The sequence below is a fragment of the Pieris rapae genome, chromosome 16 (assembly GCF_905147795.1).
Source record: "Pieris rapae chromosome 16, ilPieRapa1.1, whole genome shotgun sequence".
NCBI lineage: Eukaryota > Metazoa > Arthropoda > Insecta > Lepidoptera > Pieridae > Pieris > Pieris rapae.
In genome coordinates, this window is record NC_059524.1 from 7,190,053 (window position 1) to 7,311,302 (window position 121,250).

A 121,250-nucleotide genomic window follows, 5' to 3' on the forward strand; every position below is an offset into this window, starting at 1 on the left:
TGGACCAATATCAGATGGCTAGACGGCTAGACCTAGGCGACCTAGGTATAGCAGGATGGACAGGACCTGCTGGAGCTGAAAGCTAGTATTTGCGGGAGAAGGCACAATACAGGAAGCGCTGAAAGTTATTCGATTATTATAGATCCATAAACCAGTACACCAACAATTATTTTGCTAACACAATACTACCGGAAAATACTCGCCACTCACACGTGGGCTTAAAGGTTTTGTATGACAGTCATCCCAGTGCAATCTGTTTGAGCTCCACTATTGTATCCTCGGGCGTCAAACTCAATACAAAATCGATAAAAAACCAATTCGCTCGAAATATATAGGGTTGTACCGCAAAATGAATTAAGTCCTTCACTAACTAATTATTTAATCAATATTCAGATAATCATTCAAACATTAATAGAACAACAATTCTTACGCTACAGAAGTTATATTATATTTAGGTACTCTTTTACGTATAACTAAATAATTTATATGTACATCTCTCGATATGGTTTAGTTCTAATGTCGCGGAATTCAATGACTAGTAAGCGATACCAATAATAATAACCCTTCAAAATACATTGTAATATTTAATTATAAGTTAACGAGTTCCGCGACTATATAATCTATTCAACACATAGTACTACAATCACAACATTAACGTTCATTTTGTAAGCTCATGAGATCACAAGTTATTCAGTCATAGCACACCACTCAGTCATACAAGTCCTTTCGTGATATAGTGGATATGGTGTAGAGTCCGCTGCTGTCGGTCACCTCGTCGGTGCTCTCCGTTAATCAGGAAACTTCCGTGTGCCTATAGAAAAACCTCTGCCTGTACAACCCTCATGACTCCCCATTCGGGGCCATCGTCACCGTGCTGCAGTTGGCCCGTGTGGATCGAGTCGAACTCCTCCGTAAACCCGTTCCTCCAACTCTATTCAATAAAATCACGTTCTCACTTTTCTTCTTACTGTGAAAGTTACAGAATAGCAGCTCCCTCATGCCTTTACGAAAGTTCTTGGATAGGAACGCGTAAAGTAAAGGGTTTATTCCAGAGTTGAAGTAGGTAATGAGAAATGTGAGGGGTGTAAGGAGGGCGCTGAAGTCGCTTGTACCTTGGTATCCGGTTGACCAATATTGCCACATTTTACGAGCGTGGAAGGGCAAGTTACAGATAGCAAATGTCAGGACAACTACTATAAGCATACGCACGACACCGCGCCGCGCGCGCAGAACATTTCTTGACAGATGACTAAGGTGATGACAGCTTCGACTCTCCTGCCGGGAGCGCTTCTTCGTTTTAACTGGTCCAACTGGAGTACCCTACAGAAAAAAAATATTTAGAATAAATTCATAAATTAAAATAAATCAGTGGCGCTACAACCTCTTTAGATCTTGACCTCAGATTTTTGAACCCGTTTCATGATCATTTTTAAATCTAATAAGCAAGTAAGTGATCAGCATCCAGTACCTGACGCACGTCGTCGACTTTTTGGGTCTAAGACATGTCGGTTTCCCCACGATGTTTTCCTTCACCGTTCGAGCAAATGTTAGATGCGCACACAGAAAGAAAGTCAATTGGGTAACACCGGGGATCGAACCTACAATCTCAGGTATGAGAGTCGCACGCTGAAGCCACTAGACCAACACTGCTCTACTGAATAAATTCTTAATAATACATATTAGAAAACCGCTATGATTTGTATTAATGATTCATAGCAGTCTTGTTTAAGAGCGCGACAAATGGGTATAAAAGAAGTTTTTTAATTTAGAGTTTATGTTGGTTAGCGTTAGGCTATCTAATATCTGTATGGGTAGACTATTTATTAGCCGCGGCAGGCGGCAGCGAATACCTCAACGTTATTTTGCGATATAATTTGTTTGATCTGGATGTCGAAGACGAAAAAAGCTCGTTTGTATGTCATCTCGAAATATATATATATATATATATATCTCTCTATATTTAATAATGTTCCTACAAAGCCTCAAATGATACTCTTCTTATTGTTTTATTATTGTTAAAATATTGAAAGAACCTTAATAATATAAATTGCTCGTGTTACTAACGCTGAATTTATTATATTAAATTCAAGAATACAATATTTGATTATGTTTTGTATAATAGAAGAGGTGTAAATAAATGTAATTAGACTGAATCTGAGTTTCAAAGACCGTGTCTTATAACTGAACAAAAGCCTTAATAATATAATATCATACAAGACTAAACATTATTCTCGACCTTCATCAGCTTCATTCAAGTAATAAATTGAATTGGTAATACTTTGTGAAACTTTTACTACGGTATATTAATTTTTTTATTTTTCTGGGTTGTGCCTCGAGGATTATAAGATAAATATTATTTACTTCAAATATTTCACTTAATATTGATTACCTAAATTCTCAGCTAAGAAAGACGAAGGTCCCAGTACCCAGGTACCCATTTCAATTCTTTTTTTAAATATAAAAAAATTTCCTATTGCTAGAATTATATTAATCATTTCCATTACTAAATTTTAAAACTAAACAATAATTAAAATTAACAATATCAAAAAAGGATAATTAAATGAATAATATTGAGGCGTCAATGTTACTGTTGTTAAAAATAATGATTATGTCTTGAGCCCAGCCACCACTGAATTGTTGTTCTTAAAATTATTGTTCTTTTGCGAATAAAATTTCGATGATTTGCACGAGATCATTAGAGAGTTTTACGCTATACATAAACAAGGGAAAATCGTATTTCTATCCGTACATTTCATTTAACAAGTAGATTGATAGTTCAGTTAATATAATTATAGTGTAAAACGCAACTGGTCGGCTTTTGCATATACAATTGCAGACACAAATGGAATAACAATTTCTAAAACAATTCGCGAAATTTGAAAAGGTTTTTAAAAATTCATAACTATGAAATGCGATGTAACTGTTCAGAATGTTTCAGACAGGTTTCCGTATTATTTGAGATATGCGGTGTGTATTTACATTTTATAATTGTTACTATTCGTACGTAGATTATAGTCATATTCATTAAACATGTAATTTATTCTATAACCTGAGGTCTGCTTTTAGATAGTCATTAATTAATTCTTTCAGTTGTATTTCTGGCTTAGGCAGCAAAAGGTTGAAGATGCAGGTAAGTAAGTAGGGACCAAGGAAGACAATGGAGTATGAGGTGATGATAATTCTTTTTTGGGTTTTTTTCACCGTGAATTAGGTAAATAATGTACACATTTGTTAGATGAGAGTGACTAAAACAATTGCAATTAATTGTAGCACGAAACGTTTATATGTATAAAAACATATATACCGTTTATATATATCGTTCTTAAAACTCCGAATAAACAATAGAAAACTACTGGAAATTAAAATAAAACGATGAAAATTCACCAGAATACTGAATAAAATTATTTTCAAATTAAACGCGATTTATAAACTTTGTGTCTAAGTTCATTATGGGTAATTCATAATTACGCATATTTTACCGAAATACTTGGTACCAAGAAATCGTTCTTATGAAAATTTCTTCATTAGCGTAGACAATGAAAGACAGATAAATGAACTGTGATTCACTATATAAGCGGTAGTTTGTATCAAGGGCCTAACGATATTTAAAACTTCAAGTCACGGAGTCACGCAAAAGTAATATATTCTAAATTAATAAAACCTAGATGAGGTTCATCTCAGAGCATTGCGCTCTAAATATCTGAGACAACTTGGCTTAAAAGCGTCGCATGAACAAAGATATTTTGTATGCTGCCTGATGGAAATCAGGCAAACTTGGGTAAGTACTTACCAGGTTGTACGTACAAGTGTGGACAATCTAAACCTAGGTAAGGTTTAGACCCAACCAAACCATTTTAGAAACCAAAACCTTTTTGGCTTCTAAAGTGGTTTGATTTTATAAAAAGTGATTAATTTTATATTTAATCATCAATAATTTAGGTTTAGGTTGTCCACGCTAACCACTTAATTTTTGCCGCAGTGGCGATAATACGTCAGTACCGAACTTTGCAGTCGGTACTTACGTAGTAAAAAAATTAAACAGTTGTTTGTCTGGTTGTATAACAGTAAAATTGTAATAGTACCTTGGCTTCAGAAGTTCCGATGAACGTCCGCTGTGGTTCATAACTTTCGGATGGAGGCTTCTCAGGGCGTGGACACTGCGATGCACAACACTGCGCCTGTCCCATGTGCCGTAGCCCATTCGAACTCTGCCAGAGACCCACGGCAATCCGGGTGTATAGAACCTTAAACCAATGTATTTTACAGTAGAGTAACATTCAGTTATAATCATTTTGTCGAAATCATTCCATCTAAGATATACTTTATTACAATATCAAAATTTTAAAATTTACATAACGTTCATTGTAAACGTTAATTAAGATCGATGTCACAACTGCGTTTGTTAATGTGTATATTATTTTTATTGAAACTATATATTTTTTTTTATTCATGGACCGCACGGTTCGTCAATTGTGGCCAGGGTCAAAACAGGGAAACGGGTAAAATAATAATATTATCGTAAGGAACGAAATAAAGAAATGGAAAAAATAATCTATAAATTAAGAGATCAAAAAATCAATAAATCAATTCTTATAGAGATACAAAAAAGATATTTACATATATAGATTTTACACATTCATATGATCTAAATTTTTATCTCACTACTTAAGATAAAAGCTGTTAAAAGTTTATATACGTGTGGATCCATTATTGCGAGTTAATAGAATATGGATGAAGGCAAAGGAATTTGAAGAGAAATGAGACCTTCGAGAAGATTCGACCTGTCGCGCCGAGAACAAACAAACATGATGTGGTTCAAACCAGCCTCTGCATATCCACAAACTATATATTTAGATGGTGATATAGTTTCAATTAAAATACTATTTTGGTATCAGCTGTCATAGTCATTATCATAAATTAATAACAAGTAAAGTCAAGTCTAGTATATAAAAAAACTCAAGTCTTATTTCGATTATTTCATAGGCTACATTGTTATGTAATAATGAAAAAATCATAGGTCAAGTTAGTTCACAGCCGGTAATGCTAATTGTTTTGCCAATGACAAACGATTATTTAAAGGTCGATAATAATGGAGATTCAGTTATTATTATTAAAACTTAAAAAAAATATCAGTTTAATTTTTAAAATTTAATCATTTGAAACTTGAAAGACAATCAATAGTAAAGTTTTGATTTGACACTCGTTCCTTGTCTGAAGCCCGAAAGCAACTGCGATATTTAAAGAAAACACTTTTTTACCGGATTGAAGCTATGTATTGTTATTGTAAACTTATAATCATTTTACATATTTTTTTTTAACCGACTTCGCGTGCTTTATACCGTGCGTGGTCACGGTGACTGAAGACAGAAGATGTTGAATGTTAAAAAAGTGCTGTAAAGTAGGCGAAACGTCGGATAAATTTAAAATTATGTAAAATAATGATAAGTTTACAATAAAAATACATAGCTTCAATCGGTATAAAAGTGTTTTCTTTAAATGTGTAAAAGCTATGTTAATAAAAGACAATACTAACAGCGATATTTTTTCTTACCCAAAACAAGCTATACAAAACTAATACTTATATTAATTTAATCCTGAACTATAAATATTTAAAACTTATAAATTCACGAAATTAAAGATTCCTTGCACTAATTGGTACTGGATACAGATCGTCTACACCAGTGTTTCCCAAGGTGGGTCCTTACAGAGGGCGATTTGATTGTTATTGAGGGCTATTCGAAAATTTAGTAAAATTATTTGAAATTAGATTTGCAATTTTTCATTTTTTTTTAAATTTACAATGTTTCGTTTACAATTTCCTAAAACATTCTTCAAAACCTATCTTTTAAGGTTCTTAAACGAACAATTTTTTTTTATATTACAAATAATGTTAGATTTCGGGGGGCATAAGAATGTAAGATAGACGTATAGGGCAACAATAGGTTGGGAAACACTGGGTTAGACCCTACATATGTACCTTTATCGATATCACTAAATCGTACCGTTTCAGCTACATCACTCCGCCGAAAATATTTATTATCATTGAGTTTTCCAGTTTGCTGAGTTTCTATTTACTTTTGGTTCAAGGATACTTTATTACTCAAAGAATTACATTCACTTAGAAATATTAGAGTAGGTTAGTAATGAACATCGTGATAACCTAATTAAAAAATTAAGGTACTGATGTACATTTTTTTATAATTTTTTACTTTTTGTTTTTCACGTATCCAGTATCAGTTTAGTTTATTTTTTTTATTCCGATTTAGTTTATTCTTAATTTAAATAATCTTAAAACCAAAAGCTTCATCTGCCCAAGAGGAAAGTAAGGGCCAGCAGGAAAACCAGTGGAAAAGAAACATAAAATATTTACAAGCCACATTTATGATATATTGAGCAAAAAATATATATTTGGTGTTAATTACTTTAAAAAAAATCACGAGAATTCAAAATCTTTCCTTTGGTCGACTTATTTTATCCTCTAGCATGACCGGACAACCCCTAGGCATCTATTTGAAAACAAAATAATAATAAGGTAAAAAGGAAAAGTTGCTTGTTTATGGTTTCAAATTCATTGATGTATAATGTAGTATTTTATCTGTATACTCTACAGACCCAGTATAGAGGCTTGTTTTATGTTCAAAACTAATTACGAAGTTATAACAACATCTCTCTCAAGATCGTCTTCAAGTAATTGAATAACGTTTGCATTTCTTTTTTATTATTAACAAGAGTAAATGGATATCCGAAGCAGTAGAGTTAAATGGTATATAAAACTGTTAGGAAGTAAAACTAATAAGAATAATAGTAATTATCTTTTTATTTTGAAAATATCTTCCTTTGTCATCTTATTGGTAACAGTAACAGAAATATGGAGTCAGTTAAAAAATGTGCTAAATAGTTGAATACGAAAAATCTGGCTTTTCAAAATAAACTATTCATATACGTTTATAATAAATATTACTATCCACTTTACGATCAGCCAATACTTAATTTATACTATTAAAAAAATACATTTATATATAGAACTTATATAACATATAGAACATAAGATAGACAGGTATCACTTATTCCACGTCATTAAATTTGAACATGTAGGCATCCCTACTCATCGGCAAAGAAGACAGAGGGTGAAGGCCGATAGAAAAAGCCGGCGTACAAATCTCTCGTTACACTTTTTTAAAAAGCAAATCATCAAACGACACTTATTTTAAAACAAATATAGGCAAATAAATAGTATTATTTATTAAATAGTATTATTAAAATAGACTAGATAATCGTTAACTTTATAGTAAGCCATTTAACAGAGCTTATCTTTAAGACATTTCCAAAATTTAATAAAAGGCAGAGATAAAAGAATATTGAACAACAAAACGATAAAAATACGGCCTTTAATGTGAACTAAGCTGTGAATATTTTTGAGGCTATTTATGTAAAATTTCCTTAATGAAATACTGCCTGTGTATAAAAGATAAGGAAAATTGATCTGGCAGAATTCAGCTAGAAACAGTAAGGTTGAGAATGGGGTTGATGTGTATCGAGCCTCCAGGGATTGTATAAATGCCTTGTACTATGTATATATGAAAACGTACAGTGGCTTGCAGTACAGCAAATAGCTATCAAATGGCGACGTTTACGGAATTACTTATATACTATATCAATGTTATACTGTTGATAGCACGAATTTATGTGCCATATTGACAACAATGGATATTCTGCAGACTAAGGACTAATATGTTATAAACCCAACTATTATTGTTATGGGCTCGTATCTATGTATATGTTACCGGAAATGTATGTAATCCGTCAAAATATGCATTTCCTCGGAATTGAAAATGTATAAAATAAATTATATTAGACACATTTCCTAGGAAATCTATACATTGTCTAAATAGCTATCGAAAATGTTAATATTTGAGATATCAAAGGGTATGCGATAGCGGAGCGAGGAAAAGAAAAGAGCTGCAGAGCTGCGAAGGATCACCAACTGGGAAGACGCTAGAAGAATGACTAGAGCCAAAAGGCTTAAATAGAGATGGACATGACACCTGCTCAGAGGCCAAAGAGCAAAATGGTCGAAAAACGTCACTCAATGGACACCTCGCTACAACACCAAGCGAAGGAGAGGAAGACCATTGACGCGGTGGGCTAATGCCTTAAAAAAAAGCTAGAGCTGGAAACAGCTGGAGGAGGCCTTTGTGCCACAAAGGCAAGCTGTACAAGAAGACAGCTGTGTAGAAAAACTTTCTTAAATAACTGTTTTATATACATATATATTTTTGTAAACTTTCTCTTTTTGTTGAAATAAGGCTTTGAAATTTGAAATTAGAACAACGGTAAAGACGCCTTCTGGGATTGGTACTAAGAGTCCTACTCCTTAATTATTACTTACCGACGACGGCTAGGAAATAAGTGGTAAGCAAGGAAATATGTGAGCAACATGTATCTACATAATAATTTAGATTTCTGCTGCATCGTGTATTATAACAGCGTGCGCCTATCTTTTTTTAGTATAGTAGATTTTTTTATTCTAATTACATGTAATTATCAAAACATTGTAGGGGGGCAAACGGGCTGGAGCCTCACCTGATGTTGAGTGATACCGCCGCCCATGGACACTCTCGATGCCAGAGGGCTCTCGCGTGAATTGCCGGCCTTTTAAGATTTTTTACGCTCTTTTCTTGAAGGACCCTAAGTCAAATTGGTTCGGAAATCCTTCAGTGGGCAGCTGGTTCCACAAAGTGGTGGTGCGCGGCAAAAACTGCCTTTTAAACGCTATACAATGCGCTATACGCGAAACATTGCAAAAACTATTTTAAACGGGTAACTATGGAGTTTCTTACTCAATCTCCTGTATAAAATACTACCTATTGGAAAGGGCAAATAGAGTAATTTTTTAAAATATTTTAAATTGTAATTGCGATATTCAAAAGTGCCTTTATTAGGTCTTATTGATATAAATGATTTGACTTGACTTGACTTGCAATCAAAGTTTATAAATTGTTAAGTTAAGGTTATAAAGTAATTAAAGAGCTTAATAACATTCTGTGAGAAATGTCATTAGCGGAATTAGCCAACTGATAAATTGAGCCTCTCAATTAGCTTGGCATTTGTGCACTAATGGCGACTTGTATGATATTCTATTGAACACAGCCGTATAAATTTAGAAAATATTTTGTTTTTTATTTTTTTATTTTCTCTAGATTAAGGTTCTATAGATTAATATAAATATATTTTGTTTTTTATATAACTTCTGGTTATGCACTTCTTGCACTCATCATTTTTATTTTATTTATTGTTTTCTTTTCTTACTAGGGTTGCCTGGAAGAGATCGCTTGTTAGCGATAAGGCCGCCCGTTGCATCCCTTGTAATTTATATATATTGTGTTATTTGTGTTTCTTTCTAGCAACGAAGTGTGTATAAAATAAATTAAAAAAAAATAAAAAATACATGAAACGCTATTATAATACACTTTACCTTGAAACAACTTATGTGTGTTTACTTTTATACAAAAAATACCGAATAACGATGCGGCGGCGGTGAAAATTTCACGATCTATTGTTGCCTTGTTCTCGTTAAGAAGTTTAGTCTATTTGATGAATATAGCTTTGATCTACCAATTATTTTCAAAAGAATGTTAAGATTAAACGAATGAGTCTCGTATATATGTATTTATTGGACCGTTATCAAAGACCGTCAGATATTTGAGATATTTTATAATTTTCTTTATTTTTGCATAGAGGGGGCAAACGGGCAGGAGGCTCATCTGATGTTAAGTGATACCGCCGCCCATGGACGAGTGTCCATGGGCACATTCGCGAGCCCTCTGGCAAATGCGCTCTCAGTCTTTTAACAATTGGTATGTTGTTTTCTTGAATTACCCTAAGTCAAATTGGTTCAGAAATATTCAGTGGACAGCTGGTACTAGGTAGTACCAGGCAGTTGTGACGGTGATACGGGTGGAATCATCTGATGATGCAACTCAGCTGCAGGCATCATCAAACTCCTCTGAACTCTCCGTGGTAAACACGGTGGAAGATGCAGCTAGACCCACACTCTAATTCCACATGTTTCTTATATGAATGGTACTTACTCTTTTATGCTGATAGTTTACTACAATTATTTTAATACATCAATATAATAGGAACGGAATATACATTATTTATTTATTTAACTTACTCCATTACTACTACTACATTATACAAACACATACATTTATTCAAATGGAGAGCCATATTCGGTGTTTCAATCGATAAATAATTATAAGAGATACGTATTTATAACGGTTTATTCCTAAACAAATATTAACTTTTCTCTAACATATAAACAGAAATTAAATACGTTGTGTATTTATTTCAGTTAGGCCCTTATATTTATTCCTACAATATATGTATATTCCAACGACCACATTGTATAAAGTTCAGGTTATATATCGTCCTGTAACGTAAGTATAAAGCAGATTTCACGTGTGGATACTCGTCTTCGCGTTGTCGCGTTGCCTTGCTGAAGTGTATACACACATATTATTATGGTAATACAATTTTGATTTACATTTTATACTTACGTTAATCATTTTAAGTACGGCGTCTTTTTTAATAAAACTATTTCAGCGGTTCCGATTCATACATTTTGTATGCACTTTTGATGTAGTTATCTCAATATCCTTAGCTCTGTTATGGCAACCTCGGGATCGAGCCGAACATAAGCTCACACATTCACAAACATGTTACACATACGTACACAATACACATCACACTCACTCATTCGATCAGAGGCACGCCTCCGATATGTCCCTATGACCTGTCGCGTTATGCTTGCTGTCGATAAGAGGTTGTTGTAAACAGTTTATGTATTAAATTTGCTATGGAAGAACCGGGAACTTTGACACAGATATTTTTATCATACACAATACTATCTAAATATATAAAACAAACTCGTCTTAGTTAAACCACTTATAACTCAAAATCGGCTGGACCGTTATGTTATCTCTTTTGTCGTTGATTCTACTCCGCGAATAGCAGTATATCAGATAAGTTATCGAATAACAATAAATGGGTAAATTATATATATATTTATATTCAATTGTATTGTTCCAAGGTTGCTAATTTCAAGTTTACCTTTGTAGGCAAAATATGTTCTACGAATCGAGTTGGCTGGGGTAGATAGTTTCACATGGGGGGAAATAGCGGGGCATGTGAGGCGTCATGCCAGAGACATTCTTTTTAAAAGGTGGTCTGACGATCTTGCTACGCCCCGCGCTGGTGCATTGACGGTAGGGGCAATCCGCCCAGTCCTAAAAGACTGGGTGAATAGACATTGGGGTGCTGTGACGTTTCGGCTATCGCAGATATTGTCTGGGCATGGATGCTTTGGTCGGTATCTATATAAGGTGCCTAGAAGGGAGATGCATCCGTTGTGCCACCACTGCGGCGCTCCAAATGACACGGCGGAGCATACTGTGGCTGAGTGTGTCACCTGGACAAGGGAGCGTCATGACCTGGTATCGGTTATAGGGGCGGACCTCACTTTACCGGGAATTATAATAGCCATGCTAGGGAGCGAGGAGGCCTGGAGTGCAATGGTCTCCTTCTGTGAGCATGTAATGCTGCAGAAGGAGGCAGCTGAGCGACTGAGGGAGAGGTCTGGGGATGATTGTAGAAGGACCGGTAGTTCAAGGTTGGGGGCTCGACCTCGAGTAGCCCGGAACCGCAGGTCATGATTAGCTCTCTATGTCGGATATAAGCCCGGGTCCCTTGGGTAGAATGCCTAGCGAACCCCGAGGGCCCATCTTAAGGGCGTGTGATGGGCTGAGGTGGTTTTAGTGGGTAGGGTCTCGCTACCCCTCTGAATAGCAGAGGGTTTTGAGTGTAGATCCAGCCCCACAGTCCCCGCGTTAAGTTCGATTCTTGATGCGGGCCTGCAGAAGTGCATTTCCAACTCATTAAAAAAAAAAAAAAAAAAAAAGGGGTAGATAGTTTGATATAATTCACGAATGACATTTATATGTTCGTATTTTCCTACGGAGCGCTTAGCACGTTATCCATACAAACATTTATTATTACTACGTTTGTGTGTTTTGCATTTGGATTGGAATCTGTATCGTAAGATGAGCGGTCAAGATCCTTTTTTGGGTATGTACACAATGAATATGTTATCCCTTATTGGCTCTTTCGGATGTTTGTGGGTTGCAAATTGCTAACGCAGAATTACTATTTAGTTCACGTGTTTCCTATTTCCTTTAGCTTTGTAATGGTCTTTGAGGTTACGGTCCAAAGCATCGCATCACTTTATATTCTAAATACTGTGTAAATTCTTCAGTTGTTCACAGCCACCCATATTCGGAGGGTTCGGTTCGTTAAGTTATTCTGATCATAACAGTAATTATAATTAAATAATACTGAGTAATTACAATATTCTTAACCTACAAAGCAATAATTAAAATTATTAATATATATAAATAATAGATAAATAAAATATTTAAATTTAAAAGTTCATTTGATTTTAATGTTAAAAATTCTTGCTAAAATACCTTTTGTATAAAAAAATAATAATAACTAAGTAAATGAGTTTGTGTTTCGAAAGGGCCTCTTATTTCTGTAAGAGCCTTACATTTATTATAAACTGTAAAAGGACACTGTTATAAATTTAAAAAGTTTGGTCCCCGGGTAGAGATTAGAGGCAGTATTTTATATAGACATAATGCCAGTGCCGGCTTTTAATAATTTGGTTCGATCTTATACACTTTTCGAGTAAAACACATAATTATGTCTCATTAGAACAATGATGGAAAGGGGCAAAACTCAGGAATTTTTACAAACATTAGTTATCGACGAATTATGCAAATGAAGATTTTTGTATTAATCTTCCCTAAGCGGCGTATGTAAGGATAGACTCTTGGTTCAGCTAGTTTATTAAACGAAGCTCGAATTTTGAGTCGGAATCCTCAGAAAGAAAAAAGTTAATATGGAACGGACGAATTAAGGCTCCTATCACCGCTAAATGATATATCAATTAAATATTGTCTTAAGGAAATCTCTAATCATCAGCTATGGGATCTATGCAATTAGGCTCTATAAAAGGCCGAAAGTGTAAATGGCGGGCCATATGCTCTGGAAGAATCCAATTCATTCAAGCAGGCCAAGCAAGCCCTCGACTGGAATCTTAAAGACAAAAGGAACGTTGCCGCCCAAAACAGACTTAGCAACGAAGCATCATTGCAGAGGCTAAGGTAGCTGGAATGACGTGGTGTGAAATTAAGAGAGCTAACCAGGACCAATTAGGCTTGTTTTCTATGATGGATGTCCTCTGACCCACTTGACATAGGACTTTTAGTCAAAGGCACTTTCTCTATAATTTCTTATACTGGCGAATTATTACTTTAATATTGACATATATGTAATGATTTTATACCTTATTTAAGCAAGAAAAGTATTGTGAATTCAAAATACATTAATTCATTTCCGATCCTTTACAAAATTCAAGTACAAATTGTCCGCGTGTTTGATCCATTTCCAGGATGATTTATCTCATAATGCCAAACTTCTTGAGGCGGAATTGTGCAGACAATGCAGGGGAATTGGCAGATATCCGGTGCAATTCAAAACTTAATCCAAGATTTCTTTTCAATTTAACAATTTCACGAATATTCTTAGATATTGCTATCCTCATGTTGTTAAGATGTTTGTAACAATTCAAACGATTGATAATCTAAAGTTTGAAAATATTAACTTTTGTATTTCGTTAATATTTAAGTCAGTTGGGACCTGATTTAAAGTTACTTAAATTTATGTTCATAATTAAAATACAATTATGGACAGAGTCCTAAACCTTGTCCTAAACCTTTTTCGGGGTCCGCCTCGCTTGAAACGAGCTTAGTATATTTTGAAATATTTCCGGCGAACGTAAATAGGAGAAACGTTAGACACATTTATTTCTGTATTCTTACCGAACGATGAAGTATTTTCCTTTGTAACACACTTCAAAAAGATAAAAATAATGTGCACATAGACAGGACGTCCATTGGTGCGCAGCCGGGGATGGAACCCACGACCTCGATGAGTGTCGCACGCTCACGCCACTAGACATTGGTCACATCAAATACTATTATGTTGGTTGGAAAATTGTTTCTCTAATTTCTAGTATTTAAAGTTGACAGGGAAGAAAAGAGTAAGGTATTCTATGTATCATAAATTGTTTATAAAATGTTAATTAAGTCTTTGTATAGACTACACGAAGGTAGAGTTTTGTAAAATTATAACAATGAATAAAATAGATTCTGATATGTTTTTGTTAATTTGTGAGTTGAACTAAAAGTTTGTTCAAAACCAAGAGAAAGCACGAAAATACACTTGAAAGCCTGTAAATAAACTTCATTTGAATTCAGTTATTACAATAAAATGCGTACTTGAACATCACTGTGTATATAAATAACTAGCAAAAGATTACATTCCCCAGTAGGTAAAATTAACATTGAAAACTCGTAAAACGACACCTTTTGAGTAGCTCTCGCCGCGGTAAACAACCGAGTTAATGACTAGGAGTGGTAAAACGAATCATTGTTGATTTTATATTTGTATATTCGACAAAATTAGTCTCAATTTGCAAAGTAATTATTATTTTTTTATTTAATGCTCTTCAGGTGAAGTTTAAAAAATCTAGTCTCAAATACTACAAAAGTTTACGTAACATATCGATAGATAAGTTAGTCTTAGTATTATTATTACTTTTTTGGTCAAAAGAAATTAATAAAAAAGTATTTATTTTCACATTTACGTTTATTATTTTTCATGTAGGATTTTTACACCAGTAGGGCGGTTCTGTAAATATACTGGAACGGATTTCGGTTCGATTCCAGCTCTTCCATTAGGAGATACGCAAATATATTAATCGCGGAACTGGATTGAAATGTTATATTTACATAATACGGGTCTAAGCGGACTCTTAGCAGAGTAGGATATTCTTTACATCCGAAACAGTCAGAGAGGAAAAACTTTTTACGCGGGCGTCCACAAATATTTTTGTTGCAATGTCACGTTGACACGTTTTTCCATACAATTTCGTCAACTGCTGTCATTGAAATTAAAGCTCCGGGTTATATTTACGTTAAATTATTGCGTGTTTTTGTAAAGTTTATGAGTTTCTTTTTTGTTCTTCGGGTTCTGATTTTTCTGAACTATTTGCTAACGAGCAAACCACTGAAACGTTTACAAAATAATTTAGAATAACTTAAAATACTTAAGCCGTGCACTAGCACTTGAGAGAGCAGTGTTGGCCTAGTGGCTTCGTGCGATTCTGATACCTGAGGTCGTAGGTTCGATCCCCGGCGGTGCACCAATGGAGTTCTTTCTATGTGCGAATTTAACTTTTGCTCGAACGGTGAAGGAAAACATCGTGAGGAAACCGACATGTCTTTGACCCAAAAAGTCGAGGACTGTGTCAGGCACTTGCAGATCACCTACTTGCCTAATAGATTTAAAAAAATGATCATAAAACAGATTCAGATATCTGAGGCCAAGACCCAAAAAGGTTGTAGCGCCACTGATTTATTTTTATTTAAAACACTTGAATGGTGTAACAGTTGATGTATAATAATAATATTGTGTCACGATGGCACTTATTTATTAGGTCCTTGTGTTTAGTACCTACAAATAAAAAGATGATTAGCTTTCTTTGTCCATTTCTTGGCGCACAGCACTGCAAAAGGTAAACGCTGTTTTTCAGAAAATTATGAAAAATGATTCATAGAAAAAATATCTATCTTAAGAAACATTTTCTTTTAGGCAGAACTCTATGGTCAATGTGATATTAATGGTTAGTACACAAGGCTTAAGCGGTTAATTGCTGCAAAATAAATACCTTAATTATACAAATATATGTAAAGAGAATCAGTACTGGGCTATTAATTCTGTAATTGTTAAATAAGGGAATGTTTTATTGGATTGTAGACAATAGCAGGGTCCCATAATAATTTTTGCTTATGACAACCCGCTTTATTACGCAATAAACAAGAATTATATTTATGTAACTTAAATTTACAACTTGACAGGAGTTCGATATAACTGAACAATATGTATATTGAGAGAGAAGGTGTCATGTGTATGCACAGGCTACTCGTAATGGCCTGCGAGTTGGCAGAATATTAAAGACCGGCGATGTACCCGCGAATGTACGTTTAAGATACGTGTAGCTCTGAACTTAACGCTTTTTTCCGCTGGAATTATAAATACAGTTATTGAAAATATTTTAGGTACACTCATAAGAGTGAAAATGATGTTTTATATAATTTATTAACTAAACACGAAACCTACAAAAAATGACAATTAAAATTTTTTCTTCAGTCCGGTTAAATTCAATGTTTCTTTTAACTACTAAACATGAAATATAAGGCAATTAAACTAAACTTAATTGTTGATGAGGGTCGTTGTTCTTTCATAAAACCGTTATATGTTGAGTTCACAGAACTGTTATAGAACCAACAAGAAGCCTGAGGCTATTATGATATAATTAGAATTTGAAAGCTAAACTTACAATTTCTAAGGATTAATATGGCGTTTAATATTTTAGATTTATCGAATGCTTTGAACATTATCTCATTTAGAACTAGATGAAGCCAGTGAATTATTAAATAGATTATGATATCAGTTACAGAATGGTTCGGTATATACGGTAGCCAAAGATTCCCAAAAACTAAAGATAATTGAGGCTTTGCGACACCTGAAGATACGATGAAAGCGTACGAAAACGCCATAGAATTTCATTCACGCCCATTCTTCCTGAGGGAGATCTCCTCAGGAAGAATGGGCCCACTGCTTTTATCAGTGGTTCCATCGAATGCGACGATGTGTATGTGTAAAGGAATGAAGATTACTTCGAAAAACAATAAAAGTATTGGCAACTTTTCGTTTTTCATTTTCTTAAAACTTTTGTGTTACTTAAATGTAAAACAAAAATGTAGTATTACCATTAGACTAAAGTAACTACAATATACACGCTTCAATACTAATATTTATCAAAACTTGTGTATTTAGGATAATTCATTTCAATTGGTGAACCCGTAGCCATATTTAAAAGGTAAACTTTAACTAATAAGTTTTTTATGTTACAAGAAGCAGACGAGCAGAAGGCTCACCTGATTTTAAGTAATACCGCCGCCCTAGACACTCGCAATACTACAAGGCTCGCAAGCGCGCTGCCGGCCTTTTAAGAATCGGTGCGCTCTTAGTCAAAATAAATTGCAGCATTCGATAATAATTGTGTCATACAGAATTATTACTGTTTGAGCAAAACTTTCAGAAAGCTCTTGCTATTGATACAAACTTGTAACTTATGCTTTTACTTAGCTTTTCGTATTTCAACGTATAACTTAAAATTACTTTAGTTATTGTGACAAGATAACATATTTTTTAACTTGGCCATTATTTAAAATGGAGCACAATCTTGGCATATAATGTTATTCATAAAATAGTAATATTGCAATGCTTTCATCAAATTTCAATCAAAGAAGATAGACTTTTAAACATCGCTGTAATATTAAACGGAGCGGCGCATTAATTTTTTTTTTATAGAACAGGGGGCAAACGGGCAGTAGGCTCACCTGATATTATGTGATACCGCCGTGGAAACTCTCAATGCCAGAGGGCTCGCGAGTGCGTTGCCGGCCTTTTAAGAATTGGTACGCTCTTTTCTTGAAGAACCCTAAGTCGAAATGGTATTTCCGAACCAATTCGACTTAGTCTTCAGTGTTCGTAAATACTTATTTTTTTAATATAACAAAAACTAAAGAAAAAATATTTGTACTTGAGCAACGTAATCGGTAAAAGTTAAATCAAATTAAATCAAATCAAATCAAAATATCTTTATTCATATAGGTAAACAACTTATGAACGTCAAAAAAACTAATTGTAAATTTACATTTACCACTAGTTCGCAAGTCAAGGGCGTAGAGCGGGCAAGCAAGGAGATTTAAACGATGTTAAAACAAATGGTGACTTTCACCAGTCTCGAAACAGAACTAATTAGGTTACTAAGCGTACGAACGATCAGATTCCAGAAGATAAACCACTTCTTATATGGAAATTGTATAAATTGTTACAAAAAACTTCCTAACGAAATTAGACAATTATAACTAAATAAATCCAAAACTCTCGTTAAAAATAATTGATTATTTAATTGGTCCTAATTCTTAGTATTGATTTGCTCTAATTCAAACAATTTGTATGACTCAAAACTTTCCGATTAAAAGGAGTAGCGCAGAATTTGCTGGGTAGCCTTTGACTTGCGAACTGGTCGTAAATGTAAATCAAGAATCAATTGTACATCTTTTCTATAGACCTTTAAAAGTATACCTATAATAAACTAGCTTTTAGTTTGAGTTAAAATCGTTTGATATTTCCAACTAGAACTACGCCAAACTACTGTATTGTGCTGTGAATTATCTGAATAAATAAATAAAAAAAAGTAATTGTTTTATTTTATCAACGCGATGGAGACTCACTGTGGACGCCCTCTGCCCCACCTAGGGGTTATAGGACATTAACTAACTATGCTAAAATGCCATTAGATTTTTTCAGTAAGCTGCATCGTAAGCTTTTTATATCTATTTAAGTACTTTAACTACTTTGAAGAAATTTTTCATGTCGTAAACAAGGCGTCTATTATTGGCTTCGTTGCGACATTACAATTTTACAGAGTACTGGAGCAGTTTAATAAAGTTTACCGACTTCGATGTCACGCTTTAGCACGTTTTAGTTACTTAGCATAAAAATCGATAATTGCGGTGCATTCGAGCTAAGTTTAATTTCCATAGAAGAGTTTAACCGTTAATATTTATAATACATATTATATAGAAATATGTAGTACGATTCTCGTACTATAAGTATAGTAGTAAATCTTATTTAAATTTATAATCTGTTGACGATAAGTGCAATTGTTTACCTATATGAATGAAGTTATTTTGAGTGTATCATAGTATATATACATCTGGTATAATGATGTGTTGCGTTCGAACCCATGCGGTAGCCATATCCTCCAAAAGGTGATACCCGAAGGCGATTGCTAATATCATTAAAATAGTTCTAAATTAAAATATTATGTAACATTTAATCAGCGCCAATGATTTTGTTAGTTTCCTGAGTAGGAATTTCATATTACTGTCGACGACTGTAAGCCAATTTTCACATCTTATTTCAAATGTGACTTGGAGAAACTGATCGTGGTTGGTAACACAGAAGGCAAAAGATCACGTGGCCGTTCACCAACGAAAGGCTCATCGTCTTCAAAACTATACAGTGTCATAAGAGAAGCGCTGGACAGAATCCGGCAGAAGCAGATAGTCCGCTCTAGATGCTTCGTTGCTGACCACGACACTCAGACATGAGCTGTCGACTAAAGACAGAGAGAGATTTCAAAATGTCGACGATTTGTATGGTCGATAGGCGTTTTTGGGCGTACTTCACATCAGGTTACATAATTTTATACAAGCGAGTATTTAAATGACTTACCGTCATAACGCAGAGTGGAGTGACGTAGAGTAGACCAAAGTTGACCATGTCGAATATCTCTGAGTTGTACTTCATTCTGTGCTGGATACAAATGGTCTCTAAGTGACCGTCACCCAGGTCATTCGTTATCGTCTCTACCCATATAAACTTTGGTGCGCTGTACGCGGCACTCGTAATCCACACTCCGAGAATCACTAACTGAAAATAAATGTTTGGTCAAAGAAGTTTATAGTAAATTAGTTTTATATAATTTTTTTACTACACGTTCGCGGCAAAACGTAAGCATAGAAATAAGGAAATATTGTTTATTAGTCTTATCCATCTTTAAGCGTAACTCTACACATATATATTATTTAAGTTAAAAATTGTCGTAAGAAACAAATTGGGCTCCTTACCGGTACTTCGATATTTTTCATAAATTATAAAAAATAAAAAATATGGTAATAATAATTTAAAACAGTAGAAATTCGTTTTGTTGTATATAGTATTTTATATGCCGTGAAATAAAACCAGCAACTTTTTTTTATAGAACAGGGGGCAAACGTGCAGGAGGCTCACCTGATGTTAAGTGATACCGCTGCCCATGGATACTCTCAATGCCAGAGAGCTCGCGAGTGCATTGCCGGCCTTTTAAGAATTGGTTCGGAAATACTTCAGTGGGCAGCTGGTTCCACAAAGTGGTTGGTGCGCGGAAAAAACTGCCTTGAAAAACGCGCAGATGTGGAACGGTGGACGTCGAGGTGATACGGGTGAACTTATAAAAATGCCAAGGAGATGGAGCAAACCTACGTATTAATATGTTAAAAAGCCGTCTCATTATTATTAATTTCACGTAACTATTCAATAAAGAGGGTGAGCACTGCGCCATTAAAAAGAAATTCCTTTATAAAATCCATTTGTGGCGCTTGATAGACACTAAAACGCATACAAATTAATAATTCTTCTCAGCATCAGGTTTAGAGCCTATTTATTAACATAGCGTTAAATTATTAAGCTTAAGAATTTAGATGTAATTTAATAAGGTACTAAATAAATTTTTGAGGCACATGTATTTTAGGATGTTCGGTGTGTACATATGTATATGTACATGATACTCATGTATCCAACACTATGTTTTCTTGGTTCTGTAGGCTACAACGAGCTAAGAGTACGCCGAGAACTCGCCATGTACTTAATAAAGTTGTTACATAGCAAGGACAGTAATTCGGCAGTACTCAGTACCTTAGCTTCAATGTGCCTGATGGGTACGTCAGAAAGCGATATCTTCCGCCGTTATATCATGTGCCCACAGCTAGGACTAACCTTCTGCAAAGGGCACATGTTATTCGGTGTGTTGATTTACTTAACAAAATACATAAGTTAGCGAACCTTTTTCATTGTCCGTTGAGTGAGCTGGCATAAGTAATATAATTTAAATCCTACAGTTAGTAAATTTCTTGTATTTTTTTATTTTGTAATTTCATATGCATGTTTTTTTGTCTTTCTCTATAAATTGCATTATTATTGTTCACTCGTGTCAATTAAGGGTCACCTGTTAAGAAAGGAGTGTTTTTATAAATAATTTTATTACCTACTAGCTGAACGGGCAAACGTCGTTTTGCCATGTATATCATTTATGGTTATTGTGCCTCACTCGACTTAGATAGGTATAGTGTGTAGCGGACTTTTTTCTAGATATTTATAAGATCTACAATTACTTAGAACATTTCTATCTTTAATAGTTTGGGGCACGGTACGCAAAATAACGGTAACTTTTTTGGTTGATTTTTTACACCTTGTGTCCGAAAAACCCTACTATCTTACGGAACCCTATTTTTATTCAAAATTAAATATAGCCTATATTACTCGTGGATAATGTAGCTTTCGAATGGTGAAAGAATTTTTAAAATCGGTCCAGTAATTTATGAGCCTATTCATTACAATCAAAAAAACAAACAAAGTTTTCCTCTTTATAATATTAGTGTAGATAACACCTAAGTAAACTTGAATATAGGCGAGAGATCGCAAACGCCGATAACAATCAATATTGTATATAATAATGAATTGCTGTGTTCTCTAAAGCTTTATAGCGGCTGCACTGATATTGCTAATTTTGAATTTTATTTTTTCTTTGCTTCAGGAATGGTAGGAAGCATAAATAGAAGCAATAGGAAATAATACAGAAAAATACTGAAACCGATAATTGAATTTACCAATAAAGCTACCAGCTGGGAAATATTTGACATCCGTTTCATTTTAGAAATAAAGAATTGTCTTTTGGTTGTCTTATTGCCTTCAGAAATTTGTGTTTTTAGCTGTGGTCCGATCCTTTAGGACTGTTTTACAAATTTTATATTAAATTTTTATACAAATATATGTAGGTGATACGAAGTTTACTAGTTAAACAATATAATTTGATAATAAGCATTAAACACGTGATATTGTTTAAATCCACCGTTTATATAAACGGGTGACAGGTCGCAATTAATAATAATATAGCCTTTTATTCAGATCAACTTTTTAAGTACACATATAAACATAAACATTACATTAAACTAAGTATTAGAAGGTTAAAAAAACTATGCTAATATTTGTTTGTAGATCGCAATTAATGTTCTCTTAATCCAGCTTAATTCCCGGAAAATTTTACCAGTAGTTACACCTTGAATCCACCTCCTGAGTTGATCGATAACTTTTACTTTGATTTACCAACAAAGTAATCGTTTTAACACAGCACCAAAGATTTATTTAATATAAATTTTTAGATTGGAAGTTATTAATCAAAATTTTCTTTCAGGTTGATTCAACGTAATATTCCATTTTGTTGAACTTTGAAGATAATCAAATATATTGCTTGAAGTCAATCACATAAATCTACGTGTTAAAAGCGGATAAACTGACCTCTACATCAAAGTTAATCAGAATGCAACTTACAAATGAAAGCGCTCTGCCGGCTTTTTAAGAATTGGTACGCTCTTTTTTTGACCCTTAGTCGGATTATTACTGATACAATAAATCGAACTTACTCGTAGCCTCCGTGACGTTAATATTTGTTTGCAAGTAATGGGGTGAATTATTGCAAAATATCTTTCTGTACAAATCACAACTAAGATAAAAATAGAAGCCGTGTAGCTCAAGGAATGTACAAACTGGTACATCTTGCATAAGAAGTCTCCAAACACCCAACTGAAATAAAAATAAATATTATTTCAAATATGCAATACAGTCTTAATTAAGTTTTGTTCCTAATTCACGACGAAAAGAATTGTATTCAACGCGTTACCCAGGGCTCGATTTTACCAGATTGTGACAAATTTGGTTCTAAACAAACCTCGCACATCATTGTTAACATGGTTTTACACGACATTACGATCGTTTAATAATAAAGAAAAATTAAACCTTTACACATATATATCATCTACATATATATTATATAATCTACATAGATTAAAGTTTCAAATTATCAACCCAAGGCTGAAGCTTACATCATCTAACGAGTCTGCACGACAAAACCACGATCCTAAAATAATAACAATACGTCTACACGTGCGTGAGTAAAACAAAACAGTCACATACTAAACAATTCAAATGCGATTGCGTTTTGTATAATTGTTAAAAAAAATTAAAGGCGTGGTCGTGACATCAACAATTTACAGTAAGATGAAGTCATGAAGGAAGCTAAAGAAGTGTTTTGGGACACTGAGTATTTTTAACATCTCGATATCCACCTGGGGCCGTAGATACGGTCAATGGTGTGACTTGGCAATTTTTCACTAAGGCATGAAACACTTTGTATGCCATATTATTCACTTTGTCCACAGCGTTATATTCGTATTTCTTTCTTCCCTTTGAATGATTTACTCATTATTACTTTTGTATTATTTCCTTGAAGGTCATGCTTAAATGGAATCTATTAAGGCAGCCTACTTCAGATTTGGAGAGCCTTTTATTAATGAAAGGTTCGGGAAAAGGGTAAATGTTTGGTAATGTCACATCTTATGTCCCATTTATTGGATAAATATAATATTCTTATATACTATAATAATTACTAAACGTGTAATTTACTAGCTAGTGCTGAATACATACATCAAATGTATTGAATATTTAGTACATTTTTAAATTTATGAAAATAGTTTTTCTATAGAACTATATTTCTGGGACTGGGCAATGAAATAATCTATAAATTGAATATTTTTGACGATAGCTCGTGGTTTTGATTTTGACAATTAGTTAGGCTTAGAAGTTTGTTAACAACGTCAACAAGGGAAAATTCTACTTGGTATATTACATCTTTTTTTTAACATAAAACTATATTTAATAAAATCTTAAAAATCTTGAAATTCAACACACAAATATACAGTATTTACAATTTTAACCTACAGTGTGAAAATTATGAATAGAAATACAATAAAATTTAAAAGCTTTGGTCATAGCGGCATTGTACCAAATAACGAGATAATTATTTATTAAATAATAATAAATTAGATACGCTCATTTGTAAAGTTTATAGACAAAATTTGTTTATCTGGATACTAAATTCATAAAAGGGATAAACTTTGGGAATTAGCAGGTGCGAAATTCAATTCGTTTTATAACCGAAGTTGTGGAAGTTATATTTTAGTTATATATAAAACATTAGTTATCCAATGCCTAGTGGTTGAACCTTGAGGTCATGTATTCAAAGCCCGACTGTGCAATAATGGATATATATTTTTATATGATAAACCTAGGCACTACAGTCTCTAACCCTTCACCAAATTAGAAATGACAGCAGCTGTGTTGCTATCTCCCATTATGGAGTCGGAAGCATCACAACGCTTACCAGCGAGCAGAGTGGGAGAGGCGGTTCTCAATAAATCATTTAGACTAAAGTATTCTTCTTTATTTCGGGTGGAAGCAACTACGTCAGAACATAGTTCAAGAAACCATATACAAATCATCAATCCTTATTCTATGATGTGTAGAGGACAAAGACTCCCACTAATTATATCCATGGCCACTTGAGTTATAGAATCGGGAAATTGGTTTGTACCGTGACTATAAATCTTGCTCCAGGTGGCTTGTTCCACCGGTCGATGGCCATTTTATGTCAGGGATAAATAACACCGCGTGCGTATGTTTACGAAAATACTGTTTCTGAGATCTGCATAATGCGAAAAAAATGTGCCTGTTTTTGAAGGAAGTTATTTGATAAGGTAAATGAAACAGTTGAATAATAACAATTATAAAAACAAACGTGGTACTTATGTACACGCGTTAGAGGTTCGTCTTTGGAATAATAAGATTAAAATATTTTCAAAAAGTTTTATTTTTTCGCATCTACGTTTGTAGAAAAAACGACACTAACAATAGAACAAATTTCCTCTCATCATTGGAAAAATGATGCGAGGCAAAGAAGTATAACTTCAAAAGACAAAAATGTCAGTTTTTTGTGACGGTGTGCGCGTGCATGCTAAAAATTTGCTCATCGTCATTTTTTCCCAACGCGCTAAAATAGTATAACTTCAAAAATATGACAAAACGGTTGTGACAAAATCATCATAAATATTTATAATAGTAACAAATCAGTAAGAAAGTCACGTTAATTTACATTAAGTCATGTAATAAGATCATATAATAAGATAATCATCAACACAATGTCATAATAATAAGTTAAACGCTTTATAATTAATTGTTATCAAACTTATGGTACAAATATCGTTAGTCCTCACACGAGGGAGTCCCTGTATTGTGGGTAAGTAGAAAACAATTATTCAGTAGTAGATTTTTACAACAGTTTTTCTTTAAAGTAAATTTCAGTGTTACAACTATTTGGACATTGAGTATGAGTGAATGTGTGAGTGTGTGAATAATATTACAATACAATTGTTTTCTCACACCACATTTGGAAGTGACTTTGGTAAACTAATTAGAACAAAAACTTTGTTGAAGCGTAACGCCCATCTATATTTGGGCGTGGGTATCATATTATGTTCAACTTCAATAAAATCAGTTAAGTTTCGAGTTATGACTACAAAGTTTGAACCGACCACGAAAGCTGTTTGAATAAAACGGAAGGATTGTATCTCAAAAACATAGTTGATTGTATTTCTAAATCTAAGGCCACAATGAAAATTTTCTTTAAATTAAAAAACACGCTTTCAAATAACTTCTGCATTGCTTGACACACAAACAAAACCAGACGGCCATTGTTGGACGCGGTCAGCTGCAAGTCTTTAATAAAACCAAGCAAATACAAATAAAAACTGAAAAGAAGAATACTGAATGTAAAGCGATTTATAAAGCTATTTATTTGTAACTGCTTTATTACATCTGTTTTCTTTAATCAAATCTATAAACTGTTATACACAATTACCAAGACTCGGTCAGAAAAATGAGAAATATTTTCAACCTAATATAAGTGCCCTTATTTAGTATAGAAACTGGGGCAATACCAATCCAAGTAAATAATATAATACAAAAGTAAAAAATTAGGGGCATTCACTGAATTACCTGCTTATTTCTATAGATTCATCTGTTTGATTTAACAATTTTAATTGTATATATTTCGAAGCGTACGTCGCTGGGTAACACTGAAAATGTTCAGAACTGGCCAGTTAGAAACATTGCTAATGAAAACTTTTTTGAATTTCAATTTAGGGACTCTTTGGTAACCAAATGTAGTATATTGCATCCATTAGTCATTTGCTTTAATGAATTGGCGGCAAATCTAAAACTGTTGTAACACGTGAAAATGAATCTAACGCGAGAAAATTTTCGGTCAATGATTTATTGACTTTCATTGTGGGCTTACGTTAAGCCGTTTTTCATTTTCTAAACATTTTCAGTGTTACTTAGGTAATAATTTTGTTCCATGCATATTTGGTAGTAATCTTAAGCAAAAAACAGCACTCGATATTTTTTAAATCAAAGTTAAATGCAACGATTAATACTGTCCATAATATCATACCGTGGTACTCAAAATCATGCGTTTAATTATGAACTGTTACTTATGTAATTTCTTGAAGTTTTAGATAAAATAAATAAGTTCAGTTTAGTTTACTTTTTGATATACTGTATATCATTTAAAATCAATAAAGCTTGAGCAATAAGAAGTATTGACCTATCGACAACCCATCGTAGGTTCGATCCCCGGCTGTGCACAAACGGAATTTTTGTCTATGCGCGCATTTAACATTCGGTCGGCGGTGAAGGAAATCATCAAAAGTCGACGGCCGGCGTGTGTATCACACACTGATCACCTACTTGCCTATTAGATTGACAAATGACCATGCAATAGATATAGAAATCTGAGAGACCCAAAAGGCTTGCGCCACTGATTTAATATAAAACCAATAAAGTTTATCTATCAATCTATTTCAATAACTTTATTTAATTTAGTTATATAAGGCTAAAGAAATATGTGAAGATAATAAAGTTTGGTCTTTATTATCTTCATATATTTCTTAATGCCGAATCCTAAACTGATTTTCGTTTTCGAACGAGAGATTACATCTTGTTTCGTAATCGTTAATCTACCCTTAAAAAGTTAATAAATCTGAATACGGCTTTTCGGCTTAAATAACGTCGCGATCACGAGATTGAATAAACGAATTTGACACGTTTTAGTGTCTCAAAAGACTTTTGTTTACAGGAGCAATTAATTAAGTTTTTATAAATATGAACGTAAAGTTTTATGTTGTTTAGCGCACGTCCAGAGTTTAAAAGCGGTCACCATTTTTTTATAGAACAGGGGGCAAACGGGCAGGAGGCTCACGTGATGTTAAGTGATACCCGCCGCCCATGGACACTCTCAATGCCAGAGGGCTCGCGAGTGCGTTGCCGGCCTTTTAAGAATTGGTACGCTCTTTTCTTGAAGGACCCTAAGTTAGATATAATATAAAACAGTATATATTTTTTTTAAGAAAGCCTTAGTTCTGTATGTTTGCATAAACTCAAAAACGGCTGGACTGTTTTTAAAATGGAACATAACGGAAATAAAATTTAAAAATATTTTATACGATGCATTTATAGCCGGGACAGGATGCTAATATTAAAAATAATATACACCTCATAAATATTTCAATCTAGTATAAACCTATAAAAATAGACAATTTAAAACTTTAGTTTTCCGTCCAGTCACGCGGAAACTAAGCAAGAGGCTGATATTAAGAATGGATAACATTTTCATCACATCTACATATTTCTGACATTATTCTTTTTAAGTCTGTCCTTAGCAGAACACTGTCTTCGCCTACGAGCTCGTTCATTGATATACATCGACTCTCATGCCTATGGTATGGGTATTGGACCCAGCAATGCACCAACGGATGTTCTGTTTATATGCGCATTTAACAGTTCAAGGAAATATAATTAATGAGATGCTGCTTACTTTACTGCCATAAACTCAGTAGTGCGTGACACACAGAGGACTGAACACCTACTTTTAGAGAGAATCATGAGGCCCAGACCAAAGTATGTAGCGCCGATCTATTTTCATATCATTGTTTTGTATCTTTTCAACCCATGTTACATTTAACCTACAAATCTTACAATAACTGGTATAAATATAACCAAAGCATACAACGATCTGTGAACGGAAAAAATCCAGTAAAATAAACAAACTCAACCAAAATAACATTATTGAAAGAATAAAAAATATAAGAACAAGCACATGTCTTGTTTATGAGCCACGGTATTTGTCTGAAGCCGCGAGCTTTAAAACAGTAATTTAATTGTACCTCCGAATTTTCCTGTCTGTTGTATGTAACATAAATGAAATGCATTGCAACATTTTATAAAGTTACTAGCTGACCCGGCAAACGTTGTTTTGCCATGTTTTTGTGGCAAAAAATTAAAGTTTATAATTAACAAAAAAAACATAAGGGATGATTGTAGAGGAGTGAAAATTTAGGGTTGCATGTATTTTTGTATGGTGTATCGTAAAAAAAACACGATTATGATTAAAACGAAAAATTTTGTCTAAAAAATAAATAAAAATATTTAGGGGGATGAGAAATAGATATTGTTCGATTCTCAGACCTACCCAATACGCACACAAAATTTCATGAGAATCGGGCGAGCCGTTTCGGAGGAGTTCGGTTACTAACACCGTGACACAAGAATTTTATATATAAGATTGTGTTCGTCTTAGATTTCTGTTCTGTTTCTTTGATATTTATTCTTAAAAGATGTGAGTAGATCAGACTGAGATACTCCAACGATTTCTTGACGATTCTGGATGATTTTCTCTATCTTTATCCAGACTGAATCTTGGGGCTTACGCCTACTAAGACATTAGAAATTTTTACATATTTTTTTTATTTTGCTTAGTTATCCATGAGTCTAGTGTCATAACAATCATGATTTTGCGGATTTATTTCAAGATTGTTGTATGTTCTTAGTACATGTATTTCTTTATACTAATATCTTATATATATTATATAAAGAAATACATGTACTAAGAACATATATTATATATATTTAATGATTACAGCGACGGCGAGCAGAGCAATGAGTTTTTTTTTCCTAAAATAATGCGGTCAGTATTTGGTTTGAGAATGCTATTCGTTCGTAGGCCTAGGCATTATAATAATACTGTATTTCTTTAGGTAACGTGGCCTTGTTAACGCAGTTAATGAGGTAATTCAGAGTTTCTTAAACGTTTCCACAAATCTCTCGGCGTGCATAAAATAAGATTAACAAAAAATGTTCACTTACCTAGGTATTAAGTATATCGTCAAATTTTGGAAGACACAAAAAACCCCTACACACAGATCTGCTACCGCTAAATTTGCCAAAAAGAAGTTAGTGATGGACCTTAGTCTTCTAGATAGCGTCACGACGAGTATAACAAGAAGGTTACCTGAAACAAAAAATATGTATAAATGTGTTTGAGACATGCCGGTTTCCTTGTGCAAGTTGCTCTGAAAATACTGCGAGTTTAAGGGCACCAGAAGCAAGTGCTAACTGGTACACATAAAAAGAAAATTGCATTGGTGCACAACCGTGATTTGGAGAGGAGAAGGGGTCTATCATGTAGGTTTACTTTGAAACATCACAGCCTATATTTTTTACCACTAGATGGCGTCCGTCTTTATTATTAAATTTTAAATTAATACGAATGCTATAAAAATTACTTTACGACTGCCTTGCTCGGATAGAACCGCGCAACCTATAAATAATTTAAGCTGTTATTGGAATAGATAGTTTATATTAACATTCACATAAAAAACTAACTATTCATTATTTATTTTACGATACGCCATAGGACCAACATTATGATGTTAACATTTCGGCAAATTATTATTGATCATCCATATGATTACCTTAGTCCTCTAAGTCTTCCAACTCAATACAGTAGGACACTTTTAGACTAGTGCCTAGTGGGGCTCTTAACCCTGAAGACTTGGATTTCTCTTTCTATAATAGTCCGGCCAATTTAGACATAAAAATAGTGTTGAGCAAATAGTGATGCTTATAGTCCGGTCAAAATAGATATTTGAAATAACAAAAATTCCCGGAAAGCCAAAAATGTATGTAGAGCTGGGATTCACCGTTATTAAAAAATACATTTTTAATCATTTAAAACAAGTCAGTACTTGTAATGGTAAACCACAGCTCTCCACCAAAATTCAGCCTTCCGGGAATTTTTGTTTTTTTTTTCAAATATCTATTTTGATATAGTCCGGTCAAAAAAATCATCACTATTTGCTCATAATATATAGGTTCCTTAAAAGATTTTAGTACCTACTGCAAAATTATTATTATTACCTCTGAACACAGCAATTTGGAAATGCTGGGAGTATTACAAACTAAGCCATCGGATCGGCTAACTAAGGATCGGCCTTTAAGGTTGGGATTTATCCCAATTTAATTAATTGAAAGAAACGCTAGGTTTTAACAATGAAAGAAAATAAATATTTAATCACTTAAAAGATTCACAACAAACAAATATTTGTCGGGATTATATCGAGCGCGGGATACGGGACCAAAATACAGAAAACATATCTGACGAAAGGGATAAATGAATTGAAATTATTCCCGAGTCAGTAAAAACAACCGTGGCTTTGAAACATGTATTAGTTCCAAGCTGGAGACGCAATTTGAGAGATTAACAGTTTTTTTTTTCGTATTCGTGAACATCCTTTTCCATAAGATTTATTTATTTTATGCAAATGCTAGTTATCAACTTTTTAATGCCAATTTTTTTGATTAACCTCCTTATATCTATGTGCGTGCGTACTAATTACACATGTCTGAAATGAAACTTCTTTGTAAATTAATTATTACTAAGGTTAAAGCTCCAATAGATGATCATGTACCAGTATATGATCACTTCATGTATTTGTATACCTATATTCACACTGCTTGCAAACAGTCTACGTGCTTATGATAATATGAATAAATAAAAAAATCGGCGCTCCGTAGCTATTTTCTTCAGGCTAGTTCGCTTTATCTCACTCTAAATCGCTTTCTCTCTTTTCTTCAACAAAAACGCTGCACGTCTTCGTGACGCTTATATTATTTCGTTTCATCCGTAAAATAGTTACCCTCATGCACGAAAATGAAACTTTCATTAGAAAACTAAAACAAATTTAAAAGTTTTGGTGTCTGTGGCACTGTACTTTATCTTGTATTGCGAAACTTATTCGTTGAGTGAAGATAGCACCAGTTCTGTGGTCACCTGTATCTACCAAGCGCCTGTATACTTGAATACCACGGCACAAGAGTCTACTCCACAGGGAAGAAAATCAAAGTTGGAGGAAAAACTCTCATATTAAGCTTAACAACACACCTTACGAAAATTGGGACAACTAAATCGATAGTCTCTTTACATACATTTTCTGTACATATTTGAAGTCTTGAAACTGAATGTATGAATACCTATAAGAGACATGGTATACAAATTTGTGCACGCTTCAGTGGTCTCTTTATAGTCAAGTAGTTGATCAGATGTGCCTTCCAACCCAATTTAATTCCACTCAAATCAGTCATTCGAGCTTAAGCCTTTAAATAATGAAATACACGAACACGTACCTACTAAACTATTATTATTGTATGTAACCTAACAATAGTTACATTTACATATTTTAGTACATATGTTTTTATAGAAAAGGGGGCAAAAGGGCAGGAGGCTCACCTGATGTTAAGTGATACCGCCGCCCATGGACACTCTCGATGCTAGAGGCCTCGCGTTGCGGGCCTTTTAAGAATTTGTACGCCTTTAAGTAGAAGGTATAAATGAATAATCATCGCACACTTGAAGCCAAAATGAGCCCTTTAATTTTTCCACACTCATAAATTGTAGTTTACATTCTTGTTTTCGATAATGTCCAATAATAAGTGTCATTAAGATTTACGAATTCTTCAGTAAGTTAGTTTTTTTGTTAACATATATTTTGACTGCTTTTACAATGGATACAAATTACAAAGTGATAGCCGGAAACCCAAACGTTTTATGGACTATGGTAAATATGAAGTAAATATGAATGTTTGAAAATATGTATGCATCTATATTATTATTTATCTTAAAAAATCATTTTCGAACCCGAGACCTAGGGATGGCAATGGTTTAAAAAAAATAACGGGAAGCTCGCACGGATCCGAGTGGGCGGTACTATGGCCTAGTTCCACTCGGATCCAAGAAAAGAGCAGTTAACTAAACCCAAAGTCGAAACCACACTATCACTAAAGTTATAAGGTCATATTTTAACAATTAAAATTATTATTTAACTCGTTACTACTTCATTACTCGTTTGTCAACGTAATCACATCAGTGGGCAACTTGAAGTGGATTGTATAATGTCTACGAATAAGGTAATATTTAGAAACAAAAAGTAAGCGCGTACTTGTAAGAGTCTATCGTTAGCGTATAGACATATATTTTCTAGAAAAAACTTTCTAGCCACAATATTTAAGTCATTTTGGCGCCAACAGGCATTGCAAGAGAAAATGGCAAGCGGCCGGGATATCGTTCCTTTTCTTTGGACGATGGGACGGGTTTTGGTATGAAAAGCTACTTCTGTTGACACCTTTGCCCCTTCTCACCTCCGTCGGATAATCAAAATATGCTACGACGGCCGCAGAGCAGAAAATAATAAAAGTCCCAAATATAAGTCTTTCCTCCGACTTCGATTTTCTTGCCTTTGGAGTAGAGAATCTTTGGCCGTGGAATCCAAGTGCACAGGCGCTAATTAACTATTTAAGTTGGCGCCTGGTAGCTAGTACCGTTGATCCCAGATCTGCTGTTTTCCTCACTCGAATATAAGTATCGCAATATAGCGAGGTAATGCTGCAAGGGTTGTCACCTCGACCAAACTTTTAAAATTTGTTTTAATTATCTTTTTATTAATTTTATTATTACTAAGTAGGTTAAGAAACTTGTACATACATTGTAATATACAGTATGTACAAGTATAATGTAAACTAAGTAATCTTGCAGAAGGTGTATATTATGGAAGAAAAAAAACAAAAACATATATGTACAATTCACACGTGGTAGAAGTGAAACCTTCAAAAGCAAAGTTTTTATAATTAATCATGTTTAAATTAAACATTTTTCACTATCTAAAAAAAACAGTATATTTTAATGACAAATTTTAATTTATAGTATTAATATAAATCTTTAATTTGACAGAAACTAAAACAACGAAAGTTTGAAATTCGATTAAATGAAAAAGTGGCAGTAAAAAGAGGCTGTATAATGCCTCCTATCACATTTTCTCCCACGTTAAATGTTATGAATTTATGTTTCTGTCTCTTTTTACTGTCGCTTTTTCCATTGCTTCCGGTTTGAAATTACGATTCTTAAGAAGTTTCTCTATCTATCTCATTTTCTCCCACGTCAAATCTTATGAATATATGTTTCTGTCTCTTTTTGCTGTCGCTTTTTCCTTCAAAAAATTATATCACACCGTAAAAGTAGGCCCATCGTTTAATAGGCGCTGTAGCTACAAAATACATGATTACAAAATGATTGATTACAAACAAAAAAAATTAAGATTCCAAATTTACAAGCAGTTCTTTAAAGTAGTTTTCTTTATTACAATATCAGGAGAGAAATGGCTTAGTTTTCTTTAATCGCCAATTTGTTTAATAAGTTTTAAGCATTTCACTATTTCCGATGACCTTGACACAAAATCACCTTATGATAACAACGTTCATTCGTAATTATGTGAAAGTAACAACCTTACAAACCATATAAATTGATGTACGTTCTAAATAACACCTCAATGTAATGCGAAGAAAATGATTAATCTAACATAAAACTCGGGTATTCGTACAAAGCAATATTGTTATTGCTTTTGTGCGTACGGTAAAGTTTTAACGCTGTAAGTAACAAACGTATTTTCAGAGCCAATTATTTTAATATTAAATATTAATACATACTTTTGTAATACAAAGGTAAAGTTTGTTGTTTTAATATATTCATCCTAATTTTTTTTCCTCGATTATTTCGTTGGGTTATATGAGTATGTAATCGCCATTCTGTCTGTCTGTATGTACATTATCATGAATTTGATTGCAATTTGGGGTCAATATAATCATGTAAAAATTATATTAAATTTGTGTCTTCACGCCTTTGCACTGGCCGACATTTATTTTAATGTTTCAGCAATAAAGTCTATGTTACTCAAAGAAGATATAGCATTCTCATAAATTGTAAATGAATAAAGTTATTATTATTGTATATTTACTCTTAATAGTATACAAACATTGAATAACGGTACATAGCCGAATTTAGGTCTATGTAAATTAATTTCAGCCTTATCAGCGTACTAACATGCGAAATTTAATTAAATCTGAAATCTATATATGTTCCGCATTCTTGGTTCTAGGTATCTAACAAACTCGGGTCATATACATTGTGGGCTAATAATAAGCATCTGTCAGTTATGGTATATATATGTTACAGTCACAGTGATTAAATAAATATTATAAATAATGACTGGTCATTATATATAAAAACAAAATTGACTAGACAATATGATAATTAATCACTTCATCCGGATATTATTCATAATAGCGGGACAAAGTTAGCCAAAGTAATAAATACGGTCTAACTGACTTGTTACCCCTCCCGCTCTTCATCCCGCTGCCGCGTTCACATCATTTTAAATATTTTATTATTATAGTCTTTAAAGAGAGATACTAAATAGGTACTTTTATTGATCTCTGTGTTCTTTTTTAATTTTTTTTTTAATGACTAGTGAGCTTTTCTAATTTGTAAAGTTAAATAACTTTAAAACAATTTTATTTAATGTAGAATTATTATCTATGGCAATGTTATTTTAATTTTTAATATTAAAAGTCAAACCTCTTGTGTAACTCAAACTGTCACTTGAGCCTTACTTGTAACAATAAATAACACTTATGACTCAGTTAATGAATGTCAGTTCATTTTAAATATTTTATTATTGTAGTCTTCAACGATAGATACCAAATACTTGTATTAATCTGTTCTTTTTTGTTGTTTTTAACGGCTAGTAAGCTTTAAGTTTACTTTATAAAGTTTAATTACATTATAACAATGTTCATTAATGTAGAATTATTATCTATGGCAATGTCATTTTAATTCTTAATATATAAACCTTAACAGTACCTACTTGTTTTATTACATTATCCAAGTATTTGAAGATATTATATAAAATTGCTAGTTAATGTGATTAATTCCGTGTCAATTATCACTTTATCTAAATTGAGTAGACATCATAAATAATGGCTAGATAATATACATAATATCCAGATTAATTACTTTGGCTGTAACATATATATATTTAATTCTCTTGTAAGGGAGAAATGATATGCAATATTCTGTCAATAACATTTATTGATTGCTTGATTCGTTTAGGTAGAATCAACATGGATTTGGAGTTCTACAGGTGTTAATTGTGCCATAGCCAAAACGACGCATTATTAAATCACTACGAAAATTAATTGTTCATTTAGTAAGGTTTAATTAGTGGACAGGCGAAAAGAAGGTGCGCGGTGATTTGATAGAAATAGCAGGAAAAAAATGGCAAACTATTGGCGATAGATAGAGGAAAGGGTTGAAAGAGGCTTTCACCCAAAAAAAAATCATGGACCCACCATGATAGATTTACATATTACTCGTACTACTAACATTTAGATATAACTAAATACTAATAATATTAGAAATGAAACTTTAGGATATTAAAATAAAATGGCTTTATTCTTTGATTCAAAACGAGACATAGGTTTAATTTAGGTCAAATAATAGGTATTCAATGAAAAAAACACTAATTTAAAGTTATTTATTTAGAAAAAGTTAGTTAGCTCAAAGTTACGAATTACAATATATAGGTATCCAAAATGTCATATTTATCATAAAAACAAATTTGTTTTAATTTTGTGACGATTTCAAATAAGAATGAAACTCTGGGCACGTTCATATCTATTATATAAGTACTATCTCATATAATACTATATTATATAATACTATATTATATAAGTAGGTATCATATCATTTATATAAGTACTACTGCTCAAATTTTCGCGCGGTTTCTGAAAATCGGACAATTTTGCGTCCCACAGTTCATCGGGGACACTGGGACTCGTTATTGGAATAAGCAACTGTCCCGTTCAAAACGGTGCGTATGGTCATGTTAGATCAATTGCCCCAGTCGTTTGAAATTCGAAATAGTTCTTTTAAATGCATGGGTAGTGCGCCTGATAAACACAGAAGCACGGAAGTGTCCACGCCCGAAAAAAAAAAGTGTCTACGCCGGATATCTATGGTTAAGAATCTTAAAATGTACCTTTACGTCATAGGACAATGCTATTTTAAATGCTAATGGTATCATAAAACAAGAAGTTTGAGCATAAGCAAACCGAAAGACGCTGAATGATGGAATATGAAGCATTTAATTAATCTCGCCTAGTTTTGAAGCGTAACCTTTGTCTTTGCATATGGAAATTTTAATTTTATTTGTTCCACGTTTTACTGTAATGTATGTAATTAACGGAACTGCTAATATTGAGTTTTTGGCGAGAAGCCATATTGTGATAATGCCTAATATAATCTTCATCAGTATTATTTATAAACCTTCTAAAGCATGTTTTGTTCTCCCCATCTTTGAGCAGTTTAATACATACCTTAAACTTATGTATTTTAAATCATAATTTATTTCCAACACAAAAATAAACAGTACTTTCAATTTTCTTAACGACATATTTATTTTTTATTTTTACGTTTAGGTACAGAAACAGAAAACAGATTATTATTATTATTATTTATAATAATACAAATTAAGAAATAGAAAATTAAAACAAATTTCATAATAAGTCTGGTCCCTGTGGCACCTTGTGGTCCTTAAATGCTGGCTTTCATCTTAGATAAATCTTTAAAGTAAATGTAATTTACATAATTTTATGTTGCAAGCTATTATATTAGCAATGTTGGCCTAAAGGCTATGGCGTGCGACTCTCATCCCCGATGGTGTAGGTTAGATCCCCCATTGTGCACTAATGAACTTTCTTTCTATTTTGCGGATTTAACATTCGCTCGAACGGTAAAGGAAAATATGCTGAGAGAGCCTTAGACACAGAAAGTTGACGGCGTGTGTCAAGCATAGGAGGCGGATCACCCAATTGCCATATTTAATTTAATTATATTTACAAATGATCATGAAACAAAACAAAAATTTGAGGCGTAGACCTAAAAAGGTTGTAGCGCCACTTATTTATTTGTTACAACCTTTTAGTGTTTGTTACGTAAATTTCTCGTTAATGACTTACCAAAGAAACAGCAACAAAAAACGAGCGTATACAATGTGATAAATATAGCTCTAACATCTGTTCTGTCAAATATAAATTCTTCATTCTGTAGATTAAATTCGCTTTCGTTGGCTGTTGAATTTTTAAGTGCTCCAAAATCGTTCCCATTCTTTGTATGATTGGCGTTCTCTGGGCCGTTTAAATTCAGATCAATATTCAAATTCATATTAATATTTATTTATTCAATTCGGTCGCTCCTCTGGACAAATTAGCGTCTTCATCTGAAAAGAAACACATTTTTTAAACATTGTACTTTTCAATTATTTGTAGATGGTTTTAATACCTATTTGTCACAAAATGCACCGTTAGGAGGTTGCAGTCGCAGCAGTGCAATTTTCTTTTTATGTTAACAACACTGTTATGTCATTATGTTTAAGCATTATTTATATTCCGAGATATGTTAAAAATTCAAGTACAAGATCATTTTATTTATTAATAAAAAATATTAATAATTTAAATGATCTCGTTAATAATTAACAATTAAAAAAAGTTCGCATAATCACTATGCCAGTTCTTTTTTGCACATAGTACTTATATGCATTGTCATGAAATACAATATAATACTATTTATTTCACATAATCTGTGAGCATGATGTGATGTGATGAAGTGTTGCTTATAGGAATATTTGATTTAAAGCGTGTGATGCTTATTTAATGTGTATATCGCAGCTCTATTGTAATTAATTTAACATTCCGATGAGATTATTTAAAAGTATTTTCTATGTAGGTAATCTCTATTAAATGGTTTCATAAGTAATTTACATTTATACCGACATTTGAATCTGCAAGTCAATAAGACGAAAACATAAAGATATGCCAATACCCGGTTTGTTTCAAACTTTCTGAAGACAAAAAATACACAGAACGTATGTAACCGATACCTATGTTATTGTATTTGTAGAATGTCTATACCGAAGGAAACGGAGAAAGATAATCGAACTCGTAAATAATGTTAGCGTTAAGAAAAGAACGTGAAACAAAAGTTAAATACGTAGTTTAACGGAAATGGAGGTTAGTTGAATTTTGTAATTAAAACTAAAGGATTATATGTAAAATGCGGTATATTGGGTTCACATCACCATAATATCCGCATAACTAAAAAAGCAAATTTTACAATAAAAACACTTAAACGTTACTTTCTTTACTTGATTAATAGGCGAAGAATGGCTCAATTCTTTTTTAATCCTCGCTACTTGGAAAATAGTATGTGTCTTCGTGTGGTTAGCGTCAACTTTGAGAAAATGCCAACTACCCGTAGTAACAAATATTGCGTGGGCTTGTTAAAAGTCGAAAGCCCTGAGCAACAATAATTTATTGGCTCACGTTACGTTGTTAGACCGGATGGAGAGAAAGACCGATCATCAGTGAGTGGTTTTGAGCCACTAAGCCTAGTGACCGCAATATCTAAATAGATAGATATCTGTATATCTAAATCTTAATCCCGTGTGTAATATAATTTATTTTAATAATCTTTTCCTCGATTCTCTGCTATTGCGTCCGTCTGTTTTCTATCTGTCATATTTTGACCAAGGTACACACATTAAAATCATACTCATTCGTGTTACACATCTTACCAGATACGCCCCAGCTTCATCGGTACTATTATTATTAACAATAGTCGTGGGCACGCCGAAACGCAAGTGTATTAGTTCCGCAGATTTCCTTTTGTTTTAATGCATTATAGTTTACATTATTTTTAGTAATGTATCTATATTTGAATGTACACACCATAGGTCCTTATTGTGTTGAGTTTAAATAAATAGACTTTAAATACGTAGTATTTATTAAGCTGGCTACACCACACTATTATAAGACTTTAATTGACTTTACTTATCTACTGGCATTAGTGAATGACCTAAGGAAGGTCAATGGCACTACAACCTTTTTTCTTAATCTAGATAAGATTTGGTCTTAGGTTTCCATTTTTTTACAATGTTTTTCTTCCTCCTTCGAACGACTATTGCTATTAAGAAAACTGTTTGCTTTCAATTATTTATGTTATGTCGCGATTGGTTTTAAAACAACGAATTATAAAAATCCCATACTTGGCACTGGCTAATGCACACACCGTGTTAGAGCCAAAAGAAAAGAAAACTGTTAGCCTCAAGGTTGATAATCACTATTATATCATAAACAGTGTAGAAATATTGTTAGTTTGAATATTAAAGTGAAATTACTACGTGCAGTACCTTTTTGTCCCTAATTTACGCGTGACGGAAGGTTCAAAGGTGAACAAAGATATTTTGATTATATGAAGGTACCGCTTAAAAGAAACCACATCAAATCAAAAAAGAATTTAACAATATTTACGGCGAAAGTCTGTTGGATATTAATTTTATGAAATAATATTTTTGCTTTCGTACGAATCGTTTTCGCTGTTATTACAAGCGAGATTCCTCAAATTAATTAAATTGTCATTTGTATAGTCAAAGGAAAATTCTTCCTTTTTTATCTATATTATACAAAAGTTCATATCTGTACAAATAAGAATATAATTATCCTACAGATTGTATGTATCCTTTTCTTACTTTACACATCAAACCTAAACCTACGCTAAATCAAAGACCACGCTGGCGACATATGTATACTAACGCCCAAACCCTATAACCTATCTCAATCTATTGTTGACTATCTGAGATAGACATCTTAATCCAAAATAAAAGTGTGCTTATAACCAATCGACGGATTGTAATAGCCTTCTGTCAATACAAGCTATCCACGGTAGGATGCTGTATGTGGATAGACCTTTGTATGAAAATGACAATTCCACTCTGCCAATATCCTAATTAAGACTTTACTTACACCAGTTTTTAAAATAACTAAAAAGCTACTTGATATGTTTTAAATAAAGATATTTTAATAGTATTTGTACGGTTTTGTTTATTTTAGTTCTATAACTATATTATCGAACAGTGGGCAATCGGGCTGGAGGCTCACCAGATGTTAGTGATGAAGCCGCCCATGGACATTCTTAATGCCAGAGGGCTCTCGAATGCGTTGCTGGCTTCTTAAAATTGGTACGCTCTTTACTTCAAAGACCGTAAGTCGAATTGGTATGAAAATACTGAACAGCTGGTTTCACATGGTGGTGGTGCGCGGCTGAAACTGCCTTAAAAACGTTCGTATGTGGAACAAGGGACCTTGAGGCGGTACGGGTGGAATTTAGTGTTCTGCCTCGACGTCTGCGGTAAAACTTAAGTAAACAAAACTCCAGGCGGCAGATCTTTACGAGGCTCTTTGTCCTCCGTGAAAAGTATGTGATTCGAAAATAGGTTGTTGGGTTTATAGATTTGTCATTTTACTTCATAATGAATATTTTAATAATGTTTTGAATGAATGAATTAATAAACTAACATTATTTTAATTTACCCTTATGTATAATCTTAATAATTAATCAAGGACCAAATTCAAAAGTTTTAAATCTGTAATATGTAGTTACAAATATGGATTTGTGTTAAATTTGCTTGAGTTGTTTTGCGTGGATCGTTTAAGAGCGAGGCCCCAGGCGATTGCCCTGTTTGCCACCCCCTAAGGCCGCCGCTGGCTGCAGGTATTAATCCAAACTCATCTAAACATTTAAACCTTCCAGAAATGAAAAGGGGGTAAAGTGTTTAGACTTATTTACTTTAAAAAAAGACTAGGTATATATGAAAAAGATTTGTAGTCTTAATGAGTAGTAGTGTATTTATACAGGTAAAGGTAAAAATATATTGGCACTGTAAAAGTAAACAAGATTTCTACTATAGTAACGAACAAAAACGTCTTCGCAATGAATCAGAATTTATCGATTTAGATAAATGACTAGGTGGTTAGTTATAAAAATAAAGGTATGTTTCTCGCTCTTTCTTATTGTTAATAGGTAAATGAATTTGGTTTAAGAGCATCGCCTTAATAACATGAAACTTTTTCCTTTATTGCCAGTTCTTTTCCTCCGTTCTACGCCCTTGATTTGAGAACTTGCAGTAAATGTAAAATTAGAATCATTTAATATTTCTTGTTTTGACGTTCATAAGTGTACATTATGTTACCTATATGAATAAATGATTTTTGATTTGATCTAAAACCTAAAGCATTGTATCAAACAATTTCATCAATCAGCAGAATTACGACAAGGGGTTTATCAAGTAATTAGAAGGTATAAACGCTGCTTCAGCTATAGTAATTAATCGTCTTATCAAAATAATCAATCTTTAGTTCAAGACAAAACATTGTTTTATCGTTACATTAATTAACTTACAGCAAAAGACTTAATACTATTTAAAGAACAAAATTCTCAAGAGTTCCTGTCACATTAAATATATTTTATCATCGGTCCTATTATCTTTTTTTTTATTTTAACTCTTATTCTTAATATCTGTATACCGATAGCAACCCAACTAGAATTAAGTGATTTTGTACCGTGCAATGTTTATACGTTGCGACATCAGCGCTACGGATATTGAGAGAACTACTCCGAAACTCCATACAAAAACAGATTTGTATGTAAACGAGTACGCCAGTATGCCATTCAACCTGCTTTGAACGCAAAATGATCCGATAGTGTATTTCAAAATACAAATTAATTAGAATATTAAATATACTAAATATATAGGTATTTTTGCACTTCTTGCCTACCAAATGTAATTAAATACTTTTTTAATATGCGATAAGGCCGCCAGTTGCTCTCCTTTACATTTAACTATGTTCAAGTTTTATATTGAAGTGTTAATAATAACATAAATAAATTTACTATAATATAGCTGTTTTTATGTTCCGTAACAAGTACATATATAGTACTAAGTCCATAGATGATTTACACACTTGTTGAATGCTATCGAAAGTTATGTTTTGACGTGACACACTCCACACAAAATATTTAACACGTTCTTTCAACGCTTTGATTAAACAAAGAAAACCAATTAAGGATAAATAAAACATTTTCGGGATAACATAATATTCTCGCTATTCGCTAACGAAAAGGGAAAATTCCAATGTAAATAATATCTAAAAATTACTTGGTTTCGAAGCCCTGTGTAGATCGTGGTGCCGCATACATTACGCCTGATAAAAGATTTGTCGTGCCAGCCCTGAAATAACCATTGAAATCTGTTTCTATACACGAAATATACTTAACACGCGTTTGAGTCGAGCGTTAGGAATTACGTTCACTAAGTCATTTAGTACATTTCGATAGCTAATGGAAAATAAATAAATAAAGCTAATGAAGATTTATCGTATATTTCTTTATGATAGACCTCTCTCAATTCTTCTATTATTATAAAGTAATAATAATATTATTTTTATTTTTGGTTGTTAGTAACGATTATAATTACTACAGTCGTACCGAACGCGATGGCGACTCACTGAGGACGGCCTCCCCACCTAAAGGGTTATAGGACATTAACTGACTAACTACAAAGTCGTTACCTTTATTCTTTCTTCATTAGAAAGCAATACCTAGTAAGGCTATATTTATTTACTGAACTTTTTTAATCTGAATTATTTTGATAATTTATTAAATTATTAGTGTGGTCCAAGGACCGCAAACAGTCCCCATTTGGTACAAAGATATAATTTAATAAAATATCACCATCACATACACACCCACACTTTACACAACACAACCAATTTAGGCTTAAGTAATTAAATTTAATCAGTTAGTTAGTTTTTAGTTATAACATATCATGTATTCCAGATGGAATGTGGCTATGTTCTCGGTGTATTTGTTTGATATTATATGTATTTTGTGTTAGCTGTAGGAGTACAAAAAATAAAAATAAAATAAAATAAATCCTTGTAAAACGATGTTTGTGTCGGCTTCGTGGACGGATCTCAGATAAAAATTGTAAAGTTTAAAATTGTAATTGAGGTTTGTGACACTGGAAACATATGGAATTATATTGTTATTTGCAGAAAAAAGCGTCCGTCCCACGACAACTTTAATCTCCAAAGCTTATATGTGTAACAGGCAACGGTCATAAGCATAGCATATACACTATAAGAACTTAACAAAAGAAGATAATCTTTGTCATCGTGTCGAAAACAAATTATAAACCAAACTTGAGGTCAAGACTTATATTATTAGTCCAAGACATTAGTTGTATTATTAATAATGCCATATATTTCATATAATTAAAACTTGTAAAATAGATTATTACAAGGTTTTAATAGTTCTTTTTTTAGATTAAATACACACTCGCGTCATTATACTACAGTAAAATAAATAAATATTTTTATTAAAAAAAATTAACAGTAACATTAATTATAATAGTTTTATTTGATTATTAAAGTGTACATCATACATAGTACTAAATCTACGGTATATGTTACAAACTATTTTTTCTAAAATTTCTAAAATGTTTGAGAATTTAGGGAAACATAAATGTAACAAAACAATCAAATATACAATTAAAATATGTAGAAGTTAAAATAATAAAATATAAAGAATTTTTGTTAAAAAATTACCAGTAAAATAGGAGTTAGGTGCGAGATAGGCACTTAATGCTTTCTTTAAAACCGATTAGCCCACTACCGAAAAGATCCAGATAAGCACTATTTAATCCGTTAAAATCGTTAAGAATCCGAAAGAGAGGTGAATGAACATGTTGCTTTTTGCAGGAGGAATTTGGAAAATGTTGTTGATTATTCACCTTGGGAATGAGTAATGGATGACAATTTTTATATCGTGTCCTATCCTGGAGAGATAGACAAGAAAGGCAGTTTAGGCGACTTCTTAGCTCTACTAATATGTATTGTGTTATTATATTATTTCCGTCGTATTCATGAGTTGGAATGGGTTCACAATGTAGTCGGTTTTGCTGCGGTGAAATCTTCTTAGATATTTAGGACTATATCCACGTTATCCTTTTGAATACTTTCATTTTAAACTGATTATAATTGTAAAAACAAAATTACTTTTATTAAAGGTTTCTTCAGTATATTTATTATTAAAAAATCAATGTAGTAACAGCGCATCGTGCATCAATTTTACCAATATTGATGACATCGGAGTTTGCCGAGCGATGTTTAATTGGTTATTGATTGTTATTTTATGTCGCAATTAAGTTTAAAGCTTCATTTAATGAGGACTTTTATAATATTTCACCAGTAATGTCCCATTTGTACAATTCGTTTGTTCCAATTGCGATTTAAATCGAGCGTAAAAAATCTAATAAAAGTATATGGAATGGGGCGACCCACTTTGCTCTTATTTTTAATAATCTAATAAGCCTAAGTGTGGTTCACTTCGGCTGTCGAATCTAAAAAACCTACTTTACTATCAAACGCTATGGCAATCTCATCAAAACAGATTTGTTCTAGTGGATTACAGCATTCCGAAATTATTTGTCTGTGGTTGCTTTGATGTTTCTGACAGTTGTAGATAGATCACAGTTCATATATTCTTTGTCACAAATTGCGCAGTCTGACTTCGAGGCCAAAACGTTTTGCTTCAAAACGTTACATGGCTCATTAATTTTTGCGCGCGTTTACTATGAAATTACGAATAATAACTTTGAACTGACAAAAATTTAAGAGACCTTACAAAAGGTGGCCAGAAGGTGTGTGTGAAAATTTTTTTTCTTTCTTTTTTTTCTTTAGCCTCAAAGACCTCTTTGTGAAGTGCTCATCGAAAAATTCCTGAACCCAGCTACAACAGCCAAATCGTACCCCAAGCGAAAATTGACTCCGAAAAATTTACTTGTGAGCGTTTAGTGGAAGTAGCTGGGTTCACAATAACTTTCTTAAACCTGTCCAGACGTCTATTGTCAGCATCTGCAGACATGATGGAAAAGCTAGCCAAAAAACCAAACAACCAAGGCTGGTCAAGCGATTTAGGCCACTGCTGTGTCACGACAACGGTAGACCAAACAATGCATAACAGAATGCTATTAAATTAGAGGAGCATCAACTGTAACGTCTAAGACATCCACCGTACTCCCTAGACCTTGCTGCAACAGATTACTATTTTTACGAAAGTTGGATAACTTGTCAAAATACGAAATTCAACTCTGATTTGGGAGGTGAAACCACCTTTTAAGAATTTTATCGTCCGAATTGTCTTTTTAACTTTTTTAATCGGATGTCAGATTGAAGTGATTACAATAATATAATTAGACTTATTAGCCAGTATTTACGAAATCGTATTATAAATAATAATACAAATGGATATGGAATCAAGTCATGGTAAAATTTTTATTACAAATTCTCTTAAGAAAAGGCCTTCTTGTAAGTAGTAGTATGGCTATGGCCATAATCCTATACACTCGCTAAGATGATATTAGAGGATGATAGGATGATACACGCCTCGAGAAAGGGTTGCTATGTAAAATAAACAATATTAAGCTTAAATAAAACATTACCCTTAAACTTTTTTAATTAAAAAGATTAAAAATAAATAGCGCGTTCCAAATTTAACATAAACCATACCTGAAAATAATAAAGTTTTATTGCGTCTATGGCATGAGTTATAAAGTGAACAATCCGTCTATACTCGGTGGTATGTATTGATTTTTGGGTCAGATTAATTACATCAATTTATTTATCAGTAGGGAAGGATCATTAATCATCATTAATCTTTCTCACCTACCTCTCGATAAAATTATTGTCCATTCTCGATACAAGTGATCGTTAGTCGTTACGTTGTATTTCGATTATGTATTGCCAAACACCCTCGAGCTACATATATACATATACATATAAGGCGACTCAAATCCGACGCTTGAATCGAAGTTAATCGAATCAAAAAATTAAATCAATAGGACTCTTCATGTCGAAACATATAAAGTAATTCTGGAATACGTCTTAGATACACATATTGCATGCATCAGACTGAAATTATCGTAACAGATAATGCGAGAAAACAAAATATAGTAGCAGTTCTTAGATTTTTTGAAAATTTAATTAAATAAATTTATAGTGTGTTTATTTAACTATTGGTATCTTGATTATATGATGAGTAAGTGTATATATTGAATGAATAAAAGTAGAACGTATAGGATTAAAAGTTCATCAAGCCAGGATTTCCACAGATACAATTCCGTGCCTGTTTCATAGAAATAAAGAAAAAAAAAGAAAAAATCTTTGTGTCTTCCAAAATTAAATTATACAATTTACTATACCTACGATTATTATCAGACCAGTAGCTTAAAGCCGAAAAAAGCGTTGTACTTATTATTATTATTATACACATACTTTAAATATAATTACTTTATTATTATATATATATATACTTAAAATGTAATTTAAAGTAAATATAAAGAAATCTTAATCAAAAACAACAATTTAAAATTATTTTAATATGAAATTTTAGTTTATTTAGAACGTATAATTAAAGTACTGAAAATTCTGGTTTAAAATGTTAAACCAGAGTTAAAGTTATTATTGTTATTTATCGTTATCTAGTACGAAACGGCTCTCGAAGGATTTAGGAAAACAGTGCAATCGATCTAACACTACATGTTTAAACAGTGCTATTCAATTCCGTCCAATGTTCTGACCCACATCGAGCCAAAACAGTAATTCCATCTAGCCCGAAACAAAGACACTATAAACGGTCAATTATGTCAACAATAATGTCAAATATTGTCAATTGTCAACCTTAATATATATTAAAATACCCTTTTTATAGTATCTATCGCTTAAACAAAAGGCTTTTCTATCGATGTAAAATAAAAAAATATTTCTTTTTAAATTCGGAATGTTGGTTGAAACCACTATAACCTCTTTTGCTAACTCCTAAAAAATACTTATGACGGGATTTTATTCAAAAATCAATAATTAAGTTATCTACGATAAGAACTTTATTAATAATTAAGCAAACAAAAGCGTTAAGTGTTAATATAAATTCCGGTTAGAGATAAACTTTTAGGGCCAAAATTTTACGTATATTTGAAACAATCCGTCCATCATTTTTCGTAATGTGTATGTTATGTGAAAGCGACGAAGTTATTTAATAATGATAGTTTATTATTTTATATTATAGCTTTTACATAAACTCTAAATCAAACGGAAATGTAAAATAAATCAACGATATATGCATTTGCACGAACTAAACCGGTAATGAATTTCTGTCTGCCTCAGTTTTATCGCTGAATGTAGCTCGCTGATAATCTTACACCATTTTGTGTTAAGCTTGATCCGAGCTAAATACGCTTACATAATACGGAAATTACTAGTGAGTTAGCGTATTAAAATGTTTAAACCTACCTACTTTTATTGAAGTTGTTTTTGCGCGATGGAGAAAAATGATGAGTGAATTTTTACGATGCGCGAGCACATTAACACCTAAATTCGACATCGTAAAGTTAGGTCTAGGTGGCATGGAAATCGATAACTATGTTCAAGTTGTATATTCTAGTGCTTTTATATTTAGAATACGTGTTTCGTAACAGTACAATTAAGCAGAAAAACAATAAACATTAAAAAAACATTATTTTGGTGTTTTTAAATCAATTTCATATACGACGGTGATAGTATTTACTAATAATTTATTAAATTAAAATCTTTTTGATTAATTTTAATATTTCATTAATCACTACTGCATTTTAGTTTTTTTCCATACGCCATAACTTCTAACGCGTGTACATAAGTACACACACTCTTTTTTAACGTAAATATTATCCATACAACGTAGAATAACTTAATATATAAAAACGATTTTCACAACATAATGACGTCGACTCCGAACAATAACCAAATTCAGCTATTGTATTTGACAATACTTTCAATCCTCTTTGAAATTTCGAAATTCTTAAAAGGTTTAAGGGTACAATGCCAGCTTAGTAAAGCGTATGTAATTTTATTTTAATAGATTACAGGACATTCCGATGTTATGTTTAGTAAAGTCGAAATCTAGAGTGAAGATTACTCTGGGTCCTATTTGGAGATGCTTAAAGATAAATAGATTACAGCGAACTCCATAGAAATGAACCCATGTACTCAAACTTGTAATCTCGTGCTACAAACTTTGCGAAACCACAAGAAAGGTTTGTTTTACAACACGCAACGAATAACCTAACTGAGTAATCCATTTGATCGGCGGTTTACATATCTGTGTAAACTTTTTAATTAAATATTGTTGAAAAATTTCCTGCAACAATGTTTTTGAACCATTGTGATTTTTAACCAGCATATTATCATATTATATATAAGCGATCGTGTTTATTCATTTATTTATAGAACAAAGCCTACAGAAGTTGCTATGCAAACTCACTAAAAGTTTAATATTAGAACGACCTGCGTGTTGGAAGTCGTTTTTGTAGGTAGGTTTATGTCGGCAGGCGTACTGTCAGAGAAGAGAGTCGGAACAGTGATGAAGCTTGTAATTTCATTAATAAATTTGACCATTATTTAAATTATCCTAATTTATGGTTCCTCTTTTTTACAAGTAAACAATTTGTATGCCTTAAAACTTGGCGATTAATAAGAGTGGCAGAGTGTTACTTGCCAGAATTAATTTAACATCATTTCTGTTCACGTCCATAAGTGTACTTGGTTAACTGTGATTAAGGTTTGTTTTGTTTGTAGTGTATCGTAGATACGCACTAAAAATGTACATACTATATTGTGTAGTATTTTCTGTAAAAATTTGATGTTTGTGGCAACATAAATACAGGACACTAAGAAAAGAAGAAAACGGACGTCACTCAGAACAGACTTGTATGACTAGTGGATATATTTTCCTAGAACATTTTCTATAAGAATATAATCTTCTGAAATAATAATCTAAAGAATATAATTCTATAAGAACATTTTCTATAAGAATATTGGTTTTTTTGACAAACCAGTTTGTCACAAACAACAGTAATTAATAAACCAATTAACAAAGATTAAAAATGGGTAGTGATTGCTAACAAAATAGAACATCCCATAAGTTTTATTCAATTTTGTTTTGTACTTAACAAATCAAATATTTATATATTTAGTTATTAGTTGTTCAGAAAAAGTCTAAGAAATATCTAACCGAAACATCTTAAGAATATTAAAATTATATGAAATGAACGAATGGTTTTAATTTGACGCCCAGGTAAGTGCTCGCGTTGAGAGCTTTTAATCAATAATTTATTTCCGATAACGCAACAATCTATATTAATAAAATACACTTCACAATCCCTATTTATATTATTAAAGTTGCATTTAAAACTATCGAGCTTGGCTGGAAGGGAAGATTTAAACATATATTCTTACGTGCGTTTTACAGGTTAGCGTTCTTTTTGGAGTGAGTTGCTTTTTTTTATAAATATAGTATAGAAGATAGCTAAGCTATAATCCAATTTATATTAATTTTATCCACTTTATCGCTTTATTACCATTAAATCTCAAATGAATAACAGATATTAAAATAATTGTGTTGAAAATTTTGTTTTGTATAAATGACGTTTTTAAATTTGTGTCTATTAATTAAATGGAACGCTTAATTGCATAACAGTTATACTCTTAATATAACAGTTACGAAAAATCTAAGAGATCGAGATCTACCTAATAAAAATATGTATCGCTAAAACTTTAAGAAAGATTTCTGGACTTTGAAAGCATTTTTACACTCATAGCATGTAACCTTTGAAGTAGAGACTCTTGTTCAAGTACACATGCGCTTTGTTAAGATTTAAGTTGACTCCAGAGCTGATGATTTCATCAATGCAATGCCATACAGCGGGGAAATGCTACCAGCTGTTAAAGGTACACTGCCACAGGAACCAAACTTTTTAAAATTGTTTTAATTTTCTTTTTATAATTTTACTTCTTTTATTTTAGGTTAAGATTGTAAATACTGTATATTTGATTGATATAATTACTAATAAACATTACCTGTCAGTGCGAAGTGATTAAACTATTGTAATAGAACTGAAATTACCGTTTCATCTGTCTTTTCCCTAATCACGTGATTTCTCTCTACATCGTAAAAATGTATTTTAATTGCCGCGTAATTTTCTCGTAATTTTGCCTCCTTCAAAATGCTCGAAAAGCTTTTAACCTTAAGCCTTTTGAAGCTTTTAACAGCTTCGACCACGTTATTGATAAACTATAAATATTAGAAGTCTTAAATATAATGATTACTATTAACTCTTCTATATAATGATGTAATATTTTGTAATCAGACTAAAAACAACTTTATTCATATAGTTAACCAAGTACACTTATGAACGTCGACAGAAAATATGTAAAATTCCAAATTTACATTTACTACTACCAGGTCGCAAGTCAAGGGCGTAGAGCGGGCAAGAAGAACTGTCACTCGCCGCCAATCTTTGATACAAATTATTTATACCTAGGTAACACAAAATAAAATTAATGTAAAATTACGGCTGCTAACATTACTATTCATCACACACACTAATTTATGTATTAACTTTGTTAATATATTTTGACAACAGCATGGATTAATAAAATAAACTTTTTTTTATGTTACAGGCGGAAGACGAGCAGGAGGCTCACCTGATGTTAAGTGACACCGCCGCCCATGGACACTCACACTGCCAGAAGGCTCGCAAGCGCGCTGCCGGCCTTTTAAGAATCGGTACGCTCTTTTCTTGAAGGAAGTCTAATTGATTCGGAAATACTTCAGTGCGCAGCTGGTTGAACATCGTGTTGGTAAACTCTTTTGTTTAATTGTAAAAATAAGGAAATTTACCTTCCTTCGATTTTAGTTTATTAAATTTAATTAATTGTCCGAAGTAGTCTTTGTAATATAATCAGAAGTGAATTTTAGCAAGTTTTTCAGTATTTTTAATGAATTTTTTAAATGTATGTGCATGTCGAAACGATAAGAAGTGGTCGATAATAAGGACAAAAAGATTTTTTATTAAATAAATTTACAAATGTATAAACCTTATAGTATGTACCTCCTCTTGCTAAAAATCACAGCTTGAACCCTGGATATGCTTTCCTCGTTGTTTTTAATAATGTCTTGAGGAATACCTTCCCTCTCTTTTGCAATGACTATAGCAGTTAGAACTGGGTTTATTCTGTATTCTATAAATACCGTGGTATTTCTTAGATTTAGACAGTAATCAATTACAGTTATACATAAATAATCCGAGTGAAGGTGATGAATGATGATATTTTTAGTAAAGTTATAATTAAAACATGCACACATCCGGAGCGGTCTGCTTTACGTTTTTTTATGATACACCTACGTTCTGTTTAAAATTATAATTGTTATAATTGATTGCCGAATTTTTTAGTTTACATAGCGAGAACAGCTTTATGATTAGTATTAGATTGGCGTTTGGTTTTTTTTGGCAAATAATTGTGTTCAGTTGTGTAGTTTTAGATAGTTAAGAATATATTTTTTGGGACTATCTGAAAAATACTCCATTACATTAATTTTAATCTTAAGAGATCGAGACAGCCTTTTTGACGAGATTGAGTCAGAAATCTGAGATATTATATAGCTCAAGAGATATATAAATAGGATTTGGTTTTTTTTGTAATTTAATTAAAAAATAATAATATGTAAGGTGAATTGTACAAGATAAATATAACATTACAAATTGTATTTAGTTACACGTTTATAAATTAAATCATTAAAACGAATTTAATATTTTTATTGCACTTTTTCCTTTTCCCTTTCCAGGCTCTGGGAGCTATCACAATAATTATATATAATAATTAGTTTTTTTAAATTTTTAAGGGGTCCAAAGCACTTTCTTAATACACTTTCTTACTTGTACATACAAGTCGTAAAGGACGATATATAAAAAATTTAGAGCTGTTTCAAGGTGGAGTTGTAGGATTATGAAATAAATGAATTTCCATAATGAATAAAATAAAATAAATTCATTTATATAAGGTATAACAGTCTATATATATTATTATAATACCTCAATAGTTCGCGAGCATTACTCGGTTTATCGTCAACAAAACGGTACTATTTTGTGATATCTTTGTAAACACAAAATTTCAATGTTATTACTTCTAAGAATATATTCGTTTTGCACAAAAACGTAAAACATCTGACAATGCGTATTAATAACTAATGAAAATTTACAGCGGATAAATGATATCAACTTTTAAAAGCAATTAATTTTTGAATGAATTTTGGTAGATCATTAATAAATATTTGAAATACCTCCCGTTGTATATGTAAACATTTCATCTCAGCTAAGTGTTAATGTATTTTAGGAATTTTCCTGAACACGTATATCCCATGTCAAAATATTACGTAATGAAATTAAGCGTATTCCATTCATAAGCGAAAATAAACAGGCTGATTTCATTACCAAAGTATGTGGCGAATCTGAACTTTTGTATATTTGTAGATGTGCCTGATTCATTTATATTTTAGACAAGTATCTCCTGACTTTCTTTGTCGATTTTGTAGTCTAAGACAGTTTTTTCACAGTAAATCCTCTGTTGACCGAGTAATTAATGCATATAGAATGAAAAATTCACTCAGTGACTGCCGGTGCTCCAACACACGACCTCAGAAGAGTCGTTTGCATAACATGAAATTCAAAAATCATTTATTCATATAGTTAGCATAATGTACACTTATGAAAGTCAAAAGAGAGAAATACACATTTAATTTTTCATTTACTGCCAGTTCTCAAATCAAGGGCGCAGAACGGAAGAGAAGAAGTGGAAATAAACTCTCCGCCACTCTTTTTAGTAAGATTAAAACTACTCACATAGTAGCTTCAACTCCAAAAAGAAAATAATATTTTAATGCAGGACTAAAATAACTCATTTGTTTACACCATTAAACTGGAGCTGCTTGTTCTTTCACGTGGAAACATTTTTGTCGCGAATATTTTATTTTCTTGAACAGTATGTTAATTTTGTAACGCAATAAAATTTAATTTCGGTTAATGGAGGTGCGTAGATGCGTGGTTCGGCGCACTTAGAGAATATGTATGACATAACAATTACGATAAATCTACGAAGCGCTGTTGTTTTTTGTTTCTTGCGGCAAACGACTACACTTGTATTTCGTTTGCAATCACTATCAGTTAAGTCGCGACAGTACTTATGTTACTGTAGTTCTCCGAAATTTACAATTTGAAACTTTGAAATTGAGAAGAAAGTTTACGTACTTTTTGTTATTATAAAATCCCTACTAAACTTAATGAAATTCGAGGTTTTTTTATTGCGGGGAGCACTCGCTCAAGTTCAACAATATAGCAAGGCGCCTGGCCTTTGAGTCGTCGTAGCACAATTTCATGTATGCCTCACAACTGTGTAACAGTTCTCACTCAGAACTAATCTTCACGTCTAATTTGTCACTATCATATGACAGCAGGGTTCGTGCAAAATGTCAGTGGTCCAATATTATGTTATATTATATTAAATAACCATAAATAAGTACTTTTTAGTTTCCCTAGCTTTTACTTGAAACTGGCATAAAGTTATAACTATTGCCATTAAAAAAAATAAAAAAATATGTACTTTATATAAAAGTCAAATATTAATGTACTCTAAGTTTTTCATCGAAAACTGACCAAGTCAGTTTTTGTTATTTTTTCGTTATACGTAATTGGATGATCAGTTTTCTATACCGTCAAATTAAAATATATTTTCTATACCAGTAATCGATCTCAGCTAAAGCAAAGCAATGCAATACAGTATGAACGCCAACGTTGTTAAAGTGTAGCTCATAAAGTGTCATATTAATTTAATGGAGTTTAACTAGAATAATCTAGATAAAGACTAGATCCCTCCCTCCCTCTGCTTATGTTTGGGGTTGTAGGGAAAGACATGAAATATAACCTTTATAATTGTTCTCTTAATTGTTTGGTCCTTTGGTGTAAGATTCGGAAACAAGATTTTGAGATAAGTATGACTTATTTTTGTCAAATTTCCCTTAGTTTTGACAAACGCTATAGCGCTATTTCTCTACGTATGCTTGCTTAATCTTTGATCTAAAGGTGAAAAAAATTACAAATTTATAATTTACGCCGGTAATTGAATCTTAATCACTAGACACTGTGTCGTCCTACCTATCCTCTGAATGTTGAATCCCATGGTAATGTAATCATTGATAAAGTAATATAATTATGTGACTATATGATAATTAAGTAAATAGAGGCCACGGGGGATGGTGAAACCAGGACTTGTAGACCTATTGCTGCTTATATTGCTTATTATATACAATTCGGTAAAATTCCAAATTTTTAATGGCGACTTTCAAAAAATATTATTTTTTATAATTATGTCGTGGGATGAGACGTTAAGAGTATGTTATTGCATTGTCTTTAAATTGTATTTGTTTAACCCTTTTGTTTTGAAGAGTTTCCGAGACGCATACATATAGATATATTGCTGGCTTAAATAACTATTAATAATATGAATAAAATTAAAATATTAATTTTGTACCAATTTGTGATCTAGACGTGGGTAGCACTGAAAATATTTAGAACCGACCAGTTAGAACTTTTTTTTTTTAATTTCAATTTTAGAACTCTTTGGTAACCTTATGTAGTTTCATGCATCCATTTGCCATTTGCTTACTCAACAACAGAGCTGATGCCCATATACCGGCAAAACTACGGGCCTTAGTCAAGTTAAAAAAAATATTACAGGAAGTTAGTACTGAAAAGTACCTACTTAGGAAGTATAAGCAATTTTCTGCATTAAGTTTTTATTTTTTTCCGTTTTTCATTTTCTTAACATTTTCAGTGTTACCTAGGTATAAGTATTTGAAAGTTGAGACTTTAAATTCAAGAGCGATTCAGTTAAACTACCTGTAAATATAATTTTAATCAAAACACAATCAATAAACTTTTCAAGAGGATCATAAACGTATTCAAGTTCTGATAATTTCTTGATTTTAATATGTATTCATTATTGGTGATTATATTCTGTTGAAGGGGATTAATTACGGCAACAATTAATTAAAGGAATATAACCTCCTGTATTCTGCAACTTTCAGTTGTTGTATTTGTGATCTGTAGAAAACAGCTGAATGAGCTGAACTGAATAATAAAATAACATTACGTGTCAACTGTTTAAATTTACAGACGCTATTCCATTCTATGAATGTATATTTTACTTTATTTTTATAATTAACGTGAATAAAACCAGCCGCGTGTTCTAGGCGTGTAGATATTAAGGGCAGGGCTGGCAGACCTGCTGCTGGTACTGATACAGAATTGACTTGAATAATAGCTGATGACTGAGTATGAGTGTGAAAGAAGTTATACTGCTATGTGAGAAGGAGGTGTGTAGTCCTACCAGTAGTTCTACGCGTTTAAGAAACATTAAACTATTTGTCGTATTATACAGTATGAATTCAGGCCATTTCATTATTTACTGTTTGTACGTGACAGAGCTTCAGGAAGAAAATACTACGAAACATCCGGAAAACACGACGCAAACAATTAATTTAATCTAGTAAGAACTTGTAAATTCCATAATAATACCTTTCATTTCAATCGTAAACATGTCACAAATCCTTCAACTATTAAAATTACGATCATAATTTACATAGAACAAAGTAAGTCTTCGAAATTTGAATTCAACCTATTAACCATGTGTTTAGTCGGGACTTCATAAATGATTAAATTTTAATCATTAAGTAACACTGTCCTAAAATATATGTATATATACGTCTACTTTGCATAGTTATTTAATGTAATCTTTTATTTACCAAAGAACAATATGGAAAAGGATAATGTCAACATCCATTTATATGTATATTAGCTTTAAGTGGTACATCAACACTTATACATGTTGCAAGTTATGCAAATGAAATACATACAATAATATATATTACTATTATTTACATTTTATATATTTATTGTCAAAACTCTATATAAGGTTTATTTTCAGGCCTAAGATATTTTCGGTTTCCTGCAATGTTTTCCTTCGTCGTGTTAGCGAGTGTTAAATGCATAGCCATGATTCAAACACCTCAGGTGTGAATCACAATCCCAAAGCCACTTGGGCAACGCTTACTAAAAGTTCGTGAGATTAATTTCAAAGTACCTGGATGGCCGAGCTTTGCTCGGTATTTTTATTTTTTTATAAATTGTGTTTTTGGAAATTATATTATATAAGTACGAATTACATACTAATAAAATGATGAAATATGAACAATATAGATTTTATATAAAGAAAGAAAGAAAGAAATAACTTTATTAGACACTATGCTGGAATAGCTTTAGTGTTGTTGTGTCGTAAAAGCAATTTAAAAAAAATAGTATTATTATTCGCCGATAGATGTCAGGAAGATTCATTTTTCAGTTTAAATTGGGACTACTCTAGTATTATTATTCGCCGATAGATGTCAGGAAGATTCATTTTTTAGTTTAAATTGGGACTACTGAAACACCACCTTTTTGTTATTTTCTATCATTTATTCTTAGCTAGATCGATTTATCGCCCCCGAAACCCCCCGTTTAAAAATATAAGATATTAAATAAATTTCCCAACATCTCTCAGCAAGCATAAGCATTGACAGAGATTAAGTAGGCTTTAGATTATTTAAATCTGAATTGTAAGGATATAATTTGACCACAAAATTGAGATAACTCTTGGCAAGTCAGAGATCATTCAAAGACTGTAAAATAGATTTTACTTGCTACACAACTGATTAATTTTCAAGATTAAGTGGCCAAATATTATTCGCTCATTCATTTAATCCTTTGCTACCACTATCTGAGCATGAAAAGAGAATAGAGAAAGATAGATTATGTTATTTGACTGGGAAATCGCCAAGTTAATCGTATGAACAAAAATACAAATTAAAAAACAATCTTTAATTTTTAATTCATTCAAATCTTTGGACAAAGTTCCAATATTCCCATGAAAAACCCTCGCCTTTGAAGCGGTTTCAGTGGAGAAACAAATTGTGGACATATAATCTTCTTCTTCTTCAAGACAGTGTTTATATCTGACGTCCCTATTTCAAATCTAGGTTTTATATTTGTTTCGGGTCTAAATGACAATCTGATATATGTGCCTACGTTTGTATGTCAAAAGTGATCACCGAAATTGAAGCATTAATATTCTATGGCTAAATACGCCGCTAGGGACTGAAGACCACGCGCATTGATAGGGGTAGAGTATTGACAATCATGTCAATTAATCTATAATAAGTAATAAGCATATTAATCTCAATCTCCTTCGTGCCTTCTCCATCTACACGACACTGGCGAAGTACCTTGTGCTCAGTTGGCACAAATTAAAGGCATTAAAAAAAATTCATATTAGTCGTAGTCCTCGTTGTAGTGTCGTACGTCTTAGAAATTCCATTTTTTATAGAGCTGGAAGCGTACCGAATATTAAATGATACCGATACCTTTTCAGAATGAGTACGATCTTTTCTCGAAGTTTTTATTTTATATTTTTATATACATTAATTAAAATCACATTATTTGATCCCCGTATTACTAATTGCGTAGTCATAAACAAATAACATTAAAAGGCAAAAGGCCTTAATATTTTATTAAACATAAGTTATTTATGTATTTTAATATTCATAAAGGGTACAAGACTATATTTAAATGCCGTAGCTGCCCGAAAATAATTACTAAACAATTTAAGTTAGTTCAGGTTAAAATTATCAAAAGGCTCTTATTTTTATAATAAGCATACTTAAAGGCTTATAAATTATGTCGATCCTTTTTAAAACAATATAATAGAACTGCAGTATAAAATATAAATTAAATCTAAATGGAAATACTCCAAACTATGCTAAATTTTGTCGTATTTTACATATTGTAATTATAACAACTCTAATTAAATAATTTTCCCATAAACTTGTAACGAATAATTTAAAAAAATCTATTTCACTTACTTACCATAAAATATATGTATTGAAAAATCCTTAATGGTACTTCAAAATAATTCTAGAACTATTTATTCACTTAATTTTATTTTTCAGAGGTTCACACAAAACTCCAACTTTCAGGAGACGTGTTCCCGCTTCTCGTTCCTGTAACGCGCACTGACAACTGCTACGCAGGTAAGTAGAACACATACTGGCGACCAGCGCCCGGCAAAGAGTATGACAAGAGATTAATAACAAATATTAATATAGATTAATAACAGAACATAAGTACTCTTAAATAAAATAAAATTCATTAAAGACATTCTATCTTTTTCATTTAACATTCCAAACATGGTTTGATGTTAGAAATGCAATAGTACGATGGTATAATTTCTAAGACTTAAAACTAACGTATAATAAGATATTTAGAATAGTTATTGTCTTCAGTCCGATTATAATTATTACAATGTATGTTGTTACTGCTACGAGCGTAGCAGTATAACGTACTAGGGATCCAGGTATTGCTACTAATTTCCAATACAAGAAAATATTTGATCTTTTTATTTATGTATATTATATGTATTTAAAACTATGCAATGATGTGTTTGTGCACTCATAATGTAAACGAACCCGCATGATTACTTTAGCAACATTAAAGAGTCCTGTAGTCTTCAAGTTCAAAGAACATTTTAAATTGGCTGCTGAAACTAGTGTGAAACAAAGGAAAAATTTCAATTTAAACATTATCTGCTCGCTTCCACTTCATTCTGAGTCTGGTTTGTTTATAAATATTCATATTTACCTATCACAAGTCTTTACAGAAAGATAATTATAAAGCGGTTGTACGAGAACTATTTTATGTTACTAATTTACACGGTAATCGTCGCTCACACTTTTATTTCAAGTTAATTTCAGCCCAACTTCTTTTATTATTATCACGTATAATTATAATACATTTAAAAAAATAATAAATACTTGCGCTTCAAAATTTTACACAGATCCTTCTCATTTTTAAAACATCCGTCCACAAACACAAAACAGGAGTTAATATCTTATAACGAAGAAGCATTAAATCTGATACAGAACATACAGGTTACAAAGAAATATGTAAATTACACAATACGTATCAATATACGCGCCAGCCATTTAATATGTACTGGTTGAATAGACATTTTATTCGTACTTACCATTTACAGGGACATTTATATACAGTATTTAAAGTTCCTAGGAGTTCTACAACTGGACTTTTACGGTTTACCTAAACTGGTTAAACCCCAGGCAAGTAGTTTCACAATACGAAGAAACTTTGCTTTTAAAACTCATTAACCCAAATGTACCTTAAATAATCAAAAGCAGCGCTGGCGGTTTCGTAAACAGATTTATTTGAGAAAACATTAATTTAGAAACTAGGTTCATTGTTCTAAAAAATACATCGTGCGGATTAAACATTGTAACTCAGTCAAAACGCGATATTAATCTTGTGTAAATTCGGTAAACATAGAAGTACCTAGAGAATAAAACAAATTTTTAATCTATGCTAATAATGAAACTCAAGAGTGTTTGTTTATAATAGAAAAATATGTCACCAGACAAAATCAAGGACAAAGTGGACGTAAACCACAACAAAAAAAATCGGGATTAGTCCGCAGGTATATTATGGAATATACATAGTACACTATGGTGTCCACAGGATGGTGTTACCTTACACCGTATCTTATAGTGTATATACTACTTATTACGATATAATTGACATTGATCATAAATTAATAATTAATGTAAATTTATTTATTTGGTTTATTTAAATGTCTCTTTCTTAACTATTTAGGTCTCTTAACGTGGTGTAGGAAATGCATTCGAATTCATGAAAAACTCTGAATCCCTTCAAATATTTATCATATTTAAAATAAACAATATCTTTAACAATTAAATAATCAATCATGTAGAGTAACTTAACTCATTTACGTGACTCCGTTGGTCTGGCTGTGGTTATAGGTTCGAGCCCCAACTTTGCACCTATGGACTTTCTGTGTGCGCATTTAACATTCGCTTGAACGTTAAAGGAACGATTATACAGTGGGAAAACCGTCATTATATTGGGATAAAATATGAGCTGTTATCAGAGTCCAAGTTGGGCTGGTACTGGGTTTTATCTTTAACGAATCGACTACACAGCCGAGATAATCGGTTAAGTATATAGTTGTCAGCGATCCACTGAAACTTTGAATATGTAATACACTTAATTTTAAGACCTTATTTTTTAAGGATGAGGATGCTAGTGATCATACGGTTTACTTAGAGTGAAGTGCACGGCTTAGTGCTCGCCGCTCATGAAATCTGCAGCCGGTGAGCAAGTGCGATGCTAACATTTGAGATAGTGGTACGGTCTTCTCTTGAATGCCCTAAGTTGTAACGGTTCCTGAATACCTAAAGATATGTGGTTCCATAAGGTGCCACTTAAAAAGCTTTCTGTAGACGGTAGTTAAAAAGGTTAAGACTAAGAATCTTAAAATGCCCACCATGTACTGAGATTTAAAAATACTACTACATCGGCTGCAATTCACTACATTAAAAAAAGTAGTTGTAGTCATCAGTAACCTGATGGGTCCAGATGGAGTGCCTAGGTAATTCGAATTAAACAAACACATCTTTAGTTAAAAATTATTTATTTATGTATTTATTTATCACTACATTTTTCTATCTTAACAGTAATTACTAATACGATAGAATTCCAAAATTAATTGAATCGAAATTGATAATATTTTTAAATTCGAATGTGAAACAGTATAGAATTAGTATACCTAAAAAAAAATTTTTTATTTAATAAAAAAAAATTATTTTTAATTAAGACCTGGTACTTTTAAGTCATAATTTATTTGGAAAATGTTCAGTACATTTAAATTGTATTTTTCATTTTATTATAAATAGGTTTATAGGATGTTGGATCTTTTAGTAAAACGTTGAGTGGCGGCGGGCGGGAGGAAGAAACACACTTATATTCATTGGTAACACTAACTAGTTCTACTAAGTTCACTAGCCAGCACAAGTCTTTCAATGAGGAAACTTTGACAATCGAAAATGATGTGGTGGATCGTTCCTTCTGCTTGACAGTGATTATATTGATTGTTTGAAATAATCCTTTGCTAGATGTGATGATGCAGTATTATGACCAAATCTCAATCTATTTATTGTTGTAATAAAATCTCGACTTTCACTAGTTTTAAATTTTTTTTTGGCTCTAACACTGTTTGTGCATTAGCCAGCGTCAAGTATGGGATTTTTATAATTCGTTGTCTTAATTATTTACAGTTTATGCATAATAAAAAAACTAAGGAACCAATCGCGACATAACATAAATAATTGAAAGCGCATAAATTTACAAAAAATCAGAATAATTAATAATGGAATAAAAAAAATCAAAATTATAGTTTAATGTTATTATTTACAATAAACCTACTTATAATACTATATACAAGGGGATTTAAATCTCGAAGAAGTAAATAAATATTGGTAGGAAGGGGAACGGACAGAGAAACTAAAGAAGAATGGTCATACTTAGGATAAGAAAAGAAAACATGATTCAAGTCAGAAAAGCTCTCGCCACACTCACAGGCGGTACTAGTTACGATACCGAGTTTGTGCAAATGAACTGGAAGGCTGTTATGTCCTAGACGCATACGGATCAGTGTTCACAACCGTACGATAATTATCGTTCATGTACGATAATTTCATAGCTACGTACGATGTACGCTATCGTACGCAGATTGTACGATAATTTCCGTGCTCATAAAAAGTTTGATAATTACACAGATAGCCCAATAATAATTACAGTTTTTAGTGTAAGTGCCAGCTATTGCCTCATTGTTTTACTAGGATCATATGCTGTTGCTTCATGGCGCAATCCTTTCATTGGTTGTTACTGTTAATCAATTCGAATTATAAATTTGAAATATAGGCACGTTCATCACACTCGAAGTGCCCTCGTCCACTCCCAGCTTAGGTCTTGCCATACGTCAAACATTTAATTTGAACAATTATTTTTTCAATTTAAAAAACACAAGTTTACAAGATTTAAACTATGTATAAATCACTTACAACATATTATTGTCACGTTTCATATGACTTTTAAAAGTATTTTATCCATTTTCCTAACTTGTACGATAATTTTTATCCATGTACGATAATTTTTCGTCCCTGGTACGATAGTTGCCTGGCTTCGGGTTGTGAACACTGATACGGATTATAGTAGAAGTGGCAGTTTTACCAAGCGACAATTTGGCAAACCACGGCTTCCTGGGAACGGAAGACTATATAAGTTTTCAATTTATACCTAAAAACGGGAGTATCGTGCCAGATATCCTCACGTGTTATGGGTTATGTCCTGTGTCAAGTATAGCCTGTTGACTCTGTGACAGATTGTCAACTGTGTTACCTTAAGGCATCTGGCATAATTTAAGTTATAACAACTGTCTACCTCGGCTGATCTTGGTTCGTCATTAAGCATTCTGTACTTTTTTAACATTCATTATTATTACTAATTTACTAGTTTATTATCTATTTCAATGGCATTGGAAACTGTACAGCTGTAAATTCAATAACTTACCTCTTTAATTAGATTAAACCATTCTCATTGATTTTTTAAAAACTTGTATTTATTCAATACAGAAACATAAAGAATCATCCGTAATCAATGCCCTACATATTGATAAGAGGCAATTTAGCTTCGTATGGCCACAAAAATCCCTGGCGTGTTTTGGTATCTGGCCTGAAAGGTACCTATTTCAATTCTGTTATCTGATTATACATACGTCGTCATACTGTCTTGTAAAGGCATCATCAACCTTGTATTCACGCATAGAAACAGTGTGCTAATTTGTTATGAGTTTAAAACATTTAACACTCCTTTACTTGTTTTTGTAGCCGAAGATATAGATCAGTTAAAACGATTTGCTTGTGGGGGATATAGCGACAATTCCACTATTGTTTATCTACAACATCCTTGCGTAATACTCAGTGCTTTAGAGGTAAGTCTTTGTATAATTGTGAAAACAATAAAATGTTCAATTTTCCAAACATTTTTGCTCTGCAAATTTTTAGGTATTAGGATACAAAGTAGTGGCTTCAAGTTCAACTGCTGTAAAGCAAGACTATAATGAATATATGTGGACTATGAGAAAGGAATTTTCTGAGCCAGAACCATCTATAATTGTTGAGCAAGATAACATCACAAATTTTAGCAAAGAGGCTATGCACTTTCATCATTCTAATAAGGACGACGAAGTGTAATAACAGTTATTGAAAATGGATACTAAAGGCAGTCAAAATGTATCAGGCACTAATTTACCAAACATTCCAATGTCTGAAGATGGAGTAGTATACATTGCTGTCAAAGGTTCCATTCATGCAAATGATTGCTCTGTGTTTGGTTTAGGTGCAGAAGAAATCAAGGCTTTGACAAAAAAATATCCAGGTTCTGGTAATGTTGTGAATGGTGTTGCTATGAAAACCAATGTTCTGGAATTGATTAATTCACTCAGCCAGCTGGGATATAAAGTGGTGACAAGTACTGGTGAGGCAGAAATCATCTGGACTCTTCAGAGAGATATATAATTATTGTTACTAATATTTGTATTCTGTGAGTAATTCTTATCACAAATAAATGGAGGGCAGACATTGTAATCACGATTGTCATACAACAAATGCTAACAAATCAGTTTGTCAAACTCTATCTGAAATGGATTGGGAAAGAGGAATTTGGAATGCAGGTATATTTTAAATAATTAATTCTATTTATACAATTTTAATTCATTCATTTTTTTCACACTAAACTGCACTTTTTCAGCATTTTCTGGAGATATGAATAGGATAACAGAATTGATAAATAAAAGTAGAAACTTTACAGAAACTGTGAATGCACTAGATAATGCTGGTTATACCGCTTTGCACTATGCAGCAAGAAATGGTCATTTAGATATTTGTAAACTTCTTGTAAGATATGGGGCAATTCTTGATGTCCAAACAAAGAGTGGAAAAGCTACACCTTTACATAAAGCTGCAGCTACTGGTAGGCTTAACATCTCTTGACAAAATTTAAAATTTTAACCTTTTGAATGCCTAAATGTAAAAATGGAATCCACAGCTAAAGTATGAGTGCATTTTGTATACATATTTTCAGGCAAACTGTCAACTGTAAAATTTCTCATAGAGTCTGGAGCTAAAACTGATTTGATAGATGATGATGGAAAAAATATACTGCACAAAGCTGTGGAGTATAAACAAGAAGATTTAGTTAATATGCTGCTTGAAACACATCCAAACCTACAAAACGTAAAGGACAAAAAAGGCTTATTGCCTTTAGATTATAAGACTTCACAATAATTTATAGCTTGTCCCCTTGAGAGTCATGCTAATATAAGATTGAATTTTATCACATCAGTTAAAAACTATTTTATACATGTTACATGTATAAAATAGTTTTCTGATTACCTGGTAAAGTTTTTAATCCAGGTTATTATTTTTATTGCAAATATTGAGATTCTTATTCGGTTTTTCAACTAACGCAACTGCAACCTCATATTTGCTATTATTGTATCTTATACTTAAATATAATTTTAAATGTGTATTGTACTCACAATATAATATGTTGCACATTTTCACTTTAAGTCAATGAGTTAAATATGAATATCTAGCATATAAAATAAATGTAACTGTAATATCATTGTGTCATGCAATTTTAAAAATTTGGCACCTATTTCGTGTTTAGCACCCTTTATATTTAATATATAAAAAAAAAACATTTTCTTTCAAAGAAATTGGTCCACTTACATATCATTTTTTTTATTATAGTTCTACAATATAAGAATGTTTTCTTTGGATGTTGGATATTATATGTTGTTTATTTGCATATTTAAATTGCTGAATTATTTGTGACATCTCATAGGCTGGTATTAGTTAGTGCTATTGACATATATTGGTACATACATTAGTATGTACCAATTAACTAAGAAAAAACTGTTATTATAAAGGTTATATTTTTATTCATACATAGGTATTTTTGTGTAAAATTTTATTTATGTTCCCTAAATGTGGTTTTAGTTTTAAGTTCCTATTTGTAAAATGATATAAGAAGTAATAAAGTTATTAGATTATAGTATTTATTTTAATAAGATGTGCAACTATGCCATAACATTGGCATTCATTTCACTTTAATTATATTTTTATAGTATAGATAACTATCTTTTAACTAAATTTTATATTGCATATTGTAAAAAATAAAATCAGTAGTTTTTCATTGTCTTGGCAAGTCATCTTGCTTTAGATTATGTTGTTAGCAAGTTAACTTTGTTTTAATTATATGTCAATTATTTTATATTGAATTGAAATTTGATATTATTCAATACATGTAGTTAATGTAATAATAATTGGTATTATTAGTATTTGAGCAGGGTTAGCCAAGTGGTTTCAACGAGCGAATCTCATCCTTGAGGTCGTTGGTTCGATCCCCGGCTGTGCACCATTGAGCTCTATGAGCTTTTAACATTCGCTTGAACGGTGAAGGAAGAAATCGTGAGGAAACCGGCCTCCCTTAGACCGACAACGTCGACTTCGTGTCAGGTACAGGAGGTTGACTTACTATGACAAATGATCATGACAGATACAGTAATCTGAGGCTCTGACCTAAAAAAGGTTGTAGCGCTACTGATGTTTGTATGTATTATTGTAATTGCCCTTCCATTTCTGTGTAATCTTTTTCGTATGTGTTAGAGATTTTAAATAAAACAATGAAAAAAGTTCACAGTTTATAGACGTTTACAAAAAAAAAACTTTAATTTATTAGTAATCATAACAATATAATAACATAAATATCCAGTATAAATTACAATTTCCTTAAGGTAGGTTAATAATTTTTATTTCTTGTAAAACTTTTATTAATTCAAAATAATTTAGTTATTGAGAAAATTATGTTGGCAACATTTTGCTATACGCCGACAGCATTGCAACTACGGGACTTTTTTGGTGGCGTGGAGACGCTGTACGTCATAGAGTACATTATACCTAGGATATAGAGCTAACATTGTAGCGCACAAACGCTACCTCATACCTGGTAGTAGTTGTGCTAACTAATATACCAAAACGAGCGTTCGAATACAATGTTAAATTAGGTTTAGGTTTTAAGAAGTTTATTACAATTCACCCCACACTCCGCTTAATACTATAGTTAACAATGTTTGGACTTTCTATTATATCGAGATCGCAGATATAATTTATAAACCATATATTTTTTATTGGCAAAACCAATTGTTCATTTTTCATAGACTACTATTGGCAAGTGAAATTACCATAGACTCTAGTCAAATGTCCACCATAATATGAAGAAATACCTTGATTTACCAGAAAACGATAAAATTTAATACAAACAATGTTGGCATCAATTAGCAGAAAAATTTTATATTCAATATTATGTCAAATGCAGTTGCTAGTAATAAAGCCATAAAACAATTCATATCCTGGATTCCAATTCATGATCCTATTCATATTCATATTAGGATTAGGAAAATAATGTGAAATTATTTTGCTGTGTTGACCTAAAATAGAAATGAAAATGAAAATTATTGCTGCTTCGATTACATTATTTTAGAAAAGGTGGAGTATAAATAATGCATAAATTATAAATGTAGCTAATTATTTTTCACATATTACCAAGTTTCAAGCTCATGACCAAAAATAAAGTATTGAAAACATAGTATTAGCGCGATATCAAATATGTAAGATATAATCTGAAGAATTTCTAAATAAACTAGAGAAACACCTCAAAATACATAAACTTTTTTCCGAAGGCATTTTTAACAAAGTGGATATGAGAGGCAGATCGTGGTCCAAGGTAAAAGTGCAAAGGTATAACGTTAAGAATCTTCAAAGTCCAGAAATCTCACAAATGAATGACATTGTTAAACTCAACCATTATTTTTCAACTTTATATCACTGCCATCTACTGCAAACAGTGATTATTAAGGATACTAAAATTATACAATATGAACGATTGTATGAACTATAGACTGTCAAGTATAAGTTGGCGTTCCAGTGGCGGCGCCTCCTACAACCCTCTGTGTTGCCACTTTTTTTGTTTAGTTTGGATTGATGGATATTCTTAGATATTACATTAAAGGTAAATAAAAAACTCAATAACAACAAATTATTTTTTATAGTAATTATGGTCTGTTAGAGGCATTATTCCTTCCATGAATTCTTCAGAGTCATCTGTGTCAGAAGAATCTGAGTCGCTGCTATTCAAATCAATTAAAAATGGTTCCATTACTGTTTCAAGGCGGTTGTCTGTCATACGATAATTATTTTCAACATTTATAACGTGATTACAGTGTTTCTGCCATTCTTCAGCAGTTATTTTGGAAAATGCACTATGGATTCTCTGTTCCATGTTTTCAGAGAGGCCAGTAACATTTGTGTCTGCAAATATTCTTTTGAACGAACTCCAAATGAATTCTATTGCATTAAAGTCACAATGATAAGGCGGAAGTCTTACAGCCTTATGACCATGTTTCTTTAATATTTCATCAATTAAGTAGACATTCTCCTCCTCCATTCTGGAAGGTCCTTGAGCTGCTTGATTAGGGACTTCAGTTCTCGCTGTAAAATTACTTTCCATGATTTTTCCCTCTGAAACTATACGGTTCACGGTTCTTTCAGAAACACCTTAAATAAAACAAAAAATATTTTAAGTTATCCATCAATCACATTTACTTTCAAAAGCAATTATTATTTTTCCCTAAATTTGGGGATATAAATATCACTTTTAACTGGCAATACTTTACCTGTCAAAGCCGCTGTTCGAGCATTCACTTGTTGAAATGGAATAATCGGCCCATTGTTACGTTTCTCCTCTTCACAAAAACGTTTTACAGCTAGAATAATTTCTCTAGCTGCACTCCGCACTACTTTTGGCATGTTTCGTAATGATTTTTACACTTTAAAACACAAATTATTAGCACCGACACACGTGAGGCTACCAAGCTGTTAGAACTGTCAACACAACTGTCAAAATTAGTACCTTTTTCTGCCACACGCCAACTTACACATGACAACCTATATCAATACACTGCTTTACGTTCAAAACTCCACTGAGTCAAGTGTCAAAATCGTTAATTGTTTTGCCTTTTGAAAATTGAAAGATGTATCATGTAGGTATAAGTCAAAAGATGCTTCTACAAACGTCTCTGATGTTTATTTTTAGATATTAGAAGACCGTGAGTGAAGCGGATATAATTAATACTTTAATGTACGCAGAAATCTTTCCTTTACAATTATATTTTATGTGAAATATTTTATATATTCTCATAGTGATCATTAATAGATATCAATTGTAAGTTTTTTCAGTGCCTTTACCTTTAGTTTGCAGTTCTCCTAGAACGACCTAAGTCTTAGGGCTCCAAGTAGTATTCAGAAGTGTCACGGGTGTGGTGAATTTGCGGTTAATGTAGGAATAAATGAGTTAGTATTAACTCAATTTTGATTTCGGATATACATCTTTGTGACGCATTTGAAATACCTGCACGGTCTAAGCGATTCGTTTTCTTTATTTAAATTAAGAAAATAACGAATGTGTATAAATATTTATTATAGGAAACATGAAACAATCTTATTTACTACAAAATGTCTACTGAAAATTGCTTAGTTAAGGCAATCTATTCATTCAAAGGAAAAAATAATGATGAGTTATGCTTCAAAAAAGGTGATATTATCACTGTCACTCAAAAGGAAGAAGGTGGATGGTGGGAGGGTACATTAGGTGAAACAACAGGGTGGTTTCCAAGCAATTATGTTACTGAATGCAAGGGTAAGTTCACACCTAATTTAGCTTATAAAATTTAAATAAGTATATGAAGGAGGTGAACTTATTGGGCATAACCCATTATGTTTCATGTAAAAATCATTACATCAGTACAGTCCCCACCGAAAAGAATGTCTAATAGATTCTATTAGTATGTATGATTATTAAAGTTATTTATTAGTGATCTTGGTATTTATGAAATAATAATATGTTACATATTTTGTTATAGATGCCTCGGGATCCTTAACTACATCTCCTATAAGGGCAGTTTCAGAAATTCAGGCATTTCGAAATGTTGTTCTCAAAGATATTATTGATTCAGAAAAGGCTCATGTTGCAGAAATGCAAGGACTTGTTACAAACTTTTTACAACCATTAGAAAAAAGTGAAATGTGAGTACTAAGTTTTAATATATTTTAATCACTGAGTGATGAAATATTGGAGTAAATAATAAATGTAATTTTATTAAGTATAAGATTTTGACAATAAAAAAGTTATATTGGTGATAAGTAATTTCCTAGGTCAAAGCTTAGCTTAGCTTATGAAACACAAAACTTTAAAACAAGTGACATTTTACTAATAGACACTCATTTTGCTGTTTTAGGCTAACAAGAGATGAATTTAAACAGTTAACCGGCAATATTGTTGAAGTGCTACAAATTCATGAACAGTTCCTATCTCTGTTAGAGGAATGTGCAACAAAAACAGGACCAGATCAAAGAGTTGGAGGGCTATTTCTACAATGGGCTCCTAAAATAAAATCCGTCCACCAGACATACTGTTCAGGCCATCCTAAAGCTGTTTGCATTCTTGATAAATATAAGTAAGCTTAATCTTATTCTCTAGAATTTAGGCTTACAGCTAGACTGAATCTATTACCCTTAGACTTGTGTATAAGTTGAAATATATAGTAGTCATTTTAATAATACTTTCCCAATAAAATGTATCGCTTCAGTAAAATATAGCCTGGCTATTCTCTCCTATTATAATATTTAAGTGGAATTACTTGTAAACGAATTTAAATTCAATACATTATAATTAACTTTCTTTCTAAATATAATCTGCATTATATTTACCTTTATTTAGCTTGCCCTTACAGTTTTATACTATGTTTGAGCTCTATGTAAAATAATGAGAGTAATATTACAGGGAGGAATTGAATAGTTGGATGGAAAACAATGGTGCAGTATGCCCTGGTGTACTTGTCCTCACAGCTGGTCTATCAAAACCATTCCGACGTTTGGGCAAGTACCCTGCAATGTTACAAGAGTTAGCGAGGCATGTTCACGAGGCACACCCTGATAGAGGGGATACCCATAGGGCTTCCGTCGTGTACAAGGATATAGCTGTGAGTAGTAGCTAGAGTAGTTTCTATTTAGAAATAATTTATATAATTTTGAATACATGACATGGGCTACATTTTAAAATAGGGATTATTCAAAAGAGTATATTTTTTTTTAATAGAACAGAGGGCAAACGGGCATGAGGCTCATCTGATTTTAAGTAATACCACCGCCCATTGACTTTCTTCAGTTTTCCAATGTTAGTGTAATACATGATGTCTTTCAGTAAGACATCTTAAGGTTTACTGGAGAGTTTTACTATTCATTCCAGAGTGGTTGTTCAGCTTTAAGGCGACAAAAAGAGTTAGAACTGCAAGTAGTAACGGGTGAAGTGCGAGGTTGGCCGGGGGGTGAGCTAGCATCGCTAGGGGATGTTTTGCACATGGGAAGTGTTGCAGTTGGTCCATCTCACCAGGACAGATATTTGGTTCTCTTTCCCTCGGCCCTGCTATTATTGTCTGTGAGCAAGAGGGTTTCTGCCTTCGTCTATGAGGTATGTTTAACTTAGTTAAAACTTTTTTTTTCTTTTAGACTAAAATATATAAGCCATGTTAATCACGTCGAAAATATTTTTTATTTTAGTGGTTATGAAATCTACAACAACAGTGATATTATTGTCCAAAATACAGGCTATGCAATTTTATACAAAATGAAAAGATAATATTTATCTCTTTGTCAAAAACTCATATCAGTATATTTGATAAACAATATCTCCATCATACTCATTTTAATTTTAAAAATTAGAAATAAATTCTTTTACTAGATTTTCCATCTCAATGTCGTGTTTCATTTTTAAAAAGGTTTGTTTATTAACAATTTACAAAAACATTATGACACAGTATATAATTTCATGTCATGGTAAACGCAAAAAGAAATGAGAGAAATAGTAAAGATGGCAAAGAAACTAAACAATTCATTTCCTGTATTAATTTAAATGAATTTCTAGGGATGTCTTCCATTAACTGGTATCACAGTGTGTAAGCTTGATGATACTGATACGAGAAAAAATGCATTTGAAATTAGTGGACCAATGATAGATACAATAGTAGCCGTTTGCCAGACCAAAGCTGAAGCTGACAATTGGGTCAGCCTATTGCAAAAGCATTCAAATATCAACAGCCCCACACATGAATCGAACCAGCCACACTCGTTGCCACATGTAAGTCCAACTTTCATCTTTATTTCATAACGACTCTGTGGAGTTTTTGTATTCGTTGTTTCTATAGTTTTTTTGAATCCTATTAAATATATTTTAAACTTAAAAACATTACTATTACATTGCTGCATCTTCTTTCGCATTTACCGCGGAGAGTTCAGAGGCGTTGTTCGAATTATTACCTGCCGCGGAGTTTCATCATCGAACTCTATCACCTCGAGTTAAGCGTTTTTAAAGCCCCTTTTGCCGTGCACCACAACTTTGTGGAACCAGCTGCTCACTGAAGTCTTACCAAAACAATTCGACTAAGGGTCCATCAAGGAAAAAAACGTACCAATTCTTAAATGGCCAGCAACGCACTCGCCAGCCCTTTGGCATTGAGCATCACTTAACATCACGTTAGCCTCCTGCCCGTTTGCTCCCTGTTCTGTATAAGTCTAATTATTACATAGTTTTATTATTCTTCTTATTTAATATTTGCTTTCATTGAAGTTTCAATTTGTTTTATAATTTCTTTAGCTGGCCCGCTCTCCCTCAGAAGGGGCGTTGTCTAGCATCAACAGTAGCCGTCGCAGTCTTTATCACGTGACCTTGCCACCACCCACTTATCCCTCGGCCTCACCGTACTATTCTCTCACAAAATACTTCGCTAAACTTGTTAGAAAGAAAGTCATAACGCGACAAATGCTACGTAAGCTTCTGCACGAAAGAACATGGGCAAAGGCATTCGAATTGTCAGGGCTACCTGTTAAGAGAAGGCACAAGAATCAAATTAAACTTATGATAGAAACAGACGGTACAGTTGGTGCCGAAACTGAAGCTTCTGACTCCGATAGTGAACAAGAAACTAATGCCACAGATAATTTAACACGCTCTGGTAGCACTGATCCGGATGCTAATAGTTCGTCGAAAATGTTACGGCAAAACGCGATTGACAGCATTGGACCTCGGACAATTTCATCGTCCTGCAGCAGTTGGGATAGTAGTTTTGGATATGTCAAGTATTTTGACACGTCAACCGACATGCAATTTGATTTACCACAGCCAAGTATTAAAGCTGATTGTACCAAACACATTTTTGACTCTAACAGAAATTTGTACGACAGTCGATGTGAGGAAAACAGCTTGCAAAAATCATCACGTAACAATAATTTAAGCGTACCATTTGGACCATATTCCGATAGCGCTGATAACTCTAGCTTTGAAGCAAGAGACTACACTGCCTGTGAAGACCTGGTAAATTTGGATCAAAATGCTCAATTTGATACATTGGGGTCGGAAGAAACAGATTTTCTGCCGACTCGACGAAGCTTTCCCAACTGCAGCGGTAAAAATGACATGCCGAAGTTGTGGAAATCAAGTGAAGAAAACTATTGTCGATATAAACTTGATTATGATACTGTAATGTCAGATCTTCTTAAGGTGTTAGATCCTCCTTCACCTAAATACAGTCGTGATAATCCTGTGGATTCTATTATAATCGATCCGCCGCCTATGTTTAGGAATGAAGAAGAAGATGTGAAAATTATAAACGTCACCCTAAATGCTGATATTCCTTTCCGAAAGCATTCGATAAATTCAGATAAAAAGCTGAGGAGATCCATTTCTAAGTCTATGGTGGAAATGGAAAAGAAAACTACCGACCCACACTTGCAAAGAATGAGCTCACAGTCCGATAACCAGAAAAATCGTAAGAAATGTGAGTGCTGCAACCGATCTTTATGTCCCAGTCCCAGGTCTTCTGACTCAGGTGTCGCGGGCAGCTGTAATCTAGCGTCGCCTGAACTGAACATGCATGACTATACCAGCTCGGGAAATACTGGAAATGATTCAGATTGTCAAGAAAAACAATCTGTTTCCTTACAAAAATATTCCCAAAACACATTGGATAATCGCAAGATGTCCCTATCCGATATAGAGGCTGCGACTTTTGAGGAGCAATGCAGGTGTACTTCTCCATTCGGTTCCACTGCCAGGACGTCTTGCGTGACAAGTGTCACTTCTGAAAATAGCCTTGACGTGAAAGATATATCCAATACGATGCTGGTGTCCACATACGCTGCCAACCCGCCATTATCCTCATCTAACATCAAACGCACGTCTATAAGGAGAAACATAGAGCGATATATTCCAGAAATAAAATTGAAACCGGAAGTTCCTCCCCGTATTTATCGGAAGCCGAGTACACACTTTGAGGTTCCTAAAAACGTTCGTCAACCATTACCGTGCCAGTGGAGCACGCTAAATATAACAGAACGCACCAAACCCAGTTTGCATTACCATATGCGGATATACAGAGAGAGTCCCAATGAGAGTTGCGATGAGAGGCCGTCCCGCAGGGATTTGTTTCGTAATCGCGATGCCGTTGCTAAAGATACGAACAAAACAGATTTATCATCAAGAAACACAAAGACGAGGTCAAGAAGCGAGGATTTACTAAAAAAGCAAAAGTTTTCGCAAACCGATTCAGGATTTATGGTGTACCGATCAGATTTGTACGCCCATTGGTGGATGAAAGCCAAATTACCGATAACCGTGGTCACCGACTCAGGCAAGGATAATTTTTTTGTAAAGTGATACTGTTTGTGTACCATCCGTTTGAAGATATTTCATAAAATTTGTAACCAATAGATTAATATTATCATTAGAGTTGCCCCAGTACTGCAGTGCTTTACTCGATCATCCTTGCCTGTGTTTATTCATTATACTAACTGGACAACTCATTGCATAGTAGTATAATTAACTAACAACCAAAATAGGCCATGCATGATTAGGCTTGATACACGTTTTTGTGACTGCAAATGTGGAAGAGAGACGAAGGTTAATCTAGCAAATAATACGCATAAAGTGCTTAGATAACAAATAGGATGGAAATTACAAATAGACCGTGTAATCGTGTTAATGACAAATACATTGTGAGTTTCCTATAAGAAAAGACACGTTGCTATTTGGATATTTTTATATCATATGATAGGAAAAACTGTTTTTGCGTATTTCCCGAACACCTATAATGCTTGTGTACCATGCTTAATCATTCTATAACCGCCAAAGCGTAATGTTACGGACATTTCCAGATGGCCATGAGCGACAGCAGTAGCGAGCTCTCCGGTCTAACGAACCACAAAAGATCACACTCATTTAACAATCATCAAAGTTACACGCAGCACACACAGACGCCGAAGACAAAGCAAAAAAATCATTCGGCCCGCTGGCTTCTTAACTCCTGCGATTCGCTCGACCAATCACCTGCCAAATCTAAAGTGCCAATCGGAAAGAAATACTCTTCTGTGGATTTCATCGATTCGGGCGCGAGTTATAGCAATAAAGGTATGTTTGTAAATTTGGGTAATTGTAGACTTATTTTCTGCATACCACAGTATTGTCACTTGATTTGTGCGTATTAAGTAGTACATTTAAACCGGTGATGACTATTATAAACACACTGAAAAATATTTGTCTTATTATTTCCACAGTACTTTCCTCCTCTATAATTCGGCAAAATATTTTAGAAGTTTCATCTTAGTTTAAGCGATTTAGTCAACTTAATATTACTTATTAGCCATAATTATTGTATAGACTACATTTTAATTTTTATACTGAATAGGCAAGACAAGATATTTTGAATTGTTAATTTTTATCTTAAAGACTTAATTCTTACCGTTGGCAAATTTCCTTAACAATAATTCCTTATATAATTTCTCAAAAATCACAATTGTGCACTGCTTCTCTGATAAATAATAATATCACGATTCAAGCCAAAGATTTGCGAAAAGAATTATATCAATCAAATTTAAAATAGATGCTGAGTGTTAAGTTATGTCACTAACGTTAGCTGTTGTTCATATTTTCGAAGAACAGTGCTATATAGAGTCTTAGTCGTGCGACCATGGGGTAGTGTGTTCGACACCCGGATGCTCATCAAATCAGTTCAATCGCATTTAATACACGCTCCAACAGTGAAGGAAATCATACAAAAAAAAAACAAAACAATAATAGTACATAAATCTCAGGCCAATTATATAGGAACATCTAAGCCTTGATTGGTAGAGAAAAGGATTGTTTGCAAATGGATAATAATGATTCGGTGGGTCTATAAATAGGCAGACGACAGTTCAAGGTGCTCGCCATAATCCATATGTTTGGGCGGCGACCGAACAATATTAGAACGATGGAAACTAATAAACATTTTACGTTTTATTGTGTCTGAGAGGTTTTATTTATAACTAGGAAATGATGTTTTCATGATCTATTTTAACAGACCTATTGCTAAGATGAAAAGGTCCTTCAAGATAATAGCGTACCAATTCTAATAAGGCCGTAAAACTCAACGCCCTCTGGCATTAAGTGTCCATGCGGGCGGTATCACTTAACATCAGATGAGTTACTCCTGCCCGTTTGCCCATTTTTCTTTAAAAAAAATACTTTTCAGTGAAAGGCCGGCAACACATCCAGTAACACGGGTGTCAATGGGCTCCGTTAGCTGCCTTTCCTGACAGTTCCCTAGGCTCCGAAAACCCGTAATTCCGTTGTCTCGTTTAGATTACCTCGACACACAAGTTTTTATTATAATGTGCAAACACTAAGAGGTGTTTCGATGGCGAATAATAGTATACATACATGTAAATTGTTAAATTAATGTTTTTTTTTAATAGGTTGGAGTATAACATGCTTGCGACCGGCGCCACCCCTTCGGCCGCAGTCGTTCTCAGTGGGTTCGGAAGAAAACATTGGCCCAACACACCCTTACGCCCCTCATCAAAGAAAGTCGAACTCGTATGAGGAAGACGCCCTTATTCTGAAGGTCATTGAGGCTTATTGCACCTCAGCACGCTGCAGAAATGCTGTGAGCTCCGGTAAGTTTATCGAACTATAGGGTTTAATAACATATAATTCGGCTACAGGCTAGCGTCTGCGTGATATTTTTATGATTTTTTAACACATCTTGTAGCGTCATTTATGCCGCGCAAAAATAAATTAGTTAGATTGACTACTTTGTGAATTGTTAAGATGCAGTACACTTCGCACAACCCTTTTGATAGATTCGCCATTTATCTAATTCGGATTGTTGGTTGTTGTCCATACATTTGATAATAGTTGGTGCGAATACTAATTGAAGGCTAATGTTTTTCTAGTTTGAAATACGCTCGCTAGGCGCTGGTTTTAGTTTTATGTTTTAGATACCAAAATTTTTTGAATACTTCTATTACGTTAAATTGTACGTATTGTTTGTTACTAAGGATGCAATTTTGAACAGTATTTAAATTAAGAACTGTACATTTTTGACACTTAACTTTGACAAATTTGTAAGCATTATTTATTTATTTATTTATTATTGTTGATTTTAGATTTGAAAGCAACCATTTCAAACCTCAAATTAAGACAGACCTTGACGAGACGTTTAGTAATTTAATAATAAATTTCTTCTATGTTAATTGTCAAAAACGAAATGAGGTGTCATTTGTCAATTTTTACCGCCTAACAATAACATTATGACTACCGTAACGCGTCTAATACACAAATCGCTATCAAACAATATAGAAAATGTAACAGATTGACCTTGTATATTTTTTCTAGCCTGTAAGGATATATATTTCTTAAAATTTAAGAAATTTTAGTTTTTCCACTAACGCAATAAATAAAGTGCCTAGCGCAAGGTGAGTGAGTGAAATGCAAGTGGCCGGTTTCCATAGCATTTTGAACCTTTAAGTATAGATTTAAGGTCTTAATTTGAATGTCACAAGACAGATCGAGAAATTTAAAATATTTTAATTTGCAAAGGTTGCGATCGTAATGTTTCACTGGATTTGCACTAAGCACTACGTAGAAGCTCGATTAACGTATAACAAAATGGTTTTATTACTATTGAAATAATGAAATTGACACTAACTATATTACCATCTAAGGCTGCTATAGGCAAAAGGTCCGGTACTAACCCAGCTTATTATTACGCAGTACCCAATATACCCCTGGAGTTATTCGAGTCGACACGAAGGAGACATGCCAAGTCAAGAAATCGCATTATCAGTTGGTTATTAGAATAATGTCTGACTGCAGAATGCTTGCAAACTATTTCCTTGGCTGACACCTAACATTCTATAATACTCGATTTATTATATTTAATGCAATATAGCTACTTATATAGATGTAATGCATGACAGCTTACTAATATATTCTATTTATTGATGGTCCTCATTATACTCGAGGTAGATCTGGTAGATCTGTATATTTTAGTACAAAGTAGCTAGTCATAGTAGTTACGTGAAATGCAGTATTATTATTATTTATTCAGGTTAATGTTGACGACAGTATACAGTCTGTGGTAGTCTTTTGAAGATATTGTAGAGTCGTGGGAAATGGTTATTTATATTGGCAATGCAAGATACTAATTCACCATTTCTAGCGCCTTTTCTTTCACACTCTCGATGGTACTGACAAAGACGGACTAACGCAAAGCCTTACTCGTGTCGGTGTACAACCTTTATGTTTTGTTACATGCGGCTGCCTTTTGCACCTGCAGTGGAGTGCGGCCACTTTCCTCTCGGTAAAGTACAGTATCACGCACACACTAACAAACCACATTATAAACTGTCGGTCGGGAGGAGCGGGACGCCGGAATACACCGGCCGGAAGGGGACTAAGGTAAAGCGGAACAAGAGCTCGTCTGCGGCCGACGGGTGCGGGGGGGAGACGAGATGGCTGCTAGACAGGCGTCTGGAGATGAACAGGTCGAATCCAAATCTGTGGGAGTATTCCGGTGATTGGGACAGGTTGCGAGCGGCGCGTAGCGGATCCCACCCTAGCCTGGCGCGGCCTCACGTCCCGCCGCCGCGCCCGCTCTCCGCTCCGCGTTCTTCCGCTCGTTCATCTACCTGGTGTTGCGGCACCTTTGTCAAACAACTCACTAAATCGCATCACTTTGACTGACAGTGATTTTCTCGAAGTCTCGCTTTGACTCATCACTAACATTCTCCCACGAGTACGTGATCGCGAAGGCTTCTCATTTATTAACCATCTTCATCTCGATGTGCATTTGTGCGATGTGCGCATGATTCCTTTCAAGTGCCATTATTTACTTCCGAAGCGTTATCTATGTGAACATAGATTTTTACCAATTCTGTAGTGCATGTATATTGTAGTTTATTTTTAATATTTGGTGCATTGATATTATTGTACGTACGATATTAATTGTTAATAGAAACCCTATTGCACGTTAAGTTCCATAATGTTGAAAGACTTGAGATTATATTGAATAAACATGCATGTGTTTTTAACTAATTAGTATGAAATTTTATATTTAACTTTTAATAACAATGATATATTATGGTTGGTATTGTTACACTTCAACTAGGCGAGGCAGTCAGAAAGTGTATTAAATTTTCTAAAACATCTAAATTTTTTACTGAAATATATTGTAAAATGGAAGATTTAAAAACACTCCAGTCACAATTAAAAATATCTATGAATACAGTATATTATGTTTTGTTAGAGTCAAGGCATCTACGACTATATATTCTGACCCATCCTGAAAATTGTATTTGTATGACTAACAATAAGCCATATATATTATGATATACAATCATTACGGTGTTAATTTGAAAAAATTAATAGTTAATTTGAATAATTATGCATGTTGCGGAAATTCGCAACACATTGTACTTTCGGAATTATATATCTTTGCATATTATAGAAGAAGGCCGCGTCATTCTTTACGCGATAAACTCAACCGAACGGAATTTTGTTCAGTTCACCAATATAATGTTTCCTGAGGAGGTTTATAATTTAATTTATGTATGTTTAATGTGCATCTGTGTGCCCTTTTTTGGCAAAGGCCTCCAAAATGTATCTGAATAAAGGCTATTATTATTATTATTATGTTTAATGTACTATAAAAAAAACTTGATGAACTCGGGCGAAATATAGTGTTATTTTAAAAAATATGCTTTTTCGCTTAAGACACTGTCGCTTAAATGGTCCTAATGGGTTTCCTGTATGTAGAACTGAGCAGTGTTGGCCTAGTGGCTTTAGCGTGCGACTCTCTCCCCTGAGGTTCGATCCCGGCTGTAAACCAATGGTTGATTGATGATGCATTTAACATTCGCTCGAACGGTGAAGGAAAATATTGTGAGGAAACCGACATGTTTTACACCCTAAAAGTCGATAGCGTGTCAGGTAAAAGGCTGATTACCTACTTGCCTTAATAGGCAAGTAGGTAATCAGCCCTTTTACCAAATCTAATGATTGACAAATGATGATGAATCAGAAATGACCCAGACCCAGACCTCAAAAGGTTGTAGCGCCTTTATATTATATTATTATTTGATTTATAAATATTTTATATTATATTATTATTTGATTTATATTATTATTTGTATGTAGAACTTAATAGGCATTGAATTATCAGTTAAGCTTTGCATAGACACATTTCTGCGTCGACATTCGATCGTATACCGGAAACGTATTGAAATCGTATTAACCGGAAGTTTCGAGATCCCTTCATACCCAATTCATGTATAATCAATATCGCTGTAATGGTCTCTAGACCTTGAATAAAGAGAGTGTTGTAAAAAGAAAACATATTGCTATTAGAAATACAGTACTAGTTGAAAGAAATTTTTTTGGTTAAAGTGATTTTGTTATTTTTGTATAATTTCTGGTTAGTTATGAATCCCCTGGTTTAAGGATGAGATTCTGAAAATATGTCTCCCACATGTTTAAATCCAGTAGTTATTTATACGAGAGTCTTACTTAGCGATAAATTTGCTTTTGAATTTTATTAAATGTTTTTGGTATTTAAGATATAGCTAGTTACACTGTCTTTTGTGCCTGAAACAATTGTTGCTTCACTGAAAATCCCCCAGGGGTTTGAGACAAATGATTTTGTATGGGAGACACTGGTACTTCGTCATGTGGCCATTTTAATACAAATTCGCTAGTTGTTTATTGGCCACGTGCTCAGATAAACCCTCATCTCCATGAGCATTGTAATCCGAATCTAATTTGATTCAGAATTTCGTTCTGTATTTAATAGGAGATACTTATAATAGGGATACAGTCTTGTACTTTGTTATTAACGACGAAGGCTGTAGTAATAGAATTGACATCGCTAATAAAGCTAAGTATTCAGTTTACGCTCGCTGCATAATCGCCGGCTGCCGCGACGTGCATACGTTTAATATTGAACAGCAGAGTGCGACACTAAAGTTTAGATTCACGTAGCTAAGAATTTTTTATTCCTGTTTTAGTCAACAGAAGATTTGAAAAAAAATAGGTGTATGCCTGCGGTGTCACGACTGATGAATACATAGTCTTCGTTAAGTATTTCTATGTTATATATAGCTGGAAATACAAAGGTAACATGCAAAGCTGGAATAAATTAGGGAAATCTATTTTTTTATAATGCTATGTTTGGTATTTTAATACGATAGTACGAAACCAATTTTATGAGTATCGAGTGATTTATTCATAAATTTAACCTCTACGATAACGCAAGGGCTGGACTAATAGAAGGAAAAAGAGTAGTAAAGGTTTTCAGACTAGCGCAAGATACCCGGCAATTGAATTAACAGCCAACCTTTATTATAATTTAATTTAATTATTTAACCAATGTATACAAAAATTGTAAATTCGATTTAAAAAGAGTAAGTGTGGAGTTTCTTCCCCATTCTTTTCCACACGAAACTATCATTTGGAAAGGGCAACTAGAATCATCTTTATATTTTATTTAACGTTCAGAAATGTCACAAGTGGTCTAATTGGAATAAAAGTTTAATTTTTTTTGAATAATTTGACACCAGAAGAACAACCACGCTACACTTTTTAACACTGAATTTGCAAAAATATCACCGACTTTTATAAATTTGTATGTTTCAGTGTTTGAAAATTGTTTACAAAACCCGTCAATCATTTGTGAACTCGTATGAATGATTTAGCGGTGTATATTTAGATATAATACGTTCGTGTTATCGACAGTTTTAAAGTACAGTCTGGAATTGATTTTATATTTTGACATCGACGTAAATGCTTCTACGTAACCTACGTAAAAATATTTTTCCATTCGTGATTTATGCGACAAACTGTATAATATAAATGAAGTCTTATATTTCTAAATTAATGGACTGAATAAGATAATCTCTCATTCTTTTCTAAGTTCACCAAATTCCAAAGAACGTTGGCTTTATGCAATCTAGTTGTGTAGTTACCATAATTATCAATTTTTACATTTAAAAAAACATCGTAACCATGGTTACAATGGCTGATGGTTGGATCTAATGTATCTGTGCATTACAAAAAAAATATCAAGAAAACGTGCCTTTATTAATTAAAAAAATATAAATTCGCCAAATCAATATACGCCAGGCCGAAGGGACACTTCTTCAAAGAAAGAGTCTTTACCAAGTAGCCGTTCAAGTATTACGTACAGATTTACTGCAATTTATCCCCAGCAAAGCACTATGTAATATGTAAGTATGTGTAAAAAAAAGTAAATAATTACTTTTGACGTAATCACCAAATAATAACCCCCCCCCCTTTCACACCTATAGTGCTTACGTAATACTTAACGGCCCCTTATTAAGCGACCCATAAATAAAGAATAATGTAAAATATTATTAAAAATAAAAAATCCCAAGTGTACCACAGTCTTAACACTGAATACGCATTATCTCACTTACCTTATTTCCTCACAAACACCAATAGGCTTGGCACACTTTAACTTTAATATTTCTTCCTGGCTGTTTTAATTTGTTTTGCTTTTAGTTTTCCCAGAAATAGGCCGCTCTAAAATCCGTACTTTAACTCGCGTAGCTAAAATTCGCCCGCCATCCTATTGTTTTCATACTTGGCTGGCTTCGGATTCAACTTGTGTTTAAATTGATTTTTTATTAACAACTGCTGACAAAATCTCTCATAACGAAAGTCTTGGAAATGTGAAAACAAATTTACTGTGTTAATATATGACTTATAAATTTATTTAGTACCAAAAACACTATTTCAGTAGTTTGTGACTGTGTTTAATTTTTTGTATAAAAATTAAATTAATTTTTAATACCTAAGTTAATAAATCTACTATTGAATTGGTAGATAATCTCTGATAATGTATCTATGAGTTGTGACTTCAAACCTAAAATTTTAAAACAAATGAACTGTTTACTAAGATACTTTTTTAAATTACATTACCGTAGATTAGGTTAAAAACTACGTCTTTTATAAAACACTAGCTAGCCTGACGCCATGAGTCCGCACGAGTGACCCTTGAAAAATGACATACCTACTACCTGTCTCATGAATCATTCTAGATATTGGTGAACACCACAATAATCTACAGTAGTTTAGTAGTAGATTTTGAATCTATCGCAAACAGACGGACGTATAGGCGTTTAGGACTCTTTTTCTAGGCCTTATCAGTACTCAATTCGGTCGCCCACTTTTCTACGACTTGCAAATCTGATTACCACAAAAAAATATTTTTATTAATTGCGTAATATCTAGCAGACGTCACACAAATGGCCTGGTTTTATAGGTAAAACATTTTTTTTAATCGGTTTCGGATTCAGAGATTACCTTGCAAACTTTACCTCTATAATACCTACATATTCCGATATACCCGCTTTTAGTATTGACGTGAGTATACCGTATAGAGGTGGTTTTTCATAGCTCCCATGTATGTTTTAATGACGTCGTAACTGTATCATAAATCTACACGGGATAACAGCTGCGCATCGCGTCTTTGTGTTCATATTGAGATGGTTATTTATCGATTCTAAATGTGATTTGTTGTCTACCGCTAATAGCACTTACTTCACACAATTTCGATTATGGCCGATTGTAAATTACACGTGACTAATTTGTTGCCCCAGGCGTTTTAATTACATTTCAATATCGAATGCCCTACCCCCATCCCGTCACCCCATTTGTCCCTCTTTTCAGAAGGACGCGGCCTTCATCGAAGAGCTATGGTCAATGTACTGAAGGATTCAAATTAACGAGATTTTTTTCTTTATGTTCAAGTGTGCACAGCATAGCCAATCTTATATATTCAATGAAATTTGTTCTGTTTTTTAACACTAACATAAGTTTACGTTGTTCGTAAGCTCCTTAGTCCAACATTGATCCATGAGCACCTATATTGCTGAGAATTACTCATGACTTGCTTGAGCAAACTTTGTTCGAAATGTGGTTTTAACTTGAAACGAAACAAACGTTTGCCGGTACAGTCGACGGCAATAGCGTACAAAATATTTGTGATTTAACATCGAAATTACGCGAGAACAATTGCTTTTTAAAATATAACAAAATATCACGAGAAAAATATTTCGAGCGAGTTTTTACATTAATTAGTGGTCATCAACGTGGAGCAACATCCCGGGACGCCACGCAATTTTACTCGTTTCTTTTGACCCGCTCGGATCGATGCCAATTTATCATGAAACGTAATGTAATTTTTTAATACCTCTCCGTACAAGCATAAACCTAAATGTTCCATTTTCCGATTTCTCTGCCTCGCACAGTTGGAGTGTTTAATGTAAACAATATTTATGTTATATATGGTGTTAGACTAGAATGTTACTGTTCTCTAGTCGATAAATGTATTTATAATTTGAACAGTATTAAATTTGCTATTATTAAGTAGGGTCGCTTATGCGAGCTTTTAGTGCTTCGAATTAAAGCTTGTTTATTATAAAACTCCACCTCAATGTATACTTAGGATATGTGATTTGTTACTCTGAGAAATGTATAACTATAGATAACGTGTGTTACATACTGCTGTTTATATTTATTTTTATAACAAATTGTAGGCTACATAAGTATCAATAAATTTTATTAAAATGTATATATATTTTTTTATTTACACAAGCTTCAGATTAACTTTCCGCTAATTGCGACACGATTAAATTAAGCACATTGCACGGGAACACGATTAAACCGCCTTGCTGTATCTCGAGGTTGGTAACTTGTGACAAATGACGTATGTTCCGGTTCCGCTTCTCGCCTCTGATATTAATCATTCTGCAATTATGTTTTCAGAGTGCGACGAAGACTCGCCGGTATCGATAGAGGCGTTGGTCCGTTCTCCGTCACTGCCCATTCACTCCTCGTCCAATCATGCCACCAGTTTGTGGACTATTGTCATGAGATTACAGAATGAAATAAAAACTTTAAGATTGGATGTCAAAAACTTACAGTTACAATTGAACGAAGAAAAACAAGAAAGAACTCTCGCCATTGCCGCATTGCAATCGAAAAACATATTAAAAGATGCAAAAGAAAGTAAATGTTGACTGCATTTTTTTTTGTGCCAGAATAAATACAGTATTTTTAATATTTAACTGTTTTTCATTTAACTTATATTGAACATTTAAAGGGATTGAATGGTTCCGTTCCATAACATTAGCTCGGTTTCAAATCGAGGTAGCACATTGAATGCAATCGCATACCTGCTATTTCCATCTTTGAACAATTTATACAGTGTGGCAGTGGCCAATATATAAGTGAAACTATTCTAACCACGGGTTCTGGCTGGTTCGATTCACTGGCTGCTCATTGAGGCGGCTAGCCATGCGCTATGTATGTACTACGGTGCCTCGGCAAAGGGTAAATGCAACGTGCCTGAGATAAAAATGCCTCCGATTTCCTTTAGGTCAGTGCATGGCATCCAAGTATCTATTTATAATAAACGATAGGCAACAAAAATCTTCTATTTGTAGGGTCAAATACGTATGGACATACGGACCATTAATAAAAACCTGACTGGAATCTGGCCAACTGTGCGAACATTGTAAATGTATTTAGAATGTTGTAGGTATATTTTGATTAAGCTGAGGCATTTTAAACCTAATTTTTCAACGAAAGAATGTTAACGTTGACTAATTAAAGATGTTTTATAAAATTCTAACCCGTTTTCCGGGCGTGTAATTTAGCGTAAGTAGTCGGCCTCGAGGAGGAATTCAATTACTTGGCTTCAATATCTTGGTGGAAAATGTTATACAAAGATTCTTTTCTTTCGCATCGATGAAAATTTGGAGCGATCCATGCAGCTGATAGTTTTTCGGCGAACTTCGAATATTGCTATAGTATAGATACCGTAGGCATTTTAAATTCGTTTTCAATCTACGGACGCCATCCAGTTTTCCAACTATTTTTGCGTCAGGGAAAATATGCTTTGATTTTTCCTGTGTGCATTCCGAAAGTTATATTAAGTTATTGACAAAGCAAACTCAGATTGATAGTTTTCGGCTTAGTCACCTGGGCTTATCGCCGACATCTGCGTTTAAATTTTTTAATAGAAAAATCTGATTTTAGCAAATGCTTTATTAATGTTTCGGTAGGTTTAAAACCTGTGCCTGACTAGTTTATAATTTGTTTTCGGAGTGCGACTATAAATAGCGTGCCTCGATATTTTAATATAAACCTCTAAATATTATGATGATGATGATGATGTTCAGTGATACCGCCGCCCATGGACACTCGATGCTAGAGGGCTCGCGAGTGCGTTGCGGGCCTTTTAAAAATGTTCCTTATATTTAGAGAATAGAAGAGAAAAAGTGTCAAAGATTTGTTTATGTACACATACATAAGACACGTCCGCCAACGTCAGCGTCATTCCGCGTCACATTTCAGCTTTCATTTTTTATCCTTGTTATATCTTGAAATAAATACGGTAATTTATTAGCGTTTTATTAATATAACTGTTATAAACATATATTTGTAAACTTTAGATAAAACTACTATGAGGTCCGTTAAGTCCTTAAATCATAAACACATTTTAAGAGTTCTGAGTCTTTGAATATTTATGCTGGAAACGCCAGCGATCCCGCCAGCAGTGCACCTGGTTTCGTATTCTGGAAACATCTGCAGCATAGGTCCGGCAACATCCTCCTACGTACCGCACACCCATATCCAGCCATTCCTGTATATACACTTCTACAGGCTCGCATTTATCCCTGTCTATCCACCTGGAAATTAAGTTTGTAATAATAAATTAAATAAATGCCTAATATATTAATGTATTATTTATTTAAGACTCCTTTAAGACGATCGATTTGCTTAGAAAGTATGTCATCAACTTGTAAAAATATCGATAACTGTGAAACCTTTACGATGTAAACAATACATATTGTCGAAAAAATTTAACTGTGGTTCAATACATATCAAACCACGTTCTATAGCATAGAATATACTCGACATAACTCGTACATAAACAATAATTTCTTTTAAAAATATGGAATCTATGTCAGTTTCGGTAAAGGGAACAATTTTAACCTACCCAATCTGTGGGTTGTACTTTTCGCCTGAGTTAGGATAAACAATTAGTGGTATGGGATCGTCCGGCCGGTCGTCATTGATTCCCTTCAATAATTTTCCTACGTATGACGGAGAGCAGCAATTAACGCCGACCGCTACCAACTGCTCGGGGTTAAGGCTCCAACACTTTTTCGCTACCTTTTGAAAACTTTCTCCGTGGGCGATGCTCTGGTCATCCTGAAAATGTCGTTCTATTATCAGTCATCCACCCAAGTGGAATAATCGCGGTGACCTTTGACGTTATTGATAAATAAGTTAATGCATATTTCTATATGTATATAGAAATATGTAATTTTTTCTTGCATTATATAAATATTATTATATATATTTCAAAATGTGTTATAATTATATGTTTGGTCGTAAAAATGATAGTCTTAAATACGTAAAAGTATCTAATACATACATTACATACATTTACCCGCCGGGATTTTGGTCAATATAACTGGTATGTTGTTCTGAACGGTTTTGACTTTATACATATAAGTTAAAAAAATTGAGCAGTGTTGGCCTAATGGCTTCAGCGTGTGACTTTCATGCCTGAGGTCGTAGGTTCGATCCCCGGCTGTGCACCAATGGACTTTCTTTCTATGTAACGCATTTAACATTTGCTCGAACGGTGAAATAAAACATCGTGAGGAAACCGACATGTCTTAGACCCAAAAAGTTGAGGACGTGTGTCAGGCACTGGAAGCTGATCACCTGCTTGCCTATTAGATGGAAAATAGGAAACAGATTCAGAAATCAGGCTAAGACCTAAAGAGGTTGTAGCGCCACTGATTTATTTTATTTTTTTAAATTGCACAATCATGTTTCCAAGTAAGTACATAGAGATTTCTACGTAACCGTAATGTTTAAAGGAAATAAACGTTTTAAAAGCTTAAATACCTGCGACGAGACAAGTTTTACGAGCTGAGAAATTTTCAATTTGACGGGTAAGTATCCTACAGGCGACGGTGAGTACATAATAATTGATTAATGAACTCCTTCAGCGCGAAAGATATAACTTTGTAATGTTCATCTGCTATATATCACTACATAGTATAAAACAAAGTCGCTTTCTCTGTCCCTATGTCCCTTTGTATGCTTAAATCTTTGAAACTACGCAACGGATTTGGATGATTCAAGAGGAAGGTTTATATGTATAATAACATCCATTAAATAGTGGAGAAGTACTGTTATTTTTGAGGTTTCTAATGTGATGTCGTAAATAATTACATTTTTTCCGCTTAAATTGCAAACTCAGGCTGAACCCTTCGAGTTTTATCAAAATAATGTACTAAGTATTGTACACATTGAAAAGGTCTACAGAAAAGTCCCTGATAGTATAATATGTCTATCTCTTATGGATAACCCACATTTTTATATACAACGTTCACAGTTTTTCTGTTGTGTATTTAGTATCAGCATTGCACCCGTGCGAAGCCGGGGCGGGTCGCTGGTTCTATAATAAAACTTAATATCGGAGAAATTAGTCAAGTAAGTGTATACTAACATCTTAATTACTGCACCAAATTTAAAAGGTAAATCTAATTTCTCACCATCATTAAATGAAAATTAGAATTGAGATTGAAGAATGTCGTAAAAATAAATTCCAGTCTTTTATAAAATTTAATTTGTTTTTCTGTAAAACCCTCTTTTCGTGATATTCCCTCATTTTGGGATTTTTTTTGAAACCAAATATTACAATAACAAAATAATAATAATAAAATTCATTTCAAGACGGCAACAAAATAATAATAATAAATCTGTTTGCGACAAAATTGCTCTAATGCTATGCACCACAACTAGGTTACAATTATTCTGCGGCACATGGTACATTTTCAAATCATTTTTTTTTTTAAGTTATATGTTACAGAAATCAAATTAAGAGTCGTATTAAGTATGCCTGAATGTTTGTGTATGTGAATGTGTGCGTGCGTATTATACTCTCTGTATTTATGTGTGGCTTAGAGTTGTAAGCGTGCGCTGTCTTTGTTAGCTTTTGGAACCTCAGTAACTATTTTTAATATTAATTCAAATGTAAACCTTTAAATTACCTTACCGGATATAAAAAAAATATAACATGTAACTAAAAAGTGACAGGCTGAAATTCAGTTTATATTAAATTGGAAGCTTGATAAGTTTTGCGTAATTAATTAGTTATGAAATTATTTGTAACATTACCTTACAACTAAATGAAAGCCAAGCTTTCATACCAGGATATTCTCGTAAAAGTTCGCACAACATTTCTGCCTCTTCCTGACAAGGGATGGTTTCCAACGCCAGCAGTTCCACTCCAGCTTCCACTAGTGCACGAATCCGCGGTAAGTGCCATTCGCGCATTGACTGAAAAGAAGTACGTCAGTAATTATGTAAGTCCTCTTAAAGTACAAATGGGCCAGACAAATCCAGCATCTCTGTTTCCATTCATCTGTTTTCCTAATCATGATTATAACAATATAGTATTGTGAATGTGTTTATAGACCAGGTGCAAATGACCCTAGCTAGTTCTAAATAGGGATGCTAACGGTAATGATCACACAGTTGTTGAGAGGTAATTTAGAATCTCATCGTATTTACACAGATTTAGAGTTAAGCAAAGCTGCCTGTCCTGGCTACATATCATTAGAACAGACGGGATTAACTGTTACCGACTGTCCAATGTATGGCTACAGCAGGTACAACACTAAACAAATTATAGGATTGAACATATCAGAGACTTCAAATAAATGTTAAACTTGTTCTCAAATTTGCAGTAAGAAAAAAAAATTGGGTTCGCAAAACGTGTAATTATTATCCCTGTGTCGTTGAATTGACCACCATTCAATGTATACACCAAATAATGTTTCTTTTGTGTCTTATGGCAAATGGACAAAACAGGTGAATTGTATTTCAGCAGTGAGATAATTCTACGTACTGCTGATAAGGAGATCACTATTCCCTGCTGTCTAAACAATTATAGGTTCAGCGAAATAGAATAAGCAAGCGAGTGGAGAACGTGCTACACTATAAATCCAGAACTGAATTGCGTTCACAGTTCTTAGAAGCTTAATTTACGTAAAAGAACTCTCTTGAACTTATTACTCTTGTATAAGCTTACCCTTTTCAAACACAGTTTAAACAAGCGAGCTTATAAAATGATTCATTATTTTCAATTCATTTACAAAGTGTTCGGTGTAAAATGGTCTCGTACCGGTATCATTGTAGTTGAGGGATAACTATAAGGATTATGAAGTAAGTGTAAAATGCGAATATTAATGGACTTTCAAAAGGATTTTCACTCAGCGTAAAAGCGGCTTATAGATTTTTACCAGTACGGAGCTAATTCCGCCCGAATTTAAACATAACTCGAATAAAGACAAGTATTTTATTCGACAATTTTAAAAACGTCTATTACCTAATATTCAATCAGAATGTTTAACTTTTTGCATCATTGATTTAATTTATGAGATTTCCAAGATAAATTAATTATAGTTTAAACTACATCGATTTTTTTTTCATTTTTATATATTTTTTTACATGTAACACGATTAGCGACGGATTCTATCAAATACTCTATTTTATTATATTGTTACACATGTAACAAAATAATTATTGATAATACCTATGTGTGAAAAATAAAACGAATAAAAATTTATCCATAATTTATATATAATTAAATTTATACCGTATACTAACAATGAAAGTGTAGTCACTTAATGATTACAGATTAAAAGAAATTGTTAAGCGGTTTCATGTTTGCCTGATTCCATTTGTTCTTGTCTCCATTAATTAACTGTCCACCCCAGTCAAATAGCCCGAAAAAAGGAGGAATGGAAAGAGAGTTTTTCATATTGCCGATGTAAATTTTAATTTCCCGGCAACTTTATGACCCTCTTTACGATTTAGCCAACGCTTTCAACTTTTACTTCGCCGTTAGTATTCATGGTCCGTTCGAATAATATAAATTAAGAGTTTTTATTAACTTCTGTTGGACATGAGCTTTTTTACCTTTGTAAATAAGATTTGATTTATAATGATGTAAATAAAACATAAAAATACAAACGGGAAGAAGGCTCACTTAACGTAACCCATGGACTGCCAAAAGGCTCGCAAACGCGTTGCCAGCCTTTAAGGAATGGGTAAGCTTTTATCTTCAATGACCCTAACGCCCGAACCCAATAATTAATCCACAATCTCAGATTGAAACCAATCTTACAAAATTACTAGTATCTGATTATTCCATGTATTTGTATATCTTTATTCACACTGTTTACATGCTGTATACGTGCTAATGATATAAATATATAAAGAATCTGCGTTTACTTCACAAGATGTTATGCGACAGAATTGCCAAGTAAAGTATGTAACTACTAAAGGAATACATCAACCAATAGTGTGTATTTTTTCTAGACTCTCTCTACTTTCTCCGTCAATTTTTCTCACTATAACTCTCTTCCACCTCTCGCTCTATGACTATTTGATTCACTCTCTTAATCGCTCTTTCTCTTTTCTTCGAAAAAACGCTGCACTTATTCGTGACGCTAATATTATTATTATTGCGGTAACGCGGATGTAAATTCGTAAAAAAATTACCCTCATGCGCCTAAAGAAGTTTCACTTCAAAAAGTCGTAACTCCGGATGAGGCAAACGTGTCCAAAGAACTATAATACCTTTTTAACAATTTTAACTTCATTAGTATTCGTAATGTATTGTTAAAACTACTATGTTTATCCGGGAGCTATCTTTCTGATAGCTCCCGGCTTTAACTGAACTAAATATATCCCATTAAAAATAGTTCGTAGTGATATAAGGTATATTAGATAAAAGTTGAGTTTCCTAAAGTTTTTTTTATAAATATATTAGATAAATTTAAAATTATGTTTAAATAATTATTAGTTAACAATAATACATAGCTTCAATCCCGTAAAAAAGTGTTTTCTTTAAATGTGTAAAAACTATGTTAATAAAAGACAATACTAGTTCCGTTTCTTTTAAAATATTTTAATTAAAATGAACCATCTCTTGTATGGGATACATAATTTCATAAATTAGGTTATAAGGGAATCGATTGTCCAAATGAACTTGTTTTATTTAATTTATGATATCGTGCATTGACCAGTTACATTGAACACTGATAATATTATTGTCAATACAATTATTTACGAGTAGTGTGATATGTTAATGTGTCCGCAAATATGTTTTGATAAAAATAATTAAGCGTCACTTTTAGATTGCAATGAATTTTTCCGTTTAGCTAAAAGTGATTTATCATTTATTTCTCTCACATTATTTTCGAGATCTGTATATAAAGCTGCAACTGCTTTAATTGAATATATTTATAACATTACAGTCTTAGGTCGTTATGTATATAAAATACTTGATTATTTAAACGTGAGAGTGAACTGGTAGTAAATGGGTTTATTTTTAATTAATGTCCACAAATGTACATTGAATTAAAGGATATAATGATTCATACAAGATTTCTTAGATGTGTCAATCAATAGAATCATATAAATAAATACAATTGGTTAAATAGCGAGAATTCCTTTAGAGATGCAACTTAAAATACCTCTCCTCCCAATCCTACTCATATATAATAAGATAAAACCTTTTTGGAGGCAATCGCAAAACCAACGTTTGTTATTAATCATACTGAACACTAAGTCTAGACTTGTATCTTACTTTAAGCCTATAGCAAATAGAACAAATTTCATGACATAACCAAAAAAATAGAAAAAAATATTAATGGAGAAATAAAACCTCGATTACTAAAGAATTGGATCGTTAGTTACCAAAACTTAGTCCGATATTTCATAAAAAGAAGTAATGTATTATTTTATTGAAAAATTAAATACGAGCCTAGCGTGGGTGGTAGATTTTATCAATTGGTCTTTAAGTCATTTCTTCATACAGTTAATTACATATCGTCCTTAACAGATCGTAACACAACATGCCACTTCTAGAAATTCATTAAATAAATTAAGATCGCGTAAACTCAGTCTAGACTTGTATAATAGTCTAGTAAAACATTTGTTCACTGGAATTTTTACAAAGTTAATTTTTAAGATCTAGCAAAGGCCAGAAATTTAAAAATGAAATAATTTAGACAAAGCTATGCCTAATTTAATTAAGTTTTATCATTAATTTGTCGGGATAAAATGGCAACCAACACCAAAATAAATGAGGCTGAAAAGATAAGAATATTCTTAAAGTTTTGCTAATAACAGACCATAGGTACCCATCAGAATTCGGGCCGCGGTAAGTGTTGTTTTACTTCCCTAATCGATCTATCCGCATTGCAGCCATATAGCCGGCAAGCTTTTCATTTGATAGTATGGGATAGTTTTACCTCTACTGTAGTGGTGTCGGCGTAGCTGCCATCATATTCAGATCCGTCGTGAAGATGTGCCCCGTACGGCCCCACAGATCCCACAACTATGGGTACGTGATCTGGATAAATAAATAATATTGTATTTAAACTTTACCAAAGAGTATTTATTTCATATATTCTTTCATACATTTGTTACCAAAAAAATATATATTTATTTTTTACACAAACCATTCATATCAAAGGGATTGTTAAAATAGGCGTTTGGCAGATTGATAGAATTTTGACATTTGTTTTGTAGTTTATGATTACATTTTAAATTGTTTAACTTAACAATAGGGACCAAAAAAGGCTATTGTATGCTCTTTCGACATGCCAAAAAGTAATCGAAAATTATATAAATAAAATGATATCTTCAATTCAATTTACACGAATACTTTATATAAGTACACTCATTCATCCAAAGAGTATATTCTACGCTAAAATTAACTCCCAAAAGCTCGAAGGAGTTGAAATCTACTCACTCCATTTCTCTATAAATAATACATATAAGTATTTAAATATATAAGTATTCTTATTTTAAATCAAATAATTTTCAATGCGACCTAAATAACTGGTTTTAAGAGTCCATTATTACCTCACATATTTTCAACTACGCAGTACATTTCTAAATTATGAGTAAAGTTGATGGTTATTCGCAATTCGCACTTCCCGCCGCAGTATCATAACAAATACTGTAACCCTTGCAAAGTGTAATTAATGCGAGCCTGCAACCTCCCGCAGGGCTACCGACCCGGGCTTTGTTCACTAAATGTTAACATTCTTGAAATTTTCATGAGAAGATTTATTAATTATTTTTTGTATAATGTATTAACAATCTGAGTTATTATAATGAAATAATTTCGTGCATTCACAACAAATAATTAACAAAGAGCAATTATTAAAAGTATTCAGTTGCTTTTAAGTATAGTACTATCTTGCCATAGCGATACTAATGTATACAATTTCGAGTAAAGATCTCTCAATATCCGTAGCTTTGGACAATAACTATTCGAAGTTATAGAATACCGGTGCTGTTTGAAACTACTCGTGTCATTTGTTTTATCTTACTCATAGTGATGTTTAATTAATCGTTAAAATGATTTTGTTTTTGTGAATTGTTATCTGTTGTAAATACCTGATTGTATATATTCTTCATATTCCTCCATGTATAAATCACGTGCCTTTTTCGCCAGCTCTGCAGCTCTTTTTATGAGATCATATCCTTCGTCAGCTGTGACTCCCAGGTGCTCCACGAATCCGTCGACAGACGCTTGGTATGTGTTTGTTATTATCAAGTTGGCCCCAGCTGCAATTATAATATGCTAAAATCAATTATGCAATGCAATGAGTTATAGCGGCGATTACGGCCATCTACGTTCTACGTTAATTGGCTTGTTGTAATATAATTCCTTTAAGCGACACTGCTGTATTATATTTAACAGTATTTTACTTTTAAAAAGTTAAAATTGTGTGCGTAAAATTTGATTAAAAAAAACTAGAAACAAAAATGCGTCGAAATTAAAAAAAACGTTTGTTTAGACTTTTATGATTGTTAGTTTCAGATGTATTATTAAAATAATGTTTTTGAAATAATTAGGTAATTTTAACGTTGAACAGAATATTTTTCTACGCATTAGGAATTACGAGTTGGTTTTAATGGGCACTGTCACTGTGATGAGTTGTCTCGGTGACATGGGGTTGATCGAGCTCAACATGCGGATATGCAAAACACCTAAACTAATAAAAATAATGATTATTATTAAGAAATAAAAATATTTTATTCTAATATGGTATTATTATAGAAAAATACCACCCTTATATTTATTTTATTCAAAAAAGTAGTGTGGAGTTTCAGCCCATTCTTCTCCACACGAAACACATTTTGGAAAGGGCATTTATAATCATATTTATATTTTATTTATGAGTCAATAAAGTCAATAAATGGTTTGATTTGATTTGATAATATACGTAAGTAATTTAGTACTACATTTAAATAAGACCTTCCTAAGCGGAAATAAACTTTGCATACATGATTGATATAAATGTATCGATGTATTCTACCAACACACATACTTAATAAACGTGTTCTAAAGAGCCTCGTTTCATTACAATCCACGAATTTATTATTTTACATAACTCTTTTATTATAATACATAACTCAACGTTTAAATTGATGTTTAGTAATGGTAGTCAAAGAGAAAAAAAACTTCTTCATATCGTAAATCTGTCCAAAATTCAACAAGTTTTCATAGTTCGGATTGAAACTAACACTATAAATTGTTGATAATTTTAGTTGGACAGGGTTACTTGAGAGCAGGGTGCGGTTAAGAGTTTAAACAATTAATGTTATTAAAACTTAGTAAGCAATATGATCCTGGGGGCGTGCTGGAAAACTCTTATAACAAGTCTCAAGTCAAGTTTTTATAAGAATAAACGTCATCAAAGCAACAACTTCCAATACGTCATAAAAGCAAAAAAATGCTTGGAAAAATTGTAATTTGTGATATAGGGCTGAAATGTTTTGTGTTTATCAAATTTTTTCTATACAGCAAGGTAGACGTGTCTTTGGATCTACGTGGAAGCACTGTAGTACACTTGACGTATCTATAAAATAATTTACTCCAACTGATAAGTAAAAAACATTAAATTTCAAAGAACTCTTTATACGCTTGATATAAGTTGTCTACGTTCGGAAAGGCTCGCGTATGTACAACCTAAAATATATAAAAAGTTTATCTTAGCAACTCTAAACCAGTATTGCCAGTATTATGAAAAATATCGGAGACCGAGGACGTACATTAGACAATATTTGTGTAAAGAAATATTATAACCAAATCAACCGACTTACTGACTATCATATTATATCATATTTTAAATTAAAACTAGGATAACCTAGTTAACCTAGATAAAAAAGTTTGGTAGGGTCAAATATAAATTTGACCCTACCAAACTTTCCGTTATGCGCATAAGAAATTCTTGTTAAGTTGAAGGAATTAATTATCAACTAAATAGATGCGGCTCCAATGGAAACGTATTAAAGAGACAGAGTGATTAATGGCACCCGCCTTGTTTGGAGCTCAAACTGTATTTTAGAACAGACGCGTATTACAAATATTGTCTTTTACAATATCTTTAACATATTGAAACAATTATCTATAGAGCGGTTTGCTTTACTCAAGAATTCCGTTTAAAATAATATAATCGTTTTGCAAAATGAACAATTATTCCAAAATGTTTCATATTAATTTTAGCCACGCTAATATTGCACACTTAAAACTATAATAATGTCGCGCGGGCTGCACAAAGAAAATGTTGAATACTGAAAAATCTATTGCTAATTAACTAAAGAATTGTTCCGATGTAAATAAGGGCGATTTTGACTCCTCAATGACAAGAGTGATGCACGGAGAACTGCATATAAAACACGTTAAATAATCTTCGTTTTTTTTCATTATAATAGTATACAACTCTATACTTCTTTTTGGGTAAACATTCCTTCATATCTATCCTAAATTAAATCAATATAGTATATATTTATAGGCCTGCTGTTTATAATCTCGAGTTTACGCATTAACTAAGTATGAACTGAGGGCAATATCGAGGGATCCAACATGGCACCACGATGTATTTAAAACATTGTTACGGCTATCAAACTATTTAATTTTCCTAGATGTTATAGAACACCGCCGTGTAATGCTTTCAAGGAGATGGTGATTAAATTTTGAAAGGCCGGCCTTTATAGCGTGGGAGAGTAGTAGAGTAGTAGTTAGACCATAAGTTTTGATGACAATTATAACTAACTAACTAAATTAACTTAATTATATATGTTGTCTTTTATTAACATAACTTTTACACATATAAAGAAAAAACTTTTTTAACGTATTGAAGCTGTGTATTATTACAAACTTATAATTATTTTACGCAATTTTAAGTGTTTTTCTTTTAAAGAAAACCCTTTTTTCACACACGCTTACCGTGACCACGCACGTTATAATGCACGCGAAACGTCGGTTAAATTTAAAATTATGTTTAAATAATTATAAGTTTACAATAATACATAACTACAATCCGGTAAAAAAGTATTTTTCTTTAAATGTGTAAAAGTTATGTTAATAAAAGACAATACGAAGTGTTTTCTTTAAATATATATATTTACATGCATTTATATTCTTAGTTTAACATTGTTCTTATAATAATAATAATTATAGTTTATTGTAAAAACATTGTTAAACTAAGAATATCGAAGCACAATACGGTCATTAGTATATGACATTATCATCCTACTTTCCGCAGTGTGCAGAGGGGAGAATCAAGTCAGTAGGTATGCCTCCTGGGAGTTATTTGTAGACACTTTTCAGCTTTCCTTATGAAAAGAAACTGTTCGTTTTGTGGTGAAAGGCTTTCAGAGGACGATGACATGCGACGGGGTCGTACCTACTTATGTCGCTGATACAGGGATTACATGCTAGCAACTTACGATTTCTTACATAATTATGTATATTCATCAAAGATGTTTACAAAAGTAAGGATCGTTTTTAAAGACCCGTCGTGGACAATGTTAAGCAAAAATCTAAATAAACAGCTCGGTTGATTTGAAGTTTAAATTAGTACAAAAATATGTCTGATCTAATCGAAAAAATATAAAATAGATTTATATTCAGTGATCTTAAATTAAATTTCATGCAACAAAAAAAGGTATTATTTTTTCATTTGAGTAATTTCTGTACACTTAAAAAATACTACGTTAAATTAAAATACTACGAAAATATTCAAAATACTAAGGTAATAAATTTAAAATAAACTCAAAATAGTAAGATATTTAAAATTTACTATATTTTACGTGCACTGCAGAATAAATTAGAGCTGCCATAGTAGGTATACATAATCACTGCACACAAAAGCTCCAATCTTAGTTTCAAGTTCAAGACACCAACATGTCTAAATATCTTACGAGATTTATTTTGGCATTAACTTAATTTTTCATTGTATTATGTCAAGATCTACCTTCACGCAAATAGTTATAAGTAATTTTTAGGTAAAATAAAAGCAGAAATGATTTCTACTTCTATTTCATTGATTTTTATATATAGACTCAGTGATATTAAAAAAAATCGAATTGTATACTTTGGGTATTTAAATCGATAAATAAAACTTCACCGAGAGAGTATAGTTTTGTGAAGAACAGGGGGCAAGTGTTCAGGGGCTTCACCGCTCATGTACCCTAACAAGGCTTGTGAGAGCGTAGTTGTAAGGACCCTAAGTTTAATTGGCTAGGAAATACTCCTTTGGGCAGCAATTTCTATAGTGATAGTGCTCGACAAAAAGCGACTTAAATTCTCAAATGTGTATGTATGGAAGGACGAAAATCAAGCGGCTAATATATATTAAAATGAGAACTATCAAAGAGTAAATCCGGAGACTGGCAGCTAAATACAAAGAGCGGTTAAGCTGTCATCCGTACAAACTTGCTCGCCAACTCACCATTAGACAGTATGTGAGTCGATTAAAACGTCACCATATTCTAGAGCTAGAAGACCGGCAGTAGCTCTAGCCAGAAAAGGAGATGCTTCTAATGGGAAGTCACTCCATATGACATCACCACAGAACAAATTCGCTTATTAGGGCTTATTATAAATTACCGCAGAGAAAAAAAAATGTTAAACTGTTATTAATAAAACGATGTGTATTTAACCCGAAAAAAATATTTTTTGTTCCGGTGACCGCCTATTACGGTAACTTTGCTAAGCTCGATAGAAAGTGAAATATGCGGCAAGATAATACGTTGCTTTATAAATGGAAACACACCTCATACAATATGTCATACACTTGATTGCCTGGAAATTCATTTCGTATCTCTCTAAGAAGAGAACGCAATTACACCGTTGTATCTACAGAGGACTTATTGAATGTAGGTGTGTCAATTACCTACGTGAGCTTCAACATATTAAAGCTAGAAAGTGACGCCATATTTTATTGTAGAAAGGGAACGTCTAATATACTGCTTCGTTTCGAGCCCGAGAATGCTTATTATATAGGGTATTACTTGTATATGAAAAAATATATTGTTTTTATATTAATAAAACCGTTTCAACACTTTCATTTCTGAAGTAATTCGTAGCAAACGACATAATAATTCAAAAAACATCATGTTAATGTTGGGTAAACTTATTTATTGACTGTAGATGAATATAAATGTTACTGAAAGAAGGCTTTTTTGTAATGAATTGTTTTATGTTTTGTTCGGGTGTATCATCTATGGAACTATGTACTTAATAAACTAAAACTTCTTAAGCTATATATTTTGGAGATGGGAGTAATGTTTAAGCTATCTATAATACATTATTATATAAATTGTTAAATTTATATAATAATGTATTATATAAATTGTTAAATTTTATTATCCAATATGTTAAAACTAACACGGCAATAAGTAAACTGTGACTAAGTGTTAATTCATATAAATAGATTTAGACATGAATTTAAAGGAAATTGTGAAACAGAAATATTGTCAATTCGACCTTTTCCTTGTATACGAATAAAATATTTTTCATAAGTTTAAAGAAAACGCTTTTTAACGGATTGAATCTATGTATTATTGTAAATTTATAATTATTTAAACATAATTTTAAATTTATCCGACGTTTCGCGTACTTTGCAGCATGCATAAATTACTTTTTTATATAGACAATATTATATAACAACTTTAACTTATAGAACTATGACACAATGTAACAATTAAATTATTTCAGTTCACAGGTCAGTAAGTAGTATCATTTGGGTATTAATACAAAGGTATTACTTACATACCGAATGACTGGACTAAGCCCCATATTAATATCATCGCATTTCCGCTCTGACAATTAGTTAATATAACTAATCATTTGCGCTGTAATTACTAGGGAATTATAAGTAAGCATATTATTCTAGTTAGATATTTATATTATTGAAGATTTCTATAAAAGAAACCTTTAACAACCTGATAGTTAATAAACGTTCTTTCAAGGCAAAAATATTTAATGCTTTTAATGAAATATTTACTCGTTTGAGTCCTGTGCATAGAATTCGAACTAACTCTGATCTTAATGGTTTGATTTTTAAAGCTATTGCATAGATTTTATCGCGAGCTCTGAGCGTGGCGACCGTATCAAGAAATTCTGTAACGAAAATAAACTAACACACGATGACGATAAGTTAACCAAAACGCGTTAGAGCGGGACAGAACGCATACTGCGTATTTACGTCTCTAACGAGATCGGTGACTGGTAGAGTAGTAGATTGAATTAATATCAAAGAAAAAAAAATACCGCAAAAATAAAAAATAATAATTGCATAAGTTGTTAATAAATGCTATGCAATAGCTTTACCGCGGCTTCTCTTCTTTAATTTACATTATAGAAATCATTTGTAATTTCCATTAGCAATGCTCCTGACATAACCAGAAGCTTTGGGTCCCGTTGTAATTGTTTTGGGTCAAACACAGCAGGACCGCCAAAAATGATAAAACGATATCTCAAAAAAAATAATTTTCTAGCCCTTACGCGAAATGCGTTGTAGGAAAAGGAACAATGAATCATATTAGACTTAAATAACAGTATTTGGCTTACATATGAATAAAAAAACTAAACGATTTCATGATATATAAATGAAAATTATATAACTGCATGCCAAGCACTGTTCGGCTAGTTTTAAGTTGGTAGCGAGTTAAAAAATTGTTTTATCTTTAGTAGATCAACTCTAGCGAGCACAGAACTTAAGTTAACTTTAATTATTCCAGATAATTCTGTGCAGCTCGTGAAAACGGCTGCAAATTAACTATTTTTTAATTGAAAACAATTACATGGAATCATTTATTTATTGTATGTCTAAATATATACGAAAAAATAATTTTGAAATGAAATAATTTTGTCTATGATGTCAAGACATACGGAAGTCGTATTTAGCGCATAGTATTGATTTTGAATCTTTAACCGAGAATTTGGCAACATTACTTTAATTCAGACTGTTTTTATTATATATTTAGCAGGCTCACATTATTATGATCATTGATGTCGATACCATGCATGGCAGGCCCACTTTTATTATCTATCGGAGATATCAATGATTTTATATATGCTTCAATTTGAGACAAGATAAAACCATTTTATTACAAAAACAAACGTATAGAAATAGATTCACATAATACAAGCACATAGACTAAATAATATTTGTAAAAAATTACTACACAAACTTACCGCGTAGAAAATCAAGATGTGCATTGACAACTTCGTTAGGATGTGTGTGAAGAAATCGGGCACTCCACAAAGGATCACCGTCAATAACGTGACCAACGTGACAAGAGAGCTGAGTGGAGAATCCACCATCCAATACCACTATCTCCGGTGGTTCCACGTCATCTGAAGCTGGCGGGGTCATTCTTCTGCAATTAAATGGCATTCTCGTACACAATCCTTTAGATGAAACTTATCACTTATATACTATTGCCTTTTAATATTTCGAAGAAGAAAAATTTAGAGCGCCGAAAATGTTATGTAATAGATCTGATGTTTTATTTTGCACAAATCTTAGCCAATATCAGGGTACATTGCAAGGGTACGCTTAAAAATAATTACTTGATCCATAAATTATAATATGCCGACGTTATGTGTAGTTATAATTTTGGTTCTATGTTTGTTAAAATCTGTGTTTTTTTTGATCCTTTACTTTAAGTAAATATAAATTGTTTAAACGATAAAAAAAATAATTTTTTTTCAAAATTATAGCGGCCAAGCAATATGAGTAACATCGGCAGTTTTTATAAAAATCTATATTTTATATTAATTACTTATACGTGCAATGGAGTGTTAATAAATTACTCAAATAATTTTATGTTTTATTTTCAAATTTTTAATATATATTTTTTGTTTCCAAAATAAATAAAGACTCCATCACAAGACATTTTTTTCGCTGTTTTATTTATTATAATACTGAAATATTAATACTGTATGCGATATAAATGGTGAACCTTATACGTTAGAATCCGCAGAGGGGTTCAGGAGTGAATGGTGTCAGGTCAGAATGTTGAGTGAATCTTGAGTTCAGGACACAAGTGGCCGTGGAGTGTAGAAGAATATTGTATGCAGGCACGCTGCATATGCCTAATGCATACAACACTTTTGTGTTACCATAACGAACTATTTTGAGCGAGTAAGAACGTATAAGAAAACTGCCTACTCTAATAACTAGTAAGTTCGCATGACGTCATTATTCTAACCCGTGAAAATAATAATTGGTTTTTCTAATAAGTATTACCACTTCTTTGGTGTTTAAACTTCCACTCGGGTGGGCTTGTAAAGCCCATTTACTACATTGCCGCTTGTAAATAATAATACTAATAGTTACATTAGTATGATTATTCACGAGCTGTACTGTGTACTAGAGCAATAATTTACCAAATGTACATTTGCTGTTTACACTAATTATTTGATATTAGAATTAAGTAAGTTTAAGTTCCAAAAAAAGAGCAGTGTAGGCCTACTGGCTTCAGCATGCGACTCTCATAGCCTGAGGTCGTAGGGTCGATGCCCGGCTGTGCACCAATGGACTTTCTTTTATGTGCGCATTTAACATTTGCTCGAACGGAAAACATCGTGAGGAAGCCGACATGTCTTAAACCCAAAAAGTCGACGGCGTGTGTCAGGCACTGGAGGTTGATCACCTACATGCCTATTAGATTCAAAAATGATCATGAAACAGATTCAGAAATCTAAAGGCCAAGACCTAAAAAAAGTGGTTGTAGCGCCACTGATTTTTTCCTTTCCTAAAATTGAACTATTCCTTCAATAGGAATATATATTTTGGAAATAAATAATTTTTTAACCATATGTTAACAGAAAACTTAATAATCAATGTAATTTGGTCTTATTTTTCCATTATTTATAATTAATTTATTGTTTATTATTATTCGTTCCTAGTCAATAGTTCTAGCATGACTGTAATTATTATATATAATATTACACAGACACAAAAAAAAATTAAACGTTTAAAACTTGTTAATAATTTAACTTAGGCCGGTATTGATTTTTTTGACGAATGAATGAATTTTACGAATATTTAAATAATCCTAATCCTTGGGACTGATTATCTCCAGTGTAAACAATTTGTATGAATCAAAACTTGGCGATTAAACAGAGTGGCGGAGAGTTTCTTTCCAGTTTTTTGTTGCTCAATCTACCATGCCTTACGAACTGTTAATATGTTTAAATGTAGTATTTTCTGTTGACGTTTATAAGTGTACCTACAACCCATTTGAATAAAATAATTTTGAGTTTGATTGAAGCGAGAGAGGTATGTCAGGACCGTAGCAAGTAAAGATCCGTGATATTTGCCTACTCCTTCGGAAAAAGCCATGAGGATATAGAAGAAATACACATTTTCTTTGGTATATCCCATTTTTTATTCTAATATTCAAAATGAGTTTACGTCTAAACTTGATGTTTTTTAGTTTTTAAAAAGTTAAAAATGAGCCGGTTACAAAAATGAGTCCATCGTGCAACGGATTTATTTAAGAGTCCCATGGGAGGTATAACATTTTCGCGTGAAGGGTGGAGTTTCAACCTCGCAATAGCGCGATGCTAGGGTGGAATTTACAACTAAGACGTAATTTTCCGTCATTCTTCAAAGAAATAAAAGCATTCTATATATTTCTTTGTGATTGTTGGTATTTTGTAAATCACTTTTAGTCAACGATTTTCGAATATGAGTTTGTTTGAACCATATACATGTACCTTACTAACTAGAAACACAAATATTGTGAGGAAATGGGCAGAGCAGGCAGCGATTCATAAAAAAATTAGACGTACGGAGATTTCTTACGCCCAAACCAAATAACCTATCTCAATCCATATTTGACCATCTGAGATAGACATCGAAATCCAAATAATGATAAAAGTGTGCCAATAACCAATTGACGGATTGTAATTGCCATCTGTCGATACAAGCTGTCCATGGTAGGTCGAATCGGTGGATGTGGAATGTGGATAGACCTTTGTATGAAAATGACAGTGCAACTGTGCCAATATCTTAAGATTTTAACTTACACCAGTTTTTAATATAATTAAAAAGTTATTTGATATGTTATAAACACAGACATGTATATTTTAATATTATTGTTATGGTTTTATTTACTTTATATTAATTATCAAAATATATGATTGTAAAAGGTGAAGAGATTGCATTCTATTCGTCGCGTCAGGCGTTAAACATTGTTAAGTAAACCTACTCTCCCAATTTTCCCAACAAAGTGCACGGGTGAAATTGGTTAGACTAAACCAATTATATTAGCATCACTTGTAGCGGTAAACTTATGTACAAATGAGGTATTATTGAAATTATCTATAAACAAGAAATTGTGCATAATCTTCAAATTACTATACTAATAAATATTACTGTAATAAAAAATGTTTGTATATTTTAATAATGTGACTGTCATAAGTTGAAAAGTAATTCTAATATAATATCATACTAACCTTGATATGTAATAAGTAACTAAAATATATTATAAAAAGGAGTCCCTATTAGTCTAGCTATTCAAAGGGGGGACGCTGCCAGTATCTTCGGAACCTTGCATAAAGGGACTCCTTTTAAACATATGTATATTTTAGTTGAAAAGTTAATTTTATTAAGTACATTAGTTACATGTCTTAATTGAGTATAGGTACCCTTTTATATTATTACTAGCCGTAGCCTAGTTATAAAACGGCCTAGTGAGAAGACTGAAAAGGAAACCATTTGAACTAGTGAATTAATGTAGTAGTGCACGTTGGTTTTAAGTGCTAAACAGTGAGTAAAAAAATATAACACATGAACACAGTGTCTTCCCTTTAATAGAGACTGTAAGTAGTGTTATTGGACACTTCCTTATGATAAAAATCCTTTCTAGTAAATTAGCTTGGGCATAAATTAATTGTGAATCTTAAATTAGGCTAGATCGTAATGTGTACGTGTGTGTGTGTAAATAATATTAGACGTACTTATAAAACTTTTATTCAGTAATAAATTGATTCACATACATTTATAGCAGTGATATAATTTTGCAGGTTATACGATAAAATAAAAATACGAGAGCAAACGAAAACCGCCATAAAAGGCAGTTAGCCTATAGACACTCATTTTAGGTACGTTGTCGGCCTTTGAGGGAGAAGTAAGTTTTTTTATAGAATTAAATCAATGGAAATGACTCTACGTTATCTATACTAATACTATAAAGAGGTCAGGTTTGTATGTAAATACGTTTGATACTAGATCGATTTAAAAAAATATTTTGTAATAGCAAGAAAAAAAAGGTACCCAACAAAACTACAATAATGTTACGTTACCCAAAATGTAAAAAAAACACATTTAAAACACCTTTCATCGCAGAGACTGCGAAAACTATAGATGTTAGAACAAAAAATGTTCCCCATATGAATATCTACAAAAAATAACTTGCGTGCGAAGCCGGGACAGACCGCTAGTGGTTTAACCATTTATATGTATTCAAACAAACTATGTATTACAAAACTGTCGTAATTGTAAGCGTTAGCTCAGTGTTTCTGTTACATTAACACTATCGAAAAAAATAAAGTGACTATTAAGTGTGGTATAACAAAATTGACAGGAAATGATGAACAACATGTCATAGTATAACAAGCGACCTACAAATGTCCAATCCATTAACAAGCATGCGTTTACATAGGCTTACGTTATTTCACTTCACTCGACTAAGTTAGAACTTTAGAACTTTTATATTGGCCACATGAGACTTGTCTATCCTTTTCCATAAAAACACTTTCAAGTTGGACGTAGTTAACTTCGTTAACGCAAATATTTTATATATTGCTGTTAATTTGTAACAAAAATTCGGTCCAAAGATACTTTATTTTTCAAAGAATTACATTCATTTAGTGAGAAATTTTAGAGGTTAGTAATATACTTCGATTAATGTACATTTTTTTAAATCAATTGTTTTTGAATACGACTTCCTGAAACTTTGTATTAAAGAAGAGCGAATGTTCCCTGTCACAGGTCTTTGACTTACTGGGGAGGCCTAAACAATTTTTTTTTTGTTTTGTTTTATTAATTGTATAAAATTGCAAATCATATCGTAGTTATATAGCCTATAGTACACGGTAAACCTACGAATACATCGTTTTGAACATATTTAAAACTAAGTTATGTAAAAATAAAATTATTAGTTATTTTTTAGTTTTTTATGGCGTTGGGTGAACAGTTATTAATTCTACATTGATGGATCTTTTTCTCTTTCTTCTTCATATGTTTGTTTCTTTACGTTCCTAATAGTAAGGGTAACTTGACAAGAATGCAAGTGTAAAAAAACTTAACCCACTTAAAAAATAATTCTGCAAAAATGTAGCACTCATTTTGTTGTTTTGAACCAGCTGCCAAAGGTTGTACGTTCATTCGTTAATTAGTCACATGAAATGAATACAGCTTTCTTCAGAATAATGCGATCAGTATCATTAGGCTTCGTAGACGGAAGACGAAGGGAGCATCACAAAGGCTGCTATTAATTATAACGTACAGGGGTAGGGTCATAAAATTCCTCCCTGTGCAAAGTCGTCGACATTTGTTGAGCAACGAAGAATTGTTGATTGTTCATTCATATGTTTGAGTTGGTTTCGATTGAATTAATCAACAAATCTGTAATTGAATTTTCAGTTCTAATTTTAAAATGTAACTACATTAATGAAAGTTGTTTTCGTTTTGGTGGGGTTTAAAGTTGTCATTTATTTCTAACACTAGCTGCTGTTACAGAAAATGGATCTCCAGTCGCTAATTTTTTAAACCTACGTATAATTGTGTTAATATGTTGTATTTGTATACATAGGCGAAAGATAAAATAGGCCTTTACTCGTGAAAAGCTCCTTACTACTAAGGATGGACTAGGAGTAAGGTCATTTATATTCTTATTAACATGTAAAGTTTTTATTTTTAATTGTAGTTGATAAGATATTTTTGCTTACATACATGATTGTTTGTCCATTTATTTTTATATAGAAGCAAAATCAATTTCTAATAAATTTTGTTATAATTCGTTCAAGGGGAAAGCTATATTAATGTTGAAGAATAAAATAAATAAAAAACGGAATTATAATGCGCGCGCGCTTCAGCCTGTAAACCGACTTCTTTTAGACTGTCAGAAATTTAGCGCAAAACATACTTAACATCCTTAAAATTAAAGCTGAAAATTTCAGCTAGATGATGAATTACACTGTTTATTATTAATATAATAGTAAAACCATCGTATTTAAAAAATCCATTATGTTGGGATCGGCATAACCGTAAGTGTTTCAAAATTCTTTTCGTAGTAAAATTCAAGAGTGACAAAAATGTTAAAGACGTCGTAATTGAACATAAATCAGTGTGCGAAAAAGTTGGGGGAGCTTAATTCTGAAATGGTGGAGTCTTAGCTCGAAGAAATATTGTTTTTGGTGACAACAATATTTTAAAGTGACTCGACATCCACCTGAGCACGAAGGGACGTGCTGAAGGCTGCTTACATGTTTCATAAATTCTATCATATCCATTTTGTATAAATATAAGTAGTTTTATAGCATACAAGAATTTATAATCTCAATTTTATTCATGTAACTAAACATAGCAAACAAAAATACAGTATTTACAATTATCATAACCTTTATAGTAATAATAAAAATAATTTAAAATTAATAAAAAGATTATTGAAACAAATTTTATAAGTTTGGTCAACTCTGGCAACATTCTACGCTGTATTGCGATACTTATTCGTTAAGCGAGGAATGCACCCGCTCTGGTGGCACCGGTACTATGTACCAGGGTCCAGGCGTCAACTTAACTTGTGCGTATACATTGCAACACTTGTGTGTTCGAACCTACCGAGTTTCTACTCTATAGGGAATAAAATCGAATTAACATTATTTATGTAACATCACATGCTTCACTGCAGCAAGCAAAAAAATAGCATTTACATGAATTAAAGACATTTTATTTAAATATGTCATACCTGCTTACAAAACAGGACATATATAATGAAGACAAACATACATATATATTATGATGGTACACAGAGTTGTAAATCATCAGTTATATTTTTTTAGAAACATTTCCTTAATTAAAGTGTAGTTTGGACATGTTACAATTTTAAAATATTGTACACATATTATTATTGATAATAAGTGGTTTGAAAACGGAGTTTGAATGCTAAACTTGAATATATTATTTAAACAGTATCATACACAACGCGTGTGGGAATCAAGGTCATTAACAGAAACAGTCGATCTTATTCTCGTCGCGGGGGATTTCATTTAAAAAAATACGGAACAATTCTTTTACATTTATTAATATCGAATTTCAATATCACTATCGTACTGTGACTGCAATGACATTTAACACAGTCAAAAGATTATTATTCTGAGCGCGCAACATCGACTTTCACAAATTTAAATAACTAAACGATATATTATAAAGTTGAAAGTCGATAAACGATATGCCTAGAAGTTTTTAAATAAAATACTTACATCGAGGAGATTTTTTTCTTTATCTATATATAAATTTCTTTATCGACACGCGCTAGTCACATGTGAACGATCGCACGTTGTAACCACAATACTACACTGACACTGGCAACTGGCAAGTGGTCACTGAGATTAAACGCTACTTGGCTAAATGTGTTATCGTGTTTACTCTGTTTACAATATCAATTCGCCCACTATTTGGTCTTCACCAAGAAACAAACAAAGCACCGTAAACACTATGGATAGATAATTCCCCTAAATACAATTAAAAATCGCTGTATGACACAGAGTTTTTTCTATATAGACCGAGCAATGTTTTACAAAAAAACTAAACTTGTTTTTAAATCAACAGATCTCACTCATATGTATATATTTAGTATAATAAATATAGGTAAAATAAAAAAGTGTTTATTTATTATAAGTACACTTGTATTACAATGTGTAAGATTTGGGAAGCCTTTTAAGTAAATAAATATGTATCTGTGTCAGGGTTCCCAGCTCTTCCACAACGAACATAATTACAAAAATTCTTAAAATATGTTTATATATTATAATTTAATTACAATTACATCTTATATATCATACATTTTAATAATATGATTTTTAATTTTCAACTGTTTTCAACATGCCTGACTGCATGAGGGCATGTGATTGAATAAGTGTGTGAGTGTAAATGTTTGAGGGAATGGTAAATACTAAGCATCCTATTCCATTTATTATAAATAAAGTCTTCTTGCAGATTGCGTCTGGCGAAGTCAAACCTTACAACATCCCTATTTCTTTTTAGGAACAGTTCACTATCATAATAATATAATGAGTACAGTTGAAGACATCTAATACATTTACAAAGATAAATATTAAATAGACAAAGAAGCCACAGTAGCTTGTGAAGTAATGACTTAAGTATCTAATAATTGTTGAACGGTTACAGAGATAAAAATATTGAAAAACTATAATTAGCGGGGAGCAACGCACTCTGCTTGCAACGATTAAATCGTCGAAGAATAATTACATTTAAAATGGTAATATTGTTAATAAAGTATCCAGATAACATTATATTGATGTTGATATTCGCTACTTCGTACGTATGTAGCTAATTAACAATTGTAATGTAACATTCAACTGAAAAAATTAACATAAGCGAATTCTATATTTTAGTACTGTCTGATAGTTTTCTTTCTAAATATGCTTGCTCTAGCTGCTCTAATATCTGAGGCGTCTGAAAAAATGGCTGTTAAATGTTCTCTTTACGAGTCATTTGGCAAAAAAATAAACGCAAAATATAATTAAGTAATTTAGACTTAATATCTTTTTTGGGACACGGCAAATGAGCCTATGCGACGCCCAAAAAGGGCAGTTATCGCAGCCCATATAGCTACTCATTGTAGCTTTTATTTAGCTGAAACAGTTCAAATGCTTAACAGCTGTCGAAATCGGGGTGCCGCTTTTTTTAGAAAGTGAGGCAAACGGGCAATCTCGTCTGATGTTATGTGAAACCATGAACACTGTCAATGCCATACTTTTAATTCAATAGTACGCTATTTATTTTTACATCAAAATATACTATATTATAAACCCTTTTATATAGAAATGCTTTTTAACACAGATTAAGCGTAATAAAATATAACGTATTTAAGACGATGTTATCTGTGATGTGTAACAATAAATATACAATTTATACTTGTGAGTTTATCTTAATTATTTGTTTTGATAGAGCAATGTGTTTACTTTTCTTTTATTAACAATCCTGTTTTATAAATTAGTTGATTAACTCGATTTTCCTTATTTATTTAAAATTATATTACCTGATCTAGAATATATCGTATCCTTGCCTCAACAAGGTACAAGGTCGAAAGATTAAGTTTATGTACATTATCATTATTTGAGTTTTTTTAAATCGAATGTATAATTAAATAAAAAGTAATTTTTTAATTGCTTCTCCGCTTTCACAAAGCTTTAGTGTCGCCCCGTAGTAATTATATCTTAAGCGCTATAATGTAACTATATCTAAATATATATATATATATATAAATTCATTGCTGTTTGTTAGTCTCGGTAAAACTAGAGAACTAGTCCGATTTGGCTAGTTATAATTTTGAAATATTTATGGAAGTTCAGGGAATATTTAAACGATGGGAAACATAAATGGTAAGTAAAGAAAGAAATTTGAATTTTCCGATAAAAACTGTTTCTAGCAGGGAAAATTTTCACGTCTTGTGTCACTTTTGAAATTATGATTCGTAACTTGGCTGTCAAATATTTATATATACAGAAAATTGTGTTTCATAGCTGTAGAATTATGTCATATCTTTGTTATGTTTAAAAAATGTATTAAATTTTGACATTAATATAAACCTATAGGTCACCGGTACATCTAGTTAGTAAATAAAACATCAGTTGTACAAGTGCAACGTTATTATTAAAATAACAAATTTCAATAAACTAAAAGCCAGCAGTATGTAATAAGTTCGTGGCACTATATAACTATCGGTCATTCACCTGTGCTATCAAAAACGCAATCCACATTTTACGTACGTAAAATAATGTGGGAAGATTTGAGTGTTGAGTCGTAATATTAACGTTTTGGCACGTTCTCAACGACTTGGTCACAGCTTAACAGCTTCCCAGCTCGTGGAGCTTCTAATAGTTTCATAGCGCAAAATGGCTTCTTTTTCAGTATCTACTGTGAGTTCTATAAATTTCAATATGTCTAAGGTCTGGCTCAAAGACAACGCATGAGCCGGTTATACCCGCGTTTCTGATGACAGATGGGTCATAAATACCATGGAATGCTCCAGTGGTTAGAAAATAAGAGAGGATGCCCACTAGTAATCTGGAAAGATGAAATAATAGAGATAGCAGAGAAAGATTAGAAAAAGTAGCGGAGATGGGTTATAGTTAGGTATAATTTTCGAACCAATTGCGTCTTAGTTTGGCGTCCTCCGTGGTTAAAGTTTGTTGCTGTGTATTATTTTATTAGGGTTTTATTCAAAATGCATTATATGTGAAACCATTTGAGTCTTAATCAATAAGTTTATTTTTTGTAAATAAATAAATGTACGTCAAACAAGATTCATGTGTAACACTAAAAAACGATTGTACGATGTTCTTAAGGAATATGTAACGATTTCCTGAAAAAAATCAATATCAAGACATGGAAGTAATATACTAATGCACATATACTATATTTAGAAACAGAGCGTGGTGTATTCTAAGTCAGAAATCACAATAGCTGTCTCATGCAAGTCAATTATGTCTATCCACCGGTTGGTTAGATCTATCTCACCAGATCTCGAACAATGAATTTAGCTCTACAACAACGAAATATTGTTATCCTAGTTCTGTGACTTAATTGGAGCAATTATAACTCACATTAAATGGAACATAACAAAAACGATGCGGGTAATTCGATCTCAGCCCTTAGGCTAAACATTGAAGAGACTTTTGTGTTATAACACAATCAATACTTGTATAACCATATTTTTTACGGCTCAGAGTCAACAAACAGGAAGACACAGAAGAAAATCGATAAAAAAATATAAATTCGTCTATATATTAATTTAGAATCTAAAGGAATTATGATATGTATTTTTAGACTTTTAAATTATGTTTATTGTTTTGTGTTATTAACGTTACGGAGTTCAAATATAATTTGTGGATCAATAATCCACAGTAGTATATTAAAAATTTCAGTAAAAGAGTATTTATATTAAATTAATTAACAAAACAAAATTAGGTTTATTTAAACGCAAACTCGACCTTTACGATTTAATGGTTTAAAATCATTAGAGAATCGACTAAAAAATTGAATAAAATATCATAATAAACGTATTCAAATAAAGGATTCGAATAGACAACATATATTCACAATACTATTTGCATAATGGCGTATTTTAGATTTAAAAAACGCAGAATAATATCAGTAATGAAAGTGTATTTGTTGCCGGGAATAGGCTTCTGCCAGTCTTCACACTTCAGGCATGAATTATTATTTCATCCAGAATTTAATCAAATAAAGTAATAATTATATATGTTCTATCTTATGTTTCTTATTATATTTATATATATATATTATTATTATACGAATTAAGTGAGGTCCAGTGGTGAATCCCAAAAAAACAAAATGTATTTAAATACTTGAATTAAATTTACACAATGATTGATAACTTAACTAAATATGACAATTAAGTCGGCCCGATATTAGCACGACAATTATCTATATTATACTTAATACTACTTGAGATTTGACCGGCCCAATGTGAGGTGTCCGATCAAAGCTACTGATATATGTTGTCCATCTTCTTTTATTACGGGGTTGCGTCCGAGGGTTACCGGTATTAGCTATGCGAGACAAAGGGAGTGCAAAGGATATGTAACATACGTAGACACGAATCATAACAATTAAAAACATACAGTACATACATATACAATGTATGACATACACTTATCTTAAACTATGTAATAATAAAACAATTCAAAATTGTATACCTTTGCAGTGTTCCTTTAACGCTTGCAGCAAATCCACGCTCTGTTGCGATACTCACTTGTTAAGCCAGGAAAGTAGATTTAGGGTCAGCGGACTATCTACCAGGCGCCAACTTAAATCTTTAATTACACTGCACTTGAATCTCACAGCCCATTCTCTATTTCAAAGGGAACAAAAACTTTGGAGGAAAGACTCTCATATTTGAGCCGTTTTTTGTTTTCCGCCTGCTCTGCGGAGGCTTCAGCTTTCTGCTTTTCCAAGGAAGGTGAGACAGGGCAAACGTGTCCACACAAGTGGACCTTGGATCTTCCAAGGGATCAACGACATCCCATCCGGCCGCTTGCCATCGTTTTATATTTATAAATTAATGGTTGATAGAGAATGAAAGATTATATGTTTTTTTTTTACATTTGAATATTATACTTAACAGTCAAAGGTATCTACTGTTTTTTTAGTTTGCATGTCGTATGCATTATTTTCCATTTTCATACATAGTCGATGAGCAAGACTTTATCTTTGACATATCTTAAATATATCTTTGGACGCCAACGCTCCATGTTAATAATGTCCCTTTTTAGGAAAGGGGAGACTTCGACACTCCCCTGCTGCTTAGCCACTAGGTCACATATCTGCGCTTGGGTGCCAATTAGACTAGGATGTAGGGGTCCCACAAAAAAAATGTATATCTTTGATTGATTATTTCTAATTTTTGCTTTCAAAAGGAACATAACTTTTTCAACGAACTTATCCATAATACGATTCGATGTATGAGATCATATAAAACTCTACAATACTCTATAGTTTGACTTTATCTGTTACAACGTTATAACATAAACCGGATTTTTTGTTACATATAATATGAGGCCATTTTTCTCTGCAGTGGGCATTTTTTATGCCACGCTTGCCTAACTACCATCTACCGTCAGTCTTGTCTATTTATAAAAATGCTATTCAAAACTATGTAAACTCTGTCGATATGCAAATATGTTCTCGTTGCATAAACGTAATAAAACTTGACTAGACAAACTGAATACTATCTGTTGAATTAAATAACATTGTGATAAGATTGGTAATAACGGCACGGGTTATATGAACTTCAGATAAGAATCATTTAATAATGTAACACTTAGCAACATATTAAATAATCTTATATTGTACGAATAGCATATTTAAAATAGCTAAATACACAGTGAATATTTTAAATGAGTGAGTATATTTTTTATTGTTGTAAGAGCTGAAATTATTTCTAGTGTAGCGTAGTTGTCGACCACAAATGGTTGACGATTATTACAGTGTAAAAATGTTGGTTTCTTTTATAGCTAAATCATTAAAATAACCCATCGAATCGTCTTAAGTTCCGAGAAGAAAAGGTCGTATATTATTTATAACACTTCAAAGTTTGGAACACTCAAAACAATTATTTTTGGGTTACATTTTAATTTCTATTAGCTACTGAGTACACTACACATTCTACCACCAAATTTTTAATGGGCATAGTACTTTTTATGGCAAAACAATGTTTATCGAGTCCGATAGTATCTTAAAAAATTATCCTCACTATCACAAATATTCAACTCAATGTAACGGAGCTCAGTAGAAATACATTTTTTCACAAAATCAGCTAGTATTATTTTAATCTTAATGCAGAAACTTTGAGCAGTCGTAACGCGAGTCTAGGGACATTTCGAAACTTCAACAGAACTAGAAATCGAAATACTACATAATAATAATGGAGTCACATAACATTGCCGAGTTCTTGTAGACTTTACTGCATTATTTGGATTGCGTATGCTTAAAGCTTACCCGAAAGTCGAAATTAAAGTAAGTACGTTAAAAACGTAATTAATTTAACGTGAGTGACTGTTTAGTTGAGTTGTCAAAAATTATTATCATAATATTTGGTGAGAGAGAGAGTACAAATCTTTATATATATTTTTTTTTGCTTATATATTGTATATTTTTATAAGTATAGTTAATTACTTAAAGATGACACGTGGAACATGGTGTAATGGTTGCAGCTCCCTACAAACAATTTGTTAAAAAAACTTGGCGATTAAAAAGGGTGGCGGAGAGTTTATTGCCAGTTCTTCTCGCCCGTTCTACGCCTTTGAGAATTAAATGTAAAATTAGAAGCATTTAATATATATATATAAAAGTTCAGAAGAATTTGAATTTGTAACGTGTCATGAGAAAAATAAAGATATCCCTTATTTTTCAAATATATACTAATGAATAAAAAACTCTTTATTATATTGTATTTAGGCTGACATTTTTTTTATTAATAAAGTTTTTCCTATTCTGGGAAACCAGTGTCTCTTTCCATCATTGCAAATTATAGAGATAAAAACTGTTGTGAAATTGTACCAACGCACAAATTTTTAAATAATAGTATTCAAATCAAAAGGATTAAGATTCAATTAAAGATACCTAATTGTACAAATACCGTATACATCTGAAAATAACACAATTTGTGAATTTCAAAAGTATTTCAATTCAAAATGGTAATTTCCTAATTATTGTATAATGACTATATGCATGCGTTTAATACAATTTTTTATAGTTTATGTGAAGGTCAATGTCAATGTCATTGTCATTGTAAATATGTTCTTATATTTTAATGTAAACGCACATTCTAAAGTCATAAATATTAATTAAATTTAAGTAAGACTTACGTAAACCGTAATAATTATGTTTTAAACATGATAATGCAGACGAGATACGAATGGAAAGTTAATACAAATTTGATATGTAGATATTAAATAGTTGTTCGATTGTTATAGTATTCATGTTGTAACCGCGTGATATTATTGCGTCATAACATATAGATAGCTATAATGTTTAATCATCGAGTCAATATTGATGCTACAATTTATACTTCTTATTAAAATCCTAAAAATAAATATTTATTTACACTTCGTTAAATTGAAAAACCAGCTACCGGCGCGGCCTTATCGATTTCCAACCACCTCTTCCAGACAATCACATATAATAAGGTGAATGCTAGAAGTGCAAAACTACATACTTAAGACATAAAGTAACAAAAACAAAACTAATTGCAGTTCCATTCACATACCAAAGAGGTTATAATAAAAAAAGGTAACATGCAAAAGTCATATGTATTCTATAGTGACAATATAGTGTAATAATATTTTATAACAACATTTATACTTTTAAAAAGTCCTCTCTCCGTTCATTGGTAGATATACCTTTATCAATCGCGAAGAAGCACCCCAGCAATCCAATTTCTTTGTTTAAACAATGGAATTGAATATCGAAAAACCTATGTAAAAATTTATTTTGCGAACGGAATAATAAAGATTTCTCTGAAACTATTGAATCATACAGACTTTTTACTTATGATGTATGCCCTGGGCGGCTAAGTCTGTTTCACTGATATTGCAAATACGGTCAAAGCATAGCTAGTACCTGTTAACTCAGTTGTTATTATAAACTTCAATCATTAATTCTATTAAACAAACGCACAACAACACAACGCATTTTCTGTCATTTTTTAAACATAGACCAGACAAATACATAAACAAAATTAAAAATAAACTCAACACACACCCTCTACCATTAACTGTCTTCATGAATAATTCGTATAAGCGAATAGTGGTATATATAAATATTATATAATTTAAAACATACAACAAGGTATATAAAACAAAATCGAAGGTCGTCGTTTAAAACGAAATTCGTGTCCGTTTTGGTGTTTTAGGATGAGATTTAGAAACAAAACTTAGCGGGATCTATGACTACTATAACACCCGTATGTGAAATTTCAATACATTTTCTGACTTAGGGGAATCAGATTGAGCGCTTAGTATCATTTCTGAATTACCCTTAATAATATAGGCTTACCGAGCGCTACTCACGTTGTCTTTGTACATAATTTAGTGAATATACGTGTTAGTATTTTACTTGCAGGACCATAGCACGATTGTTTACGAAAGTTGTGTGGGTAGAAAAGTCGATGCCGCAGAGAGCTGAGTAGTGAAACTGACTCAGAAACTTGTACTCCGTTCTAGCTAGGACGTATTAGTAACTGAGCCTAATTTATGTGTTTTATAAAACATAATAACTGTTTAAACATAATGTACAGTGACTATTTTATGTTTGTAGACTGTAGTAATGTATAATATGATATAATAAAAAAAACATTTGTGCAATTCACACATGGTAGAAGTGAAACCTTCAAAAACAAATATAAATTAATCATTTTCCACTATCTAAATGTGTGTGTTCTTTAAAAACAGTATATTTTAATTATACATTTTAATTTATAAGTTTAATATAAATCTTTAATTTGACAAAAACTAAAACAACGAAAGTTTGAAATTCGATCAAAAAAAAGCGGCAGTAAATAGAGGCTGTATAATGCCTCCTATCTCATTTTCTCCCACGTTAAATCATATGATGAATTGATGTTTCTGTCTCTCTTTACCGCTGCATCCGGTTTGAAATCACGACGATTCGAAAGAAGTTTATCTATCTCATTTTCTCCCACGTTAAATCATATGAATTAATGTTTCTGTCTCTTTTTACTGTCGCTTTTTCGTTGCATCCGGTTTGAAATCACAACGATTCTAAAGAAGTTTCACTTCAAAAATAACTAAAATATATTATATTCTGTGTCTGTCAAAAAATAAATTGTTCTCATTAATGGAGTTAGCTTATTAACTAATTAATTATTTTCTTACAGTGGTTGCCTGGAAGAGTTCGCTAGAAATTTTATTAGTTAATTATTCTATTAGCACTGATTTTTAAAACTAATAATTATCTTAATACTTCGCGGTTTACCCACATTACATAGGACTATACCATGTATACTACTATTTGAACTAATAGCTGCTGAGTTTCATAATCGGACGTCAAGGCAGAATACGAAATACCATCCGTATCACCTTGACGTCTGTCGTTTCACAATTGAGCGTTTCTTAAGACAATTTCTGCCGCGCAACACCACTATGTGGAACCAGCTGCCCACTGAAGTATTTCCGAACCAATTCGACTTAGGGTCCTTCAAGAAAGAGCGTACCAATTGTGAAAAGACAGCAGCGCGCTTTCTGGCAATGCGAGTGTCTATGGGCGGCGGTATCACTTAACATCAGTCTCCTGCCTGTTTGCCCCCTGTAACACAAAAAAAAACATTGGTAGGATACCTAATGTTTTATAGTAGGTAGAACTGTTTAATCCGAACCAGTTCTTTCTAAGATTAGCGCGTTCAAACAAACAAAGATACAGCTCTACAACAAAAATACAATTAACTGCTTGATCTTGTCTATATTTTAAGAATGTTATAAAACATGTGATTAATTTGAAATTTAATTCGGATCCGTCAAACAAAACGCCTGACACATTTTATCAAAACACAGTCAATGCCAATAACCTTGCAGCAATTTAAATAGCTGCTATTTTAATACCAGCTATTTTAAACATTAATGTTTTCCAAACATTTCGACGCCAAGCTAAAGCCGTCGCTAAGACATTTCTTTGTGATATAAGTAGGCGCTTTATAACAAAACTTTGGTGCTCCATTTGTGACAGTTAACACGGAAAAAGAATATCGTAATATTTACATTTTTAAACGAGCTATTTTTTCTCGCGATATTGTGTTTCGGGCATATTAAAGCTTTTGTTATAAATAGTTACTACCCTGTATTTAGAATATGCTTCATTCTAATTTTGAAATATAGGAATTGATTGGACGAGAAAATCCAAACATTTTGAGAGATTCTCAGTAACGACGTTAAACAAAAGACAGCAACTAGTTTCTTTGTTTATTTTAAGGACACCAACAAGACAAGCCTTAAAATGAAGAAAGGATTATCAACTAAAACGAATAGTGGAACCAGCACAGACGGCTCCTTGTATATAATATTAGCACACATAAATGATATAAGTTCCCTAATTAATAGAATCCCCTTCCTATAAATAATAATAATAAATAAATATACTCAGATCGGTAATTGGGGTCGATATCCAAATGGTTTGGGAGCCTATTGTATGCTGATAGAGGACAAATATTTGTTTTTTATTTATTTTATTATTATTTATTACGATGTCATGTGGAACATGGTGTAATAGTTGCATCTCCTTACAAACGTTGTGTAAAAGAAAACACTTGGCGAATAAAAAGAGAGGCGGAGAGTTTATTGCCATTTCTTCTCTTCCGTTCTACGCCCTTGATTTCGGAACTGGCAGTAAATGAAAAATTAGAAGCATTTGATGTATATTTATTTTTTCATAAGTGTACATTGTGTTACTTACATGAATAAATGATTTTTGACTTAGACTTTATTGAAACGCTGTCATATGGAAAATCCTAATTGTAATATACATGTTTACACGAAATTAAATAATTATAGTAGTTTTAAAGAAGTTATATTTGTTTCATGTACTGAAACTCTATCGGCGTTATAATGCGTCAGACGTGGTTGGTAACATGTTTACAATTTATTTAAAAAAAAACAAAAGTGGTAACTATGGTAACAAAACCTGGTATATAGGATTATAACGTCTTGTTATTTTTGATAGTTTAATATTTAATATTTAATTTAATAATTATAAGGTACAGTCTGTGCTTGATACATTTTGCCAATATCTGAAGTAATGTAGGTTTCCTCTCGATATTTTCCTAATAAAACATTAAAGTAATCTTTGATTCATATCAAGACTTGTGTGCAGTTAAATTATCTAAATGAAATAGTTGTACTAATGTAATAACAAAATAACATAAGTCTAGATATGTGGCGCGAGGTGACATGATATAGATGCTGCAATCCGCAAGCCTCCGGTGAGGATTACACTCGATCCATTCTCCCGGTTTGGTTATAAATATAACTCTCAAAGGAATCTTATATTCACTTTCAATTCTCTCACAGAAGCCAAACCGTGTAGAATATTATTTTCAATCTTCAGATTCTTTGTTCTCTACTATCGACTACACTGGTCATTCGACCGCACATATAACATGATGAAGAAATGCCGGCGCCAATAATAAATAACGAACATAATGTTCGTACACATTTGATATTTTCACTCTCGATTCAACACTTTATACTTTCTTTAAGCGAAACTAGACATATATTGTAGTAAAATTGTTATGAGTGTTATGGAGATTTTGTTTGTTCAAGTACTTCAGTATGTCAAATGGAAGAATCTACCCACGGCACAGGGAATTCTAGTGTAGGGACTAATATATATTTTTTACGTATATATAATTGTACAGCTTTCTTTTCATGTGTCATAAAGGTTTCCTTTTCCTTCTTTTTCTATTTGTTTTTTTTTTTCAGTATTATATAGATTACTTTATTTGTTTGTTACTTTAGTTTAGTCATACTATAGAACATATCTTTGTATTTTTCAATCCGCGATAGAAGTCTGGTGATCCCACAGGACTTCTATAGTCCAATTAGGCACTAGCTTCTCAAGATAGTCAATACTTGCAGCGTGTAAACCTGTAAAATGCAATGTGAATCAAATTAGTATTTTTAATAAGTGCCGAGCATAGTTTTAATTGTGTCCTTTGATTACAAGATAACGTTTCATTTCTTAAAACTAAAAAAATCCATGATGGCGATGATTTTTGTGTTTTGTTTATTCATTATTACATTAGTAGTAATGAATAGTTGTAAAAAGCATGAAAAGGTATTATATAATATTTATTTAACTACAATGAAAATTAAATTATAAATTATAAAAGGGGACCCAAATGCCAAGACATGCCTATCTAGTAGCCACACTACGGCCACTGGATTATTATTATTAATTCCATTTGACAAAAATATTTAATGTTTACAGATGTAAATATGCTATCAAAGATTAAATGTATTCAACCTTGGTATACGTTTTGCACAACTAGCCGCCGCCCACAGGGTTGTTTGCTAAGCCTTCATATATTTTCCCCGGGTAAAAATAGAATTTTCTGATCCAAGTAAGATTTAATAAAATGAGCTTAATAGTTGCCAACCAAATTTAAAAAATAATGTTATGATTACATTTTTATAGCTGTGATTTATGATCAATTATTAACTTCTTAGATGAAACATAAGGCTTACATTTAAAAACAAAAGTAATATAATATTGTATAGTTAACTCCCTGTAAACTTTAATATCTTACTTATAAAAAGTAGCCTAGCTTAGGACGGCTGGAAATTAATTTCTAAAATAATGACAATGTTAGCTTCATAATCATATGTACTTTTAAGGACGAAACTATTATTAATATAATATGAGTACTTTTTATCAACTTTTAGCACACAAAAAACACATTATCTTAGGAAACCATTAGAAATCTAAAGATATTTATACATAA

General features: G+C 32.5%; 6 protein-coding genes across 11 annotated transcripts; 4 read left to right on the forward strand and 2 right to left on the reverse strand.

Moving 5' to 3' along the window:
* Window positions 1-236: 236 nt before the first annotated feature.
* On the reverse strand, window positions 237-58,138 carry LOC110999828 (trissin receptor). Its single transcript, XM_045631753.1, has 7 exons — window positions 57,975-58,138; window positions 37,216-37,475; window positions 29,176-29,320; window positions 22,503-22,662; window positions 19,498-19,695; window positions 4,083-4,244; window positions 237-1,320 (listed from the first exon to the last, which is right to left on the reverse strand). The coding sequence occupies exons 2-7, from the start codon at window positions 37,418-37,420 to the stop codon at window positions 841-843; spliced, it is 1,350 nt and encodes a 449-aa protein (XP_045487709.1). The 5' UTR covers window positions 37,421-37,475; window positions 57,975-58,138; the 3' UTR covers window positions 237-840.
* A 4,250-nt stretch (window positions 58,139-62,388) lies between these two features.
* LOC110997284 lies at window positions 62,389-63,360 on the forward strand. The gene is made up of 4 exons (XM_022265361.2): window positions 62,389-62,428; window positions 62,606-62,712; window positions 62,861-62,964; window positions 63,038-63,360. Exons 2-4 carry the CDS (start codon window positions 62,631-62,633, stop codon window positions 63,224-63,226), a joined length of 375 nt encoding a protein of 124 aa, XP_022121053.1. The 5' UTR covers window positions 62,389-62,428; window positions 62,606-62,630; the 3' UTR covers window positions 63,227-63,360.
* LOC110997290 lies at window positions 63,242-63,550 on the forward strand. The gene has a single exon (XM_022265368.2). It carries the CDS (start codon window positions 63,242-63,244, stop codon window positions 63,548-63,550), a length of 309 nt encoding a protein of 102 aa, XP_022121060.2.
* LOC110997283 (ankyrin repeat domain-containing protein 39) lies at window positions 63,453-65,061 on the forward strand. Its single transcript, XM_022265360.2, has 3 exons — window positions 63,453-63,705; window positions 63,783-64,004; window positions 64,116-65,061. Exons 1-3 carry the CDS (start codon window positions 63,600-63,602, stop codon window positions 64,316-64,318), a joined length of 531 nt encoding a protein of 176 aa, XP_022121052.2. The 5' UTR covers window positions 63,453-63,599; the 3' UTR covers window positions 64,319-65,061.
* Window positions 65,062-68,112: 3,051 nt separating this feature from the next.
* LOC110997278 (rho guanine nucleotide exchange factor 7) lies at window positions 68,113-84,610 on the forward strand. 6 transcript variants are annotated; one of them, XR_006750740.1, is made up of 11 exons: window positions 68,127-68,318; window positions 68,579-68,792; window positions 69,016-69,178; window positions 69,391-69,609; window positions 69,936-70,134; window positions 70,401-70,622; window positions 71,076-71,288; window positions 74,360-74,612; window positions 75,938-76,138; window positions 77,803-79,454; window positions 79,495-80,505. XR_006750740.1 is itself a non-coding variant. In XM_022265346.2 (10 exons), the coding sequence occupies exons 2-10, from the start codon at window positions 68,609-68,611 to the stop codon at window positions 84,560-84,562; spliced, it is 1,908 nt and encodes a 635-aa protein (XP_022121038.1). In that variant the 5' UTR covers window positions 68,129-68,318; window positions 68,579-68,608; the 3' UTR covers window positions 84,563-84,610. The 6 variants fall into 6 exon arrangements, 5 of the variants coding, with proteins under 5 accessions (XP_022121036.2, XP_022121037.2, XP_022121038.1 ...); XM_022265346.2 differs by lacking the exons at window positions 77,803-79,454; window positions 79,495-80,505 and adding an exon at window positions 84,309-84,610 and having other exon boundaries at window positions 68,129-68,318; XM_045631661.1 differs by lacking the exons at window positions 77,803-79,454; window positions 79,495-80,505 and adding an exon at window positions 77,238-77,796 and having other exon boundaries at window positions 68,129-68,318.
* A 1,332-nt stretch (window positions 84,611-85,942) lies between these two features.
* On the reverse strand, window positions 85,943-108,582 carry LOC110997287 (homocysteine S-methyltransferase YbgG). The gene is made up of 7 exons (XM_022265364.2): window positions 108,451-108,582; window positions 101,149-101,333; window positions 94,053-94,223; window positions 92,897-92,997; window positions 88,749-88,910; window positions 86,548-86,762; window positions 85,943-86,236 (listed from the first exon to the last, which is right to left on the reverse strand). Exons 2-7 carry the CDS (start codon window positions 101,327-101,329, stop codon window positions 86,047-86,049), a joined length of 1,020 nt encoding a protein of 339 aa, XP_022121056.2. The 5' UTR covers window positions 101,330-101,333; window positions 108,451-108,582; the 3' UTR covers window positions 85,943-86,046.
* Window positions 108,583-121,250: the final 12,668 nt, after the last annotated feature.

Excerpts from the sequence above, each read along its gene's own strand:
- LOC110999828 (XM_045631753.1), bottom strand. The coding sequence starts at position 37,420 with ATGAATTTGAATATTGATCTGAATTTAAACGGCCCAGAGAACGCCAAT. Across the intron at positions 22,663-29,175 it reads ACGATATACTTAATACCTAG|TTGGGTGTTTGGAGACTTCT; the intron begins GTAAGTGAACAT and ends TTTTTATTTCAG. Across the intron at positions 19,696-22,502 it reads TAACGTCACGGAGGCTACGA|TTAGTGATTCTCGGAGTGTG; the intron begins GTAAGTTCGATT and ends ATTTATTTTCAG.
- LOC110997284 (XM_022265361.2), top strand. The coding sequence starts at position 62,631 with ATGCCCTACATATTGATAAGAGGCAATTTAGCTTCGTATGGCCACAAA. Across the intron at positions 62,713-62,860 it reads TTTGGTATCTGGCCTGAAAG|CCGAAGATATAGATCAGTTA; the intron begins GTACCTATTTCA and ends TTGTTTTTGTAG. Across the intron at positions 62,965-63,037 it reads TAATACTCAGTGCTTTAGAG|GTATTAGGATACAAAGTAGT; the intron begins GTAAGTCTTTGT and ends GCAAATTTTTAG.
- LOC110997290 (XM_022265368.2), top strand. The coding sequence starts at position 63,242 with ATGGATACTAAAGGCAGTCAAAATGTATCAGGCACTAATTTACCAAAC.
- LOC110997283 (XM_022265360.2), top strand. The coding sequence starts at position 63,600 with ATGGAGGGCAGACATTGTAATCACGATTGTCATACAACAAATGCTAAC. Across the intron at positions 63,706-63,782 it reads AAGAGGAATTTGGAATGCAG|CATTTTCTGGAGATATGAAT; the intron begins GTATATTTTAAA and ends GCACTTTTTCAG. Across the intron at positions 64,005-64,115 it reads ACATAAAGCTGCAGCTACTG|GCAAACTGTCAACTGTAAAA; the intron begins GTAGGCTTAACA and ends ACATATTTTCAG.
- LOC110997278 (XM_022265344.2), top strand. The coding sequence starts at position 68,609 with ATGTCTACTGAAAATTGCTTAGTTAAGGCAATCTATTCATTCAAAGGA. Across the intron at positions 68,793-69,015 it reads TTATGTTACTGAATGCAAGG|ATGCCTCGGGATCCTTAACT; the intron begins GTAAGTTCACAC and ends ATTTTGTTATAG. Across the intron at positions 73,837-74,359 it reads AACCGTGGTCACCGACTCAG|ATGGCCATGAGCGACAGCAG; the intron begins GCAAGGATAATT and ends GGACATTTCCAG.
- LOC110997287 (XM_022265364.2), bottom strand. The coding sequence starts at position 101,329 with ATGACCCCGCCAGCTTCAGATGACGTGGAACCACCGGAGATAGTGGTA. Across the intron at positions 88,911-92,896 it reads CCGACACCACTACAGTAGAG|TCAATGCGCGAATGGCACTT; the intron begins GTAAAACTATCC and ends ACTTCTTTTCAG. Across the intron at positions 86,237-86,547 it reads AAGTACAACCCACAGATTGG|GTGGATAGACAGGGATAAAT; the intron begins GTAGGTTAAAAT and ends CTTAATTTCCAG.